This window comes from Pseudopodoces humilis, chromosome 12 (genome assembly GCF_049639895.1).
Source record: "Pseudopodoces humilis isolate 2021_Gansu_Grassland_sample_001 chromosome 12, ASM4963989v1, whole genome shotgun sequence".
NCBI classification, from domain to species: Eukaryota; Metazoa; Chordata; class Aves; order Passeriformes; family Paridae; genus Pseudopodoces; species Pseudopodoces humilis.
Window position 1 is genome coordinate 11,974,361 of NC_142211.1, and position 137,076 is coordinate 12,111,436.

At 42.5% G+C, this 137,076-nt stretch overlaps 5 protein-coding genes across 5 annotated transcripts in view; all 5 read left to right on the top strand.

The window, feature by feature from the left end:
• Positions 1 to 18,296, top strand: part of LOC148183378 (transportin-1-like) — a 78,997-nt gene extending 60,701 nt beyond the window's left edge. The window contains exons 21-23 of the mRNA XM_088061457.1: positions 708 to 782; positions 7,237 to 7,379; positions 14,773 to 18,296. Of these exons, the coding sequence (XP_087917583.1) occupies positions 708 to 782; positions 7,237 to 7,344 (183 nt within the window). The 3' untranslated portion in view covers positions 7,345 to 7,379; positions 14,773 to 18,296. The remainder of the gene's footprint in view (positions 1 to 707; positions 783 to 7,236; positions 7,380 to 14,772) is intronic.
• Positions 18,297 to 30,015: 11,719 nt separating this feature from the next.
• LOC148183379 (endogenous retrovirus group K member 10 Gag polyprotein-like) lies at positions 30,016 to 32,091 on the top strand. Its single transcript, XM_088061364.1, is given in 1 exon segment — positions 30,016 to 32,091. A coding segment is annotated over 1 exon segment (2,010 nt). The 5' UTR covers positions 30,016 to 30,081.
• A 3,744-nt stretch (positions 32,092 to 35,835) lies between these two features.
• LOC148183380 (uncharacterized) lies at positions 35,836 to 53,176 on the top strand. Its single transcript, XM_088061458.1, is given in 3 exon segments — positions 35,836 to 36,025; positions 36,116 to 36,963; positions 53,054 to 53,176. Coding segments are annotated over 3 exon segments (1,161 nt in total).
• A 29,717-nt stretch (positions 53,177 to 82,893) lies between these two features.
• LOC148183381 (F-BAR domain only protein 2-like) lies at positions 82,894 to 121,035 on the top strand. The gene is made up of 5 exons (XM_088061459.1): positions 82,894 to 83,161; positions 115,575 to 115,649; positions 119,603 to 119,744; positions 119,830 to 119,982; positions 120,988 to 121,035. Exons 1-5 carry the CDS (start codon positions 83,109 to 83,111, stop codon positions 121,033 to 121,035), a joined length of 471 nt encoding a protein of 156 aa, XP_087917585.1. The 5' UTR covers positions 82,894 to 83,108.
• LOC148183382 (uncharacterized) lies at positions 96,763 to 98,992 on the top strand. Its single transcript, XM_088061398.1, is given in 1 exon segment — positions 96,763 to 98,992. A coding segment is annotated over 1 exon segment (1,971 nt). The 3' UTR covers positions 98,734 to 98,992.
• Positions 121,036 to 137,076: the final 16,041 nt, after the last annotated feature.

Genomic DNA, 137,076 nt, shown 5'->3' on the forward strand with positions numbered 1-137,076 from the left:
CTTAGCATTCCCCTCTTCTACTGTTTGTTTGTTCTTTCACACAGCTTAAATGAAGGGAGCAATTAAGGACACTCTTCATTATCCCAGCTCTCCTCCTATGTAGTTGTTATCCTCAGTTCCAATCCAAAAACGTGGATTATCAACTTAATCATTAAGACTGATGTTTTAATGGTATAGTAGGAGGTAATGCAAAATTGTAATTTTGGAGTAGCTTTAGTTTTGAACATGTACACATTCTGTGTATCCCAGAAACAACTTCTGGCTCTGCTTAAAAAAAAAACAACAGCTTTTTTCCCAACTGAAAATACATGAGAATAAGTTGCAAGTGTGATCCTGAGTTTGTTGATTGTTATTAAGATGATTGGTTCTCAAACTTCTAATATGTACTGAAAAAATTAGTTAGACAAGTGTGGTGTTGGAGGGGAGGAGGTGTTTGTTTGTTGGTTTGGGGTGTTTTTAGCTGTGGTTCAATTTAATAAAAAAAATCCTATTAAACAAAGGTATTCCTACACTCAGCTATTTCTATTTCCATATACTTAAACATAGCTTACCATTGTCTGAAACAACTGGAAAATAAAGGCACAAAACTAAAAGCAGTTGTGAATTAGGATCAGATACCCTGCATCGTTCATAGAACAAACATTTGGTATTGTTTTCAGACCTATAAATGTGAGGTTCCTAACCTGTGTGATTGTTTAATCTTATAGGACTTTATTTTTTTTTGTGATGCTGTTGCATCGTGGATTAACCCAAAAGATGATCTCCGAGACATGTTCTGTAAGGTAATGTTTCTAGTATGACAGTATATCTGAACTGCGGTTATTTTTTGATCCTTTTTTTCCTTGTTTTCTATTTCCATTATTAGTACTTAGTGTATTTGTGGTCGTGAAGGCTTTCTTGCAGTCACAAACTTTAAAACAAAACATCATTAAAATCTGATATTTTTTTTAACCTATATTTTTATAATGTCCAGCCTACTATGTTTTGGTTGCATTTGGAAGAACAGGGGTTTTTATACCACATAGAAAACTTTTTTCCTGTTTTTTTTTTCTTTTCTAGAAAATGAGATCTGTGTGGTTTAAGACCCATCCCCCCCAAGAAGAATATTTTTTTTTAGAAATATCTAGAAAACTGAAAATGGAAAAATCTTCCAGTAGTATTCTGATCTGTTTATCTTGCTCCAGCTGAAAATAAGTTTTTGGGACTGCTTAACCCTCCTCAGAATTCCTCTTGGATAAGCAAGTCTTCAAGAAAATTATGTACAGAGATAGCCAAGAATGCATCCCTAGACAAAGTGTCAATAGAATTTAGGTAAAAGGACTGTTTGCCTTGTGTAAAATAAACAAAACACACACAGAGACAGAAAGTAATATATTGTGTTTATGCACTAGTGTCTTCAGTTAAAAACCAGAACAAAATAAACTTATTTCAATTTCATGCACAGATGCTGTTATTGTTCAGTAGTGTGGATTTCCTTGTATGTTGTAAAGTGACATCTCCAGTTTTAGGAAGGATGTATGTCAAAAGTTAATGGTCCTCTTAAAACGGAACATATTTCTAAGCACATACTTCGATTGTGGGCCAATATTGGCACTTCCTCTTCAAGTAATGCCAAGTGTGTGCATCAGAACAGACTAGAACATTGGAATCCCATCTTGAGTATCAAAGACAAAAATCTTACTTTCCTAGTTAGGAGACCAAATATCTGAGAAGCTTCAAAGGAATAGCAGGGCCAAGAAATGCATGGCTGTGAGTATTCTAGCATCAGCATAAGGAAACAAGAAATACAAGCTTAAAAGAAAGTCCAGGATGCTGTCTGTGATGGTTGTCCAAAGCAGTTTCAGTACATGTTTCTGTCCTGGTCCTTCAGCATTCAATACTTGCTTCAATAAGCTATGCTCCTCTTTTTCAGATTCTTTCCAGGATATCCACATGGGATCTAATGCATTCAGAGTAGACAGTGTTTCTTGGTCACTTGGCATAAGGACATTTTTGCTTTTTAAAGTGTATTTTTTGTGGTTTTTGCCAAGCAAGGACAGAGACAAAGCTTTCTTCAAGTGATGGCATACAAATTTTTTAGATTACTTCCTCATTGGAATGAGATTTTATGTTAGTTGAATACGTGATTATTGTAGTCCAGTTATATATTTTCCAACAATAATTATGCCTTTTAGAAATAATGAGAAAAAATTGTTTTAGTCCCCTGAGGTCTTTTGGGGAGGTGAGTTGGTTGGTTTGTTGGTTTTGGAGCACTAGAGCTAAGAGAGAAAATACTCCTTCCAAGAGTAAAGGTGCATGAGCTACCAGTGTTGAGATCTGATATATACCCTAATTGTATCACATTTTATAAAAGCAAGATAGCCAAATACTGTAACTGAAGCTCAATTGCTAAAATTGTCCTGTAAGATAATTTTTTAAAAGTGCTCCTTTTGTTGTACCTGAACATTATTAGATTTTTTTTTGGTAGTTTCTTGGCAGCTGTCAAATCAGACTCTGGGTTAGGAAAGAGAGGTGAATCTGTCTGTGGAAGGTCTCTTTCAGAGAGAAAAACAGTAAATTAACTTGTGACACTGTAATATTATTGCTACATGCTATTTAAGAACAGCTCTGCTTGAGAAAGTTGTGTTGAGGGTTTGACATTGCCTTTTTTGTGAGGATGTTTTCATGATAGACTGTTCCACAATTGAGTACCCTTGAGTTTAAAAAAGAAAAACAAATGAAAACTTTAGAGACTCTGCATTATTTTCTATTAAGAGGAGCTAAAATACTAAGACCTTTTTCAAAGTGTCATTCAATTTTTGTAGCTTTCAGTTAATTTATTACATTGGAGGGTCCAGACTGAAACCTGTCAATTTGATTATTTTTTTCCCCCTCTTATGCTGTGGATCCCTGTTCTTTCAAAACACAAAAAAATTTAATAGCTTCCTTTTTAGCAACAGTTTTCTACAGGTTCCATGGAAAAAACACAGCTCTCACAGGATACTTTTGTTTTTTGCAAGAAATTGACAGGCATTCATTCTGTCAAATGCTGGTGGTGGTTCTGGCTCAGCTTTCCTCCCAGAACATATTACAGGTTTAAAAAAAATAAATGTGAACTCGTTAATCTTAACATATAAACTGTGTCAATTGACAAAATGTTTAGGCTAACTCTAGGTTATGACCATTGTCATTAAAACTACATACACAGACATATGTATATTTATATAGAATATATATTTATATATTTTATGCTAATCTGTGTGCGTAGCTATATTGTATATGTCCCTTAACTGAAATGTTGGGGATTTTTCCTTTAAGAAAGACATTAGAATCATAGAATTGTACAAAGGTTTGGGTTGGAAGGGACCTTTAAGATCATCTCGTTCCAACCCACTGCCACGGGCAGAAATACCTTTCACTAGACCAGGTTGCTCAATGCTCCATCCAACCTGGCCTTGAACACCTCCAGGGATAGGGAGTCCTCAACCTCTCTGGGCAACCTGTTTCAGTGTCTCACCACCTTCACAGCATCTAATCTAAACCTGCCCTATTTCAATTTAAAGTCATTCCCCCATGTCCTATCACTCCATGCCCTTGTGAAAAGTCCCCCTCCAGCTCTCTTATAAACCTCCTTTAGGTACTGGAAGGTGCTCTAAGGTCTCCTTGGGGCCTTCAGTTCTCCAGGCTGAACAACCCCAACTCTCTCAGCCTGTCTTCATAGAAGAGGGGCTCCAGCCCTCTGATCAGCTTAGTGGCTTCCTCTGGACTCGCTCCAACAGGTAAACATCTTTCTTGTGTTGGGGACCCCAGAGCTGCATGCAATACTCAAGTGGGGTCTCAGGAGAGCAGAGTAGAAGGGGAGAATCCCCTTTCTACACCTGCTGGCCACACTGATTTGGATGCAGCCCAGGATACAGTTGGTATCTGGGCTGCAAGTGCATATTGCTGAGTCATGTCAAGCTTTTTGTCCACAAACACAACTTGTATAAAGTCCCTCTCCATCTTTCTTCAGGTACCGGAAGGCTGCAATTAGGTCACCCCAAAGCCTTCTCTTTTCCAGGCTGAACAACCCCAGCTCTCTCAGCATGTCTTTGTAGGAGAGGTGCTCCATCCCTCTTATCATCTTGATGGCCTCCTCTGGACTCGCTCCAACAGGTCCATGTCCTTCCTGTGCTGGGAAGTTGCTGGATGCAATATTCCAGGTGGGATCTCACCAGAGCAGAGGGGCAGAATCCCTTCCCTTGACCTGCTGGTCACACCTCTTGATGTAGCCCAGAATGCAATTTGCTTTCTGTGCTGCAAGCACACATTGCCAGCTCATGTCCAGCCTCTCATCCAACAGCACACCTAAGTCCTTCCTGGCAGGGCTGCTCTGAGTCTGTTCATCCCTCAGCCTGTGTTGATACCAGAGCTTGACCTGACCCAGGTGCAGCACCAGCACTTGTTCTTATTAAACCTCATGTGATTCCCATGGGCAATGGGACTTGGACTTGTTGAATTTCATGAGGTTCACACAGACCCACCTCTCAAGCCTCTCCAGGTCCCTTCCATCCACTGTGTCTACCCCACCACACAGCTCAGTGTCATTGGCAAACTTGATGAGGGTGCACTCAATCCCACTGTCCCTGTTACTGACACAGATGTTAAAACAATGCTGGTCCCAACACTGACCCCTGAGGACACCACTTGTCACTGGTCTCCACTTGGACATTGAGCTGTTGACCACACTTTGAGTGTGACCATCCAGCCAATTCCTTATCCACTGAGTGGTCCACCCATCAAATCTACGTCTCTTCAGTTTAGAGCCCAAGATGCCATGTGGGGCAGTGTCAAATACTTTGCACAAGTCCAGGTAGATTGTCAGTTGCTCTTCCCTCATCCACCACTACTGTAACCTCATCATATAAGGCGACCAAATTTTTCAGGCTTGTTTTGCCTTTGGTGAAGCCATGGTGGCTGTCAGCAATCACCACCTTATTTTTCATGTGCCTTAGCATAGTTTCTGGGAGGATCTGCTCCATGACCCTGCCTGGCACTGAGGTGAGACTGACGGTCCTGTAGTTCCCTGGGACTTCCTTATTTTCCTTTTTAAAAATGGGGTTTATGTGTCCCCTTTTCCAATCAGAGGAAACTTTGCTGGGCTCCCATGACTTTTTAAATATGATAAATAGTGGCTTAGCCACTTCCTTGGCCAGTTCCCTCAGGACCAGTGGATGTATCTCGTCAGGTTCCATGGACTTGTGCACCTTCAGGTACCCTAAATGGTTTTGAACCCGGTCTCAATCCCTGCTTTCATCTTCTGCAACTTGAACAGTGTATCTGGAATGCTTGTTGGTGAAGACTGAGGCAAAAGTCATTGAGTACCTCAGCCTTCTCCATGTCCTGGGTAACCAGGTCTCCCGTATCCTTCCTGAGGGAACCTACATTTTCCCTGTTTTTTTCTTTATCTCTGATGTACCTAAATAAGCTTTTTTTGATATTCTTGATGTCCTTGGCCAGGTTTAATTCTGTCAGGGCTTTACCTATCCTAACCTGATCCCTGACTGTACAATCTCTCTGTATTCCTCCCAGGCTACCTTTCCCTGCTTCCACCCTCTGTAAGCTACCTGTTTGTGTTTAAGTTTGTCTAGGAGCTCCTTGTTCATCTTCACAGGTGATCTTCCCTGATTTCCTCTTTGTTGGAATGCACTGCTCTTGAGTCTGGAGGAGACAATTCTTGAATATCATCCAGCTATCTTGGGCCCCTCTTCCCTCCAGGGCTCTATCCCACAGCACTCTACCAAGCAGACCCCTGAAGAGGCCAAAGTCAGCTCTCCTGAAATCCAGGGTAGTGAGCTGTTTGTGCACCCTCCTTGCTGCCTCAAGGGTCTTGAACTCCACCATTCCATGGTCACTGCAGCCAAGGTTGCCCTTGAGCTTCACATTCCCCACCAGCCCTTCCTTGTTGGTGAGAACAAGGTCCAGCATAGCACCTCTCCTCATGGACTCCTCTTTCACTTGGAGAAGGAAGTTGTCATCAGCACATTCCAGGAACCTTATGGATTGCCTGTGCCCTGCTGTGTTGTCCCTCCAACAGATGTCAGGGTGGTTGAAGTTCCTCATGAGGACAAGGGCTTGTGAATGTGAGGCCACTCCTATCTGCAGAAATCTCATCAGCTCAGTCTTCCTGTTTGAGTGGTCTGTAGCAGACCCCCACTATAATGTCACCTGTTCTTGCCCTCCCTTTAATCCTGACTCACAAGCTCTCAGTCAACTCCTCATCCATCCCCAGGCAGAGCTCCATGCACTCATTGGTCATGGTCATTGACATAGAGGTCAACACACCCTCATCTCCCCTGGCCTATCCTTCCTAAAGAGCCTGTATCCTTCCATTACAGCACTCCAGTCATAGGAATCATCCCACCACATCTCTGTGATGCTAATAAGAATATAGTCTTTCTCCTCCTGTTTGTTCCCCATGCTGCATGCACTGGCATAGAGGCCTTTATGTTGGGCCCTGGATGAAGCTGACTTTCTGTCTGGAGTGGCTGGAATTCCTTTGTGCTGCCCTTCAAGTTCTCTCCTGCTGACCTTTGATCCTTCTTCAGGCTCTGGGCATCTCTTGCTGGCTCCAGCATCTAATCTGCTATGAGTGAGATGGCATGCCGTCCCACACCTTATCACTATTAAACCTGATTATGTCCCCCTCCCCCATCATATCTAGTTTAAAGCCCTGTCAATAAGCCCCACTAGCTCTTGACCCAAGACCCTCTTCCTCCTTTGAGAAAGATGAATCTCATCTGAATCCAGCAAGCCCGGTGCCATGTAGGCCATCCCATTATCAAGGAAGCCAAAATTTTGCCAGTAACACCAGTCACAGAGCCATGCATTAGTAGACTGGGTCTATCTGTTTTTTTCAATGTCACTGCCTGCACCTAGAAGAACAGAGGAAAGAATAACCTGTGCTCCTGCTTCCCTCACCAACCATCCCAAGGGCTTAAAGTCTCTTTTGATCACCCTTGAATTACGCTTTGTGACTTCATTGCCACTCACATGGAGGACAAGCAATGAATACTAGTCCAAAGGCTGAACCAGGCTAGGAAGTTTCCTAGACTTCCTTTTTCTCTTAGTAACATTTAAATATTAAACTGAAAAATTCAAATGGACAGATGCAGAATCCAGCAGTTTATGGCTTACTGCATATGCTGCTAGTAAATAATGATTGTATATCTACTGTTTAATGATTATCTTGATTTCCCTCCCTCCTCTCATTTATAGATTCTTCATGGATTTAAAAATCAAGTTGGGGATGAGAACTGGAGGCGTTTCTCTGACCAGTTTCCTCTTCCCTTAAAAGAGCGCCTTGCAGCTTACTATGGAGTTTAACCTTATGCACTGTGGCTGCAGTCCCATAATTAGAGGTAAGCACACAAATCTTCCTTGCTAAATAGAGCTGTATAACAAGTCTTCCTCCCTGTTTACATTATATGAAACATAATTAATTCACTAGACTAAAATTTTTCAGATATGTTGGAACATCTACCTTTCCCTATACAAAGTAGTGTATCAATATATGGTTTGAAATGTAAGTGTAAAAGAGTGCCTGTTTAGGTTTAATAAACAAAATTATTATTATAATCCTCAAGCCATCATACTAAAGTAACAGGCTCCCATATGACTTATAAATTAATAGATGACTGATGTGGTCTAAGCCAGGGATATTTCCCTAGAATAGGAAAGCAAGTTTGTTAAGACATTTTAGCAATGAGAAGTTAAATACATTCATAACCACATACTATATTAGCTTGTCACTGAATAAAGAATGTTATGTTAATCACAGAACAATAGAATATCCTGAGTTGGAAGGGACTCATCAGGATCATCAAGTCCAACTCCTGGCCCTACACAGGACACACCAAGAATCATACCATGTGCCTGAGAGCATTGTCCAAACACATCTTGAACTCTGGCAGGCTTGGTGCTGTGACCACTTCCCTGGGGATCCCAACCACCCACCCTCTGAGTGAAGAACCTTTTCCAAATATCCAACCTAAACCTCCCCTGACACAAGCTTCATGCCATTCCCTTGGGTCCTGTCACTGGTCACTAGAGAGAAGAGATCAGTGTCTGCCCCTCCTCTTCCCCTCATGAGGAAGCTGTAGACTGCAATGAGGTCTACCCTCAGTCTCCTCCAGGCTGAACAAGCCAAGTGACCTCAGCCACTCCTTGTATGTCTTCCTCTCTAGACCCTTTACCATCTTTGTTGCCATCCTTTGGACTATCTCTAATAGCTTTATATCTTTCTTATATTGTAGTGCCCAAAACTGCACACAGTACTCAAGGTGAGGCTACACCAGTGCAGAGCAGAGTGGAACAATCCCCTCCCTTGCCTGGCTGACAGTGCTGTGCCTTATGCATCTCAGGACACGGCTGGCCTTCCTGGCTGCCAGGGCACTGCTGATTCACATCCAACTTTCCACCAAACAGGATCTCCAGGTCCCTTTCCACAGTGCTGCTTTCCAGCATCTCATTCCCCAGTCTGTACATGTAGGGTTGCTCCATCCCAGGTGCAGAATGTGGTGCTTCTCTTTGTTGAACTCCGTACAGTTGGTGATTGCCCAGCCCTCTCATTTGTCAGGTGTCGCAAAAAGACACAAAATGATTCACACAACCACTTTCAGTGTCAGAACAAAAACCCGTGACTTTATTCTCTGACTCCAGTATTTATAGATTCTCGACAATGACCAGGGATTGGATAATTAAGTTACCACCTTCCCAAGCACACTGGTCATGCGAAACGTCTATCAAAAGACGTTTCTTAGAAGGAATGTGATAAACAACTTATGTTTACATGACTTTCATGGGAAAGTAACTAAAACTATGAAAACATTTTCAGAAGGCTTAATTTTTAGGGCAACAGTCAAGGTCTCTCTGCAGAGCCTCTCTGCCCTTGAGGGAGTCTGTAGGTCCTCCCAGTTTAGTGTCATCAGCAATCTTACTTAGTGTCCCTTCAAATCCTGCATCCAAGTAATTTATCAACATGTTGAAGAGAAATGAGCCTATGATGAAGCCCTGAAGAACCCTACTAGTCACTGTTTGGCAGCCTCATGTAACTCCATTTACTATAACTTTGTGCCTGACCCATGAGCCAGTTGCTCACCCATTGCATGATGTGTTTATCCAGCTATGTGCTGGACATTTTGTCTAGAAAGATACTGTGAGAGAATATCAACAGCTTTACTGAAATCCTGAACAGACTTCTCTTGGTTAACTAGGTGGATTATCTTGTCGTAAGAGGAAATTAAGTTTGACAAGCAGGACTTTCCCTTCATGAAGCCATGGTGGCTGTGACCTGTGACTGTTGTCCTTGAGGTGTTTTTCATTAACTCCCAAAGTAATGCTACAGCATTGGTGAATGGGGCACAGCAACTGACATCATCTACTTGGACTTATGCAAAGCATTTGACACTGTCCTGTATGACATCCTTGTCTCCAAATTGGAGAGACATGGATTTGATAGACAGACCACTCAGTGGATAAAGAACTGTCTGGATGGCTACATGCAAGGAGTTGTGGTCAACATCTCATTGTCCACATGGAAACCAGTGACGAGTGGTGTCCCTCAGGAGTCAGTACTGGGGCTTATACTGTTCAACATCTTTGTTGGTGACATGGACAGTGGGATTGAGACTACCCTCAGCAAATTTGCTGATGACACCAAGGTGTGTGGTATGGTCGACACACTAGAGGGAAGGGATGGCATCCAGAGGGACTTGGACAGGCTTGAGAGGTGGGTCTGTGCAAACCTCATGAACTTCAGCAAGGCCAAGTTCAAGGTCTTACACCTGGATTGTGGCAGTTCCAGACACATCTACATGTTGGGCAAAGTGATTGAGAGCAGCCCTGCAGAGGATTTGGGAGTGATGGTTGATAAAAAACTCAGCATGAGCTGGCAATGTGTGCTCACAGCCCAGAAAACCAATGGTATCCTGGGCTGCATTCAAAGGAGCATGACCAGCAGGTTGAAGGAGGAGACTCTCCCCTTCTACTCTGCTCTTGTGAGACACCCCCCTTTCATACAGTTCTCTTGTCCCAAACATAAGGACATAGATCTTTTGGAACAAGTCCAGAGGAGGCCACTAAGTTGATAAGAGGATTCAAGCACCTCGCCTATGGAGACAGGCTGAAAAGGTTTGGGCTGTTAAACCTGGAGAAAGTTGTGTGGAGATCTCATAGCAACCTTCCAGTATCTGAAGGGGTTCTACAAGGAAGCCAAAGAGGGACTCTTTGTCAGGAACTGTAATGATTGGACAAGGAGCGATGGGTACATTTTGAAAGGGGAAATTTAGATTAGATATTAAAAAGAAATTTTTTACTGTGACAGTGGTGAGACACTGGAACAGGTTGCCCAGGGAGGCTGTGGATGTCCCAACCCTGGCAGTGTTCAAAGCCAGGCTGGATAAGGCCTTGAGCAACCTGGTCTAGTAGGTGTTCCTGCCCATGGCAGGGGGGGTTGAAACTAAATGATTTGTAATGTCCATTCCAACCCCTTAACATTCTATGATTGGTGTCATTGTCCTGGTTGTGTGGGCTATAGTAGACTCCCTTGATAATATCCACATTACTTGTTTGTCCCTTAATCCTTACCCAGAGGTTCCAACCATGCCATTGCCAACTGCAAGCTCCCTACATTCGCCTGTCCATTGCATACAGTGCCACCTCCCACCTTGCCTGCCCTGCCTATGCCCCCTGAAGAGCCTGTAACCATCCAACATGGCACTCCAGTCACAGGACTCATCCCACCAGGTTTCGCTTTATGCCACTGTGGTGTGGTTTAGGAATAGTACTCTCCAATTCAGTGCCTCCACCAAGACTCTTCCAAGGTAGATGCCACTCACTCACTCCCCCCACTTTCACCTTCCCCTTCCCACTCCAGGGATGGAGTTGAGAATTGGAGGCACAAAAAGGTGAAAATCACAGGTCGAGATAAGAATAATTTACTGGAAACAGCCATGAGATAAGGAAACAGTAATACCAACAATATTAATAACAAGGTATAAGACAAAGAAATTATTTACACAGAAAGTCAAACAATACTGGACCATTTTACCTGCCACTGGAAAAGAGAGGACAAGTCCCTACTCTCCTCACAAATGAGGCTTCCACAAGTGAGGTGAGATGGTATCAAATAACATTAGTCTGGCCATGCCCCCCTGCCAGCTACCGTAAAAAATTACCCCTGTCCTGGCCAAAACTAGGACACAATGATGCCATACCTCAGGAACTGGGCCAAGGCTTTGAGCTCCTCTTGCTTGTTCCTCATGCTGTGCGCATTGGTACAGAAACATTTCAAGTGTGGTTCATTGTAGCCGATACCTTTTGTGGCAGATTGAAGAATCTCACTGGCACTCAGTCCTCAGATTTGGGTGTGTGTAGCAGTTTAGATTCGCTAATTTGAGTTTTTCAGCTAATGCACTAAATAATGTAATGGGTTTGGCACTGGCTAAAATCATCAGTGCACTTACTATAATTATTTATTTATTTCTTGCTGTGAGATATGAACTAGGAGGAAGGTAAAGCAAGCTTAAACTTAAAAGGGATAAAGAAAACTTCATTAAGAATCAGAATAAAACTTTCAGAACACTTCTCCCCCTGCCTGACTTCTTTCTTAACTGACAATGTAGAGACAAAACTTATGATTTTTAATCAGTTACCACTTTTACAATAGTCTTTTCATCAGTTCTTGCAGGGAGAGGAGTTTTCTCTCACCATGCCATGGAGACTTTTCTACAAGAAACAGTTCTTTCATGGCTTTTTAATTTCTATGAATAGCAGTTGCCTGGAAAATTTGCAATTGTGAAGTTCTTCCCATTTTCACAGTCTTTCCACAGCTGAGTTAATGGGCCATGTCAACTTATGGGGTACTATTTTAAGGATGAGCTGTTTTGATTTACCAAAATATGGATATGATCTAGTATCAATATCCAACTGAGACAGACAAAGAGTCTTTAACCGTTTTGGGGTTACAGAGTGGTATGTTTATTAGTAGCTCTGGGCCAGTGCTGGGCCTCCCCTTAATACACACAGCCCCAAATACAGGTAAATACAGGCTTTTTATTTACAAAAATATTGAATACAAATGCATATTCATAACCCAGTTACCACCCACTCTCTGCTTCCTATGCTAATTAGGAAAAAAGTAATTAAGCATACTTAGTTTGTTCTTTGAAATGGGTTGGTGGTCCTATTATGAGTAGGGGTCACAAAAGGGAGGAAGGGATATGGCTCTTCCTCGTTCTAACCTTTGTACCTTTTCAATGCAAAGTGACAAATGGACCCTTGGCTGGGCTCCTAGTTTCATGTCTTCAATGGGTTTCTGATTTGCAATTGTCTTATGTTCTTGAAGTTCCTTACCAGATTCTTTGCTTGTCCTTATAAGCCCAGCTAAACAAGCATAAAGTTGACAGTTATTAGTCAATGATTAACCTCTAATTTTAGCAAAGCCTCTCTATCTACTTTTAATTTTAGCAAGGCCATCTATTTATTTTAATTAGATTTAGCAAGGCTTATTTTTAATTAAGGCCGCAGCTTCTCTAAAATCTTAAATTCTTCAAAGTTTATGTCTGTTTCTCTTCATCTATCTCTGCGATCATCTTCATCTCTGGGAATAGAGGTCTTCTTCTTTCCCTGGGGGCAAAGCATCTTCATCACTCTCTTTCTCTGTTTAAACTTCTCATGGGATCACAGCTACTTCAACATTTGCTTTGCTTCATTATGGATGCCTTTGCTCACATCTACAGTTTGAACACTCTATCCCCTCATACTTTCTCATGAATTAAAGGGGATATTCTACTTTATTATAGTATAGTCTATCTCCGTGGCCTTACCAAAAGAACTTTTAGCCTAATACTAAGGCATTTATCTCTTCATTCTCTTTCTCAGCTTGGGCAAGCAATGGGGCAAGGCTTAGTGTCGACAAGATGTTAGCAGCTGTAGCCCAGCCCAGCCTCGGCTGAGGCCCTGCAGCCTCCCATCCCCCATTTGGCTACTGTTGGGGTCTGGCCTGACTGACACCTAGTTACCTCTTTAAGGCCAGAAGCAAGAGAGAGATTTCTAGGGCTTGCCTGTCTTTAAAATGTGAATTTCACAGAGGCAGACCCAGCTTCTAAATGGTTTAATAGGTTGTCAATTCTCAGAGCTAGACAGCTATTGGTTTTTGCTAGGCACAAAGAAAGCTCTAAGCAGCCCCTCCTAGAAAAATCATCTCTGTGGGTGGTTTCTTCCCTCCTCACCAAATGTCAATTAATGCAAAACCAGCACAGTGTGTCATCCTACTGATCATCTCTGGCAAGCCTGGTTTTGTCCCTTTCCCCATTTCAGTCTAGTTAAAGCTCTATCAATGAGCTCCACTAACTCCAGTGCAAAAACCCTTTTTCCCTGTTACGTGTAGTCATGTGTTGGAGACAGATTCACAACTCAAGTCCAATGATCATGAGACAGCCTGTTTTATGGTTCAGAACTTTCTTATATAGCGGGTTTGAATTCCCCGGGCTTAGACAGTTGATTGGTCTGGGTTTTAACACTGCCCAGCTCCTTGACCAGTGAGATGTCTGCACTTAGGACCAAATGGGATTGGCTGTGGTCCCTTGTACGTGTTCAAATCCATCCTATCATTACTCACTCAGGGACTTGTTTATCAAACTAGGAGAGCCAAATTTGCTTTCTTATTATCGTTAGATTTATCTGTCCAGCTACAGACTAGCTGTACTGTGACATTTCCCTTCTGAGAAAACTGTACCCTGTCAGGTGTCAGCAGGCCTGGTGTTGCATGTAATCTGTAACTTTCCTGTCTGTACACTTTGATGTTTTTTGCATGCTGATATGTTTAATATTTCCATGTTCCACTTTATGCACCAATTCACAATTGTTATAGTTCTGTCTGGAGAATGATCCAACTTCAGAAAAGAACAGTGACTGTGCACTCTAGAATACTTTTATTCTTATACTACCTTGCTTTTGTATGCTGTTTGTTCACAATGTATAAATCAAGTTTTCCACATGTAGTGTGATACTGTGAAGAGATTATTATACTACCTAGAAAAAGAGGGAAAATTAATTTTATTCATTCAGTCTTCATGTAAATTTGATACTTGCTCTAGAATTTCTGTGCTGAAATTATGTGAGTGACTCATGTAATTCTGTTTTATTGTTAAATGGACAACTATTTAAACGTCAGCCTAAGATTTGTCAGTCAGTGACATAAGAAATTGAATTACATTTTTATCTGAACAATGGATTAAAAAATAAACCATTTACATATTTATAAATTAGGAAATTTTAGTTCTGAAATAAGTGGGTTTTTTTCATCCTAATGGAGAGGATTCCAAAGTGGTAAAATTGGCAATTAGTCTCAGCCATAGTGTCCCCTCAGTACAAAACATCTTGTTTAATCCACCTAAAAGTGAAATTGTTATGTTAGTAGAAGGTATGTTTAATATTCTTTCTCAAACTACCTCATGATCTTGTACTAAAATGGCACAAGCTTGTTAGAATATGTAGGACTGCTTTTATCTTAAATCTAAGCCATAATAGTGGAATTTTCAGTCTAGCTTTAAAGTATGTGGTGTTCCATGAATTTATTTGGTACAAATGGGCTCTTTTCTTAAAAGGGAAAATCTAGGCTTAAATTTGTTTTTACATGAAAGGTTGGCACCTACCACTTAAAAAAGGCAAAAAGCTCTTTGTTTATGCACTGATCTGTCAGTTAAGGTTCAAGATAAGATTTAACTGTACCTCTATCTTTTCCTTTTACAGGTCCTTCAGTCTGGGAGACTATGAGGGAGACTCTGCACCCAGGGAAAATGTTACCCTTTACTGGGGGGAAGGGTAAACCAGTAGGGAATACAGTACAGTCTCAACCCTACTGGGAGGGGTGGGAGGGAGGTGTTGCTGTCACTGTATTAAGTTGATGTTGGGAAATGTTTTAACATCTTGAGCCTTTGTTGGTGGAAATAGTCTCCTATTACAACTCTGCACTGGATGTGAAGAAGAAAAAAAAAGTCTATTAACAAAACAGCACATTCTGGATTATTGTGGGGAATTGTACCAAAATAAGAACCATATAATTGAACCATAGGGATACATAAAGAGGAAAACTATTTTACGCACAATAAAGGAAACCTACAAATGGAGGTCACAGACAGTAAAAGGCTTTCTTTTTTATTTTGTTTTTTTTTAAAGTAAGGATTTTCTACATTATTTTGTCCTGCTTAATGGGACTCCTAGATAATTTGCATGTTAACGAATAAGTCAAATTAAATTAGTACAGTTAAAATGCAGCTTGTGTCAGTATTAGGAGCAGGCACTTGCATTATACAATATAGAAACCCCATCAAAAATTAATAAAGGTTAAGCTGGACAAAATTAAATAACCTGCAAGCTGCAAATGAGTCACTCCTTTCATTTTTGGGGTAAGGGGAGGGACAAATCCAAGATTTACATCTTAATTTTTGCATTTAAAAAATTAAAGTTGCATCATTTGGGTTATTGTAATTAATTAGGTTTAATTTCTAGAGTAAGGCATTATTCTTAACATACAGTTTAAGGTTCAGGCATACATTCTGGCTCATAGTGATCAGAGGTAATTTAAATTAGTGGGAAAGTAGCATGCTTGCATCACATAGAGTGAAATTGGTATACATTTACCTATGTGGCACCAGTCTTATGTTGCAGTTTACCAATTCAATATAGCCCTGCAGTTAAAATTATTTTTCTGAGATTCTGTGGATCTTATTTTTATTAAGAATATAGTTATAAAGTACTGTAGTTAACAATTAGGCCTTGAAATACCTTTTTAGGATCTGTTAAGATTAAGATTCATATCATATTGTGTGCAACCTGCACAATGTGGAAAGCTGATATAACTGTGCAAAATATTTGCCTCTGTGCTGTCAGTGTGATGTGCTTTCTGCATGGTTATATGCTAGTGATTTTTAGCAGAATCTCTAAAAATGAGTTACATAGTAAGACCCGTTAAAGGCTACATAAATGTTAATTCACACATAAAGACAATTGTAGAAGTTGATGACAATTGCTATATTTGTGTTTATTCCCACTCAATGTATTACCATTTATGATTAATTTTTGTTCACAGCATGATCTTAGAGGTGTTTAAGTTAGTGGCTGTAATGCAGGGTATCTATAATGTATTGGCACATGTTGGTGGCCCTTTGTGATATAATTAAATGCACAAGGGTGCAAGTTTAAAGCTAAAGAGTGAAAGTTGGTTTGGATCCTCTTAATTTCATTTGTTTAGCTTTTCTGTTGATTTTTTTTTTCTTTTCTCTACTTACATGTATTCCTGTGAATAAATCTTTGTTAAGGTAATCCTTTGCTTTTCTTTCAATGTGTATTTTCTTATGTACTGTGAATGTGAAATCCTAACTGGTAAACTTGATCTTGTGTTTGTCTGAAAAGGGCAAGTCTCTATTTAGATTGCCTCAGGAGTATCCCATGATGTTAAAGGAAAATGGAGAGACTTAACTGTGCTGGTCAGAGGTGAAACCGCACCTTTCCATTTTTCAAGTGCTACATAATTAACCTGAAAAACAAAACTAAGCCATAACAGCCTTTTTATAGATTTCTTTTCTCACCTTTGCATTGCAGAATTGGATATTGGATAACAGTTTGGGATTTAGTTTATTTTGGTATTTTGTGGTTTGTTTGTGAGGGGGAGGTTGTTTTGTTTGTTTGCAGTTGTGTGGTATTTTTTAAGAACTTGCTGCTCTTTGCATGGTTCTGTTATTTGAGTGTTAAATGATTTAGCCATTGCACTGAAGTTTGAGCTGTATGACTGTGGACTTATAAATGCTGTTATGCTCATTTAAGAGTTGGGGTGGGGGGGTTGTGTTTACATGCACATTTTAAATGTGTCCCGCTCTTCACCCCATCCTTTTTTGGTTTTTGTGGCTTTGCAAATATGAATGGATTATGCCTGAGGAATAGTTTGAACATGTATTGTATGAAGTACATTTACTAATGCTATTACATAGTATTTATTCAATTTGTTCAAATTTGCATGTGATAACTTCCTTTCAAATTACATTGCTTTGGTAGCAAATACAAAATTCTTTTTTAACTAATAGCACTGAAGAAAATTTGTAAGAGTTTTAGTCACTAAAAACACTTTGAAATCAATTTTGGAAGAAGAAAAAAAAACAGTAGGCTATTATTTTAGACATAAATTTGCTATAGTTTTGAGTTCATTTGAACATTAGGGAAGAGTTTCATATAAATGATCTTAAAATAAATTGTAGAATAGAAAATCTACCTAAATAATACTGTAGCATTACAGCTATAATCTGGGTTTAACTAAACTGTTTAAATTTCAGAAAGCCCCTTTAACGAAATAAACCCATTTCACATTACCTTAGAATATTGGTTTTGTACATAATATTTTAATAGATATTCGTACAGATATGTACTGATCTGGTATAACGGCAAATAAAAATAATTAAGGCAGAAATAAACAGTACCGACAAAATAGTCTGTTGTATCAGTAAGTTCCTTTGTGGTATATTTTAAAGCAAAAAAACTATATTCCTAATGCATAATATAGTGCAGAGATTTGCAGAAGCCATTTAGGGTCTAATCTGAGGCAAGAAAAGTTCTGAATCAACATTAACAGTTATAATTCAATTATTGCATCATGGGATAAATAAAAATCATTTAGATTCTTGTAGTGTAGACTTGACAGTTCTTGAATGTTGACTGAATGTTTATATTGGTAGAATTATGAGTTTGTTACATTCCAGTGTTTCTGCCTCTTGGCATGCTACAAGTACAGCTTCATTTGTTCCTTACACACTGAGTAAAGTGCTGTTAGTCTGCTAAGTTACAAAAATAGCTGCTGCTAAGTAATGGTGTAGCTTTTCTACTTGAATAGTTTTGTTTTAGGAGCCTCAGGAGGTCAGTGTTTACTGTTTTTTATATATGTCTTTTTCCTGGTTTAAGTTTACCTTTTTGAAGAATTCAGAGTGAAGAAAAACTGCTGATCAACCTAAGTTGATAACAGAAAGGGTATTTAAAATCCTTATAAAATGCATCTTTTTGGCAGTTCTAAATTGCTGTGAAATTATATGTTCAGTACTAATTTTTTTTTCTTTATGCATTCAGGAAACAACTCTTTTCATTTAGGAAAAGCTGATTAGAATAGTTCATTATTCTAAGCAGGGCAAGAAAATATAATCAATTTTACAATTTTTTTCCAAAGCTTAATTATTTTCTAAATTGGTGAATATGTATATATTTAAATTGTAATGAGATAATTCTTATGCTTTTGTTTATTGCTCCTTAAAGCTTGTACTCAAAAGATCAGTTTTGGAAGAATGAGTTTAAAATTTATAATAATTATAATTTTTAAAAGTTATGAGGCAGCATAAGTTTTATAACTAATGATACACTGTGGATTTGGTGGGTTTTTTTTTTAGGACTTTTATGTAAGCATCAATTTTAATTGCTTATACTGCATATATTGTATAATAATAAAATGTATATTTTAAAGCTTCAAGTAGTTTTACTCAAATGAAACTCATTGCTACTTAGAAATATTCAAATACTAGCTTTATCTCAGGTGAATACTCTTGTACCCTTTTTGTTCAGAACACATGCTTATAAAAATGTGTCAATTATATCAGTTTATGTATTTCATATTACAGAGTTCCTCTGTCTTAAAATTACTCTAAATTAACCTTCTACTGTTGGACAATAATGACTTTTGCTTCACTTATTTTATTCATATTGAATGTATTAACAGATAAAAGTGCAAAAATATTCTTCCCTTGAGGAGAATGCATCCATATTGAAACAACTGAAATATTTCTTGAATAATGCTTTAAATGTAACATTGTGTTAGAAATCTTTTCTTTCAGATTTTGTCAAGGAAAGAAGTTACAAATTAACACAAATTGCTCTGATGTTCTTTTATGAATATAAATGCATAAAGCTTCCACATAGGGTCTAAAGAGTAACTTTTTATCTTAGATAAAGGTTAAGCCCTACAGTGAAATGACTACTGTAAATTGCAAAACATCCTGCAGTTACTTCAGGTAGATGCTGATGTGGTTTGCATACATATTTGTGATATATTACATATTTCCAGTAACCTGATCTTAAGTAAAGCTTGATCACTAGCTGTGTATTTCACTAACCTATTCATTCACTAGAATGACTTGCACCATCAGTCTACTTTTTTTTGTCTGACACTGATACTCGTTCTTTGCACGTAATGGTTGGAGCAAGACAGTTTTGGATAATTAGTTTAAATGGAAAACTCTGAGTACTCTTTTTGCTTGCCTTGTAGAATTATTCTAAAATAATAAGGATACTTACTTGAATGTATTCAAAGGCAGTTAAAATGATTCTATAAAAGGTGGATCCCTGTCTGGTGTTACACTATACTTTTTAAGTAAGTCAAGTCCGCACCTCAAAGAATTCAGTGCTTATAATATATCACTTTTCTATAAGCTGGTTCTATTGTGCTACTTTCACCTAAGGTGTCTAATTCTTTACTTTGGGTGAACAACAAAACTGAGAAGACCTAGGCAATCTTTGTGGGAAAGCAATTAGGAAAAATAATAAAAAAAAAAAAGATGTATATAAGCAGGTTTCTTGGGCTGTTGAAATCTTGAGTGTGATTCTTTTTTCATGGGAAGAAATAGGTAGCTATGTATGGCTGACTTACTAATACTGAGCACTTCTAAAATTTTGAATTGGATGCAGTATAGAAAATAATTTAAAATTAAAGATGACTGATCTTTCTGCTAACAACTTAGGTTCTATGAGTTTTGCTTGAAAGCTTTAAAACTGATGTTTGTGTCTGCCACAATGTTGAAATGTATCCTTCAAACATATCTTCCTGCAACCTTTCAAACTGTACTGAGTGATATTTCTTGAAGTCTGCCTATTTGCTAACAGAACTTCATTTTAAATACAATATTGTTTTAATTTTTTATAAACTGCTGAATTTTAGAGTTTTTGGGGCCACCAAATATTTTGAATCATGCAGAGAATATATATTGTACTGTAGTAATTTTGTATCTACATTTGTATGATGTGACAATAGATGTGGATGCTAATCACTGCTTGACTATGTTAATAAAGTAATTAAAATATATATGTTGCATTCCAATTTTTAATGAAAGATGAAAATGTCATATTCAGCTTGTGTTTTGTCTGACTCAGTAGGGTACTCTTCTGGTTCACACATGTAAGTTCTGGAGTCTCTTGAATAAGGAGGATTTAAAATTTTTTTGAATGAAAATGATCTTTGGATAAGTTAAGGTCAGTTCAGTTTAGATGTTTTATGCTGCTTGGGGACTGATAAATGTAGACATAGGAGGTTTACCTGAACTGAAATTAATGTTCATGGGGTGATACTGGTAACTGCTCTACTACTGAGAAATGTTACATTGCCTATATTTTTGTTTGAAACAGCTGAGGCTAGGTAGCTAAATCTCACCAAATGAGGATGTTGTCCTAAATATAGATTCTACCCAGTGTGCAAGAAGCCAATCCATACACAGTCAAGGTATTTGTTTCATTCATGTATGCTCAGAGATGGGTGCTGGGTGATGAATCAACAAAGCTGGCACACCTTCAGTATGCTAGTTACCCACTTCCGTAAACTTCAAACACTGAAAGATCATAACCGCCAGTATATGCAACAATCTAAAACTACATTCATTGGCTAAATACTTTTCACTTTCACTTAAAGACACAGTACCATTTATTTAATCACACATGCTCTATAGGAAAGTAGCTTATGTAAGTAAGGGGCTTCAATAGATGTGAATTTTGCTATGCTGGTTGTCTGACTAAAGTTAGCACAAAAGTTCAAGCTAAGGACTTATTTGGTCTTATCAATAGTTTGTTCCTGCTATCAATAGTTTGTTCCTGCATTATCTCCTTGTTCGGTAAATTTATGGTGCCATCCTCCTCTGCTGCTCACTTATTTAGTAGATGTATGGTGTTATATTGTTCTCACTTCTCAATGGGGCCTTATGGTGTCATTCTCATTAGTTGTGTTTGTCAATAATTAAGTAAAAATTGGAATAAGCTAAAACTAAATTAAAAGTATTCAAGACCTTGAACCAAATCTTGCAATGGTCTTAGTCTAATTTTATCTAGCTTTTATGGGGTGATAATGCAAACTGTTTAAAGGTCTTTTCTTAAACTTATTTAACTTCCTGATACAGGAGTCTCTAAAATGAAAGTATGAAACTAACAGTAGTAGTTCCCTGTACAAAATTTACCTGTGTAGATTTGATTGTTTTATGTTTGCTTCCAATGTTTACAATTGGTCAATAACATATAAACAATCTAGACAACTACATGTCTAGCACAGGGACCTTCTGTATTGTAACAAAGATCAGATCCTCTTGGCTATAAGACATGAGTAAATCAGTGACTGGGAAGGCAGGGTATAGTTTTGGTTTTGTCTTCATTTAAATAGCCCTCCCCACTCCCATTCTGTCATGGGGTACTTGTTTTAGAGCATGCTGCTATCAAGGGGGAACTTGAACAAAACATCTGACTATTGACTCAGGCCTGCCTGAGGTTAATGACTACTTCTATATACAAACAAGATGAGTAGAGTAAATACTAGCATCTTAAATGAAAATTTTATAGAATCAGAATGACTTGTGTTAGAAGGGACCTTAAAGATCATCTAGTTCCAACCCCCCCACCATGGCCAGGGATACCCTCCACTATGCCAGGTTGCTCCAAGCCCTGTCCAACCTGGCCTTGAACCCTTCCAGGGATGGGGGCTTCCACATCTTCTCTGGCCAACCTGTTCCATTGGCACACTACCCTCTGAGTAATTAATTTCTTCTTAATGTCTAATCTAAATCTTTCTTCTCTTAGTTTAAAACCATCCCCCCTTGTCTTTTCACTATCTGCCTATGTAAAAAGTTGCTCTCTTTTATATATATTTATATCATATCATTCTTTTTATATCCAGCAGCACTTAAAGTAAGGCAATCAGTAATCTACGACTTTCTTAACCAGCCCAGTCTCAAAAGGAATAGTGTGCATTATAGGATTGTCCTTAGTAAGGATTTTTCAGTATGTGCTACTTTAGAGACAGATGACAAGATCAGCATACAGAATATACAAAGGTAAAATTTAAGAGCAGCCCTTTGTTGCTGGTAGAACCCATTAAATGAGAGGCCTGGGCAATCACCAACTGTACGGAGTTCAACAAAGAGAAGCACCACATTCTGCACCTGGGATGGAGCAACCCTACATGTACAGACTGGGGAATGAGATGCTGGAAAGCAGCACTGTGGAAAGGGACCTGGAGATCCTGTTTGGTGGAAAGTTGGATGTGAATCAGCAGTGCCCTGGCAGCCAGGAAGGCCAGCCGTGTCCTGAGATGCATAAGGCACAGCACTGTCAGCCAGGCAAGGGAGGGGATTGTTCCACTCTGCTCTGCACTGGTGTAGCCTCACCTTGAGTACTGTGTGCAGTTTTGGGCACTACAATATAAGAAAGATATAAAGCTATTAGAGATAGTCCAAAGGATGGCAACAAAGATGGTAAAGGGTCTAGAGAGGAAGACATACAAGGAGTGGCTGAGGTCACTTGGCTTGTTCAGCCTGGAGGAGACTGAGGGTAGACCTCATTGCAGTCTACAGCTTCCTCGTGAGGGGAAGAGGAGGGGCAGACACTGATCTCTTCTCTCTAGTGACCAGTGACAGGACCCAAGGGAATGGCATGAAGCTGTGTCAGGGGAGGTTTAGGTTGGATATTTGGAAAAGGTTCTTCACTCAGAGGGTGGGTGGTTGGGATCCCCAGGGAAGTGGTCACAGCACCAAGCCTGCCAGAGTTCAAGATGTGTTTGGACAATGCTCTCAGGCACATGGTATGATTCTTGGTGTCTCTTCCCTTCCAACTCAGGATATTCTTTGATTATATGATATATATGGAGTTAAAGAGAAAGTTTGTTGTAATGCAGTTAGGAAAAATGGTATGACCCAAAAAATGTACCCCCAAAAATGTAGACTTGTAAGTTCTTTCCCTTATCTTGTTCTCCCCAGTTCCCCTTATTGGTTGTGTCAATTCCCCCACACCCCTTTCCCCTGTCCTCAAAAAGGAGTGCTTATCGATACCTCTTCCTCTTTCCCTCCTGCAACTTCACCCCGAAACATCCCAAGAAATAAAGCTGCAACTGCCATCTCAGCAAAGGGAAAGAGCCTCGTTTTTAGGGTCTCCTTTGGCAAGCTAATCTACCTCCCCTGCCTCCCTGGCCAGTGTGGGGTGGACAGTGGTAGCAGAGGGGCAGGGGACCTAGTAATATTAGCAAAAGTTTTCTCCTGATGAAATTAATTTTTTGAGGGTAATTCCAGTGTAATTTAAGAATACAACTATTGATCCTGATCATCCTTTATCAATGTAGTTTTCTTGGTAAGTGTATATATGCTGCAGGATGCCTTAAAGTTCAAGTCTAAGATTTTGCATTTCATTCTGCTTTTTGTGGAAAGCTGTTGAAAACCCAAGAATAGGTTTGATACCTCTGTGATGGTAGATTGTTGCAGCACTGGAGTCGTTGATGCACATCTTGATGTAGCAGTAGATAAGGGATTGATATATACCTTTGAAAATGTGGAAGATGTGGACTTGTCTCTGAGTGAATCTGACTCCCTTCATAGCATAATATCCATCTGTGAAAAACAACGTTCACTGTTCTGTTGATATATTTTATATATTAGTAAAGGCCTGTGTGCACAAACCAGCCTTTGAAATAAGTCGTAATATTAAGGGCTAAAATCCTTGAAACTTGCCTGCAGAAGAGAGAGTAAAGCAAAACAATATTCTTGTGTACAAGGGAAAATATGTAAACTTGTGTGTGCTAGCCAATAGTAGCTTGCTCTGCCTGTGGACCCTGTAAAACCCTATAAAAGGTGTGCTAAAGATAGAAATAAACGGCGTTCACGATTACTTCTGTGAAGACTGGTGAATAAGCTGGAGGTCTCTCAAGACTGTTCTGGTAAATTTTAAAAGGTTTAATAAAAAAAGACAATAGGAGACAAAGTCAATATAGCAAAGGGTTAAAACAGCTGGGTGTGGTGTTTGGCTCTCTGCCAAGAGCACACCTGGTGTTTTGGAAACACCCTTTATATACCATTTCTATTGTATCAATGTGATGCATATTCATAGACTTTATGCATATTCTAACTTTTCTATTAACTAGTTTACATTTTCCAGGAACTTTTTAGTATAGCCACTCCTTGGGTCCACCTTTTTAGAGCATGCGTGTTTCTTGGCTTGTGCCTTTAATTCTCTTCATATCACCTTTTAATTTGGGCGTTGGCTCTTTCTTTCCACAGATGGTAAGTATTGATAATTGTTGCTATATTTTATATATTAGTAAAGGCCTGTCTGCACAAACCAGTCTTTGAAATAAGTCGTGATATTAAAGGCTAAAGTCCTTGAAACCTTCCTGCAGAAGAGAGAGTAAAGCAAAACAATATCTTTGTGTACCGGAGAAAAAATGTAAACCTATGTGCATTAGCCAATGGTAACTTGCTTAGCCCGTGGACCCTGTAAAACCATATATGTGTGCTAAAGATAGAAATAAACGGCGTTCACTTTTACTTCTGTGAAGAGTGGTGAAAAAGCTGGAGGTCTCTCAATAGATAATCAGCAGGGTCCCCATCATCTGTTCATTGAATGTTATCCTAACTAAGCAGACAGTTCAAACATACATATATTGACTATTATAGCAAAGCCATTTTAACGTTATACATATAGCATTCATCTTAATGAAAGAAATTAGACAGGAGACAAGACTCCTGTTTGATGCCTTTATTAGGATTCAGCTCTTGGGGTGGGGGGCCCAAGGTGTTGCTTGCACCACAGCCCTTCCCACACTGGCAGCTCCAAGAAGGAGGCACAATTCAGCTTTGCAGCACACACTGCAGAGCTGGGGCTTCCATCCTCATGAGAGTAGCCAGGAGCCCTGTTATTCTGGCTGGTTGTCTAGGGTAGTCAGTCCTTTCCAGTCCTCTTTAGGTCATGGTGATGCAGGAAGATGGTTTCTAAGCAGGCTTAGGTGATGCAGGATGATCTTTCATCATAGCTTGCTAGGATATGTTTCCTTGTCCTTTTATTCCTCTGTTAGCTCTGTTGTTTTGGTGTCTTGCATGCCTTAGTTTGCATATTATTCGGTTGCACAGCTCCCTGGGAGTTGCTTTGTTCCAGTGTGGCACAGCTCTCATGGGAGTTGCTTTGTTAGGTGGCATAGCTTTTTAATGGGTTGCTTTTGTTAGTGTGACCCAGCCCCCATGGGAGCAGCTTTGTTACATAGTAGCAAGGAAGTAAGGGTAAGGGTACAGGAATGTCTCATAAGAACTTTTAAAACACTTCAGAAACTGCTAAGTAATTAACATTACTAATAACCATCGGAGTAAACAAGGGGTACAACAAACAAGGTTTACAAATGGGATAAGAACATTAACTGTACATAACTAAACACAGTATTTTAACCAGGGTGGATTTCTTGAGAGATTTTATTCATGACATTAATACTTGCAAAAATGCAATATTATAATATGTATTTATAACACGTCCATGTAAAAGGTATTTGGAAAAACAATCCCAAAGCTTCAGCTTCAATCATGCAGCTTTTGTCTTGTTTGCCCGGGTGTATATCTTTACAGATAGCAACACAGACTGCAAAAAGTACTACAGTCATGTCTTCCATAAGGCTAAGATAATTATAATGCAGGTGAAACAGAGAAATTAAGAATTAGGAAATAAACATAAAGAAATGCTTGACTAAAAGGGGGGTTTGACAAAAACCATACCCTGACACCCTGATCCACAAGAGCGAGAAAAGGGTCAGACTGCAAGATAAGATAAGGAGCTAGAATACACAAACAAGATGCAAAGACAAAGGCACCACAGGATAAAGGAGATTCCTTGGACCCTAAGCCGGAAGGAACGGATTTAAAGTCCCAAAAGGTGGCCAAAGGACTGAAAGGGGCATGGAGCTAATTGTAATATGAAGTGAAGACAGGCGGGGTTAGGAAATGAATATGTATTAGGCGTATTGTGTAAACCTAGTCTGTATAAAAAAAAAGAGAAAACCAAATCAAAAAGGTGTGCATGCTTTTCGGAGGAGATATCCCCCATGCACCTCAGCGCTGAATAAATTCATACCTACTCTTATAACTACTCTGCGAGTTATAGAGTTCCTTTTATTCCGCATATCATTTTGGCGAGCCAGGTAGGAGGGTCTCCGTCTGGCTGCGGGAGCTGTGGAGGAACAGATTCCCTGGCGCGCCCCCAGGACCTTTCTGGGAGGGACCCCGAGCCTCGGTTCGCTCACCATGGGGACAGACAACAACCTGCCGGCCTGCGGATAAAGGTATGAATTAAATATCAAGGGAAGGGCTGCTGGTAAAGTGAACAGAGATGTCTGTCGTACAGCACAGTCCCGGTGGGCTTGCAAGCACCCGGCCAGGAGGGGCCAGAGACAGAGGGAAAGGGATCGATCCTGGCCGATAGTGCGGCCGACGAAGGGGGGGGTTCTCGCTGAGCTGATAGAGCAGCCCGCTAGCAACTCTGGGGGTGAGTCGAGAGAACCCTTGTTTTGTGTGAATGCTAAGTCCGGACACGTTGAGTCACTGAGTGTGTTTGCTGTGTGAATGAGCGAGTGAGATGCACCAGAGGTGCGGAGCGAGTGTGGAGCTCTATCCGCGGTTCCTCAGACGACTGAGGCGGCCGGAGAAAAGCGAAGTGACAGGAGTCAGTGTGGAGCAAGCCCTAGTGTAAATGAGGAGTGTTGTGCTTGAGTGTGAAATGATTAATATTTGTTTTAACCATGGGTAGATGCTGGTATTGTTGCTTTAATAACCATCAGGTCATATGCTCCACGTGCAAAGTGAAAACTTTGAAGTTTGTGTGTGAAAAGTCACATTGGGTGCCCACAAATTGGAATTGTGTGTGAAAAGAATACTGGGAAGAGACAGTGGTGTGAGGAAAATTTTGTATGGAAATGGGACAGGACAAGAAGGAGGAAATAATGGGCACTGGACAAAGTAAAGAAATCCCTAAAGTGAGTCCGCTAGGTTGTATTCTTGCACATTGGAAAGGTATTGCTGGATATTTTGGGGGAACTGAGAGCAAGAGGGATTTAATCAGGTTCTGTAAGGACTGGTGGCCGCCATATAAATTGGATGAGGGAGCGAGGTGGCCACCTAGTGGAACTTTGGACTGTAACATGCTATTGCAACTCGTGCTCTTTCTCAGGAGGGAAGTGGACAGAGGTAACATATGCTAATATGTTTTCTCCCTTCGAAATCACCCCGAATGGCAGAGGGACTGTGGGATCAGGGCTCCCTCTGACCCTCTGGTATTGGCCCTGGAGAAGGAGAATAAGACTAAGAGGAGGAGGCTTAAGCAGTGTTGTTCAGTGTGTAGCATAGAGCAGAGATGCAAAAAATCAGATAAGGTTTACCAGACTGTGGCCCAAGAACAAGATCTGGCAGAATATTTGCTTAAGCCTCCCCACATAAGACCAGAAAGGGATGAGGATGAAGATGTGGACTCAGAAGTTACAGACACCCCTCCGGTTGCACACCGGACTAGACAACAGACACACACATTACAGGCCCCTCTGCATGAGGCAGTGGCACCAGAGGGAGGAGTGGTATTGGTTAAAGTTCCCTTCTCCACAATTGATTTGGAGACATGAGAAAAAAGTTGCTAAAAATTACCGCAATGATCCAGTTAACACAGCTAAATGTCTGTGATATATAATAAAACAACACCATCCAGATTGGAGTGATATGCAATTATTATTGGATGCACTGACTGAGACAGAAAAACAATTAATTATAAAAACGGCAGGGGATTTGGCAGAAGATTATTATAAAACCCAACAACTGGATGTGAAAGATTATTTCCCACTCCAAAACCCACAGTGGGATCCAAACAGATTAACAGAATCGAAAAAACTGGAAATGTATCAGGAGTGGATTGCAAAGGGGATGGAAAGAGCCATCCCCAAAACTATAAATTGGTCAGCCTTATTTGCAATCAAGCAGGGACCCTCTGAGTCACCATCCGAATTCCTTGAAAAATTAAGAGATGCCATGCATCGTCACACATCACTGGACCCTGGGTCTGAAGTAGGGATACAGCAGTTAGTTAATTTATTCCTGGGGCAGTCTACGGGTGACATAAGGCGTAAACTCCAAAAGCTTCAGGGGGCAGACGGGAGAAACTTAGAGACTTTGTTGGATGAAGTGTGGAGAGTTTTTAGTAACCGGGAAGAAGGATATAAACAAAGAATGAGGAAGTTTGTAGCTGTTGTGAGGGAGAGAGAGGAAAATGTGGACAAGGATCATATAGACAAGGCCCATCCCGACTGGGCAGAGACCAGTGTGCGATCTGTAAGAAATATGGTCACTGGAAAAATCAGTGCCCAGAGCAGAGACGGGGTGGCTTCCAGGAAAAAGGGAGACCGGGACAACAGGAAAATGATTGCATATGTGAAAGAAGATTGAAGAGGACCGGTAGATCTCACCCCAGAAGATCCACTGGTTATAAAATTGAAACTGGGAGAAAAAGGGAAAGAGGTGGAATTTCTGGTTGACACGCGGGCAACATATTCAGCCTTGAATAAGACTTTAGCACCTGTGGGGAAGGATTATGTTACAGTAATAGGAGCAAATGGTCAACCTGAAAAAGCATATTTTTGCAAACCATTAAAGTATAAGCTTGGAAAGCAATGGGGTATTCATAAATTCCTATATCTGCCCAGCTCCCCAAGACATCTGTTGGGTAGAGACTTGTTAGAACAATTACAAGTAACTATTAAATTTGAAAATGGAGAGGTTATTCTGGAGGTAAATGATGAACAGTACATAGAGGCACTGAGTTTAATGTTGACAGCCGTTCACACGGAGGGGGAAATTAGTGAAGAAATAATAAATCAAGTATTTCCTGGAGTGTAGGCCTCCAATGTACCAGGGAGAGCGAAGAATGCACTTCCAATATTAATCAAACTCAAAGAAGGAAGACAACCAGTTAGAATTAAACAGTACTCCCTGAAAAGAGAAGATAGGGAAGGAATTAGTCCCATAATTGAAAACTTTTTGCAGTTAGGCTTGTTAAAAGAGTGCCCATCTGAGTTCAATACTCCCATTTTGCCAGTCCGAAAACCTGATGGGTCATACCGGATAGTACAAGATCTAAGGGCTGTCAACAAAATAACTGAGGATCTCTATCCCGTGGTCGCAAATCCATACACTCTGCTAACGTGCCTGACACCCGAGCTAACTTGGTTTACTGTTTTAGACTTGAAAGATGCCTTCTTTTGCCTCCCTATCCATGAGGACAGCCAGAAAATTTTTGCATTTGAATGGGAAAACCCCAAAAGTGGGCACAAATCCCAGCTCACTTGGACTGTGTTGCCTCAAGGATTTAAGAACTCTCCTACTCTGTTTGGAGAGCAACTTGCCAAGGATCTGGAATCCTGGGAGGCTCCCCCAGAAGAAGGAAAGATACTGCAGTACGTGGATGACATCCTCATAGCCACCCAGACAAAAGAGGCATGCATAGCCTGGACTGTAAGCCTGCTAAACTTTCTGGGACTTCAGGGATACAAGGTATCAAAGAAAAAGGCCCAGGTAGTGAAGCCAAAGGTAATTTATCTGGGTTATGAAATCAGTGCTGGACAATGGACTCTAGGGTAAGATCTCAAAGAAGCGATATGCCAAACCCCAAAACCTCAAACAGTAAAGGAGTTGCGAACATTCTTAGGAATGACAGGATGGTGCAGACTATGGATACACAGCTACGGGTTGCTTGTGAAACCTCTGTATGCGCTCATTACAAGCGGGAACAGAAACCTCCAGTGGACAAAAAGAGGCCACAGAAGCCTTCCACCAGCTGAAGAATGCCCTAATGTCGGCTCCAGCGCTTGGACTCCCGAATGTAAGTAAACCATTCTTCCTGTTTTCCCATGAGAAGCAGGGAAATTTGTGGCTAGCTGTACAGTCTGGTTCAAAAGAAGCTAAAGCTCTAGCGCAAACATATCGTCAAGTTAGATTAATGATAGAGCAGATAGGTGCAGAAGCTGAGATCAAGGCAGCTGTGAAAGGGGTTTACGCTGCGGCAGAAGAAAAAGCAGCTGAAAGGGCGAGTAACAAGCAGCCAGGGAGTGAAAATGACTGTGATCGGAGTAACGAAAATATCCCTACCTCTCATATGGTTGCTGCTCCAGCGCGTAAGGGACCCTATGACGATTTGATTCCACCATGGGACGGTAATTCCCAATTCCCGCAGACATCGTCCCCTGTAAACCCCTCAATGCCGCCCTCTGCTCCACCGCTGCCTATGGAAGTAGATCCAGTCTTGGTTCCCCTCCCTCCTGATTCCGATACTGAATCGGAGGCATTCAAAACTCTATTATCACAGCAAGCAGGAGTTATGACGCAGCTTTTACAAGAAATGCAATGTTTAGATCGAGATGCAAAGTCTACTACTGTAAAACAGGCATATAAAAAGGCACACAATGCAATTGTTAGTGGACTTAAGAACATTGAAAATCAATTAGGAGACCTAAATGATAGTGTGCCAGGACCTTCCCCTTTAACACCTAAACAGCCATCTTCGGGGCCGTCACAATCTTTGTCATTAAGCAAACGCAAGGTCCTTTTGAATTATGTAAAGGATGGGGAATGGTCTGTAGAGGAGGCTGATAATTATCTTTGTTCTAAGTATGGAACTGTGACTCAAATAACACCGGAGGAAAAGAGAGAAATAAGAGAATGGCAGCAACTATATTCTCCCCATGTTCAAGCAAAACAAGACTCACCATCGATAGGAGAAAAATTATCGCAGTGGATAAGTGGGGCAAAAGATCAAGACAACCCCCCAGATCCACCAATAGATCCAAAATTTGATATGGCAAAAAGATGGAAAGGGGTTGTGACTAATGCAGAATTAACCGGTGATTTTCAATTCTTTTCTGCGCCAGTTATTACTACACCAGCAGGAGGAGACTGGGAACCGTTAAATTGGAATTTAGTGTCTCGCTTGCAGAAAGCAGTGATGGATTATGGAATTGATAATCGCCTGGTTAGGAGGCAGGTAGAAGCAATAATAAAATATCAACAACTGCTACCAACAGATATAAAAGGTCTTTTTGAAATGTTGCTTGGGCCAACTAGCTACATGTTATTTCAAGCAAAATGGCAAGAGCGCTTGGAAGCAAAACAAGTTAAGAATTTAGATTTACTAGTTGGAGATCCACTGCATGAAGCTTCCCTGGAACAGTTAATGGGCACGGGTGTTTATAGTGATCCACGGCGATAAGCTGCACTGAATACTTGTGTATTAGCACAATCTAAGGCTGCTGCCTTAGAAGCCTTTTCAGCAATGCCGCAAGTGGGGAAACCTCGTCAGCCGTACTTACAAATCATGCAAAGCCCTGTTGAGCCTTTTCTCAGTTTTGTCGACAGAATTAAAGAAGGAGTGGAAATCACACCAGATGTGCCACATGACATGAAAGATACCCTAGTAAAGGAGATTGCTGTACAAAATGCAAATCATAGTTGTAAGAGATTAATTGCTGCCTTGCCGGCTGGAGCGACATTAATGCAGATTATCGAGCAATGTTCACATGCACCTCTAGAAGAAGAGAAGGAAAAAGCCATGATCCATGCCTCTGCATTGGCTGCGGCTTTGCAGAAATTTCCCTCGCAAGGAAAAGGAGATAGAAGTCCCAATCCCAATTGTTTTAATTGCGGCCAACCTGGTCACATTCGAAAAAATTGTCCAAACAAAGGAAAACCTAATTCTGTTACCCTACCAAGCGCTGCTTTTATAGGTACTTGTCATCGATGTAATAAATTTGGGCACAAAGCAACTGAATGCCGATCAAAATTTAAGAAAGATGGAACACCACTGCAACCCATTTCGGGAAACGAGAAGAGCCACGTGGGGGGCGCGGTGATCCAAAACCTCCCGACAGCGATGGCTGCCTCTCCCACATCACATCAGCAACAAGAGGCAGTGCCAGAGTCGATTTGGCAGTGGCAGACACCATCACAATCTTAGATATGAAAGTTCATGTGATCCCTTCAACAGAAGAAGGACCTTTAAGCTATGGTCTCTCTGCTTTATTAATTGGAAGATCATCAGCATCTCGAGTTGGCCTTTTTGTGTTACCAAGACGTATAGATAGTGACTACACAGGAGTCATCATGATAATAGTGTCAACATTTAACCCCCCTGTAACAATACCAAAAGGCAGCAAAATTGCACAATTAATACCCTTTAAAGCACAAGTTCCAAGAACAAATCAAGACAAAATTAGAGAAAAGGGAGCTTTTGGAAGTACAGGAATGGCTGTCATGTTTGCAGAAGCTGTTGGACAAAATCGACCAACTCAGCTGGTTACCCTCACTCATCCTGAAGATAAACAACAAGTTTCAACAGAAATGATGATGGACACAAGTTCAAATGTAACCACTGTGCCTCAACAACATTGGCCTAATAGCTGGCTGTTGAAAGCTGCATCTGTAAAGATCTCGAGAATAGTAGTAACTGCCCCCACAATGGAAAGTACTAAATTTATTCAAATAGAAGATGCAAAGAAAAATATTGCTTTTGTGAAACCTTGTGTAATGCAAACACCTTTGTGGATACTAGGACGTGATGCTTTAGCACAATAGAAATTAACCCTTACAACTCAGGTTTTTTGAGTGCGGTCACTGAGCAAAACAAACCCCCCACCATAAAACTGACATGGAAAACAGATGACCCAGTATGGATTGCACAGTGGCTGCTTCCCATTGAAAAGGTGGGTCATTTAAAAGAATTAGTAGATGAGCAACTCCACCTCAATCATATTCGTCCTTCTACTAGTCCCTGGAATACTCCTATCTTTGTGATACAGAAAAAATCAGGAAAATGGAGATTGTTACATAACTTGCGAGCAGTAAATGCTCAGATGCATCCGCTAGGAGCTTTGCAACCTGGATTGCCTTCTCCTGCAGCTCTTCCTAGGGGATGGACACTTTTAGTAATAAATTTAAAAGATTGCTTTTTTAGCATTCCCCTGCATGAAGATGATTGTAAACGCTTTGCATTCAGTGTACCAGTAGAAAACAATAAAGAACCAATGCGTCGCTATGAATGGACAGTGCTACCACAAGGAATGAGAAACAGTCCTACGATATGTCAATGGTTTGTAGACCAGGCATTGGCCAGGTGGAGAACGGATCATCCTGAAAAACTAGTTTATCATTACATGGATGACATCACATAGCCTCTGAGCAACCTTTGTCCGTTCAAGAAGAAACTGAACTGGTTCGAGACTTGAATGAATGGGGTTTGTCCATAGCTGAAGAAAAGATTCAAAGAACAGAACCTTGGTCTTATTTAGGGATGCAAGTAAGCAAAATGAGAATTAGGCCCAACAAGCTTGCTTTGCACTATCAAGTTGATACAGTACATGATGTTCAGAAACTCGTGGGAGATATCCAATGGCTAAGGAACTAGGCAAGTGTCACAAATGAAGATTTAAAACCATTGTTTCGGCTTTTGCAAGGCTCCAAGCATCCAACCGATCCATGGACATTGCAAGAACCAGAATTGACAGCCTTACAAACCATTGAAGAGAAAATAGCAAACACACAATCATATAGATTTCAACCTCTGCTTCCATTGTGCATATATGTTAGAAACCAGGCCGTTGAAATAGCAGCTATTATTGGACAAATAAATGAACAAAAACAGTTTTTTCTTTTAAAGTGGGCTTTTACCACATTTAAACCACGGACTACAATCCTTCAAAGAATTTATGGCGTTAGACAATTGATACTAAAAAGCAGACGCCGAGTACGCCATGTGTTTGGCCAAGAACCAGATAAAATTGCTGTTCCTTATGATTCACTAGATTTGTTAGATGAATGGATGTTGTCATCTTTAACTTTTGCTACCGCCACTCATGGCATTGAAATTGATAATAATTTTCCTGCACATCCTTTGTTTTCGACACAATTAGTGTTGAAAGGAAAAACAATTTTAACCCAAAAACCTATTTGTAATGCTGTGAATGTGTTTACTGATGCTGGTGGAAAAACAGGAAAATATGGTTATGCTATACAAGAAAATGATAATTGGCGTGTTCATGTTGAAATAGATTACCAAAATTCTGTTCAGATCTTAGAATTAAAAGCTGTTTTATTAGCACTTACTCATTTTAATTTTGAACCTGTTAATTTGATTACTGATTCAGTTTATGTGGCATCAATTACCAATAGACTTGAAGATGCACTGTTAGGCAGCTTTTCAAACCCAGTTCTTGCTACATGTGTTACTGATCTTTATAATTTGGTTAATAACAGAAAACACAAATTATTTGTTATGGCAATTCATAGTCATACTACCTTGCCTGGTATTTTTGTGCAAGGAAATGCAACAATCGACACTACAGTAACAGCTGCTGCAACAGAAGTTGATTCTGACAAATATCAGAATGCAACAAGAGCCCATTCCTTTTTTCATCAGTCTGCTAAAGGCTTGCAAAAGGAATTTGCAATTTCAAAATCAGATGCCAGGGCAATTGTTGCAGCTTGCCCTGACTGTGCTAAGATTCCTCCCTTACAAAGTGCTGGCACTAATCCTAGGGGATTACAGCCACGCCTTCTTTTTCAAACTGATGTTACCATTTTTGCACCATTTGAGCGTTTGAAACATTTACATGTAACAGTTGACACATATAGTAAAGCAACATGGGCAACGGCGTTATCAAATGCAACTGCTAAAAGTGCCAGAAGACACTGGCTGGAAGCCTTCGCAGTACTAGGTGTCCCTCAAGAAATAAAAACAGATAATGGCCCTGCCTATACCAGTGCCTGTGTGCAGAAGTTTTTAACTCAGTGGAAAATTAAACACACCTTTGGTGTTCCCTATAATAGCACAGGCCAAGCCATCATTGAACGTCGGCATCAAGATCTTAAGCGTCTTTTGTCTGTTTTGAAAAAAGAGGGGGAGGTCATATCTCCTTTGGAAACACTACATAAAGCTCTCTATGTATTAAATTGGAAGAATCCTGTAAGTGACCATACAAAGCAACAATATTTGCTTCCAATAAGTTTTCATTTTTCTCCTCCTTCAGATGCCTTGGTTAGGCATGAAGTGTCTGTACAGATTTGGGATCAAAAAACAAACAGCTGGCAAGGGCCAGCCAGGTTGTTAACTTGGGGTCATGGATATGCTTGTGTTTCCACAGGTGATAATACCTTTTGGTTGCCTGCTAAGTGGGTGAAGCCCTGGATTTTGAAGCAGAAACCCGAAGTCGCTGGCGGTGGAGACGACGACTTGCCCCAATAATTGATCTCCTAGAACAACTCATAGGAAGAGATAATCTGGGCACACCATCTACAATCAACTGTCAAGAGCTAGTTGCTGCATTGCTAGAAAGGAGGCGCACAGAAATTATTCAGCCAAATTGTGGTTGTAGTGGTTGGCTGACATCTTATGTATATTGTGGGAATTGTTATCAAACATTTTATTCTGAAGACAGTGTAGAACTTTTTTTAGGGTATAATAGGTGTAGAAGACAGCTTTGATATAGCTATTTGAGTTTGTTAAGACAGTGGCTAAATAATTTTGAATTAACTTTTGATCAAGCAGAAGAATTATTTGAAAGTGAAGAAGAGCATAGATTAGCACAAGCCTATGTAAATTTAACACAATTAGTAAAAAGAGCAAAATTTATTGTATTTACTAAAATAGCTGATTCCAAATATCGTATTTTGTGTATGAAGCATTATGAAGAGTATTATGGCGATAATGATAATGAATCTTTGTGTTTTGATGCCGTTTGTAATGAATCAAGAACTAGAAACTCGAGCTAATTTTTGGGTTACATGGGCCAATCGAACTAACAATCCTGTCTTTTGTTTGCACCTGACAGCAGCTATTGATCCTTTTCGCACCTGTTTAGTTGGAGCTCCTGGGTATAACCTTGGCGATTTTAATGGTTGGGCCACCAACAATTGTTCTACTGCTAAAAACACTAGTCATTGTACTACCATGTTATTAGCAAGTTTAACTAAATCTTTGCCATGAGATCCTCAAGAAATAAATTTACTTAGTAGCAAGCGATTCCACCCCAATGAGACTGGATGTGTGAAATTTAGACATTGGAACCTTACTGGTCGTAAAATACTTTGGCTTACCCCAAAACAACCCGAATTAGCAGATGCAACGTTTTTGTGTCGACATCAATCCTATGGCTGGGATAATTCTCATGTTCATATTTTCATAGACGACTCTGCAAAAGCTTTACCCCCGAGAGTTTACCTTATTTGTGGAGATCGTGCATGGCAAGGTATTCCGAGATATGCTCAAGGGGGTCCATGCTATTTAGGTACTTTAGCAATGTTAACATCTAATGCCGATACTTTGAGGTCTCTAAAAGCAAATAAAGTTAAAAGAGATATATCTACTTTGTCTCCTGATTGCGATGATGATGTACCATTATAGAGTCATACCGCACGATTTTTTGGAGCCCTCGTTCCTATGTTTGGTACTGCACATGCTATGTCAGTAGTAGAAAAACTTGCTTGTTGGGCTGTAAAACAATCAAATGTGACCTCTGAAGTGTTGTATCAATTATCTCAAGACATGTCAAGTCTTAGACAAGCAGTGATTCAAAACCGAGCAGCCATAGATTATTTGTTGTTAGCACAAGGAAGAGGATGTGAGGAGATTGAGACAATGTGCTGTTTTAATTTGTCTGATCATAGCGAATCTATACATCAAAAATTACAATGGTTGAAGGATCATGCTGAAAAAATTACTGTTAATCATAGTCCTTTAGATGAATGGCTGGAATCTTGGGGAATTACCTCTTGGATAAAAGAGATCATTAAAACAATTGGTTGGATTTTATTAATTGTTATTATTGTGTTACTTGTAAGCCCATGTTTGATCTGTTGTTTGTCTGGTCGTATATCAGCCATAGCTGATTCTGTTTTTGAAAAAAGAGGGGGAAATGTTGGAGCTTTTGCAGGTGTGCTTGGCTTGCAGCCTCTTTATAAAAGGATGTTGTCTTAATGTAGTGCTAAATAAAGAATGTGGATCAAAAGAGTATATGCCTTGACCCACATCTGAACTACAGAGCATGCTGACCCTAACAGTAGACTGCCAAAGAAAACAAGGCCATAAAATTTTCCTGCTTGTTGAGCAAGAACAAGGATCAAACAAAGGTCTGCAAACATCTGGTGGCTACTTTAAGATAAGGATAGTAGCATGTATAGAAAAGAACGCAAACAATATTATAAATCAGAGCTATAAGTTTGTATGCTATTTTTAGATGCTTGGCTTAAACTATATAAGTAATGCAAGAGCAAGAAATAAAGGTCTCAGTTCCACATCACATTAGTGTGCTGTCTGATTCCTGCCTTAAGACTGGACTTCAACAAAGATCAAGGGGGAAAATATAACCAAGAGGGATGGGCTATTACTGCAGAAGGGACAATAGTCATCCCTTCTCATTTGTTATGGTCACTAGTAAGAGAAGAGCACCAGAAAACACACTGGGGAATAGATGCCCTGTATAGCTCTCTAATTGAAAAGATTACTGCCAGAAATTTATACTCTACTGTCATTCAAGTAACCCGGCAGTGTGACATTTGCCCCCAGACTAAACCTAAAAATACTCCCAAACCAAAACTCGGTCAAATTAGAAAAGGCCATGGGCCTGGACAACAGTGGCAAATTGACTTCACAAAACTCCCAAGGGGAGTATCGATATTTGTTGGTTTTAACAGATACCTTTTCAGGGTGGCCAGAGGCTTTTCCCACCAGAACTGCCAAAGCCCAGGAGGTAACCAAAGTATTGTTACAAGAGGTAATACCACGCTTTGGGGTTCCAGCCACAATATCTTCAGATAGGGGGCCACATTTTATCTCAAAAATAGTACAACATATCAGTCAACATCTGGGGATAGACTGGGAGCTCCATACCCCTTATCGCCCCCAGTCGAGTGTCCAAGTAGAAAAAATGAATCATTTAATTAAACAGCAAATTGTTAGGCTGGGACAAAAAGCTAATTTACCTTGGCCTCAATCTCTCCCACTGGCATTGATGCGGATCCGAACCAAGCCTAGAGCCAAAGAAAAACTAAGTCCCTTTGAAATGCTTTATGAGAGACCATATGGTGTGCAAAAGGGATTGTCTACCCAAGTGGGGGAGGAGAGGCTGACTGCCTATATGATAGCTTTAGGCAAGCAGCTCAAAGCAATTGAGAAACATGTGGCTGGAACCCAGAGCAGAGGGCTGGATGGGCCAGTGCATGACATACAGACTGGAGATTATGTGTATGTTAAGTCTCTTACAGAAAAAACTTTGGAGCCACAGTGGGAAGGACCGTTCCAGGTGCTCCTCACCACCTTCACTGCAGTTAAGACCAAAGAACAAAGTGCCTAGATTCACCATTCTCAAGTGAAGAAAGCTCCAGAAGCCCCTTAGAAAGTAACACTGGGTGACAATGAACTGAAACTAAAACTTACTCGAGCTAAATGAGTACATTGCAGTTGGGAGTATTCCATAATCTAGCTTGCAAAAACCCAGTCAATAGAATCATTCTGTTTGTTTTACTTGTAGCCACAAGTGTAATTCAAGAATTGGAAAGCACCTCTAGCCAGAAAAATGCTGAATGGCCTTGGTCCCAAGCTTTCATTCAATCCACTGGATCCATGGGAAAATACTCTGATATAAGAGATTTCAACCTATCAACTGTGGTTATGAATGAAAACCAGGTATATAAAAAGCGAGAATGGCAAAGACAAAGGTTATGGACCCTTCAAGGGACTATCAGAAAAGTAATCAGGGTAGGATGCCGGATGATTAATGGGACTAACTATGAAAAGGCAGTTCAAATTAGTGTTTCAGCTTCTCCTACGGGCAAGCACTGGGAAGTTTGTGACCGTTTAAGTAAATTGTATTGTTGGTATAATTTTACATTAGTACAAACAGTGGATGTGGTCTGCCTTTGGGGTCATGGTAATAAAGGGCTAACATTCAAATTTAGAATGAAAGCCGTGCCTATTGCAACGAACAAATCAACTGTAACCCAAGCTCAGACCACACCACCTAAAACTGAACCTAAGATTGAACCTAAAATTTATGAAATTGGCCCATATGTAATAAGGAATACAGGACAACAACAACTGTTATTTAACCCAGCGTGGTTTCTCAAGCATATTGAATTACTAATGCAAACTAACATCTCTGAGATTCAGCCAGCCTGCTCCTCTTTCCTAAAGACATCATCAGAGGGCTGGGCAACATAGTTACAAAAGCAGATACATGTTGTAGTTGATAGCCTGAAATGTATCTTTTCCCATCTTTTAGTTGTGATTCTCCCCCCACCCCCAGCTTCTCTTTCTCCTGTTTACCTGGCGTCAAGTTACCATGGTTACTGAAGTTTCTCTCCTCAGCCCCACGGCGAGAAGCCGGATAGAGTAAAGAGAGGACCCCGCTGGCATTTCCAGTTGCTTGAAGTTTCTTTAGCCCAGGAAAGCATGGGGTTGAGAGAAGAGAACCCTTCTTTCCAACACGGAAGTTTGTAACTTTTTCCTGTCCCAGAATGCCTCTAAACTATGGAAGCTGAGAAGGCATGCCTACCTTGCCTTCCCTTTCTTTCCCCCCTGTGTTGCCAGGAAACCAAGCCCCCCCTCTCTCCCCCTCTGCCCCTCTGTACAGAATACTCCTACATCTTTGTGGGCATTTGAAGAAGTTGGTGTCTGTTATTTCTTATCTTGGTGTGTGTAACCTTGATTTGTAGAAAGTTTGTAAGATGTACTAACTGAGAAAAATAATTGGTTCCCTCTCTGATGTTACCTCCCTCCAAAAAACCCTGTTAAAAGAGACCCCCCCCGACCCCAAATCCTTTGTCTCTCGTCCTTTGGATTTCCCTTCACAGAAATAAACTGTGGAATGCAAACCAGAGAGAGAGTCCCCCCCCGATTTCTTTACTCGCTCTATAGACTTGGATTCTTGAAGAAAATCAGTGAACCCCACAAACATATGCTGGCTCGAAACTCGAGTGAAGAGAAACCTCATCACTGAGCTAGCCGGGCCACACTCGAGAAGATCGAGTCAGATGACGCCCAGAACGTGAGGCTGGCCTGTCCCTCAACAAAGGGGACAGAAGAACCACAGAAGGTGAGATTCTGACCACCGCTGGGACGACATCTACCCCAGAAGCGTCTCTTCGCTGTTCTAAGTGGAAGACGTGTTGGGGAGAAAAGCAAGAACCCCTGTGCACCAAGGGGCTGCTTTTGAGAGCGAGACAACGGCACGAGCATTCAGAAGACTGAATTCCCCAAAGGGGGGAAGTGGTGAAGAGGGAGTGGGTGAGAGAAGAGTCCCATCCCAGGTGAAACTTCTGGATGCAGAGCAGTTTGGAGCCGTTGGTGAAATAGCTGCAACGGACAGGTGAGATCACAGAGATGGGTGCAAGACTGTCTGTAGCACAAAGGGGGATTTTTAATCAAGTGATTGGCATTTTGCAAATTGGAGAGAAACCGTTTTCTAAGAAAAAAGTGAAAAAATTAGTGAATTGGGTTTTTTTAAATTTTCCTCAAGTGTCTCCTGCAGATGTAACTTCTGTTTCCTTTTGGAACAGAGTGGGGACAAAATTGACTGAATCTGTGAATGCTGGAGATAGTTCAGCAGAGAAAGTAATCCATTTGTTTATTTTGATTAGACTAACCCTTATTGAAAAAGAAGAAAAAACGTTATCCAATCCTAACCCTGATAACCCTGTTTCTTTACCTCAACCCTGTTACCCTAAGCTGGGGGAGTCCTCTCAGCACCCCTGTTCCAGGAGCTCTGGCCAAGCTGTTGGAAACCTTTCCCTAAAACCCATCCCAGCTCCCTCTCCTACCCCTCTTTACCCTCAATATCCCTCTCCTCTTGTTCCTTGTGGTCTTTTGGGTACACAAAATGGAGGAGACCACATGGTGAGCCTCCCCCCAAGTGTTACACAAAGGGCCCAGGAACTTCAAAATGGTGGCGAGCGCATGGTCAACCCCCAGGTGGCTTCTTCTTCCCACAATCCCTTTGTTGCCCCTCCCCCCCTCAACCCTTTCCTCCCTCAAGACCTCCCCCCTCCTGGTCCTCCAGACCCTCCCTCCTCTGCCTCCGCCCCACCCCTCAGGGGTGTCTCCCTCCCAAGGCACCCCGCCCCTGACCCCTCCTACCCCCCCTGCAACCCCGCCTGCCCTCTCTCTGCTGCTGGCTCCCAGGTCACTCCCTCCAGCTCACACAGTGTGGAGGTGGAGAAGGGAGGGAGTGAAGGGACAAACCAGGAACAGAAGCCTGCCTTCTTTGCAGCACCTGTAACTTATGGGAGGGGAGGAACATTACCAGAATGGAATGCAATGTCATTTTGATTGAAAATGGAATTATGCAAAGCAGCAAAGGAGTTTGGAAAGGAAAGCCAATTTTTTAAAAGTCTTTTAAAGGCAACCCTCTCCTCCAACCAATTGGTCCCCCATGATTTGAAGGATTTGTTTTCCTGCCTTCTATCCCCAGGAGAATATTTGCTCTGGGAAGGGGCTTGGAAAAGATTGTTGAAAACCCTTTTGGGAGAATTACTGAGCAGTGATTTTGAAGCTTTAGATGAAACGGGTAAAATAATTACCATGAATCATTTATGTGGTGAAGGTGATTGGAGCGAACATATTGACCAAGCCCAAAATTTGCCAAAAGGAGTTAGAGAGAAAATAAAGAAGGCTGCAGAGAAAGCATTTTTCAATATTCCTCTTTCTGAATCTGTTGTTCCCTATGCTCAAGTTAAACAATGTTCTGATGAAAGATTTGTAGATTTTGTGAATAGATTAAAGGTACAGATTGAAAGACAAGTGCAGAATACCACCCTGCACTCTGACTTGCTGTTAGAAATGGCTCGAGTGAATGCGAATGAAGCCTGTAAAGCACTGATTTGGGTGCTGCCGAAGGATCCACCACCGACCTTGACAACTTTGATCGAGATGTGTACAGATGTAATCAGCACTTCAGTGCCAAGAACTGAGGATTCCCAGAGAACCCCAGGAAAGATTGCAGCCACAACTGTACCTACTCTGCCATCACCAACCAAGTCGAAGGGACTGTTCACCTGTCATCGGTGTGGACAGCCAGGACATTTTGCAAAGTTCTGCCAAGTGCCATATCCTAACAAGCAAGGGCAGGGAAACCTGGAAAAGGGAGGGGGTCCTCAGAACCAAAAAAACTAGATAAGCAGCGCGAGTCTATTCCGCGCAGAGACACAAGTAGAATAGAAGTCGCAGGGGGAGGGAAAATTGAATGTGATAACACTCTTAAATGTGACGTTTCTCACAGGTCTAACTTCTGCCACTGAAATAACACCAATGGTTGTGAGGTTTGGAAGCCAAAATTACCTCTCAAATTGTTTACTTTGAAAGATCAATTTTTTAGGTCTCGCCACTGGACGGTTGTTTCCGTTGACCCGCTGAGGGAAAAACTGACCCCCGACTTGAATTGTAAGTTTCTTGTTATTGGGGACACAAAAAACACACCCCCAGAGATTGAAATTTCTCCTGTCACTATTTCAGCTGACTTGGATGCACTCATCCTTTTGGCATGGTGCATCAACCCACCATTCTACCTGGCACAAGGGCAGGTAATTGCTCAAGCTATTCCCATTCCATCAGGGATCCCAGTAGACGATGTAGCACCTCAGATCTACTGGGCTCAAGCAGTGGGAGAAAACAAACCCATCATCTCATGCCATTTGAAAAAAGGTAGTGAAGGCATGGGAATGACAGGCATGATAGACACAGGAGCAGATGTGACTGTCATCCCTGAAAGGAGATGGCCACCACAATGGGAACTGCAACCGATGGTTAGCCACATCCAAGGTATAGGGGGAGCCCAATTGGCCAAGATATCAAAGGAACCCATTCAGATTAGAGGACCTGATGGGCAAATAGCATCTATTCGCCCCATTGTCACTGATTTCCAGGTTCCCCTGTGGGGAAGAGATGTCATGTCCCAATGGGGAGTCCGCATTGAAATTCCGAAAACACCTCGGGATTTTTGATTGCGGCCACTGAGAAGCGCCAGACCCAGAAACTAGAATGGACCACAGATTCCCCAATTTGGATACCCCAGTGGCTGCTGAGTAAAGAGAAATTAAAGGCGCTAAACGAGTTAGTAGATGAGCAATTAGCCCAAGGCAATATTGAACCTACTTTTAGCCCTTGGAACTCCCCTGTGTTTGTCATTAAAAAGCCAGGGAAAGACAAGTGGAGATTAGTTCATGATCTGAGAGAAATTAACAAAGTCATTGTAGACATGGGACCTCTTCAACCAGGGATGCCGTCTCCTGCCATGCTTCCTCAAGATTGGGAATTGGCTGTGATTGACATCAAAGATTGCTTTTTCAAAATTCCTCTAGACCCTATCGATGCCCCCAGGTTTGCTTTTTCTGTGCCTTCCCTCAACAGAGAAGCCCCAATGAGAAGGTTTCATTGGAAATCCCTCCCCCAAGGGATGAAAAATTCACCTGTGATTTGCCAATGGTATGTTGCTGCCTTGTTATCCCCTGTGCGAGCTGAGGTGGGGGAAGCCATTATCCTGCATTATATGGATGATGTGCTAGTGTGTGCCCCCCAAGAAAAATTGCTACAGTCCACGCTGGACCGGGTGACCGAAGTTTTAACAACTGCAGGACTCACCCTTCAGGAAGAAAAAGTACAAAAGATGCCTCCTTGGAAATACCTAGGTCTGGAAATCACTGCAAAAACAATTGTTCCTCAAAAATTAGCTTTTAACAGCAATCCCAAAACCTTAGCTGACTTGCACTCTCTGTGTGGAACATTGAATTGGGTTAGGCCTTGGCTAGGCATTGCCACTGATGACCTAGCCCCTCTTTTCAATTTATTGAAAGGGGGAGATGAGCTGAGTGCTCCAAGGACTCTGACTCCAGAAGCCAGGGATGCTTTAGAGAAGGTAAGCAGCATGATGGAGAAGAGACAGGCACATAGATGCCATCCAGAGCTGCCTTTCAAATTTATTGTAATGGGGAAATTGCCACACCTTCAGGGGTTGATTTTTCAGTGGGACAAGGACCAGAAAGACCATTTGATAATCATTGAGTGGGTCTTTCTCAGTCACCATCGGTCCAAAAATATTACAAGGCCACAGGAATTGATGGCCCAGCTGGTTGGAAAGGCCAGGCTGAGAATGAGAGAACTTGCTGGCTGTGATTTTTCATGTATACATTTGCCCCTAAGCCTCTCTGAGGAAGAAACCTCCTCAGTGAAGATGACCAGGGAAATGTTTGAGCACCTCTTGAGGAATCAAGAGACCCTGCAAATTGCTCTGGAGAATTTTACTGGGCAGATTTCAGTTCATGCCCCTGCACACAAATTGTTTAATTCAAAATTTAATTTGGTACCAAAAGATAAGAGGAGTCAGAAGCCCCTTGAAGCTTTGACTGTTTTTACTGATGCTTCTGGAGCATACCGAAGGTCAGTAATGACCTGGAAGGATCCTCAGACACGGCAGTGGGAAACAGATGTTGATTATGTAGAAGGATCCCCTCAAATTGCTGAGTTAGCAGCAGTGGTTAGAGCATTTGAGAGGTTTTCAGAACCATTCAATTTGGTCACTGATTCAGCTTATGTAGCAGGAGTAGTTTCCAGAGCAGAAAATGCAGTCCTCAAGGAGATCTCAAACAGAACTTTGTTTGAATTGCTCTCAAAATTAATTTATGCAGTTTCCCATCGAGAACATCCCTATTTTGTTATGCATACCCGGTCGCACATGGAATTACCTGGTTTCATAGCAGAAGGGAATGACAGAGCTGATTCCCTGGCTGCTGCCCCTGTTGGACTGGCCAGACTCCCTGACCTGTTTCAACAGGCAAAATTAAGCCATGAAATGTTTCATCAGAATGTACCAGGTTTGATTCGACAGTTTAATCTGAAACGAGATCAAGCCAAAGCCATTGTGGCCACATGTCCCCACTGTCAGCGCACAGCTCTGCCATCCCTGGGTGCTGGAGTCAATCCAAGGGGACTTGGAAGCTGTGAAGTATGGCAAACTGATGTAACACACATCCCTGAATTTGGACAGGTAAAATATGTACACGTATCCATTGATACCTTCTTGGGAGCAATTTTTGCCTCGGCCCATGCAGGAGAAAAAGGTGTGCATGCCACAAAGCACCTGTTGCAAGCTTTTTCTGTACTAGGAATCCCTAAAGAAATTAAAACAGATAATGGACCAGCATATATTTCCAAAGTGTTTAAGGAATTTTTGCAGGAATGGGGAGTGAGACACAAGACAGGAATCCCCCACTCTTCAACAGGTCAAGCAATAGTAGAGAGAGCACACCAGTCACTCAAAAGAGTTTTGAAAAATCAATGGAAAGACAAAGTAAAGTTAACACCACAGGAAAGATTATGCAAAGCCCTGTTCACTCTCAATTTTTTAAACTGTTCTATGGAAGATCAAAACCCCCCAGTGGTTAAGCATTTCTCCCCTCATGGCAAACACAAGCTCAAAGAACATCCACCAGTGCTGATGAGAGACCCTGAAAGTGGAAAAATTGAAGGTCCTTACAAATTAGTGACATGGGGAAGAGGATACGCTTGTGTATCAACACCCCTGGGTTTGCGGTGGGTCCCACAGAGGTGGGTAAAACCGTACATTGAAAAACATCCCACAAGACCCCCCGATATTTCAGTAGCAGAAGTTCAAAGAACAAACAGGTATTTGGGTGGAGAAGGAAATCCAGATTCTCCATTCTACCCTGACTTTCCACTGTTGAATCTGTTTATTGATGAATTTAGCTAATGGTTTTTGTTCCTTGTTTATCTGTATTTTAGGAAGAAACCATCCTCAGTATGACAGTTTTGTAGACATTTTCTCAGGATGGGGATTTTTGAGATGGCTGTCTTCTGTTTTCTGGACTGTTTTAGGGTTTTCTGTAATTGTTGTTGTTCTTTTGATTATGTTTTTTGTTTTGTAACGTTGGTGTGTTACCACCACCACCAAGTTAATTTCTCCTGCACCTCAGATAAATGCTGTGGAATTCCCAAATCCCAATACACCCCAAACCCCTTCCCCTTGGTTTGAAGAAGTAAAATCAAATTCCCTTCCTTCTTTTGGAAAAAATTAGGGGGAGATGTTGTAGTTGATAGCCTGAAATGTATCTTTTCCCATCTTTTAGTTGTGATTCTCCCCCCACCCCCAGCTTCTCTTTCTCCTGTTTACCTGGTGTCAAGTTACCATGGTTACTGAAGTTTCTCTCCTCAGCCCCACGGCGAGAAGCCGGATAGAGTAAAGAGAGGACCCCGCTGGCATTTCCAGTTGCTTGAAGTTTCTTTAGCCCAGGAAAGCACGGGGTTGAGAGAAGAGAACCCTTCTTTCCAACACGGAAGTTTGTAACTTTTTCCTGTCCCAGAATGCCTCTAAACTATGGAAGCTGAGAAGGCATGCCTACCTTGCCTTCCCTTTCTTTCCCCCCTGTGTTGCCAGGAAACCAAGCCCCCCCTCTCTCCCCCTCTGCCCCTCTGTACAGAATACTCCTACATCTTTGTGGGCATTTGAAGAAGTTGGTGTCTGTTATTTCTTATCTTGGTGTGTGTAACCTTGATTTGTAGAAAGTTTGTAAGATGTACTAACTGAGAAAAATAATTGGTTCCCTCTCTGATGTTCCCTCCCTCCGAAAAACCCTGTTAAAAGAGACCCCCCCAGACCCCAAATCCTTTGTCTCTCGTCCTTTGGATTTCCCTTCACAGAAATAAACTGTGGAATGCAAACCAGAGAGAGAGTCCCCCCCCCGATTTCTTTACTCGCTCTATAGACTTGGATTCTTGAAGAAAATCAGTGAACCCCACAAACATATGCTGGCTCGAAACTCGAGTGAAGAGAAACCTCATCACTGAGCTAGCCGGGCCACACTCGAGAAGATCGAGTCAGATACACTTCAGGGGCAGAATGAGAAGAGACTTAACTAAAATATTAAGAACAGGGTTGGGGGTATGTAAGAGACAGTCTGAAGATTCCCTCATCTGTCTCACAACCGTCTCGAGGACAGAGACTGAGACCCTGAATATCACAAGGGACTTGGTTTGGGGGTTTGGGCCTAGCTGAGATGGATGTTTGCTAAGTGATTGTTTGCAGGTGGTTGCACGGTACACTGCCCTCGTTCCTGCTGGTGAGCAGAGGCTTGTGTGTGGTACCCTGCGCAATGGGTTTCCATGACAAATTGCCCTTGTTCCTGCTGGTGAGCAAAGACTTGAAAGACATGGATCGCTCTGTACCCTACACCTGCTCCCCACGCAATGGAATTCATCACAATGATCATCAATCTCATCTGGTTTTGGCCCTGCGCCCCTTGCTTTGCAAAAGACTATAAAATAATACCCCAAACTTACCTTCCTTTGAGATCTCCCCAACAGACAGAAGACTCTGCATCGTTGGACGGCTGAGTGGACTTCAACGTTGGTAGCTATAATCCCCTTACTCTCTTTTCCTTATGCTTTGCTTTCTCCTCTTTTCTCTCTATCGCATATTAGTGCTGATGAGCACTCAATAAAGTGTGTTTTGCTGTTTAAGTCCTTGGTTTGCTGATAATCTTTTGTGCTTTAAGACCAACTAAAAGAACCACATCACAAATCCCCCCTTGCGGATCGTGACAGGGTATTAAATGGAATTGATTCAGAAATATTAATGAATAAATTAGCCACTGCCACAAGTGATTTGACGAAACTAAAACAGCCCCTACAATCCTCTTTATTAGCACTAGGAACTAACCAACGGGAAGTTTCTAAAATATTACCAAGGTGGAAGGAGGCTGGGGACCAGGACCACAAGCTAATAATAAAAGCACTAAATATTGCCCAAAACAATGTGTCATTAGCCCTCAGCTGCGTACAGGCACAATTAATACAATCAATAGTCGCTTCAGTAATAAGAGAAGGAAGTGAAGGTGCTTTTCCAATTGAAATTTGGAAAATTGTCTGGGACAATGCAAACAATTTAGAAAGAAAACTTCAGTCTTGGTGGACTCTGGTAAATTTTACTTATGACCCTACCACCGAAACAGATACTGCTTTCGTGCTGACTATTATTGCATTAGGATTGAATCATGAAGGGACAGTGCTCTACCCCTCGGAGCATAGAGCATGGGCCCAGATGATGAATGGGAGGTGGCCAACTGTGAATTTGGAATCTTGTGTTACCGGGTGTCATGGGGTGGCTTTACCTTTAAGGTGGCTTTGAGAGCTGGGGAAGTTGGAGGCTGCTGGTGGCTGATGGGAGTTTTTTCTCCTGACCAATTATCAGTCATTTCTAAAATTGACAGCAGTCTTGACCATTAGAAAGTGAATTCAACCTGTGAACACCCCCTTAAGAAGTACAGACAGAGTTCTCTTGTCCTCTTTTGTTTCCGGCTTTTGAGAAGGTAACAAGGCCTTGTCTATCCTACTCTTCCCCCCCCCCCCCTCGGCCGGATAAGGCCGCAGAGGACGAAAGGGGAGGGGGGGGAGGAAAAGAAAGCAGAGCTGCTCAGTTTTTGCTGCTAGACTGAAACCTGACACCATGAACTCTTGCAGCTTTTCTAAAGCTTTTAATTCTTTTACTACCTGGATAAAATGTACAGATTACTCCTTTTTCTCAGAAAGACAGAGAACGAGAGAGACAATCAACATAAAGAAGACATCATAAAACTACCAAAAACAGTGAGGAAAAGAGTTAAGTTTAAATGGGAAAGAGAGAATAAGGAGGTGCTTTACAGCTGAAATATCTTTCTGTTAAAGCTATGGAGATGGACAATAGTAGTTTAAAAAGACTCCTTTAATTCATGACAGAGTATTAAGAGGAATAGAGTGTTCAAAGTGTGGACTTTTGAGAAAAAGAGAGAGTAATTGTGATACTGTGAGTTGCTGGAAATGAGTAGAGTGAAGATTTTGAAGCCTTGGGGGGCAAAGAGAAAACTGTTTTCCAGGAAAGCTCACAGAGACAGATGAAGAAGACTTCTGCCTTTGAATAACTCATCCTTAAAATGGCATCCCTAGACTCATGGCCCATACACACCTCAGAGTGATGTGAAATGAGAGGAGTGAACTCTGATGACAGATTTCCGGGCAGCTGGCATTGGAGAAATAGAAAACTATAACAAAAAATAGTTTTCTTGTGAGAAACTCCATAGATTGGCAGAAAAAAACTTCTGTTTCTCTGCAAAGACTGATGAAAAGACTGTAGCAAGAATTGAGACCGTTTTTAACCACCAAAGTTCTAAAAGTTTTTTGTCTCTATGTTGTCATGTGTACAAAGAAATGGTCAAGTAGTGAGAGATAAAAGGGTTTTCTGGAAGTTTATTCTGGTGTTCTTATTCTTGTAGTTTGTTAATAAACTTTCTTTTTTCCTTTTTAAGTTTTAAGCCTGTTTTGCTCTTGCTCTAATCCATATCTCACAGCAAGAAATAAGTAATTTTTTAGTTACTGGTTTAAAACCACGACACCGGGGAACAACAAGGGTCTATCTGTGAGGCTAACACGATTGGTGCACAGGACATATGTTTAGACACTGAGCAAAGCATCTGCCACTTTGATATTCATCTTGATACTAGTCAGAAGAGTGTGCTTCTATATATTGGCCTAAGCTGTGTATGTCTAAGAACTGCGTGTGTTTCTGTAAAAATAGATGATAACAATGTAACTTTGCCTATTAAGAACCATTCTAATTTTTGTATTTGTAATTTTGTTAAAATTGTAGGGTGTGATTTTTTATATTCGGCACTGGTTACATCCCATCAGTTGATAAGATCTAACTATACAATATACCATAAATTATCACCTACACCCATTGGAATGAACCTGACATTAGTAAGACAGCTAATGAACCACCAAGACTTGGCAAGAATCCTGGAAGAGATCCAGGAAAACGGGCAAAAGACTCTGATTACTGTCTATCATGATATAAAAAAAATAAGCAAAGTATTACAAAGGGTAAACCAAGACACAAATCATCACTGGTGGGATGCACTCTTTGGATGGTCACCAACTGCAACTGGAATTTTGAACACACTTTGCCACCCTATCATTGTAATACTGGCATTAGTAGGTGTAAGTCTGGTGCTATTGATTGTAATGCTTGTTTGGAACTGGAGGATGTTAAAACGGATGGCAGTACTAACTTCCCTAGCAGCAGCATATGGTAATGCAATGAGGGATACATACAGAAGAGAGCAAGCTGTAAAGGTAGACTGAAAAAGAAAAGGCATTAGTATTGCTAAGTAAAAGAATTTACTGATTTTCTAGAAAAGGGGGGACTGAAACAGAGAAATTAAGAATTAGGAAATAAACATAAAGAAATGCTTGACTAAAAGGGGGGTTTGACAAAAACCATACCCTGACACCCTGATCCACAAGAACGAGAAAAGGGTCAGACGATAAGATAAGATAAGATAAGATAAGATAAGATAAGATAAGATAAGATAAGATAAGATAAGATAAGATAAGATAAGATAAGATGAGATGCTAGAATACACAAACAAGATGCAAAGACAAAGGCACCACAGGATAAAGAGGATTCCTCGGACCCTAAGCCGGAAGGAACGGATTTAAAATCCCAAAAGGCAGCCAAAGGACTGAAAGGGGCATGGAGCTAATTGTAATATGAAGTGAAGACAGGCGGGGTTAAGAAATGAATATGTATTAGGCGTATTGTGTAAACCTAGTCTGTAAAAGATAAAAAGAGAAAACCAAATCAAAAAAGTGTGCATGCTTTTCCGAAGAGATATCCCCCATGCACCTCAGCACTGAATAAATTCATACCCACTCTTATAATTACTCTGCGAGTTATAGAGTTCTTTTTCTATCCGCATATCACAGGCTGCTTACTTATGTCAAGCAAACAGATGCATAAGGTACTTTTTTAAAAAAATGTAGTCCTATAGCATGTTGTTATTGTTTAAAATACACATGCTTACTTCTATTATCAAAAGAGAGTGATACTGATCTAACAGTCTTGAGACTTTTAAAGAAGTTTTAACTATGAAAGGAGTCCAGAAGTTTTTCTTGTTTTGGCATTGGCAACTTAGGAAACTGCATATACCGCAACTTTGGGAGAATGTTCCTAGAAAGAATGGAACTCCTAAAGTTACCATGGAGCTACAGGAAGTGGTGTACTAAAGGTATAGCCAGTTACCAGTGATTGTTATACCAATTAGGAATGATATTGTTCATCTTTCATGAACATATCTTTGGTAAAGATAGTTGAAATTTTGATAATGTAGAGTGAGTCATGCTGACATATCAGTAATACTGATTTGGCTGTCTTAAGTTTACCCTAACTAATATTTTTTTGCCTGATGAACTTGTGTAGTTCTGTAAACTTTTGAACTCCCTTTTTCCTAACCATTTGACTTTCATGGAAGTTTTTAAGTAACATAAATTTGACATAAGTTGTGGATTCATCAGATTCTTTGGGATGACTTTAATGTTCTGCTATATGCCTTACCTAATATCTTGCAGCACAAAAGACAAAGGACATCAGTGTTAAGATGGGAGGTAGGGGAGATTCTCAAACCAGAACTGATAGAATTTCCCTTGAGGAGGAACCCAACATAGGATATGAGCTTCTTACTTTTTTTTTTAATCTTCGATAAAGCTTTGTGCTGACAAAATCATAAGTAAAATTTTGATAAAGCACTTAACCACTGGTGTGTCTAGGACTGTGAGCTGTAGCCTCTTACATCACTACTTAGATATGGACCTCTATTTTTAGTCTATAATGAAAAACTACTGTCTTGAACAATTATCTTCTTAAGGTAGAATAAGGAACTCTTTGGGATCCCAGAAAGAGACCAGTAATGCTGACTCTCTTATGAAGAATATCTAAAGATATTCTTACTGAAAAGCAGCAGTCCAGGTACAGACTGGCCGCAGACAGTGGATCTGTATTCCAGCAATCAATATGATCCAAATTGGCTAATAATCTACATGAAGTAAAAGAAGTCTGGAAAACTGAACTATCATTGAAGCAGATAAAGGTTTGAAGTAAACAGTTTATTCAGACTGACTTCATCTAAAGTGTATAGTTTTTAGGAGCCTGTCACTGAAACTAAAATACTGTAAGAGTAGGTACTGGAGAGGGTAAGCTACATTTTGTTAATAATGTGCCTAGTAGTCATCAAATGCCTTGAAAGATCTTATCATATTGTAACTGAAAGTCAGGAATAAAACTCTCTAACACTCTAATTTCAATATTAGAAAGAGGCATTACTTTATTTTGGCACCAGACATGCAGGGGATATCACCTCCTATCACACATACCACAGGTATCTAACAGACTATGTAACTAATGCATATTCATTACATTTTCTGAAACTCATACATATATGCTAAACATTCTTGCAAATTCATTTTCATATTTAAATCACTTCTCAGAGCTTATTTACATTAGAGTAGGGAGTCTTTTGAGGGTCTCTGTTGGTCATTTCGGGAACATCCCATTTCTCAAATTATCCTTTTCCAGTCACATGCCTACAAAAAAGTTTCTTTTCTTTGAATGCATCCCAGCAATGTGGTCTGGCCAAGATATACCTTCTTATCAACATTGCTCAGGCCCACAGTCTTTAGGGCTAAGATAACCACTTGCACATATTAAAACAGGACTAAGCACTGTCGGTTAAAGCTAAAGGAATTCACAAGACTTAGACACTCTTTGTTACAATTAAAGATTTTCCCAACAATATGTCGATGATAAGATGTTTGGTTAGTAAGCCGCTTCAAACAGCATGAATCTATTCTCCTGGGTGTCAAATAATTCATATGCATTCTAGCCTTCGGTATAGTCACTCCTTAGTGGTAACTGAATATTTTAGAGGGATTTTTACTCAAGATTTCTGTGTGCCTTATGCAAGTATATTCATACCTCTGTAGAGATCAGAGTTTCTTCACTTCTGAGATACCACTTTTAAACTGCACTGGGGCCAATGCTCTGGGTATGCGGTAGCCATTCTTCCACCCGGGGGAATGCGACACGCCTGCGCAGGAGCCACGGCGCCTGACAGCAGCTGAGCACATGCGCGGGACTGGGGATCGCGAAGCTGTGTGGAAGGAGGCGGTTCCGTCGTAACGGGAAGGGTGGTGCGCTGTGGCGGCGCCTGTTTCTCTGTTACGTCTCGGCGGCTGAGGCTGGGTCCGCTCAGGGCCGTGGCAGCGTCGTGATGATGGCGTACTTCGTGGAGAGCTTCTGGGTAGGGAAGTGCCGCGGGCCGGTTCCCCTGTGTCGTGAATCGGACAGGGAGGGCACGCTGCGGTGCAGCACAGTGCAGAGCAGCCGCCGTACTTTTCGCAGGAGCAACCTCGACTCCTACGTCACCTTGGGGACTGGGCTTGGGCCTTACCGCGGGGAGTGCGATGGAGGGATGGGGGTTGCTGTTCTCTCCGCGGCCTTCTGCCTTCTTCGCCTGCCGCGCCTAGCCTTTCCTCGGCCAGGCTGGGCCGTGGGGGAAGCGCCCTGCCCCGCGCAGTGCTCAAGGGCCCATTAAGGAGAAACTATGGGGGAGAGGGTTTGCTGGTCCAAGAGATGTGCAGATACGAGCAGGACAGCATTCGCTAGGGGGTCTTAACACTTGCAGCCACTGGTGCATAGATGGGGCTTCTACTGCAGACTGATCTCTCTTCGTTGTCTCCCACACAATGCAGTTGTTTGGGGGAACGACATTAACCGTAACAACTTACACAGTTATTTCATGTCAAAGCAAAACTGCGTCTCGGAAGTTTATACTTCTGTACCGACAACTCAGTTGTAGCTGCATGACAGAAGGTACAGTCTGAACAGCAGCCAACTAGAGAAACTACACTTTCCATTCTGTTTTAGAAACATAATTTGTCAGTAATTTCTGTGCAAATATTTATACTTTTAATTGGATAGTTATACATGGAGGAAAAACAACATCTGGATTTGGATTATTGATTCTTGCATGAAATGAAACTTGTTTTCGTTGTGACTATCTGGTTTGAAGCATTAAAGTAAGTGTTCTTGTAAGCAAATTCCATTATACATAGCTAGGTTTTGTCAATTTGAGTACACTCATACTGGTACAGTATTCATTGACTTACAGTTTTATTAGCACTACTTGGGAAGTGTTGCATAAGCTTTGACATAAATTTGATTTTAAATTTTTTTTAAACTGACTGGTGCAGGCACACATTAATTGTGAGTCTATTAAAATGCTTCAGGTCAACCAAAATAAACCACTTCTAAGCCAGTCAGTATAATTGTTTTAGTTTTTGTAAGTTCTATATATAGCTGAGATTGGTCTCTCTGTAATGCTGTACATGGTAAGTCTGAACATTCTAGGATATAAAAATATGTGTTTAAATTGTTTTTGATTAATTATTTTTATTTTATCTTTTTAATTGCTGGTGTTATCTGTAGATTTTTAGGAAATGGTTGTGAGGAAGATTCCTTTCTTTTCAAGTTCTTTTGAAACATGTGGCTGTGTCCAGGGTTAATTATTGTGAAGATGCTCACTCTAATAAGACACATTCTCATATGCGTTTATGTGATATGAATGATAATGAAACTTGCCATGTTTCCACCTGGAGTTCCATTCACATGTTTACACAGTTCTACTCTTCTGCTTGGCATACAGTTGGATGCTCTGTTTCAAGGGAGCTGTTGTGCAATATTTGCTCAGTCTCTTCCCTTTGTGTGTGTATTTAACATGAGTTGGCAATGTTTCATTTTTTTGTTCATAAGAAATATTTTTAATTATCTAGATATAGATAAAATATCTGTTCTTCATATGCACAGGATTTCTATGAAGATTATTTTTATTTAAATTATTGAAGCTGGAAGAAGAAAATTGAAATTGCCAAGTTGCTTTCGTGTTCAATCTCCTCAAAACATTCAGAACTGAAGATATGTTGCCAGTATAAACATCAGGTGACTATTTTTTTTAAAAAAAATTGATGCTCTCAATTTTATGTAGCTCTTTTAGACAATTGGTCATTGAAAATTACTGTTAGCTAGCTTTCAAAAATATAACACCATATATTAATCAGAGGAATATTTTCATGTATGCAGGGTCAATTAAATAATTGCCTAGGTGGAATGTATGAAACACATGTTACTTATTTGAAACTGCAGCAAGCAGCAACAGTTTTAAACAAAATGACAGTGATATTTATCAGAGCATCTAAAATGAGTTTAAATTTACCTGGAGTTAGGTGAATGTAAAGAAGCTGACAATACAAATGAACAAACTATAATGACTAGTATATGTCTTTATGTTTGTGAGTACAGAGAAGATTTGTTTTGGTTGATATTTGAAACTTTCATTTTAAAATCACAGGAATGTACACCCAGTTTCTATTGATCTGTTGCACTAAAATTTGTAAATAATTATTAAATAGAGTATCTTTTAAGCAGCATAAATCAAATCTTGTAGTTGTTGAAAAGTTGTACCTAGTTACAACAAATACTTTATTTCACCTATATGAGAGAGTTGTGCATATTGGTGCAACTCTGGAACAACTCTAGAATTTTCTTGATACAGACAAACTTTTTTTGCCAAAAGGACTTCTATACCATTATCACTTATCTGTATTAGTCTTCTTGCATGCATGATCTGTTGGCCAGGGGTGTGTGGGGTTGTTTTTTTTTTTCATTCTGCTATCTGACAGAATAGTATGGGTAGTACTTTTAAGTGTAAATCTAGCTGTAGGACAGCTTCTCTGGAGCTGACCAAAACACGAGTCAAAGGATACAATTTTTTCAATTCCTCACCCCAGAAATTGAAGCAAGAAACAATTTCCCACATTCATTCTTTTCTAGGCTTTTTCCATTTAGAGTTTATCTAACAAGAGGGGATGGATTTTTTTGGTCATATTTAATTGTTATATAATTTTTGCTGTAGGCAGTTGTAAGGTTTATCTAGGGTTTGGAAACTTAATTAGGAGATGATCCAGTTTTCATTTTATGACAATTTGAAGTAAATTAAGAACCTAAACTTTTTATGGTTGATTGCCACTTCCAAATGTTGCAGTTGGAATACTTGTCTGCCTGTTTCCTGGAGAATAAGTTGTGGGCTTGGTAGGCTATTTTAAAAAGAGGATTAAGCAGGTTATTACTTAAATTATTTATAATCAAAATTATAGGTTTTTCTTAGTCTGATTTATTCAGTGTAATGTGCTTATATGGTCATGTTTAAAAGGTTGAATAAAGATGATTGTGAATGTTTAACCACTGCTAATGCACATTATAAAAGCATAGGTTGAAATTATGGTAATTCAATTATTGTCAAATGCTTCTTTACTTGCTGAACTGTCTGAACTTCTTTCATCAAGCTTTTGCAGTTTGACCAAAGACCAAGGGCCACAAACCTGATCAGAGAGCTGGAACACTTCTGTTATGGACACAGGCTGAAAGTTGGAGCTGTTCAGCCTGGAGACAGCTCTGGGGAGACCTTAGAGCACCTTTCAGTGCCTAAAGAGGCTCCAAGAGAGCTGGAGAGGGACTTTTCACAAAGGCCTGTAGTTACAGAACAAGGGGGAATAGCTTCACACTACCAGAGGGGCAGGTTTAGATTAGCTATTAGGAAGAAATATTTTACTGTGAATATGGTGAGGCCCTGGTACAGGTTGCCTGGAGAAGTTGTGGATGCCCCATCCCTGGAAGTGTTCAAAGCCAGGTTGGATGGGGCTCTGAGCAACCTGGTCTAAGGGAAGGTGTCCCTGCCCATGGCAAGGAGTTAAAACTAGATGATCTTCAAGATCCCTTTCAACCTAAACCGTTCTGTGATTTCATGAAAATAAAAATGTGTTTGAGAACTTCATGTTCCTTTTATTGTTTCATCTACACTGGTTTTTTTTTCTGTGCAGTCAGTATTTGCAGCTGCCCTCTTCTTGCTTTTCACACTACCTCAATAAGTAGTATGTATCTAACCACTCATGGGACTTATAGAATCACCTTAATAGTTGAGAAGCACTTGTTTACATTGGGTAAAAAGAGGGTGGTATAATAGAGAGTATTAGCTTTTTACACTAAAAGATGTTAATGCTGAATGGTTTTGGTCTCAAGTATACTGAACTTATGCAATTAAATTAGAAACATGGGGAATAAATACTGCTACAGATTGCCCATAAATTTCTGGCTATTTTACCAAATATAAGTTTTAAATTCAGTATCATCTTTTCTATCCAACACTAACTTATTCTTAAAATTTTCCAAAATCTTTTAAGTAGTTTAGTAAAACAGAGTTTCTGTAATCTGTTTCCTGTTACAGAGGTCATGGAAATGCTGAACTCTGACTTCACAGTTGCTGACAGGGTTACTTTCATTTCCATGAGATTATTGCAGCTACTTCTCAATGAAGGAAAACGGAAGGACTGTCTGCCCCCTTTTTTCATGACAATTTATTTTGTATGCCAAGTTGGTCAGTAATGCCTTATTGTAGGTTTATGCAAGTGAAATGTTTACTTGTATTTTAAGTAATTTCCTCTTATTTGCTGTCAGATGTCTTTACTATATTTACAGAAGAGCTCTCTTATAGCAGTGTAAAAGGGTAAACCTCAGTAGGAGCACTAGTTTCTGAAGAGAGTTTTGTTAGCTCGAGGGAAAAAGGAGAAAATTGCTAATGAACTTCAAAGTAATTATATGGAACCTATATGGGGAAGGAACTGCTTACACTTTGCATTTTCACACAGTTTTACAGTTGTTTTCTGTTGAGTAATGATGAGATCATCCTCAACAGATGGCATTTTCCTCCTGAAATGATATCCAGAATGGTCTTTCAAACTGATGTGGATGTCTGTTGTATATAACCTGATATTATAAATTATAAAAGAGATTCCTTTTTCTCTAAGAGCCAACTTCTAGAAGGATCTTCATGTGACTTCTCTGTGTGTCTGTCATAGCAGTGGATGGTAACTGCTTCTGAATGGGAGTGGAAGGTCTCATCTCTGCTATCTGCTGCATATATTGTTAAGAAAATATCACAACTGGCTTGTGCAGACTGAGGAGAGAGGCTAGCATGGGAAGTATAGAATTCCAAGTGTAATTATTCATGCGCATGAGGTGTCCCATTCAGATTGGGGCACCCTGAATGCAGTTTTACATAGAGTTCTTATACCTTTCAAGTGTTTAGGTACATTATGATTACAATTTGACTAATCCCTACTTAACATGCTACTGTTTTGAAAAGCAACTCTAATTAAATGGCATCATCATCCACCTGCTTCTTTCTTGATCTTGAAGTCCCTGGAGTTAGTCTACTACAGTTACTTATCTCTCATGACAGATAAGGGGAGGGTATCATAGAGGTGTTGGAGGAGCTGGGATTGCTGTTATGATCTGGGTAGTCCAGGAGCTACCCTTTATTCTTGACAGCGGAGGCTGTCATGCTCCTCCTTGCAATGACCTGAGGCCTTTTAGTCGTGCTTACTTAACTGTGACTGTGGAGTATACAATGTAAACTATATATATATATATATATATCTTAAGAAAGTTCATACAATTTCATCCTATAAAGACTAATTGGTGCAGTAGTTGGGGAAATTTTTCCTAACGTTATTTATTTTTAAGTAGGATGATACTGGACTTTTTGTGGCCCCAGCTATTACTGTTGCTATCAGGAAGAAACAGATAAAAACAATGAAGAAAAGTTAGCTAGACATAAAACTTGCGTGTACAGAATTTCATACAATATGTATAGGGAGGGGTAGTGTCGAGGAAAAACAACCAAAATGGAAACAGTGGTGATGGCTGATGTGCATGTAAATGATAGATTGTTTTTTGCAACTTACTTTTTTCCTCTTAGCTGCAGCATGCATCTCTGTCTTTATCCTAGTCTTAAATCTGCTGCTTGGTGTACAAATTGTTTGAGCTACTCTTCATGAAATTAACTACTAAATGATGTAGTTGTGGATAGGCCATATGGCAGAAAAACGTATGCTCTCTACACTGAGATACCATACTTTGACATAGGTACATGTTTTCAAACATGAGCAGAAGATAATTTATAGAATTGTCATCAGATTAATCATCAGTACTCCTGATCGTATAACTTGTAAATAACTGAACAGTTTTGAAATCTAGATGTTTGTAATCATAGGTGGAGTCTGATATTGGTAAGTGTGAAAAACGAGGTTCACATAATTTTTATAGAATTTAAAAGTTTAATAAAAAAGGCAATTAGGAGAAAAAAATAAAGTACACAGATACGATCGGGTGTCTCTGCATTCAGCCAAGAGAGCACACCTTACTAACAAAAGATTGTCCCTTAAAAACAGAACCCTACTACATATCCATAAATTCTCATACATATTCATACATTCTTCTTAGGATCTTTGGTGTTCTGTTTAGTTTTCTCTTGCCCCCCTCCCAATAGATCAATCCTCTTGGTGCCATCGAGATTTACATTCCCTGATACCAGAAATGCAGTAAATTCCTCCCCCCAGAGTTCTGGTCACTGCTGTCTTCATCTGGATAAGATAGTTTACAAAAGGAAAAAAAAGGGTCTCCAGCTATCTTTTTCAGTCTTTGGGTTATACAAACAAAAGTAGTTTTTGTTTTAATGCTATGTCATAGCTTAACATACATGTATTATACCACTATTTCTAAGTTTCATTAATAACAGAAATAAAAAGACTATATTATTACAGCTAAATTTTCTAATCTTATGCATATAATATTCATTATAATACTTGTGAAAAGCCAATAATATGATATGCATTTATAACAGTAAGTGTCCTGGTTTTGGGCAAATTTGGGAGAGAACCTCCAAATGGGGTCCCCTCAGAAAGCAAATCCAAGCGGCCCCTCCCCCCAACTGGCTTGGGAAAGGAGATTTCCTTGGAGAGAAGTGGAAAAAAACTGTTTATTTAACAGGAATAATATTAAACAATAAAACCTCTTGCTGTTCAATGAAATAGAAAATCTAGAAAAAAAGTCCTTTTCATGTGGTGTAGCTCGGCTCGCTCAGGTTCTTATCAGTCCCTCCAGTGCCAGAAAGTACCGAGGACCAGGCCCTGGTGAGCCACAGGCGAGCTCCCGGGGTTTGGCTGGGTTTTTTTCAGTCCAGAGGAGGTTTGAAAAGATGCAAGAAAAAGGGAAAAAAAGATCCAGGAAACTCCTCTGCCTCAGCTAGCTAAAACTAAAGAGAAGCTCTGTTCCACTGTCTGTCCACGCTGCATGCACCACAGTCCAGGAGCAGGGTGTGGGGGAGTCATGTTTTGTTTTTTTTCAACACAAACTGCGTGCTTCTTCTTCCCCCCTTCGCTTTCAGAGCCAGTCTTAAAGGTGCAGAACTTAATATGTAACATAAACCAGGTGATTTGGGATACAACATCATAAAGTCACCCCAGGACAGTAAGGTAGGTTGCACTTGTGTTTTGGTTCGAGCCAGGATAGGATTCATTTTTGCAGTAGCCAGGAGGGGCATGGCCAGGACCCTGAGGTTATTCTATGCCATCTCATGTCATTGCCGAGGGTTGGGGGAAGGGAGTCTCTTCTGGTCCTGGCGGTGTGGCTGTGGTCAGGTCAGGCTCTGTGGTAAGCATTTTGCATGTGAATCACTGTCTCTTTTGTATACTTTTGTTAATATTGTTACAGTTACTGTTAATTTTTTTATCTCATTGCTGTTTCCAGTAAATTGTTCTCTCAACCTGTGCTCTTTACCTTTTGTGCCTCCAGTTCTCTTCAGCCACCCACAGGGGAGGGAGAGGGAGCAAGTGGTAGCTTGGTTTGGAGAGTCTCAGTGGGAGCACTAAATTGGGGAGTACCATGCCTAAACCACGACAACTTGACATATTTACAATGTAAAATGTCTTTTAGCTTTGCTAAGCTTAAGCCACATAAGACCTCAAATCTGGGAGTCTGTTTTGGACTTGCTGATTTGTTTAAAGTTTAATATGTTTTTCACATAGCCTTATAGCCTCTGATAACTGTTGATAATGTATAAAAGGTGTGGCTTTCAGGGGACTTGAATTGAGGAAAGTATTTGTTTTCTTTCTTTCTTGTACTTTCTGCTGTTCAATGTGAAGTCAAGAACAAGCATAGGACTGATTTGAAAACTTAAATTAAGTGGAAAAATTGTTTGTTTGCACTAATCTTCAGTTACTTGTGTTTGTATAGCATCACATTTGTTATCATTAACTACTCCAAACACTTTATTGACCTGTTGTGATTACACTGGTACTTGGAATAGTAAGACTACATTTAAAAAAATAAAAATTCCTACTAGGTGGTGTTCTTATCCTTCTTTTATTTTTCAAACATATAAAAGCCTTGCTCTGTAGATAGTTGTTACAAATGAGTGTTTGAGATTGCATAAAAAATCATCAGCAAGGGTATCAGAAAAAGCCAGATTTAATATTAAGAGACAGACAACACAATGAATTTCATTTGCAAGATTCACTCTACTACTTATAAGACAGTTAAGGCACACCAAGGAAAACCAAGCAACAAACAAACCAAATAAAATCCAGGCAATCAAAACAAAAATGAAACAAGAGCTATCTAGGGTATGTGTAACAAAAGGATAGTGAGAGCAAGGATAAGAATGAATGTAGCCTAAAAGCTTAACAGCACTTAACAGTACTTTAACTTACTTTATACCTTAAGCCTAACAATTCAACAAAGAAAGAACACTTAACTTAAACCTGTCTTGGTTTGAAAGACAGGTGTCTGCTAAGGAAGACAGGAGCCTCCCTTGAAACAGAAAATGTAAACCCCCTCCCTCTGAATTATTATAATTTTGAAATTAAGGGGCTCTCAGGCAAAGGTATGGGAATAGGAATAACAGTTCTTTACTAGGAAAATTAAAATAAAAATGCAGTAGTACAAAAAAAACACTGACAGAATCAGAATAATACCTGACACCCTGTTGGTCAGGGTGTTGGTAGCAGTCTGATTAAATGGTGGCTGCAGTCCTCCTGGAGTGACAGATGTGGTTCTGTTGAAGCAATGATCCTGTAGAAAGGTGTAGTTTTCCTCTGAAGGTCCAGTGGTGGTGTAGATGGGTCTGGTCTTCCTCTGGGAATGCAGTGGAGAAAGGCTGCTTGTAGTGTTTTAAGTCTCTGATTATATCCAGGTAGGAATGCTTGGCTCCTCCTCCTGGGTGGAGCACCTCACAATGGGATGATGTAATTTTTTCAATCATGCAGTGAGACTTAATGGCCCATTAACAGAAGATATCTCCCTGGAGGGAGGATGGCTCATGGAAAAGATAAAGAGCACTGCCCCACCTGGTTTTGAGAGATGGTAATAGAATACATACTCTTGGTTACATCCTGCATTGAAATCTAAGACATTAACTTAACTTATAACTTAATTTATAACTTCACCATAACAATTTAACAGAGGAATAACACTTAAAAACATTTAACCTAACTTATAACTTTGAAATTATACTTAGCAACTTATCAAAAGAACACTTAGCAACACACCTTATAACTTATGTTGAACTTAACAAAAGAACACTTAGCAGCATTTAAGTTAGGTTAAGTCATAAGTCACAAGCTTACTTAAAGGCCTAACTTATTTTGTTATCCAAGGTACTTAAACGTCTAAGGAAGCAGAATTTCTCACAGATTTGCTATAGTATATGTGCATGTGCATGCACACAGACACAAAGAGTCAGTGCAAGCAAGGTACCTGTGAAAAATTCCCTTCTGAGGTCAGTGAAATACTCACTTTGCATGACTTTGCATGTCCTGGTAGGGAAAGGGCCAGGCCTTGAGGAAAGTATCAGCCTAGGACTGTTTGATGATCCTCTAAGTATAGCCAACTTGAGAGTTTGCTGGCTCTGAGAGGTGTCCCACTGAGAGGGAGATTGCTGGTCACAGTCCGATGCTGTCCAGGAGAGCTCAAAGGGTCTCATTTTGGACCACTGTTTATAGGGTTGCAAGAAAGTGGGATTTAGTCATAACAATGCTTCATCCTGGCCATTTTGGGTTTGCACTTTCAGAGAAAGTGTGAAACCAGGGATGTTATGCCATTCAGACAAGAAAAATATTTTCCAAGGATGTTCATAAGGAAAACAGGAGCTCGTTAGACAGCAGCAGTTCCTGGGAACAGATAGTATTTCTGATAAGCTTGGGAAAAGCTGAGCCCAGGTACTGTTTCTTTCAGGCCAAGACCTAATGAGCATTTCCGATTGCACTGCAGCCTGGAAAGGTGGGAAGGGGAAATGCACCACCCCAATCTACCCTGTGACTAAAGTCAACCTCTCTTGCTCCACAGAGTGGCGGTGTTGTCACCTCTTGTCTCTGTGCCTATAAACAGAGATTTATTTATGCTTCAATTATAAAGTAAGGGAAATTTTCAATCAGGTTACCTTTTAATGACTTCTTTGAATGTGAGGGAACAATATTATATTTGTAACGAGGTTTGTATGAGAGTGTTACCTGTCTAGCTAATATCCACACTCTAACACAATGGACAATATTTAACAATGAGCATAATAAGACAAAAATCAGCAAGATTACAATAGGATGCAATATTAGGTCTAGAATCCCTCTTGTGGTTAGTGACCACTTTGTCAGGAAAATTAATCCACAAACACCAGAGATTTATGTCCAAAAAGGAGACAGAGGAGTCCTGTAACTTTATTCAAATAAAGGGAGAGGTCATGGGCATTTCCCATGGGGTCTCTCAAACTGCTAGAGGATGCAGCCTCCTTTTTATCCCAATTTCCCAGCCACATTTCCCTCTCTCTTTCCTCATTGCCTGAGGTACTTGAGAGGTACAGAATTCCCAAACTGCTTAATACTGACCCCCTTCTAATGTATACCCCCTGCCTTTTTTTTTTTTTCTTGTGTTAATCAATGGAATTCCTATGGAATTTATAGTTCTTCCCATTGTTTCTTTCATCTCTCAGTATCTAACTTTACTTATCAGCAGACCCACAGTTTGTTTGTAAAGACAAATCCCTCTCATTCAATCCCTCCTCTTTTATTTTCTCAATAATTGTCTTTACAAACCTTAGTTATCATTGACTGAACTTTCTGTTCCTGGGTCTTTTTTGGTTTTGCAATTATTTGCAGTGACACCATTTTCAGTGTAGCCATTTCTGGATCTGTAGGCATGGCTACTACCTGCATCCCCTTGATCACATGTTGAATAAGTTGCACTAAGCAAGGGATTGTGTATGGTAAAAAGATGAGAGTTGCTACTGCACATAAGAGGAAAAAAAGCATTTGTTTAACCCATAGTCCACCAGGTAACCACAAAAACATGTCCCATTCCTATCCTTTCCACATTTGGATTGGTACATGAGCTAACTTCCTTATTCCCTTTGTTATTTGTTTCACCACTTTTCCATTATCATCTATTTGCAAGCAGCAGTTTGAATAATTTAATTTTCCACACACTCCCCCTTCTTCTGCTAATAGATAATCTAATACCATCCATTGCTGAAATATTGCATTCCTTATCTGAGTAGATTGGTCAACAAGAAGGTCAAGAGTTGTACCTGTCTGGTTAATTAATATTTCAAAGATAGCTTGCCGCTTAATTATCCGATTTAAATTATAAATGGGTTCTCTGGTACCTGATATTAATGCAGTAGGATTCCAAGTGTCTGGTCCATAGTGTTGTATGATTTGCTCAGGTGGCCATTCATCTTTTCCCCACTTTTGGGTACTCCCTCCAGCCAGGGATGCATCAATTGACCACTTTTCTCTAATTAGATCATCATATACCTTGATTCCTAACTGATTTCCCTGAACTTGTAGTAGCAAAAAGAACAATGGTCTAATATATCACATATAACCTATCCCTGACCAGTTTGGAGGTAACCTGCAATAGGCATGTTGGCCACAAATTCAGTAATGCCCTTTCAAAGCCCAAGTTCCATTGGCAAAGGGGCCTTCCTAATTTTCATCATCGCTTGGTGGGTCAAAATACAGCTAGCTTCCAGGGTCTAGTGGTTCCTCCAGCAATAGTTGCCTTGCCATAAGAATCACAATATTTGCATTTCCAAGTTCCCACATGAAGTTTCCACCTGCAGTTGGAGGTTTTGTTAGATCTGGACCAGAACTTATTAAGGAGGGTTCGAGTTCTGTTCCGGTGTTGCCATTTCCACTGATAGTCACGGACATGTCCTACTTGTGGAATTATCTCAGGGGCAGCTTAAAAATAAGTGGTCAAAAAACCTCTCCTTCCCCACTGCTTTACAGCCTTCAGAATCCCTTCAGTAATTATGGTAGGAACACCTTACCCAGCTACCATTAGTGAGCTTAATATGCATTTGATTCCATCTGCCTCGATATTTGGAACAGTCGTAAGGAGGGCAGTTGGGAGTCCAACAATCTAAATGCAAAGATAAAGTCCAGTCACAAACACTTTTTCCCACGTATACGCCTCCTGTTCTATTTGAACAATAAATGCCTCTTTCAGAAGAATGAAGCTCCCATGGACTTCCTTCCTCATCCCAAAACCCCATTCCATTATGGACCTCACTCAGGGTGCTGACCCACCATTTAGTTTTGACTGGGCTGGCCACCCATGACTAGTCTTTGGATCTTCCTGGCCCTCTGCAGATCCAACAATTACTAAGGTTAAAGGTTTTTGCTACTTCTCCTAGGACTAAAAACTGATTCTCCCACCTCTGGCCCAAACCTAACTGACAATATAAAGGTAAGATTATTAAGAAAAACATTCTAATGGTGTAATCTAATCTAATTCTCACGTTGTTTTCCACACCACCTGTGGCGAGTGAAGGCACAGAAACCGCTTAACATAAAGAAAACAATGACAGCAAGGATTAGCCCCCAGTGACTGGAGATCTGAAAGAAGGAATGCCCATACAGACTATTTCAGCAGACAGTCTGTGGGTAGGCAGACAGGGCTTCCTCTGATGTTGATGCACTGGATACTGCTCTGGTGCACTCCTGCGGAGTGTCAGTCACAGCCTCCTGTCCTTCTCCAGCTGAGATATCCAAATCTCTGGGGCTTTAGAGACCTTGACCTGAGTATGATGGGTCTACCTGTTTTCAGCTGTCTTGATGGCTGTTTCTGTGTTCAGTAACACTTGGAAAGGTCCACGCCACTTAGCCACCAGTAGTGCTTCTTTCCACTCCTTAACTAAGACCCAATCTCCTGCTTCAATGTTATGAAGAGGAAAGTCCAAAGGCATGGTTTGTGCCAGCTGAGCTTCCTGTGAAAGAGATTTCATGAGACAGTATCCTGTCTATTGCTAATTTGAGTTTTCTGGCTAATGCACTAAATAATGTGGTGGGTGTAGCGCTGGCTAAAATCACCAGTGCACTTATTTATTTCTTGTTATGAGATATAGATTAGGAGGAGGGCAAAACAGGCTTAAAACTTAAAAGGTATGAAGAAAACTTTATTAACAGAACTAAAAGCATAATAAGAATCAGAATAAAACCTTGAGAACACTTTTTTTCCTCTGCCTGACTTCTTTTCTTTCTTAACTGACAATGTAGAGATAAAACCTGGGATTTTAAATCAGTTACTAGTTCTATAATAGTCGTTCATTAGTTTTTGTAGTGAGAGGAGTTTTCTCTCATCAGGCTATTGAGACTTTTTCACAAGAAGCAGTTCTCTTGTGGTTTTTAATTTCCACGAATAGCAGCTGTCTGGGAAAAAAATCTGTAATCATGAAGCTTTTCATATTTTCACAGCTATCTTATCGCTGAATTAATGGGCTGTGAAAAACAAGGTTCATTCTCCTGGTAAAATTTAAAAGTTTAATAAAGGACAATAGGAGACAAAGATAATAAAGCAAAATTTAACAGCCAGGTGCCTGGCATTCTGCCAAGAGCACACCTGCTATTTTGGAGACACCCTTTATATATTTTTTCTATTGCATCAGCCTGTTACATATTTATAAACAATTATACATATTTAAACTTTTCCTCAAACTAGTTTACATGTTCTTAGAACTGTTTAGCATGATTCTTCTTCAGGACCGCATTTTTAGAGCATGTGCATTCCTTGGCTGTGGTTTTAGTCCGTTCTTATTATCACCTCCGGTTTGGGTTTTGGTCCATACTTCCTTCAGATGGTAGGTGCTGATAATTGGCATATCAGTAGCAGGGGTCCTCATCATGCATTCATTAGATGTTATCTCAACCAAACAGGTAGTTCAATTACCACAAGCATTACTATATCAGCTATTTCACTACTGCACCTAAGTTTAGTTAATAGCAGAAAAAACCTATAGCAAAGTTACTTTAATATTATTCAGATAATATCCATTTCAGTATTTTGCAAAAAACCAATATTATAATAGGTATTTATAACATGGGCTATGTTAACTGATGGAGTATTATTTTAAGCATGAGCTGTTTAAAAGCAAAGGTTCTCTTCATCTATTTATGCTATCATTTTTATTTCTGGGAAGAGAGGTTTTTTCTTCTCTCCCTGGGGGCAAAAGGTCTTCATTATTTTCATCTCTATTCAAGCTTTTCATAGGATCACAGCTCTTTCAGTATCTACTTTGCATCATTATGGATGTTTTTGCTCACATCTACAGTTTGAACACTCCATCTCCCTATACTTTTTCATGAATTAAAAGAGATATTTTAGTGTATCATAATTTATGGTCTTAGCAAAAGAACTTTTAGCCTCAATACTAGAGCATCTCCTCATTGTTCTTCCATCTAGGATTTAACTCATTTTTTACTGATCTTAGTGTTTTTATGTTGTCTTCTACGTATTATCAATCTAGTTTTTCTTTCCTTTGAGAAAAGATCAAGGTCTATAAGCTTTATCTGTGCAGTAAAAGAGTTCATATTTTATCCAGGCCTGCAGATAGTTATAGACAGTAGCTGAAACAGTTACAGTAATGGATTTTAGGCTGCGCTGGACCTCTCTCTCTGCCTGGCAGCTGCTGGGGGGAGGGGGGGGAGCACAGCAGAAAAAGCCTAGCCTGGCCCAGAGACACTCCTGGGGCCCGGTAGACCCCGGCTCAGCACAGGCCGACAGCAAGGACAAGGTTTTGTGTCAGCAAAATGTTAGCAGCTGTGAACTGGCCTAGCTTCAGCCAGAGCCCCGTGTCCTCCCATCCCCCACCTGGTCACCATTAGGGTCCAGCCTGGCCCTGCCGGGGCGTGCAGGCTGTGGCAGAGTGAGGCTAGCCCTGCTGAAAAGCTCAATTACCTTTCAAGGCTGGAAGCAAAAGAAAAAATTTTCAGGCTTGCCTGTTTTCAAAATATAAAATTCACAGAGACAGACCCAATTTCTAAATGGTTTAATAGGTTGCCAATTCTCAGAAGTAGCCAATGTCCTGGAGTGACTTTATGATACTAGTATCCCCAATCGTCTGGTTTATATTATATATTAAGTTCTGCACCTTTAAGACTGGCTTTGAGAGCAAGAGAAGGAGAAGAAGAAGCGCGCAGTTTGTGTTAAGGAAAAACATCACTCCCACACATCCCGCTCCTGGACTGTGGTGTCTGCAGCACGGACAGACAGCGAGACAGAGCTTCTCTCTGGCTTTTAGTTAGTTCTAGCTAGCTGAGGCAGAGGAGTTCCCTAGACCTTTGTTTGTTTTTTTCCCAATTTTCTTGGATCTGTGCAAGCCTGCTCTGGACTGAACACCCAGCCAAACCCCGAGAGCTCACGCCTGTGGCCCACCGGGGCCTGGGCCTCGGCACTTTCCAGCGACAGAAGGACTGATAAGAACCTGAGCGAGCCGAGCTACACCACATGAAAAGGACTTTTTTTCCTCCTAGATTTGCCATCCCATCGAACAGCAAGAGGTTTTATTATTTAATATTACTCAATTTCTGTTAAATAAACAGCTTTTTCCACTTCTCTCTAAAGAATTTTTTCTTTTCCCAGACCAGTTAGTGGGGAGGGGCATTTCCCTGGGGAAATCCCCATTTGGAGTTTTCCTTCCTAATTTGCCCTAAACTAAGACAAATACAGTTTTTTGGTGCCTGAACAGGGGCAAGAGAAAGTGAAAAAACCTGTACTGAGTCTTAGTTGTATTTATTCTGTATTAAAATAAAGCAGTCAGTAACCATGTTGTTTAGATACACAATGTCTCTTGGGGTGGAGGCCTTCATGTGGACCTAGTCCCTAAAAGTTTTTGAAGTTTTAATACCTGTCTTTGCCCTCTTTCACAGTAGAGGAGCACAGATTAAAATAGTTATTGTGCTGAGCTCGGTGATAATGATTTATAAGAAGTTTATAGAACTACTGAAGTTTCTGTCAGGTATGTTTGGTTTATAGTTTCTTCGCCCGACCCTGCCTCCCAGTCCCAGTAGCACATTTTAAGAGTTTATTGGTAATTGCACCCAGTTTGTTAGAAGAAGACCAGGAGATGAGGCTTTTCAGCCTTTTCTTTCCTTCTTCTCCTTTGAATCTGTTATGTCCCTCTTTGAGAATATCCAGTTTCCCCTGAGTGTTAAAGATACCACATTCCTGGTCACTTTCCTGGTAGTTCAGCTGTTGAGCTTCCTCTATATGGTCTGCAACTTCTCTAAAATGAGGGCTGAGATATCCAGAAGAGCCAAAGAGACCCCTGCCCCAGAAATAAACTCAGGTGTGAGAAATCCTGATTAGTGTAGAGAATGAGAAAGAATTGGCCGAACTCTGAAAGAATTTTCTGATCCCCCAGCCTAGGAATTTTCACGTGAACAAATTCAAAACCCAGATGAAGTAGAGAAATATCTGGAAGAGAATTGCTGTGATGATTCTAAAAAGAAAAATATCATTGCAATAAGCTGAGCCCTAGCGTATGCTTATCGCACGGTGCTAGATACTGTAGGGCAGGCAGATAAATCAGCAGCTACCCCAGTCACTCAAGCTGCAGCCAAACCAGCAGCCAAACCAGACAGTGAGCCTAAGCCAGTGTCTGTTACTCCTGCCACGAGAGGCATGAAATTCAAAACCAAAACTGATCAGCCAGTAGATGATGATAATAGTAATGCGAGAAAAAGACCCTCAAGACCAGCAACTGATCAAAAATCAGAAGGCACTGGTGAACCTTTCTCCCTGAAAGACCTTCGTGACCTGAAAAAAGATTACACTCGACGACCTGATAAATCTATAATTAGTTGGTTAGTCCGTCTGTGAGATGCTGCAGGTGAGGCTACAGTTCTGGATGGCACTAAAGCGAGGCATCTGGGGTCCCTGTCACACGATCCGGTTATTGACCAGAAGATGATGAGGGGGGCTGACCCTTATAGTCTCTGAGAACGAGTCCTAAAAAGTGTGGCACAAAGATATCTGTGTGCAGATAATCTCTATATACAGCAAACTCGTTAGAAAACCATAGAACAAGGCATTCAACGTTTGAGAGAAATGGCAATAGTAGAGATTGTCTTTGTGAGTGACTTAAGTACTAGAAATCCAGACTTGGTGCCATGTACATCTGTGATGTGACGAAAACTTGTTCGACTTAGGCCACAAGAATACGCTTCTGCTTTAGCAACAATGAAGCGAGATGACCGGGAAGAGACTGTGCTGGATATAGCGAAGAAGCTTCGAGCATATGCAGATACCGTGCATGGCCCCATGCAGGCAACAATTGCAACTGTGAGAACAGATATGCAAAACTTCCAAAACAAAATAAAAGAGAATCTCAAGAAACTCAAGGAAGACCTTCTTCCAGTCTCAGCAGTACAGACCAGGAGCCCTAGTACTCAACGCAGAAGTTCCCCAAATAGAGAGAAAAAGCTACGAGCTGAGCTGTAGTTTTTCCTACGTGACTGTAAAGAAAACATGAAAAGATGAGATGGAAAATCTACTGCTGCTCTGGCAAAATGAGTGCATGAATTAGAAGACAGCAAGACTCAGGGAAGATACTCTACCAAAAAGAAAGCCGCTCCAGTAGCCTGTAGTCAAACTGACAAGTATGATGATGACATGTCTGACTCCCTTGAAAGAACCTCCAAGACATATACCCAAGAAAAGAAGAATAACCAGGCTTAGAGGAGCCCTGCCTCTAACCAAGTAGAGGCTAAAAAAAACCGTGTCTTTTGGACTGTGTGAATTCGTTAACCTGGCACATCAGAACCACGAAAATATGAGGCCTTGGTTGACACTAGTGCACAGTGCACCCTAATCCCATCAAGATATGTAAAGACAGAATCTGTTTCTATTGCTGGTGTGACAGGGGGATCACAAGACTACTTTAGTGAAAGCTGATGTGAGCCTGACTAGGAATGAGTAGAAAAAACACCCCATTGTGACTGGCCCAGAAGCCCCATGCATTTTGAGCATAGACTACCTCCGAAGTAGGTATTTTAAAGACCCAAAAGAGCTTAAGTGAGCATTTGAAATAGCAGCTGTAGAAACAGAGGGCATCAAGCAATTGAACACTTTGCCTGGACTGTCCGAGAACCCATCTGCAGTAAGACTCCTAAAAGTAGAAGAACAGCGAGTACCAATTGCCACCTCAACAGTGCACCGCCGACAATATAGAACAACTCAAGATGCTGTGATTCCCGTCCACAAGATGATCCGAGAGCTAGAGAGCCAAGAGGTAGTCAGCAAAACCCACTCACCCTTCAACAGCCCCATCTGGCCTGTACGTAAATCTGAAAGAGAATAGAGATTGACTGTGAACTATCGTGCATTCAATGAAGTGACTCCACCTCTGAGCGCTGCCGTGCCAGACATGCTGGAGCTCCAGTACGAGCTAGAGTCCAAGGCAGCGAAGTAGTATGCCACTATTGACATTGCCAATGCATTTTTCTCCATTCCTCTGGCAGCAGAATGCAAACCTCAGTTTGCCTTCACGTAGAAGAGAGTGCAGTACACCTGGAACCAACTGCCCCAGGGGTGGAAGCACAGCCCCACCATCTGCCATAGACTGATCCAGGCTGCCCTAAAAAAGAGTGAGGCTCCAAAACATCTACAGTACATTGATGACATCATTGTTTAAGGAAAGACGGCTGAAGAGGTCTTTGAGAAAAGAGAGAAAATCATCCAGGTTCTCCTAAAAGCCGGTTTTGCCATCAAGAAGAGCAAAGTTAAGAGACCAGCTCGTGAAATTCAGTTCCTGAGGGTAAAGTGGCAAGATGAACAGCGTCAGATTCCTACTGATGTCATCAACAAGATCACAGCAATGTCTCCACCAGCCAACAAGAAAGAAACGCAAGCTTTCCTAAGTGCCATAAGTTTTTAGAAGATGCACATTCCTGAGTACAACCAGATTGTGAGCCCTCTTTACCTAGTCACCCGCAAAAAAAACACTTTCCAGTGGGGCCCTGAACAACAACAAGCCTTTGCTCAGATCAAACAAGAGATCGCCCATGCAGTAGCCCTTGGCCCAGTCAGAACAGGACCAGACGTGAAAAACGTGCTCTACTCTGCAGCCGGGAGCCACAGTCTGTCCTGAAGCCTTTGGCAAAAAGTGCCTGGAGAGACTCGAGGCCAGCCACTGGGATTCTGGAGCCGAAGCTACAGAGGGTCCGAAGCCAACTACACTCCCACAGAGAAAAAAATCTTAGCTGCCTATGAAGGAGTTCAAGCTGCCTCAGAAGTGATTAGCACAGAAGCACAACTCCTCCTGGCACCCCGACTGCCAGTGCTGAGGTAGATGTTCAAAGCAAAGGTTCCCTCTACCCACCACGCCACCGATGCTACATAGAGCAAGTAGATCGCCCTCATCACACAGCGCGCCCGTATAAGAAACCCAAATCGCCCTGAGATTTTGAAGATAATTACAAACTGGCCGGAAAGTGAAAACTTTAGTCTCATTGATGAAGAAGAGCAAGAACAAGTGACATGAGCTAAAGAAACTCCACCGTACAACCAACTACCAGCAAAAGAAACACGCTATGCTCTGTTTACTGATAGTTCCTGTCGCGTCGTAAAGATGAACCGGAAGTAAAAAGCAGCCGTATGAAGCCCCACACGACAAGTCGCAGAAGCCACTGAAAGAGAAAGTAAATCAAGCCAACTTGCTGAACTCAAAGCTGTTCAACTGGCCCTAAACATTGCTGAAAGAGAGAAGTAGCCAAAACTCTACCTCTACACTGATTCATAGATGGTAGCCAATGCTCTGTGGGGATGGCTGGAAAAGTAGAAAAGAGCCAACTGACAACGCAGAGAAAAGCCAATCTGGGCTGCTGATGAGTGAAAAGACATCGCCACCAGGGTAGAAAAACTGTCTGTGAGGGTCCGTCATGTAGATGCCCATGTCCCCAAGAGTAGGGCTAATGAAGAGCACCGAAACAATGAGCAAGTGAATGAAGCTGCAAAGATAGAAGTGTCAAAGATAGACTTAGATTGACAACACAAGAGAGAGTTATTCCTAGCTCGATGAGCCCATAATGCCTCAAACCATCAAGGTAGAGATGCCACCTATAAGTGGGCACGAGACCGAAGAGTGAATCTAACCATGGACAGTATTTCCCAAGTTATCCATGATTGTGAGACGTGTGCCACGATCAAGCAGGCCAAGAAGTTGAAGCCGCTATGGTACAGTGGGTGGTAGTCCAAATATAAGTATAGAGAAGCCTGACAAATTAACTACATCACACTGCCCCAAACCCGCCAAAGCAAGCGGTACGTGCTCACAATAGTAGAAACCACCACTAGATAATTAGAAACCTACCCTGTGCCTCATGCCACTGCCCAGAACACCATCCTGAGACTTGAAAAGCAAGTCCTTTAGAGGCATGGCACCCCTGAAAAGATTGAGTCAGACAATGAGACTCATTTCAAGAATAACCTTATAAACAGCTGGGCTAAAGAACATGGCATTGAGTGAGTGTACCATATCCCCTACCATGCACCTGCTGCGAGAAAAGTAGAGAAGTACAATAGACTGTTAAAGACTACCTTGAAAGCGTTGAGTGAGAGATCTTTCAAAAATTGGGAGCAGCATCTAGCAAAGGCCACCTAGATAGTTAATACCCGAAGTTCCACCAATCGAGCAGGCCCAGCCCAATCCGAGCCCCTGCATAAAGTAGACAGAGACAAAGTCCCAGCAGTACACCTCAGAAGTTTGTTAAGAAAGACAGTTTAAATCAATTCTACTTCAAGTACAGACAAACCCATTCGTAGAGTTGTTTTTGCTCAAAGACCAAGTTGCACATGGTAGATAATGCAAAAAGATAAAACAACACAATGTGTACCTCAAAAAGATCTGATAGTTGAGTAAAGATCATGAATAAATGCCCTTGTCTGTATATAATGTATGTGTTGTAAAGTTAAAATATATATATATTAATTTTAATAATAAGTTAACGATATGAAGATAAGGGGTGGAATGTCCTGGAGTGACTTTATGATACTAGTATCCCCAATCGTCTGGTTTATATTATATATTAAGTTCTGCACCTTTAAGACTGGCTTTGAGAGCAAGAGAAGGAGAAGAAGAAGCGCGCAGTTTGTGTTAAGGAAAAACATCACTCCCACACATCCCGCTCCTGGACTGTGGTGTCTGCAGCACGGACAGACAGCAAGACAGAGCTTCTCTCTGGCTTTTAGTTAGTTCTAGCTAGCTGAGGCAGAGGAGTTCCCTAGACCTTTGTTTGTTTTTTTCCCAATTTTCTTGGATCTGTGCAAGCCTGCTCTGGACTGAACACCCAGCCAAACCCCGAGAGCTCACGCCTGTGGCCCACCGGGGCCTGGGCCTCAGCACTTTCCAGCGACAGAAGGACTGATAAGAACCTGAGCGAGCCGAGCTACACCACATGAAAAGGACTTTTTTTCCTCCTAGATTTGCCATCCCATCGAACAGCAAGAAGTTTTATTATTTAATATTACTCAATTTCTGTTAAATAAACAGCTTTTTCCACTTCTCTCTAAAAAATTTTTTCTTTTCCCGGACCAGTTAGTGGAGAAGGGCATTTCCCTGGGGAAATCCCCATTTGGAGTTCTCCTTCTTAATTTGCCCTAAACTAAGACAAATACAGCCAGCTATTATTTTTTCCAGACACAGAAGAAGCTCTTAACAGCTTCTCTCAGAAAAATAATTTCTGTAAGTAGTTTCTTCCCTCTTCGCTAAATATCAACCAATACAAAACCAGCGCACCTGGCCACATATTGTTTTAAATATACATCACTTATTTCCACCCCCCACTAGGTTGAGAATTACAAGGGTAAGGAATTCCAAACATCAGTTCAAAGGGAAATAATTGAATATCTTCTCTGGGTCTGACCCTTATTCTTGCTAAAGCCAGTGGCAAGAGCTGTACCCATGGCATCTTAGTTTCTGTCACCAGCTTCAAAAAGTGTTTCTTTATTTCTCCATTCATTCAACACAGCCCTAGCTCTGGGGGTGCTAGGGGGTATGGAGGCTCCACTGTGTTCTTAAAGCAGTCATAACCCCTTGAAGAATTTTTCCTGTAAAATTAGTTCCCCTATCTGAGTCTATTGCTTCCACAATCCCATATCTTGGAAATATTTGTTAAAAAAATACTTTAATAACTGATCCTGTAGTTGCTGAAGCAGTTGGAGATGCTTCTGGCCACCCTTTTAGCTGACATACTATTACCAGAAGTTATTTAAATCTTGCTACTCAGGGCATTTTGGTAAAATCCACCTGGCACCTTTGGAAGGGACGTACAGCCCAAGGTTTTCCTCCCCTGGCAGTTTTCTTTATAACCCTATTATTTGTTTTAGCACAAATCAAACAACCCTCAATAGCTTGCTTTGCCAGAGTAAAAAGACCCACAGTAACATAGATTCTGAGGAAGGCTTCTGCCAATCCTTGAGAGCCCAAATGGCTGCCTTCATGAAGTTGTTTTAATATCTGTAAGACCAGAGTGTCAGGAAAATTAATCCACAAACACCAGAGGTTTATGTCCAAAAAGGAGACAGAGGAGTCCTTTTACTTTATTTGAATAAAGGGAGAGGCCATGGGGCATTCCCCTGGGGTCTCTCAAAATTTTGGAGGGTGCAGCCTCCTTTTATCCTAATTCCCAGCCACTTGTCCCTTCTCTTTCCCCATAGGCTGAGGTACTTGAGAGGTACAGACTTCTGGAACGCCTGACACCTGGGATACCTCCTCCCCCCCCAATGCATAATCCTTTCTTAATTCTTAACTCTTGTGGAATTCATGGTGCTCTTTCAGTGCCTCTTTCATCTTTCAGTGGAATCTATCCTATTGTTTCTGTTGTCTCTCAGTGATAGTTGCATTTTATCAGCAGACCCACAGCTTGTTTGTAAAGACAAACCCGTCATTCCTCTCAAGAGCTTTTGGTATCCACTGTTTACCATCCCTTGTAAACCAATTATCCCCTCTTTCCTCTGCCCCACTCTTTAACTCTCAAGCTCCTCTGGTGGAAAAGAGTTTCTCTGGTAGTGGTGGGGTTACTGGGAGCAAGGGGAGGATCTTAGAGATTTCTGGCAACAATGCAGCTTTCCAAGCTTCTTCATCAGCCAGTTGGTTACCTATTGCCTCCTCTGAGCACCCTGCCTGGTGTCCCCTAACATGTATTATTGCCACCCATTTGGGTAAGTTCACTACCTCCAATAGGCAAGAAATTAAGCTCTCATGAGCTAACATTTTTCCCCTGCAGGTTAATAAATCTTGTTCTTCCCATAATTTCCCAAGTGCATGTATCACCCCATATGCATATTTAGAATCAGTAAAAGTATTTACTGTCTTGTCCCGATATAATTCATGGGCTCTCACAAGCCCGTACAGCTCCACTATCTGAGCTGACCAGGTGGGTGGTAACCTCACCCCTTCCTTTAATTCCCTTCCATTAACGATAGCTATCCTGTAAATTGCTTCCCTTCTACCACCCTTGAAGACCCATCAATAAACACATTTTCTCCCTCAGGCCAGGGAGTGTCTCATAAAATCTTCCCTATCCCAGGTCTGGAGATCTATCACTTGAATACAGTCATGGGTTTCTTCCCGGCCCCTCTCTTCAGGGCCATTCAGAAAGGAGGCTGGGTTAAACCCTTCCCCACTTCTCAATTCTAAATCCTCCTGTTCCGTTAAACAAGTTTCATACTGTAATAACTGAGCGCTGGTCATCCACTTAGAAGCTCTTTCAGTTAACAGAGCTTTAACTTGATGCAAAACTTTAACAATCAAATACCTTCTTATTGTCAGTTTTTGGGCCTCAGTTACCATCAAAGCTGTGGCTGTACAGTTCTGTAGACAATGGGGCCAGCCTCTGGCCACCAGGTCTAAGAGCTTAGAAAAATAAGCAACAGGCCACCATGTTCCCCTGTGTTCTTGAACCAAAATTCCTTTACCATGGCCCTGTTTAACATCCAAATATAGCTCAAAATCCTTTTCTGAGCCTGGAAGAGCTAAGACTGGGGCATTAACCAATTTGTCTTTTCATTTTCTAAGGCTTTGCACTCCTTCTGGTGTCCATACCACAACATTAAGACTGTCTTGGGTTAAAAAGTCATATAAAGGTCTGACTAAAACAGAAAAATCCTCAATCCATGCTCTGCAGTACCCTACCAACCCTAAAAACTGATTGTGATAAATGTGGCATTGGATAAGAATTCGTGAAGGAGAATAAAGAAATATATGTTATATTCATAATAATGTAAAGATATAAAATGTAGTATGATCTAAAGATTCCTTCCCGAGTCAGGCGGTAACGATCCACGTGACGCTTATCAGCCTGAGATAAAGAGCAGGACACAGGCAATCAAGCCAGACAATGAGAGTAGCCCGGCTGAGATATCCATCTGCTTCCCACCGACCTGGACACTCCACCCCAGGAGTCCAACCAAAAGATGCAATCAGAAGGCACCCAGAACCATTCGCATGTGAAAGGACTCTGCCCAGTTGACTATTGACTCAGCTCAACGGATCCAGGAAATCTATTCAACCGCACATCTAGACTCTTTGTTAGACTGTGCCCACTCCGGGTTTTGCCTCAGGATACGAAAATCCTTATAAAAACCCCGGACTGCAATCCCTCCTTCGTGGATTTGGGAAAATCTGTACCTCTGGGTGCAGACCCCTGTCCACCCGGCGCTGCGCTGATTTATTTTATTGTGTTTTTTTCTCTTGTTGCTTATGATTGAAAGTGTTTTATAATAAATTGCTTTTTATATTAACCTTATTTTGCTATTGCATTTATAACATGATGAACCTCCTTATTTTCCTTTGGTAGTGGTACTTGTAAAATTCCTTGTATTCTTTCTGGATCAATACACCTTAAACCTCCACTTAAAATTGTGTCCCAAATATTTAACCTTTTTCTCTACCAACTGTGCCTTTTCAGACACTCTAAGTCCTTTTTTAGCAAGAAAATTAAGCAGTTTCACAATAGCCTCTTCAACCACCTTTTCCTGTTCCTCTGATAAAATCATCCACATACTGCAACAACCTGACTCTTGAGGGTGGAGTAATCTCTCTTAATATTTTCTTCAAGGCTTGCCCAAACAAAACTAGTGACTCTGTGTATCCCTGCAGGAGGACTGTCCATGTAAATTGTTTTACCATCTTCCCTCCTTCCTCCTGTTACCACTCAAAGGCAAAATATTGTTTATTGTCCTCAGTAATTGGACACCCCCAGAAAGCATCCTTCAAATCCAGTACTGAATAATACTGATGTGAAGAAGGGATTTGATTCAGGATGGTGTAGGGATCCAGAACTATGGGATGTTGCCCTGAAAACTCAGCTTTTGGAGCTTGTTGACATAGTTTCTGAAGAACTTTCCCAGGACAGTAACTGTAAACATAGATATGTATACATTCCTTCTGTTACACATCTTTTGATGGACATCTCTCATGCCCAGTGCGGTTGGGAAGGTGTTGACCTGACTGTCCAATCCCTGGCCGTGGTCAGAAACCTATAAATTGTGAGAGAAGAAATAAAGTGCTCTCTTTCCTTCATCATATCTTGAGCTGCGTCCATGTGACTTATTTCGTGTCCAACAGCGACAATGGGATGCCTTGGTTTGACAATTTAATTTATTATTCTTAAATCCTGCACCATTCTCTAGGTTCCATCTGTTTTCTTAACCATCAGGATAGGAGTGTTATAGGGAGACATCCATGGCCCCAAAAGACCTGCCTTTAGCAGGGACTCGATGACAGGCTGTAACCTTCCTTCCCTCCCCTGAAATAGGGTATTGCTTTTTAGACACCACTTGTCCTGGTTGCTTCAAAGTAATTGGGAGAGGTTCTATGTCTAGTTTTCCATATTTCCCTGGGGCTACCCACACTTCTGGGTTTATTTCAGCATAAGCCTTCTCAGACATTTTACACAAAGTTACCACAGTGTTAGCCTCTGTATCATTTTTCACAATACTAATTTGCATTCCCACTTTAGCCATCAAATCCCTTCCCAGTAAATTACAATCACAATTAGGAACAAACAGGAATTCATGCATTTCAAACCTATCCCCCACATCTACTAACAGCGGTTGAATAAAATGCACCTGCTCATCCTTTCCACTCACCCCTTGAATAATCAAAGATCGTTTTGACAATTTTCTCCCCTTAGGGATAAAATTCAAAGTGGATTGAGAGGCCCCTGTGTCTACCAGGAAACACACCTCTTGATCTGGACCCACCCTAAATGTTAGCAAGGGCTCCAGTGTGGTAGGTCCCTGGTATAATGGGAGCCCCTGACACCCCTAACAATCCATCTCTATTATTCCCTGGATTTCCTCCTCCTGAGGATCCAGCTGTCTCTGCGGATAATCCCACTTCCAGTGTCCCTCTGCCCTGCAGATGGCACACCGAGTCTTTCCCAACTGCTGTTTGGGTTGGCTCTTCCCTGCTGAAGAGGGAATGCTTCTGCCAAATCTTTGAGGCTGATTCTGTCCCCTCTGTCCTGGGGGACCCCTTGGACCCTGCAGTTTATTCCTCCGAGGCTGTAAAAACTCTGCCATCATCTTTGCCTTTGCCTTTTCCTCATCCCTTGTTGCATATATATCCGCTGTGCTTTTCTAACCAATTCCTTCAGAGGCTTATTCTGCCACTCTTCATCTTTCTGTACTCCTTTCCTTATATTGGGCCAGGATTTAGTAACAAACTGTACCTTCAGCAATGTGTCAAAGGCTTTCCCCTCAGGATCCATCCCCCTGTGCTTCCGCAAGGCATCCCTAATCCTCTCCAACCAAGGAGAGGAGCTTTCATGCTTTTCCTGTTCTAATGACATAGCCTTAGCCATGTTGTTAGTTCTGGGAACTGCTGATTTGATTGCCTTAATCAAATAAGCATGGTAATCACAGAGGCGAGCCAGACTGGCCTGGTTATTTGGGTCCCACTGGGAGTCCACCTGGGGGATGGCATCATCCACCATAGGTGCATTGGGTCCAGCCCCCCCTGCTGCTTGTGAATGCTCATCCTCCCACAGCTGCTGGGCTTTCTGAAAAATCATTAGTTTGTCTGATGACCCAAACAAAATCCTCAAAAGAAAATCCCAGTCCTTCCATGTATAATCCGCATTTCCAAAATATTCCTCTATCTTTTCCCCCACCCCTATGGGATCATCCAAATATGGGGATAATTCTTTTTTCAACCCTCTTATATCCTGGGTAGTAAGTGGTACAGTTACAAACCCAAACCCTCCCCCTTGACCTCCCAAGGGAACTTGGCATAGTAGCATCTGGTGTACCCCTGTTTTTGGGTCCAGGCGGCTTCTGATATCCTAAAGTGAGTTTCCCTTCTAGTTTTAGGGTGTGATATGATATGTTGCCCTCCTCCCCTTTCACTGTCATTATCCTCAGGTGAGGCCATAGGAACAGCATTTCCCTGATCCCTTTGCTCTGGAAGTTGAGGATACAGGGGACCTGCAGCTGGGCCTGGGTCAGCTGGCAGAATTGGAGAAGATGGGGAAAGGTGATGAAAAACATCCTAATCCTCACCATTTTTCTTTTCCTCCCCTTTTTATTCTTTTTTCTTCTGTCTTAACACATAGACCTTTCCTGTTGCTTGTTTCAACCCTATCGATCCATATTCCCTTTCAATCAATCCTTTCCAATTCTCTTCTAAATACATCCACATAATTCAACACAAATGAGGTCTATCTGTTCCATAAGGTGGCCATTTAAGCCCCTTTGGCAAATCATACTTTGGCCACACAAAATGACAATATTCTACCATTCTCTCCATAGTTACCCCTGGGGAAATGCATAATCTGTTCCAAGACCTCAGCATTCTCCCCAAGGGACTCTCTGGGAGTATTAAGGGATCGTCATCCCTTTTGCGGGGCCCCTTTCCCAACTTAACCTTTGCAACCCTGCATAGGTGCGCTCCCAGGTTTACCTGTGCTACCTTCTATGGGTGCCCTCCCAGGTTTGCTCCCCGAAAATCCCATTTTACTCACTGGTGAGATTTTCAGTGGTCCTTCCCTGTGGACTTTTCATAAACCCCCCTGGTCCACCACTCATCTGTCTCCTGGACTCTTGGGAACTCCATCAATTGCCTGGTGCTGGCCGCCACCAAGGGGAGCTGATCACTGAAACTGGGTGAGATGCACCTTCAGCTCCGCTCACTGCCTGCCACCCTGTAACAGTGGAAATATCCTGGACAAGAGCCCCCAAATTTGTCAGGAAAATTAATCCGCAAACACCAGAGGTTTATGTCCAAAAAGGAGGCAGAGGAGTCCTGTAACTTTATTCAAATAAAGGGAGAGGTCATGGGCATTTCCCATGGGGTCTCTCAAACTGCTAGAGGATACAGCCTCCTTTTTATCTTAATTTCCCAGCCGCATTTTCCTCTCTCTTTCCCCATTGCCTGAGGTACTTGAGAGGTACAGGCTTCCCAAATTGCTTAATACCGAACCCCTTCTAATGTATACCCCCACCTTTTTTTTCTTTTTTTTTTCCTTGTGTCAATCAGTGGAATTCCTACGGAATTTATGGTTCTTTCCATTGTTTCTTTCATCTCTCAGTATCTGGCTTTACTTATAAGCAGACCCACAGTTTGTTTGTAAAGACAAATCCCTCTCATTCCTTTCAACTTGAACAAAATGTCCTGCCAGTGATGTTCTCCACCTCTTATCACTCTCTCCAAGACATGGTGTATTTGTTCTGTATCATGATGAACTGTCATTAGAGCTCTGTGTCCATCACTTCACATATTCTAGTAGTCGACAGAGGTCATGGTGCTGCAGTGATCTGGATCACTGGTCTTTATTTACTAGCTTTATTCAGCTGTATGGTTTCCCTGATCAGGTATGCCTTATGGCTGCACAAACAATTTTTTCCAGAACACAAAGGACAGAAATTGAGTTGTGCCTGACCAAATCTTTTACTGGAGATGTAGAGCTGCCATTGTAAAAAGTCCAAATTTCTGTTTCTCATCCTTTTTTCCCTTCCAACATGACCATGCATGCAATTTTCCTGAGGATGTGCTTCTGTGTCTAGTAACAGCCGTGTTACGGCTCTGAAGCTTTTGGAAGCCAGGAGGGGAATGGATAGTTTGACAGGAAAACTTATAGTAGTAGTGTTGTTATGCTGTGCCTTGCCTCACTTTGCTTTCATTTATTGTTGCTTTCTTCTTTTCAGGGGGAAGGTCACCATGGTGCCAGAGATGATAAGCTGGCTGAATTTATTAATCAGTATTTTGGGTAGTGTCTTAGTTTTAATTATAAGATATGTCTTACTGATGGGAAAGTGGTTTATGTTTTGAAACTAAAGTTAAGAATAGACAAAGGGAAGTTACCTATGAGAAGGAAAAAGTTAATGATTTTTACTAGTTTGTCAAAAAACAGAAATATCCATGAAGTATGCAGAATTGGGGAGGTGGGAATTTTAGTTCATGGGAAATAAGGAAAAATATGAGGAAATGAAGAAGGAATGCAGTATTAAGAATGTATTTAATAAGATGGGAAGTGAAAGAATACAAGACCTGTAGAAATCTGGAAAATAAATGGCTTTAAATATAGTCTAGAAATATGTAATCGAAGAGTTGTCATTCACAGGGTGGTAGTGACTGCTAAGGTGATTTTAGTTTGTTTTACATATAAGGGATTGAAGGCAACTACAGCAGTTGGTAAAATAATGAAGCATTAGAAATAAATGATTTCATGAAAGTTGATAAATTATTAAAATGTATATTTCTATTATTAAAATGCATATTTCTATACTTTCTGTAGTTGTTTTAGCTTGTAATTCACAGTTCTGTTTTCTTTTTGTTATTAATCATTAGGGGGAAAAGAACAGCGGCTTTGATGTCCTCTATCACAACATGAAACATGGACATTTGTCAACAAAAGACTTGGCAGACTTTATAAGAGAAAGGTAAGTATTCATCCTTGCAAATCCTGGCTCTTTAATATACAGTTTGTGGTTTTTATTTAAGTTTATCATTGCATATTACAGTAACACACAAAACATAGAAAGCAGCCAGCATTTTAAAATCTCTCATATCCTACAAGAACATTTAGTGTTATTCCATTTACTTAGAACTGAATAATGATTTCTAAGTCACTGAATAGTAACTTCTAATAACAAGCTTCTAATTTTTAGGTTTGAATTAAAAGATGAGTAAAAAGCAAGAAATATCACAGTAGGTGTCCGTTAGTTTACTTAAATTAATCAAAATTTTTCATCATATTCAGAAGAAAAGCAATAATTTAAGTAGAAAAAAATTGACGATAGATGCAGAATTAGGGTATTAGCAAGTTATAGTATGATCTTAAAAAGTTATACATTTTGATTAAGTTTAAAGATTAGGTTGGTTAAAGAAAAGGGAGTGATATCTATGGACAAGAAATGAATTTGCAGAAAATAAACCAGATTGTCCTTTATGGGATGAAAAGGACTGAACTGAAATCAGAAAATGTGACAACTTCCTAAAGAGATGATCTTTATAGAAGATGACTCCTGCTGCTACTTTGAACATAAGAATGTCTGTTCTGGGTGAAATAAATTATATGTCTGCTTCAGAATTCTGTCTTATAAATTACCGATACCAGATAATACATGGAAAAAGTCTGGAAGAGGCTAATTCAGGACCTGTGTAGTGGTTTAGATTTGCTAATTTTGTTTCCCGGCCAATGCACCAAATAAATGTTGTGGTTTTAAAGCAGTAACTAAAAAATTACTAGAAAACTTACTTAATTCTTGCTGTGAGATATGGATTAGAACAAGAGCAAAACAGGCTTAAAACTTAAAAAGAATAAAGAAAGTTTATTAACAAAAACTATAAGAATAAGAAAACCAGAATAAAACTTCCAGAAAACCCTTTTCTCCCCCACTACCCAACCATTCTCTTGTTCACATGACAACATAGAGACAAAAAAACTTTGGTGTTTAAAACAGTCCCAATTCTTGCTAGAGTCTTCTCATCAGTCTTTGTAGAGAAAAAGAAGTCTTTTTCTGCTAATCTATGGAGTTTCTCACAAGAAAACTAATTTTTTTCATAGCTTTCTATTTCTCTGATGCCAGCTGCCCGAAAATCTGTCATCAGTTGTCTCCTCCCATTTCACATCACTCTGAAGTGTGTTATGGGTCAAATGAGTCTAGGGATGTCATTTTTAAGAATGAGTTATTCAAAGGCAAAAGTTCTCTTCATCTGTCTCTGTGAGCCTCTCTGGAAACAGAAATTTTCTCTTTGCCTCTACAAAGCTACAAATCTTCAACTATTACTTCTCTCTCTCTGTTCCAGCACCTCACTGTATCACAACTACTTCACTTTTTGCTCAAAATCCACACTTTGAACTACTCTATTCCTCCCAATATACTCTGTCATGAATTAAAGGAGTTTTTTTCAGAACACTATTGTCCATCTCCATAGCTTTAACAGAAAAATATTTCAGCTTATTAAAGCATCTCCTTATTCTCTTCCCCCTCTGAAGCTTAATTCCTTTCTTTACTGTCTCTGATAGTTTATAAAGTCTCTTTACATGTTGATTACTCTCTCTTTCTCTCTCTGAAATAAAAGGATTAATCTGCAAGTCTCATCTGGGTAATGAAAGGGTTAAAATCTTCCCCAGGCTTTGTAGATGGTTCTGTGATCTCTGCCAGAGCAGCGGCTGGAGTTGTCTGCGATGGAAGATTCTTCATGGCTGTTCTGGAGAGTGTGGTCACTGTCTCAGCCTGCTGCTGGTCAAGAGCTTTTTTCTTTCCTTACTCAGCAGTCTCTGGTGAATTCAGTCACGGCAAAAACTGCAGCCAAGCCAGGGACCGGCCTGTCCCGGCCAGAGCCTGGGGAGAAGCCCCACAGGCCCCATCTCTCGGCCGGGAGCCGTGGCAGGCCCAGCCCAGCCCCTGCCTGGGCCGCATGGCCCGGGCAGGGGAATGGGAGGCCAGCTGGAGCTCTGTTACCTTTCACAGCCAGGAAACAAAAAGACAAAGAAATTCCCAGGCTTAGGTCTTAAGGTGGTGTTCACAGGTTGATCTCACTTTTCAATGGTTAAAACTGCTGTCAATTCTTAGAAATGGCGAGCTGTTGGCTAGGAGAAAAACTCCCATCAGCCTCCAGCAGTTTAACTTCTTTAAGTGTTTCTCTTTGTTTTCTTAAATGCCAATCTATCACACTTTGGAAGTGCACAGATGCCACAAGATTTTGCCTGGGGGGTCAGGAGGCTGGGCTCAGCTCCTCACTCTCTCGCTCTTCGGATTGGAGTAGAGAGGTGTGATTTTGGTTCCAGACTGTTGCTGCCACTGCAGTTTTCATCCTGCATGTGATTTACCAAAATATGGATATGATCTAGTATCAGTATCCAACTATAACAGACAAAGACTCTTTAACCAATTAGGGTTAAAAAGTGTCTGTTTATTGGCAGCACTGGGCTGATGTGCAGGGTCACCCCTTAATTCACAAGGCCCCAAATACAGGGGATTACAAACTTTTTATTTACCAAGATATTGAATACAAATACATATTCATAACCCAGTTACCACCCACTCCGTGCTTCCTATGCTAATTAAGAAAAAGCAATTAAGTGTGTGCAGTTTGTTCCTTGAAATGAGTCGTTGGTCTCGTTATGGGGAGTGGTCATATAAGGGAGGAAGGGATATGGCTCTTCCTCATTCTGACCTTTCTACCTTTTCAATACAAAGTGACAAATGAACACCTGGCTATGCTCCTAGCTTCATGTTTCCAATTGGTTTCTGGTTTGCAATTGTCTTATGTTCTTGAAGTTCCTTACAAGGTTCTACGTTTCTCATTACAAGCCCAGCTGAACAAACATGAGGTTGACAGTTATTGGCTAATGATTAGCTCCTAATTCTAGTAGTGCCTCTCTACAAGGATTAGTTTTTTATTCGATTTAGCAAAAATTAATTTTAATTAAGGCCTTAGCTTTTCTAATATCTTAAATTCTTCAAAGTTTATGCTTCACACGGCTCCTACTTACTGTGGGTGAGCTTCCACTTGCAAGAGCAGCTGTTGAACTGGGACCTTTCCAACACCCGACCTCACTGGGAAGGGGCATCCTGCAGCTGCTTGCAGAAGCCAAGCTGCCACTCCCTAGCCCCGCTGTTTTTCTGTATCTGCTTTGGGTTTTTCACTACACTTTAACTTGACACCTGGTCCCCCGTGGCTCTTGCTATGGTGGCGTAGTTTCTGCTACATTTTGTTTTTCACCCCAGGGTCTGCTTGCCTCTGCTGTTCCAACTTGCTCTGAGGTTCCTGCTGCAGTCTATTTCACCATCTGGAGGGGCACCGTGACTGGCTGCCCTCGTAAGTTTGTAAAGGCAGCCCCTTTTCTATCTCTCCCCCCAGCTGAGCCACCATTAACCACATGGAAAGAGGTGGCTGAGCTTGTGCCACAGCGCCCCCTGCAGCTGCAGGGGAATAATCTCACGTGCCCTGCCTGTCTGGGAGCCAACAGCACCCCTGCCAGCTGTGGTCATAACAACACCAAAGGGGAAAGTGCTTGACAGCTGAGAAACGGCTGTTAATGGGTTTCTGTTTTCTTTGATGTTGCTGCTGTTGTTTGTTTGCCTTGTCATATACATATATTGTGTTATAAATGCAATGGCAAATTAGGGTTAATATAAAAAGCGATTTATTATAAAACAATTTCAATCACAAGCAACGGGAGAAAAACCACAATAAATCAGCGCAGCGCCGGGTGGGCAGGGGTCTGTACCCAGAGGTACAGATTTCCCAAATCCACGAGGAAGGGACTGCGGTCCGGGGTTTTTATAAGGATTTTTGTATCCTGAGGCAAAACCCGGGATGGGCACAGTCCAACAAAGAGTCCAGATGTGTGGGTGAATAGACTTCCTGGATCCCTCGAGCTGAGTCACGGGGCAGAGTCCTTTCACATGCGAATGGCTCTGAGTGTCTTCTGATTGCATTTCCCGGGGTGGAGTGGGCAGTTTGGGTGCGGAGCAGATGGATATCTCGACCGGGCTACTCTTATTGTCCGTTTTGATTGCCTGTGTCCTGCTCTTTATTTCGTGCTGATAAGCGTCGCTGTCGATCGTTACTGTCCGACTTGGGAAGGAATCTCTGGATTATTTTTCATTTTGTATCTTTACAGTATTACAAATATAACATATAATTCTTTATTCTCCTTCACGAATTTTTATCCAATGCTATATTTATCACAGTCCCCCGCCTAATAATTTATCACATTAAAAATTCGTGTTATCTCATTTATTATCAATGGGGAGGACCGGGGACTTTTAACAATATTCGTCCTCCTCCCAATCTTTTAGAGAATCCCCACAGTACCCTTGAAAACAGACACAGGTTTTGTATTCTTAAAATTCCATCTCAGAGTAAAAGTGAGTGGAAAAGAAGCACCGAGTCTGTTATCAGAGACTGTACTTGCTCCCCCCGCATCGGGAGTTTTGACTACAGCACAGACAGACAACAAGACACAGATCGCCTTGGCTTTCCAACTAGCCGGAGCAGAGAGGTCTTCCTGGACTGTTTTCTTTCCCTTTCCTTGGAACGGATCAAACCTGCTCTGGACTGGGGACTCGGGGGAGCACCGGGAGCTTGCACCCGTGGACTACCGGGAGCCCAGCCTGGGCAGCGGCATTTTCCAGCGCCAGAGGGACTGATAACAGAGCGAACACCTACAGGAAAGAGACCCTCTGAAGTTTGTCATCTCTTCTGAAGGGCGAGAGGTTTTGTAATGTGATATCATTCATTTTTGTGCTGGGTAGTGCTGTGCCTGTGAAATAAACATGTTTTTTCCACTTCTCTCAGAGAAATCTCTTCCCGAACTGGTTGGGGGGTGGGAAAAAAAAGGGCCACGTGGGTTTGCTTCCCAGGGGGAGCCCCACTGGAGGTTTTCTCCCAAATTTTGCCCTAAACCAGGACAAATACATTCATTGGTGTTATAAATGCAAAGGCAGATTTGGGTTAAATAAAAACAATTTATTATAAAACAATTTCTATAAAAAATAAACAATGAGGAAAAACCACAATAAAACAAACAGCGCAGCGCTGGGTGGACAGGGGTCTATACTTAAAGGTATAGGTGTTCCCAAATCCACGAAGGAGGGTAAACTGTCCGGGGTTTTTATAGGGATTTTTAGCCTTGAGGCCAAATTCCAGGCAGGCACTATTCATCAACAGTCCTTGATTGTCGTATGAATTGATTTCCTGGCATTGGAGAATAGAGTCGAATGGACGTCCGGACCGAGTCTCCTCATATGTAAAGAAATTCTGAGTGGCTCTTGTGGTTCAGGCCATCCGGATGGGATGGCTGGATCCGGGTTGGAGCCGATGGATATTTCGGCTGGATTTTTCTTTTTGTTTACTTGATGGCTTCCTCCAACGGTAGCCCGCAAGGCGAGGTGTTCGGGTCCGGTGATGAATATCTCGTCGGTGCCCTCTCCGTTTTGGCTTGATGTTCCGTGTCCTGCCTATTCTTCCCCGTTGATGGTCACCGAGCCTGTCCTTGTCAGTTTGAGGAGTTTTTTTTTTCCTGTCAGCTTGATGGGCCGCGTCCTGTCTATTCTTTTGTTGATGGGCGCCGGCTAGGATCGTTATCCTTTGAGTGGGAATTCGTGGCTAGATCTGGGAAGGGCTTGTGTGTCATACTGTACTTTATATTTTATATCATTATTGTTATATACATTTATTTAGATTTTTACGAATTTTTACAAGTTCATTTCTCACAGTCCCCCGCCTAATAATTCATTATATTAAAAATTCGTGTTAATTCATCTAATTCTGCAGGGGAGGACTATAATTTTTTTACTCACATTCATCTTCTTCCCAGTCTGTTAACGAATTCTCACTATATGCTTGTGCCAGGTTATATTTATTTTTAAAAATTCTTTAAGGCTTTAATCACATTTTCGTTTTCTTTTTCCTCCTCTAATTTCATTAGTTTAGAGAGAGGAGTAAGTCTCCCTTGCGCTTTCTCAGGATCAATTGGAAGTGTGGCAATCTGCATTCCTTGCACAACAGAGTGAATTAGTCTGATGAAGCAAGGAATTAAGCAGGGAAGGAAAATGATTCCGGCAACTGAACAAGTGATGAAAAATACTAGCTTCTTCTACTAAGCCTCTTGCCCGAATATCTGGTCCCACCAGGAGGCTTGTAGGATTGAATTTCATTTTTGGACTGGCACATGAGCTACTTTTTTAATTTCAGCAGCCAATCCTTTTATTGTTTCTCCGTAATCGTCTATTTCTATACAACACTCGGATTCGTTGTATCTGCTACACACTCTTCCCTCCTCGGCTAGCAAATAATCGAGAGCTAGTCTGTTTTGGTACACAAAAGCTCTCATTTGTGAATGTTGTTTGGCTAGGAGTTCTAGGGCTTCTGAAGTGTGGTTGGAAACTATCTCTACCACCGCTTGCAACTTGATAAGTCTGTTGAGGAGATAAATGGGGGTTCTGTAACCCCAGTTGCCATCGTTTGCCCAAGTAGCGGGCCTGTAATATTGAATGATCCTTTTGGCAGGTCATTCTTCCTCGTTCCACTTCTGGTTGCTTCCCGCTATTGGTAGTTTCCGTTTTAATTCTCTCTTTTGTCTGTTTAATGTCTCAAAGAGAGGGGCTCCCAATGATTTACTCTCTGTTTTAGGTAGAGTAAAGAAAAAGGGCCCAATTATTCCAAGTGTGCAGGATCTTTTCCATTTTCTGGGTAGCTCGCTGTATGCCTTTTTCTACATATCTAATATATACTATTAGGAGCTTCTCAACCCTTGTTCAACTTTGCCGGATCATCCCAATATTCCTTCAATCCTATTAGCTCATGGAAGGGATTGGCCCTAGAGTTTTTGTACCAGCAAAGTTCAAAGTTCAATTATTTCCATCTATTCACAGTTATTCCCCCGGGAGCGACTCCAATAGCCCGCGGGTGGTTCAGGTTGCCAGGTTTTTGTTTTGCTTTCTGAATTCACCGTGAGTGTGCTTACACACGGGGTATAGCTTACTAAATTAGTGAATTCTTTTCCCTCTCTGCTAATGCAGACAGTACCGATTATTCTTTGGTCTATAACTCATCCCTCTGGTCTTTGTTTTGTTTTTGATATTTTAGAGCCTTCTCATTTTTAGAAGTTGCTCTGGGGTTAGTTCCTCTCCCTTCCAAGGCTATCTTTCAGCTGATTTTAAACCGCCACAGATCTAACAGTTAGATAGACTTAATTCTGTGGCTATTTCTTGCATTAGATCTATGAAAAGATTTTGGTTGGGGTTTGGCAACCCCCAATTGCTGTATTGTTTCTCTAATTGCTCATAATGTTCACTAAGAGAGTTAAGCCTCTCCTGTTCTAGTCTCTTTTTCCGAGCTTCTGCTTCTTGCCTCTTTAACTCTAGGGTTAGTTGTTTTATTTTGTTTTCAGGGTCCACCCCTTCCTCATCCCTGGAGAAGCAGAATACTTGGTTGAATTGTAAACATACCCGGTCATCACTACTTTTTAACAAATCAAGGATTATCGGTTCATTATTAAAAAAAAAACTTTTTTTTCATGTTTTAAATTTCTACTTTCCTAATATACTTTCTCTCCCATGGTACACATTTTCAAATTCGCTTTATTGTAACATAAAGGGTTAACCGCATAATATGCCAAAAAGGTGGATTGTCTTTTCCCCCCTATCTAGACCGTTTTGTTACATTGACTGCAGATTGGAATTGGGGGAATCATTCCCACTTCTCTCCTATACCTGAAATGGGAAGTTTCAGTCTTTCTTTTCATAGGAGTTTTAGACTGCCCGTTCTTAAGCCTTGCCCCTGAGTGGTAACACTAGACCTTCCCCTTTAATTCACAAAGATTATACTGAGTGCTGTTAGACAAACAACGTTCCGGAGGACAGTAGTTAACTATTCGTCTGGTATCTGTGGCAGTCTGACACTGCTCACACTTCCTCAGGAGACGCTCCCCCGGAGGTACTTCGGGAATCATTCTCTCGGCTAAGCACACGGCTAGACTCAGGACAGTCAGGATTCCCCACCGGTGTATCCCTCTGCCTTGCCCTTCGCCCGTATAGAAATATACGGCGGGGATTACCATCTTCTCGGCAGCAAGGATATTCTTCAGGGGCCCTTGTAGTCCTAATGGCGTACTTTCTCTTGAAAGCAGCCCACCGAGACGACTTAATTGTGTCTGTCCTGCTCGGTACTTTGACTGTCTTTTGGCACTCAATTTTTAAAGTTTTTGCTTTGGAGTCTAGTTTACCTCTAATCCCCTTTTGAAAAAGCAGGTACCACTCAGGAGAGTCAAGTTCTAAAAACCCCGCCCGGGTGACAAGTATTAAGAAACGGCTAGTCAGCTCCTGTTCTTTAGTCAGACAATTGGTACACAGTCTCTTAGGTTTGTACTCTCCCCAACAGTGGGTTACTCAAATTTGTTTACAACAAGCACATTTAAAATGTATAAATGGAAAACAATCACAGTTTGCGTTGATGTAACTTATCTGGTCTGCAGCTCTACGATTTTAGAACAATCATGTACTAATTTTTCTGAATAGAAACTGAGCAGGATTTTTTGTGCAGTGGTTTTCAATTCTAAACCGGGTGAGCTGATTAAGATGGCTTCATATTTTAGAAGCCTGGAATCAGTCAGCCACTTCTCTGCTTTTTGCTGCAATATGTTTTTCACATCGTGGGGAGTGTAAACTACCAGGGGAGGAAAAGTTATTTTCCTTGCTTCTCTTATTAACAGAGCCACTGTTACAATTGCTTGTAAACACGTAGGCCAACCCCGACTGATTGGATCTAAGATCTTTGAAGCCTATAGGCTTTCTTTTGTCTGCCCATTCCTGAGTCAGGACTCCCTGTGTTGTTTGTTTACTCACATTCACAAACAACTGGAATTCTTTATTCGTATCTGGTAGAGTTAGTACCGGGGCAGTCATAAGAACAGTTTTTAATTTCTGGAAATTAGACTCATCCTGTTCAGTCTACTTCAGCCTGTCAGTGTTTAATCTTTCATACAAAAACTTCACTTTTTCACTGAAACCCTCAATTCACTGCCTGCAATATCCCAAGAGCCTTAGAATTTGTCTAATTTGCCTTTTTGTTTTTGGTGCAGGCAATGCAAGGATGTCTGCTACCCTCTCCGGGTCTAATTTTTTCCTTGAGATATCCAATGTCTGAGGTATTTTATTTTTTTATTTCAGGCTCTGTGAATTGCAGCTTGGATTTTGATACTTTCAAACTTTTCTTTCTTAGAAAGTTTAACAAGGCAATTGTGCTTTTCTTCACACTCTCTTCAGTCGGTCCAGCTATTAGCAAGTCATCTACATACTGTGAAAGCTTTGTCCTGTCTTCAAGAGCAAATTGGGTTAACATTTGTTCTAAAGCTTGTCCGAAAAGGTTCGGAGACTCTACAAACTCCTGGGGGAGGACCGTCCACCTTAGCTGTTGCTTACGGTTTGTATCTGTGTCCTCCCACTGAAATGCAAAATAATCTCTACTCCTTTCATCTAGAGGGCAAGTCTAAAAAGCATCTTTCAAATTAATCACACTATACCACATATCTTCTGGTGTGAGTCTATTTAGTAAAGTATAGGGGTTGGCCACCACCGGGAATCTAGTCCGGGTCCTAGCGTTTACCGCTCGTAGGTCCTGGATTAATCGGACGCTACTATCCGTCTTTTTACAGCCAGGATGGGGGTGTTGTGTTGAGACATGCAAGGCTCTAAAGTACCCCCGTTTAGGAGGTCATCAATTATTTGTTTCAACTCTCTTCTCTCTTTGAATGCTATACTTCAGGGTTTATTTTCTCTTCATTTTTAGGAGTCAACTTAAATATTTTTACCACTAATTCAGAATTTTTAATCAAGATATTAATTCTTAAAGCAACAATCATGTCCCTTCCCAGTAAATTGTAATCTGCTTCTTCTACTAATAGCAAATTCCCTAAGCAAATTTTATTTTCAGATTCTATTTCTACATCTTTTATTATAGGTACTTCAAAGGGGGTCTCCCTTTGCACTGATTACAAAAACTTTTTCTCTGCTAGCCACACATCCGTATGGCAATTTCTGCAGGGTACTTTTCTCTGCTCCAGTATCTACAAGAAAACTTACTTCTTGTCGTTAGGGGCCCACTTTTAATTTTATCAAGGGCTTCTTGGATGTTCTGGTCTCTAAATTAAAGAGCCCCTGACACTCCTAATCCTCTTGAAAAATTTTTTCATCTTTTATTCTTTGTTTACAATTCTGCTGAACGTGTCTTACCTTTTTTACAGTAGTAGCATTCCGGGGGCTCTCTCCGTGGGGCCGGGGCTGCCCAGTGAGAACCTCGACTTTTTCCGGGTAGTGTTTTAAACTTACCCTGCATCTGTTCTTGTTTTTGGATTTCTTTTACTGCAGTTACTAAAACCTTAGCCTGCAATTTCTGCTTCTCATCTTCTCTCCTCATGTATACTTTTTTTGAGCTTCCCTTAGGAGCTCCTGGAGGCTTTTATCTTGCCACTCCTCGATCTTTTCTAATTTTCTCCTAATGTCCTCCCAAGATTTAGCAACGAATTGTGTTTTTTAACAGAACCTCCCCCACAGGAGAGTTCGGGTCAGTCTCAGAGTAAATCTGTAAACTTCGCCGTAATCTCTCGATCTATTCAGTGGGTGGTTTCCTTTTTTCCTTGACACTCTCTAAAAACTTTGCTAATATTCTGGCTCCTAGGGACCGCTTCTCTTATACCTTGTACAATCATGCTCCTTAAATCCATCATGTTCTATCTGCTTTCCTCTGTCTGTGCATTCCAGCTCGGGCTTGCGCTAGGCCATTTCTGGTTACCTGGCATCCCCTGTGGATTGCGTCTGTCCCAGTCTCTGATCCCGGCTTGTTTAATCATTTCCCTTTCTTCCGGATTAAACAGTGATCTCAGGATTGCCATAAGATCGTCAAAGGTATAAATGCTACTCCCTAAAAATTCATCTAACCTCTCAGCCACTCCGAGAGGGTCATCTAACAACTGCCCCATCTCTTTTTTAAATGTTCTTACATTTCCAGAGTTAAGGGGGACATTCACAAAACTGATCACTCCAGGGGCCGTCGGTACTTCCTTAAGAGGGAACAACCGGTGCCCCTCTTCACTCTCTCCCCATTCATTATCTATCATTCTCGCTCTTAAACGGGTTCTACTTGCGGGAGGGGAATTGGTGATTGTGTGTTGCCTCCCTGTTATTAATGGTGGGAATTCTGCCGTCACCCGGTTGAAGGGAGGAGTCCCCTCCGTTGTATGGGAGGGTCCCGGTTGTGGCGGCTGGACCGGCAGGGATGGATAGGGTGTTCCCCAGCCTTGCGCAGAAAAAACCTCCGAGGAGGTTGCTGTGGTTACGGTGTTTACAGGGGGGAAAAGGGGAAGGGCTGCCGGCATTGCTGCTGCCCCCGAGTCTCCCGCTTGAGACACACGTATCTCAGTGGGTTGGTCTCGGGGGCCCAAGGGTGCTGTGGGCATTACTTGATCTGCAGAGGAAAGGTCCCGCTGGTCCTCGATACGGGGGTGGTAAGTGATCGAGGGGTTCCCAGGACTCAGTTTTCGACTCACGTTTTTCTTTTTGCTTTATTGGGAATAGCCCTACTCTGACATTTACCCAGAGCTTAGCGTATTCCCTCTCCTCAGGATCTGAGGGGACTTTGTTCTCCACATAGGAGAACAACTTGTTACACGTCCATTTTTCAAATGTGCCTAACACTGGCCAAGTGAGGTGACTTCTCAGCTCCTGTCCTCCCCAAACCTCCATACAATAATGTATTAATTTCTCCTTTGATTTCCCCTTCCTCTGGGGACAATCTTCCCAGTGTTTTAGCATCCACCCCAAGGGACTTTCCAGTGGGATGTCTGGTGATTCCTCCCCCTGATCGGAGGAATCTTTTCCTGTGCTTCTTCCTTGAAGCTTACTCTTTTTCTGCCCCATACTTCGCAAATATATTCTTACCTTTCTTCGACTTCTCCGTGAGTCGATATCAGTTTCTGCGTTGTGTACTTAGGAATCAAAATTTGCCGATACTCACCTTTCAGCGAGCTGAGCTGAGGTCTCTTGTAATCGGAACTTTTGATTCTTCCCTGGACCTCTCCCTGGGTCCGTTACTAAGAGGGTTTACCAGCCTCGAGCTCGACAAGACGTCCCTTCCCCTCCAAGTACCTTGCGATCAGTTCCCGAGACACCCTTTGGTCTCAGGTTTTACGAGTGTGTGTCGAGGGAAAAAAAAACTTTCACTCTGTATCGCTTCCTTCGCGGCCGGCCAATTCCCTCGCGGGAGGATGGAAACGCGACCTTGAAGTCCGCACTCGCTTCGTGATCAGATCACGTCTCACACACTCGCCCGATCGCCCCGCTCAACCAGCAGTACTTACAGCTATTTTCCCTGCGTGGGTGTCCCTTGTGCGCACTAGACGTTTTACGAGCAAAGTAAGCCGCGGCTTCCGAAGGCTCCGTGCCTTCCGAGCTCTCCGATCCGGATTTATCCTTTTTATTGTGGTTTTTACCTCTGCCTAAATTTGGTTCGGATATCGGAATGAACTACGGGGGTTCTCAACTCACCAGGCCGCCAAAATCAGCGGGGGTACCCGTCCTGGGCAGCGAGATTCCCCGCAGTTTCTCCGATCCGAGTCACGGCACCCATCTGTTTTAAATGCAAAGGCAGATTTGGGTAAAATAAAAACAATTTATTATAAAACAATTTCTATAAAAAATAAACAATGAGGAAAAACCACAATAAAACAAACAGCGCAGCGCTGGGTGGACAGGGGTCTATACTTAAAGGTATAGGTGTTCCCAAATCCACGAAGGAGGGTAAACTGTCCGGGGTTTTTATAGGGATTTTTAGCCTTGAGGCCAAATTCCAGGCAGGCACTATTCATCAACAGTCCTTGATTGTCGTATGAATTGATTTCCTGGCATTGGAGAATAGAGTCGAATGGACGTCTGGACCGAGTCTCCTCATATGTAAAGAAATTCTGAGTGGCTCTTGTGGTTCAGGCCATCCGGATGGGATGGCTGGATCCGGGTTGGAGCCGATGGATATTTCGGCTGGATTTTTCTTTTTGTTTACTTGATGGCTTCCTCCAACGGTAGCCCGCAAGGCGAGGTGTTCGGGTCCGGTGATGAATATCTCGTCGGTGCCTCTCCGTTTTGGCTTGATGTTCCGTGTCCTGCCTATTCTTCCCCGTTGATGGTCACCGAGCCTGTCCTTGTCAGTTTGAGGAGTTTTTTTTTTCCTGTCAGCTTGATGGGCCGCGTCCTGTCTATTCTTTTGTTGATGGGCGCCGGCTAGGATCGTTATCCTTTGAGTGGGAATTCGTGGCTAGATCTGGGAAGGGCTTGTGTGTCATACTGCACTTTATATTTTATATCATTATTGTTATATACATTTATTTAGATTTTTACGAATTTTTACAAGTTCATTTCTCACAATTGGCACCCAGCGCGTGGCACGAGAGAGTGGAAAAACCCTGTACTGATTGTACTGAAGTGGCAATTACTTTGTATTGGGATAAGATAAAGCAGTCCCTAGCCATCCAGCCATGCTGCTTGAATTAATAATGCCTTTTGGGGTGCAGGCCTTCATGTGTTTCTGGTCGCTAGGCATTTTTGAGGTTTTAATACCTTTATGGTCCCTTGGTTTATTTTCTTATCCACAACTAGCCCCGGTATTGTCCCTAACACATAGCTTTTACAGTAGAGGGGCACGGATTAGAATAGCTATTGGGCTGGGCCTAGTGATTATGATTTCCAAGAAGTTTATTCAGGTGCTGCAGTCTGTTCCAAATATAAAGGATTCATGGGTATGGTTATGCACCCAGTTTGTTAGAGGAGGAGCAGGGAATGAGGATTTTCAACCTTTCCTTTCCTTCTTCTCCTCTGAATCGGTTACATCATTATTGGCGAGTGTTCAGTTTCCCCTGAATGTTAAAGAGACCATCTTTCTGGCATTTAATCTGGTAAGTTTCCTCTATACAGTCTTCAGCCTCTCTAGAATGAGGGCTAAGATTTCTAGAGGGACTGATGAGACCCCTGAACCAAGCATGGAAAGTCCTGAGTGGGGTGGAGAATGGGAGGATATGGGCCAAATCCTGAAGGAATTTTCTGACCCTGTAGTTTGGGACTTTCCACATGAACAAATTCTGAATCCAGCTGAGGTGGGGAAATATCTGAAAGAGAAGTGTCAGGATAATTCCAAAGAAAAAAAGATCATTGCAGTAAGCTGGGCCCTGGCATATGCGTACCGTACATTGCTAGATACTGTAGGGCAGCAAACAGGAGGAAGGGGACAGGGAGATAAATCAACAGCTACCCCAATTACTCAGGCTGCAGCCAACCTCCCAGTTACAAAGCTGGTAGCTAAACCGGACAGCAAGCCTCAACCAATGGCTGTTGCTACTAGCACAAGAAGTGGAAAGTGCACAGATAAAACTGATCGACCAGTGGATGATGATGATGATGATGCAGGAGAAGGACCCTCAACGCCTCCTGACACAAAACCAAGAGTCAAAGCAACTGGCACAAGATCAGAGGCTAATATTGAGTCTTTTTCTCTGAAAGATCTTCGTGGCCTGAGGAAGGACTACACTCGACGACCTGATGAATCTATAATTAGTTGGTTAGTCCGTCTGTGGGACGCCGCAGGTGAAGCTACAGTTCTAGATGGCACTGAAGCAAGGCATCTGGGATCCCTGTCACATGATCCAGTTATCAACCAGGGGATGATGAGGAGGGCTAACCCTCGCAGTCTCTGGGCACGGGTCCTTGAAAGTGTAGCCCAAAGATATCTGTGTGTAGATGATCTCTACATGCAGCAAACACAGTGGAAAACCATCGAACAAGGGATCCAACGCCTGAGAGAAATGGCAGTGGCAGAGAGTGTTTTTTCAGATGACATACCAGCTAAGAATCCAGACTTGGTGCCATGTACATCCGTGATGTGGCGAAAATTGGTACGACTTGGGCCACAAGAATATGCATCTGCTTTAGCAATGATGAAACGGGATGAAAGGGAGGAGACCGTGCTGGATATGGCAAAGGGGCTTTGAGCATATGCAGATGCCGTGCATGGCCCCACACATGCAAGAATTGCAGCTGTGGAAACACGTCTGCAGAAATTAGAGGATAAGATAGAGGAGAATCACAAGAAACTTAGAGATGAGATTAAAGAGGACCTTCTCCAAATCTCAGCAGTACAGATCAGAGGTCCTGGCACTCAACGCAGACGTTCCCCCGATCGGGAGAGAAGGTATACCCCACGAGCTGAGCTGTGGTTCTTCCTGCGTGATTGCGGAGAGAACATGAGGAGATGGGATGGGAAATCTACTGCAGCTCTGGCACAACGGGTGCATGAATTGAAGGAGGAGAAGAGTCACAAAGGAAGTTCCACCAAAAGGGAAGCAGCTCCAGTTGCACGTAGCCGAACTGCCAGGTATGATGATGATGACATGTCCGATCCCCTTGAAGGAACATCCAAGACATATACCAAAGGAAAGAAGGATAACCAGGCTTAGAGGGGCCCTGCCTCTAGCCAGGTAGAGGCTAGGGAAAATCGTGTTTTTTGGACTGTGTGGATTCGTTGGCCTGGCACATCAGAACCACAAAGATATGAGGCCTTGGTTGACACTGGTGCACAGTGCACGCTAATCCCATCAAGACATGTAGGGGCAGAATCTGTTTCTATTGCTGGCGTGACAGGGGGATCACAGGATTTTACCTTGGTGGAAGCAGACGTGAGCCTGACGGGAAATGAGTGGAAGAAACACCCCATTGTGACAGGCCCAGAGGCCCCATGCATTTTGGGCATAGATTACCTCCGAAGTGGGTATTTCAAAGACCCAAAAGGATTCAGGTGGGCATTTGGGATAGCAGCTGTGGAGACAGAGGGTGTCCATCAACTGAACACCTTGCCTGGACTGTCCGAGAATCCATCTACAGTAGGACTTCTGAAGGTGAAAGAACAACAAGTACCAATTGCCACCTCAACGGTGCACTGCCAACAATATAGAACAACTCGAGATGCTGTGATCCCCATCCACAAGATGATCAGAGAGCTGGAGAGCCAAGGGGTGGTCAGCAAAACCCACTCACCCTTCAACAGCCCCATCTGGCCTGTGCGCAAGTCTGACAGAGAATGGAGATTGACTGTGGACTATCGTGCATTGAATGAAGTGACTCCACCGCTGAGCGCTGCCGTGCCGGACATGCTGGAGCTCCAGTATGAGCTAGAGTCCAAGGCAGCAAAGTGGTACGCCACTATTGACATTGCTAATGCATTTTTCTCCATTCCTCTGGCAGCAGAATGCAGGCCTCAGTTTGCCTTCACCTGGAGGGGAGTGCAGTACACCTGGAACCGACTGCCCCAGGGGTGGAAGCACAGCCCCACCATTTGCCATAGACTGATCCAGGCTGCCCTGGAAAAGGGTGAGGCTCCAGAACATCTACAGTACATAGATGACATCATTGTGTGGGGGAACACAGCAGCAGAAGTGTTTGAGAAAGGAAAGGAAATCATCCAGATCCTCCTGGAAGCTGGTTTTGCCATCAAGAAGAGCAAAGTTAAGGGACCAGCTCGTGAGATCCAGTTCCTGGGGGTAAAGTGGCAAGATGGATGGCGTCAGATTCCTACTGATGTCATCAACAAAATCTCTGCAATGTCTCCACCAACTAATAAGAAGGAAACGCAAGCTTTCTTAGGTGCCATAGGGTTTTGGAGAATGCATATTCCTGAATACAGTCAGATTGTGAGCCCTCTTTACCTGGTCACTCGGAAGAAGAATAATTTCCACTGGGGCCCTGAGCAGCAGCAAGCCTTTGCTCAGATCAAACAGGAGATCGCCCATGCAGTAGCCCTTGGCCCAGTCAGAACAGGACCAGATGTGAAGAACGTGCTCTACTCTGCAGCCGGGAACAATGGCTTGTCCTGGAGCCTCTGGCAGAAAGTGCCTGGGGAGACTCGAGGCCGACCATTAGGATTTTGGAGTAGAAGCTACAGAGGGTCCGAAGCCCACTACACCCCAACAGAAAAAGAAATTTTAGCAGCCTATGAAGGAATCCAAGCTGCCTCTGAAGTGATTGGCACTGAAGCACAACTCCTCCTAGCACCCCGACTGCCAGTGCTAGGATGGATGTTCAAGGGAAAGGTTCCTTCCACCCATCATGCAACCAGTGCCACATGGAGCAAGTGGATTGCCCTCATCACGCAGCGCGCCCGTATTGGTAAACTGAATCGCCCTGGGATTTTGGAGATAATTACAAACTGGCCTGAAGGTGAAAATTTTGGTCTCACAGATGAAGAACAAGAGGAAGTGACAAGGGCTGAAGAAGCTCCACCATATAACCAGCTGCCAGCAGAAGAAACACGGTACGCTCTTTTCACTGGTGGTTCCTGTCGCATCGTAGGGATGAACCGGAAGTGGAAAGCAGCCGTATGGAGCCCCACACAACAGGTCGCAGAGGCCACTGAAGGAGAAGGTGGATCAAGTCAACTTGCTGAACTCAAAGCTGTTCAGCTGGCCCTGGACATTGCTGGAAGAGAGAGGTGGCCAAAGCTCTACCTCTACACGGATTCATGGATGGTGGCCAATGCCCTGTGGGGATGGTTGGAGAGGTGGAAAGAGGCTAATTGGCAATGTAGAGGAAAACCAATTTGGGCTGCTAAAGAGTGGAAAGATATTGCTACCAGGGTAGGGAGACTACCAGTGAAAGCCCGCCACGTAGATGCCCATGTCCCCAAGAGTAGAGCTAATGAGGAACACCAAAATAATAAGCAGGTAGATCAGGCTGCAAAGATACAAGTGTCAAAAATAGATTTGGATTGGGAACATAAGGGAGAGTTGTTCCTAGCCCGATGGGCTCATGATGCCTCAGGTCATCAGGGTAGAGATGCCACCTATAAGTGGGCACGAGACCGAGGGGTGGATTTAACCATGGACAGCATTTCTCAGGTTATCCATGACTGTGAGACATGTGCTGTGATCAAACAGGCCAAGCGGTTGAAGCCCCTCTGGTACGGTGGGCGGTGGTCCAGATACAAGTATGGGGAGGCCTGGCAGATTGACTATATCACACTGCCCCAAACCCGCCAAGGCAAGCGCTATGTGCTCACAATGGTAGAAGCCACCACAGGATGGTTGGAAACCTACCCTGTGCCTCATGCTACAGCCCGTAACACCATCCTGGGACTTGAAAAGCAGGTCCTTTGGAGGCATAGCACCCCTGAGAGGATTGAGTCAGACAATGGGACTCATTTCAAGAACAGTCTTATAAACAGCTGGGCTAGGGAACATGGCATTGAGTGGGTGTACCATATCCCTTACCATGCACCAGCAGCCGGGAAAGTGGAGAGGTACAATGGACTGTTAAAAACTACCTTAAAGGCACTGGGTGGAGGATCTTTTAAAAACTGGGAGCAACATCTAGCAAAGGCCACCTGGTTAGTCAACACCAGAGGTTCCACCAACCGAGAAGGTCCTGCCCAGTCTGAGTCTTTACATGTAGTAGACGGAGACAAAGTCCCAGTGGTACATGTCAGAGGTCTGCTAGGGAAGACAGTTTGGGTCAATTCTACCTCGAGCACAGACAAACCCATTTGTGGGGTTGTCTTTGCTCAAGGACCAGGTTGTACATGGTGGATAATGCAGAGAGATGGAACAACACAATGTGTACCTCAGGGAGACCTGATCATTGGGTAAAAGGTTACTGCCATTGTCTGTACATTAAACCACGCAGACATGAAATAGAAGTAAATGTGTAAGTGTTGAAGGTATGAGCAAGTGAAAGATGGTGTTTTGAGTGAGTAAAATGAGAGAGTGGGGAATCCTGCAGCTCTCCAGTGTGGGGGTCTGGATTCAGTAGCTTAGTGTGGGGCGTGACAGGGGCATGATGGATATATTGCTTGTATTTTTTGGGTGGAACGGAGGGGAAGTTTCTATGTATGTAAATGTGTGCAGAGTTGGAATGTTAGTTTTGGCAGTAAGTCGACGATATGGGGACAAGGGGTGGAATGTCCTGGGTTGATTATGATGTTAAATTGTATCCCCATTCGTCCACCTAACCCAGACACAGGTTTTGTATTCTTAAAATTCCATCTCAGAGTAAAAGTGAGTGGAAAAGAAGCACTGAGTCTGTTATCAGAGACTGTACTTGCTCCCCCCGCATCGGGAGTTTTGACTACAGCACAGACAGACAACAAGACACAGATCGCCTTGGCTTTCCAACTAGCCGGAGCAGAGAGGTCTTCCTGGACTGTTTTCTTTCCCTTTCCTTGGAACGGATCAAACCTGCTCTGGACTGGGGACGCGGGGGAGCACCGGGAGCTTGCACCCGTGGACTACCGGGAGCCCAGCCTGGGCAGCGGCATTTTCCAGCGCCAGAGGGACTGATAACAGAGCGAACACCTACAGGAAAGAGACCCTCTGAAGTTTGTCATCTCTTCTGAAGGGCGAGAGGTTTTGTAATGTGATATCATTCATTTTTGTGCTGGGTAGTGCTGTGCCTGTGAAATAAACATGTTTTTTCCACTTCTCTCAGAGAAATCTCTTCCCGAACTGGTTGGGGGGTGGGAAAAAAAAGGGCCACGTGGGTTTGCTTCCCAGGGGGAGCCCCACTGGAGGTTTTCTCCCAAATTTTGCCCTAAACCAGGACAGACAGTCAATTATTAGTCCGGTATCTGTGGCAGTCAGGCACTGCTCACACTTCCCCAGGGGACGCTCCCCCGGAGGTATCTCGGGAATTATTCCCTTGGTCAAGCACACGGCTAGATTCAGGGCAATCAGGATTCCCCACCGGCATATCCCTCTGCCTTGCCCTTCACTGATACAGAAATATACGGCGGGGACTACCATCTTCTTGGCAACAAGGATATTCTTCAGGGGCCCTTGTAGTCTTAATGGCATACCTTCTTTTGAAAGTAGCCCACCGAGACAATTTAATTGTATCTGTCCCACACGGTACCTTGACTGTCTTTCGGCACTCGATCACTAGTGCTTCTGCTTTGGCGTCTAATTTTCCCTTTATCCCCTTTTGGTAAATCAGGTACCACTCAGGAGAGTCAAGTTCTAAAAACCCTGCCCGGGTGGCAAGTATTAAGAGACGGCTAGTCTCCTCCTGTTCCTAAGTCAGACAACCGGTACACAATCCCTTAGGCCTGTACCCTCCCCAACAGTGGGTTACCCAAATTTGTTTACAATAAGCACACTTAAAATGTATAAAAGGAAAACAATCACAATTTGCGTTGATGCAACTTATCTGGTCGTCACTGGTCATTTGTGGTGACGCTGAAGCTTAATTTTCAGCTCTCCCGGAGGGGTGGTGACTTTCCACTCGGAGGTGTTGGAATCCTCGACCTTTTTCACTCAAGATGAATGTGTCCAGCCTCTTTCTGCAGTTCGAACAGCAGTGTCAGTGGTGAGGAGAACAAGGAATGGTCCTTCCCAGTGTGGGGTGAGGGGAAGCTCCTTCCAAGCTTTGATGAGGACTTTATCCCCAGGCTGTATCTGGTGTATCGCGAATCCCAGAGTGGCGCTTTGGGGAATACGCCCTTGCTTTCGAAGGTCCTGTAAATTTTTGTTTATAGCAATGAGATATGGTTGTATTTGCACATCCTCCACTTGGGGGTGTCCCACCGGCATTCCATGTTTGTATGGCATCCCATACAACATTTCAAAAGGGGACAGACCCGTCTCAGAGTGGGGCATTGTTCTTATATTTAGCAGAGCAAGGGGGAGACACTTAATCCACGACATTTTTGTTTCTAGCATGAGTTTAGACAATTGGGATTTAAGTGTTTGGTTCATCCTTTCCACCTGTCCTGAACTCTGAGGATGCCAAGGGGTGTGGTATTGCCACCTAATACCCAGAGCTTCTGAAATTTGTTTAATAATTTTTGAAGTGAAATTAGTTCCTTGATCCGAATCAATACAATCTATTATCCCATACCTAGGGATGATCTCTTCTAATAAAATTTTAGACACCGTTTGGGCTGTGGCCCTTGCCCTGGGAAAGGCTTCCACCCAGTGTGTTAGTTTATCAACTACTACCAATAAAAATTTATATCTACCAATTTTTGGTAATTCGGTGAAATCCACTTGGATCCTTTCAAATGGTCTGTATGAGAGAGGACGACCTCACCAAACAGTTTGTTTAGACCTGGATCGATTCACCTTTTGGCAAACCACACACCCCTGTACCTCTTGTTTAGCAATTTCAAAGATCTCCTTGCACCCGAAAAATTTCAGGAACTGTTCGGCCAGTGCCCGAGTTCCCCAATGGGTCTGTTTGTGTAACATTTGCAATATCTTCCTTGCCGCTCCCCTCAGAATTAATTCCCTCCCATCAGGTAACCACCATTTTCCCTGTTTCAGGACTCCTCCTATCTTCCTGAATTCCCCAATCTCCCTCTCAGAAGGGAACACGGGGATTTCAGGCGATTCCTCCGGGGTTACCTCGGGAATGCTTACGGTGAGCAGAGCTGCTCGTTTTGCCTCTTTATCAGCTAAGTTGTTACCTCGGGTTTGAAACTGTAACCCCGTTTGGTGTCCTTTTACATGGACAACTGATATTTCTTCCGGTTCTCGGACAGCCTCTAGAATCTGTCGGATTATTTCCCCATGGATTAGGCCTTTTCCCTTAGTATTTATCAGTCCTCTTTCTTCCTAAATCTTCCCAAAAGTGTGTACCACCCCAAAGGCATACCGTGAGTCTGTGTAGATGGTCCCCCTCCTTCCTTTCAGCCTCCGGAGGGCTCTCAGGAGAGCATTGAGCTCGCAAGCTTGTGCGGACCAGCTTGCTTTCAAGGGACCCGATTCTACAACTTCCCCGGATGCACCATTTATTATCGCATATCCTGACTTTCTCTTTCCCTCAATAACTTTCGAAGATCCATCTACAAACCACTTCTCTCCCCCTTCTAACTCCTGATCCTCTAAGTCCGGTCTTATTCTGGTCTGCAGCCCCATGATCTCAGTACAATCGTGTAATAATTTTTCTGGAGGTTCACCGAACAGGAACTGAGCAGGATTTTGTGTAGAAGTGGTTTTTAATTCTAAACCAGGTGAGCTGATTAAAATGGCTTCATATTTCAGAAGCCTGGAATCAGTCAGCCACTTCTCTGCTTTTTGCTGCAATATGTTTCTCACATCGTGGGGAGTGTAAACTACCAGGGGAGCCCCAAAAGTTATTTTCTTAGCTTCTCCCACCAACAGAGCCACTGCTACAATTGCCTGTAAACACGTAGGCCAACCCTGACTAACAGGATCTAAAATCTTTGAGAGAAACCCTATAGGCTTCCTCGTGCCTGCCCACTCCTGGGTCAGGACTCCCTGTGCTGTTTGTCCACTCATATCTACAAACAACTGAAATTCTTTATTTGTATCTGGTAGAGTTAGTACGGGGGCAGTCATAAGAACATTTTTCAATTTCTGGAAATTAGACTCATCCTGTTCAGTCCACTTCAGCCTGTCAGTGTTCAATCTTTCATACAAAAACTTCACTTTTTCACTGAAACCCTCAATCCACTGCCTGCAATATCCCAAGAGCCCTAAAACTTGTCTAATTTGTCTTTTTGTTCTCCGTGCAGGCAATGCAAGGATGCCTGCTACCCTCTCCGGGTCCAATTTCTTTTTCCCTTGAGATATCCAATGTCCTAGGTATTTTATTTCAGGCTCTGTGAATTGCAGCTTGGATTTTGATACTTTCAAACCCTTCTTTCCTAGAAAGTTCAACAAGGCAATCGTGCTTTTCCTCACGCTTTCCTCAGTTGGTCCAGCTATCAACAAGTCATCTACATACTGCAAAAGCTTTGTCCTGTCCTCAAGAATAAATTGGGTTAGCAACTGTTCTAAAGCTTGCCCGAAAAGGTTTGGAGACTCCACAAACCCTTGGGGGAGGACCGTCTACCTTAGCTGTTGCTTTCGGTTTGTATCTGGGTCCTCCCACTGAAATGCAAAATAATTTCTACTCCTTTCATCCAGAGGGCAAGTCCAAAAAGCATCTTTCAAATCAATCACACTGTACCACACATCTTCAGGTGAGAGTCTATTTAGCAAGGTATAGGGGTTGGCCACTACCGGGAACCTAGTCCGGGTCCTAGCGTTTACCGCTCGTAGGTCCTGGACCAATCGGAAACTGCCATCTGCCTTTCTTACAGCCAGGATGGGGGTGTTATGTTGAGACATGCAAGACTCTAAAGTACCTCCTTTTAGGAGGTCATCAATTACTTGTTTCAACCCCCTTTTCCCCTCCATTGAGATGGGATATTGTTTAACCCTTATAGGCTCCTCAGGGTTCTCGATTTCTATTTTGATAGGTTTGATATCTAGCTTTCCTACCTCTCCTTTTGAATGCCATACTTCAGGGTATATTTCCTCCTCATCCTTAGGAGTCAGCTTGAATATTTTTACTACCAATTCAGAATTTTTAATCATGATATTAATTCCTAAAGCGACAATCATGTCCCTTCCCAACAAATTGTAATCAGCTTCTTCCACTAATAGCAAATTCCCTAAGCAAATTTTATTTTCAGATTCTATTTTCACATCCCTTATTACAGGCACTTCAAAGGGGTCTCCCTTTGCACCGATTATAAAAACTTTTTCTCTGCTGGCCACACATCCGTATGGCAATTTCTGCAGGGTACTTCTCTCCGCCCCAGTATCCACAAGAAAATTTACCTCCTGTTGTTGGGGGCCCACTTTGTAATTTTATCAAGGGCTCTTTGGATGTTCTGGTCCCCAAACTGAAGAGCCGCCGACACCCCTAGTCCTCCTGAAAAATTTTCTCGTCTTTTATTCTTTTTCTACAATTCCGCTGAACGTGTCCTACCTGTTTACAGTAGTAGCATTCAGGGGGTTCTCTCCGTGGGGCCGGGGCTGCCCGGTGAGAACCTCGGGGTTTTCTGGGCAGTGTTTTAAACTTACCTTGCGCCTGCTCCTGTTTCTGGACCTCCTTTACTGCAGCTACTAAAACTTTAGCCTGCAATTTCTGCTTCTCATCTTCTCTCCTCATGTATACCTTTTGAGCTTCCCTTAGGAGCTCCTGGAGGCTTTTATCTTGCCACCCCTCGATCTTTTCTAATTTTCTCCTAATGTCTTCCCAAGATTTAGCAACGAATTGTGTTTTTAACAGGACCTCCCCCACAGGAGAGTTCGGGTCAGTTCTAGAGTAAATTTGTAAACTTCGCCGTAATCTTTCGATCCATTCAGTGGGTGATTCCTCTTTCCCTTGACACTCTCCGAAAACTTTGCTAATATTCTGGCCCCTAGAGACCGCTTCTCTTATACCTTGGATAATTATGCTCCTCAAATCTATCATGTTCCGTCTGCCTTCCTCCGTCTGTGCATTCCAGCTCGGGCTTACGCTAGGCCATTTCTGGTTGCCTGGCGTCCCCTGTGGATTGCGTCTGTCCCAGTCCCTGATACCAGCTTGTTTAATCATCTCTCTTTCCTCCTGATTAAACAATGATCTTAGGATTGCCATAAGATCATCAAAGGTATAAATACTACTCCCTAAAAATTCGTCTAACCTCTCAGCCACACCAAAAGGATCATCCAACAACCGCCCCATCTCTTTCTTAAATGCCCTTACATCTCAGGTGTTAAGGGGTACATTCACAAATCCAATCACTCCCGGGGCCGTCGGTACTTCCCTGAGAGGGAACAACCGGTGCCCTTCTTCACTCTCTCCCCACTCATCACCCATCATTCTCGCTCTCAAACGGGTTCTACTTGCGGGAGGGGAGCTGGTGATTGTGAGTTGTTTCCCCGTTATCAATTGTGGGAACTCCGCCGCCACCCGGTTGACGGGAGGGATCCCCTCCGTTATATGGGGGGGTCCCGGTTGTGGTGGCCAGACCGGCAAGGATGGATAGGGTGATCCCCAGCCTTGTGCAGGAGAAACCTCCGAAGAGGCTACTGTGGCTATGGTGTTTGCAGGCGGGGACAGGGGAAGGGCTGCCGGCATAGCTACCTGCGCCGAGTCTCCCGCTCGGGATGTATGCATCTCAGCGGGTTGGTCTCGGGAGCCCAAAGGTGCTGAAGGCACCACTTGATCTATAGAGGAAGGCCCAGCCGGTCCATGATATGGGGGTGGTAAGTGGTCGAGGGGTTCCCAGGATTCAGCTCTCGACTCACGTTTTTCTTTTTGTTTTATTTGGAATAGCCCTACTCTGGCGTTTAACCAGAGTTTAGCATATTCCTTCTCCTCGGGATCCGAGGGGACTTTGTTCTCCACATAGGAGAATAATTTATTACACGTCTATTTTTCGAATGTGCCTAACACTGGCCAAGTGAGGTGACTTCTCAACTCTTGTCCTCCCCAAACCTCCATACAGTAAATGTATCAATTTTGCCTTGGATTTTCCCTTTCTCTGGGGACAATCTTCCCAGTGTTTTAACATCCAACCCAAGGGGCTTTCCAGCGGGATGTCTAGTGATCCCTCCCCCTGATCGGAGGGGCTTTTCTCTGTGGTCTTTTTGTGAAGCTTACTCTTTTTCTGCCCCATATTTCGCAAATATATATTTTCTTACCTGTCTTCGACTCCTCGGTGAGTCTGTTTCTGTCTCTGCGTTGTGCGCTTACCCAAGGAATCAAACTTTGCCGACACTCACCCTTCAGCGAGCTGCGCTGAGGTCTCTTGTAATCGGTACTTTTTGATCCTCTTCCGGACCTATACCTTGATCCGTTAACTAAAAGGGTTTACCAGTTCCCGAGCTCGACAGGACGTATCCTTCCCTTTTTAGTCCCTTGTGATCAGTCCCCCAAGACGCCCTTTCGTCTCAGGTTTTTACAAGTGTGTCGAGAAAAAGCTTTCACTCTGGATCGCTTCCTTCGCAGCCGGCCAATTCCCTCGCAGGAGGATGGAAACGCGGCCTTGAAGTCCACACTCACTTCATGATCAGATCACGTCTCACACACTCGCCCGATCACCCACTCAACCAGCAGTACTTACAGCTATTTTCCTGCGTGGATGTCTTCGTGCACAACAGACGTTTTACGAGCGAAACAAGCCGCAGCTTCCCAAAGGCTCCGTGCCTTCCCGAGCTCTCTGCTCCGGATCCGTTTCCCTTTTATTGTGGTTTATCTCAGCCTAAATTTAGTTTGGATGTCGGAACGAGCTACGGGGGTTCTCAACTCACCAGGCCGCCAAAATCAGTGGGGGTACACTTCCTGGGCAGTGAGATTCCCCGCAGTTTTCTCCGATCCGAGTCACCGCACCAAATCTGTTATAAATGCAATGGCAAATTAGGGTTAATATAAAAAGCGATTTATTATAAAACAATTTCAATCACAAGCAACGGGAGAAAAACCACAATAAATAAATCAGCGCAGCGCCGGGTGGACAGGGGTCTGTACCCAGAGGTACAGATTTCCCAAATCCACGAGGAAGGGACTGCGGTCCGGGGTTTTTATAAGGGTTTTTGTATCCTGAGGCAAAACCCGGGATGGGCACAGTCCAACAAAGAGTCTAGATGTGTGGGTGAATAGACTTCCTGGATCCCTCTGGATCCCTCGAGCTGAGTCAGTGGTCGACGGGGCAGAGTCCTTTCACATGCGAATGGCTCTGAGTGTCTTCTGATTGCATCTCCCGGGGTGGAGTGGCCAGTTTGGGTGCGGAGCAGATGGATATCTCGACCGGGCTACTCTTATTGTCCGGTTTGATTGCCTGTGTCCTGCTCTTTATTTCTTGCTGATAAGCGTCGCCGTCGATCGTTACTGTCCGACTCGGGAAGGAATCTCTGGATTATTTTACATTTTGTATCTTTACAGTATTACAAATATAACATATAATTCTTTATTCTCCTTCACGAATTTTTATCCAATGCTATATTTATCACATATTGTAATAAAGAACTGTTGGGGTTTAGGATTCTTCCTTTTGTTTTTTCAGGGAATTTTCTCCCATTGTGTTGCTAGGAGACAATAACAAGCAGGTACTTAAGAGAGACAAAAGTTGCCACAGTTCAGCTGGCTATTCTCGCTACCTGGGAGTTTCTCTGGGAAGGGCAGAGATACCGCAAGAATTGGGCTGGGAAAAGGGGTTTGGGTGCAGCTCCTATCTCTCTTCTTGTGCTCTTGGCATTCGGAAGGTACAGAGGCTGTGGTCGCTGTGGAGAGAATTCATCAACACTGCAGGGATTCCGTGTCCTGCTGCCTTTCTTCCTACTGTGAATGGAGCTCTGATCATAAAAGCGGCCATTGCACTGGCACCTTAATAACACCCTACCTCACCAGAAAGGGGACCCTTCACCATCTGCTCAGGTGCCCCAGGGGAAACCCCGGGGTCCCTGAGCCCCTCCCGCCCCAAGGGAGCTTGTCTCTGCTGTGTTCAGGAGCCGGGCTGCCGCTGCCCAGGCCCCGCCATTTCTTTGCCACTGCTTCGGTCTTTCTGCTACACTGTAGCCCCCACATCCCCTGCCTGCTGGGATGTCTCATGGTTCCAGCTACAGCTGCAGAGTTTCTGATACATCTCATCTGCCACCCTGGGATTTTGCTCATTCCTGCTGTTCCAACTTGCTTTTTCCGAGGGTCCTGCTGGGGTACCAGGATCGACTGCCCCTGGGGGTTTGTAAAGCAAGCTTTTTTCCCATCCCCTCCCGTCTCCATCAAGCCGCTATAAACCGTGTCCTCTCCAAGCTCACACTGGAGCACCCCCTGCAGCCGTAAGGGAATCATCGCACCTGCCCTGCTCACCGGGAGCCTGCCAGCGCTCCTGCTGTCTCTGATCGTAACTACACCAAAAGGGAAATTGCTTAAAGAGCAGGGAAGAAACTGTTTATTGGGTTTTCTGTTTTTTTTCCTTTTGTTTGTTGTTGCTGCCATTGTTGCTTGAATTGTTATACATATACATACTAGTAAAGAACTGTTATTCCTTTTACCATATCTTTGCCTGAAAGCCCCTTAATGTCAAAGTTATAATAATTTGGAGGGAGAGGGGTCATATTTTCCATTCAAAGGGAGGTTGTTGCCTTCCTTGTCAGACACCTGTCCTTCAAACCAGGACAATGTGTCATGAAAGAAGAATGATTTCAAGTTGGACCCTGAACAACAAGAAGTGTTTGAACAAATTAAACAGGAGATTGTTCATGCAGTAACCCTTGGGCCAGTCAGGACAGGACAAGATGTGAAAAATGTGCTCTACACCACCACGAGGGAGAATGATCCTTCCTGGAGCTTCTGGCAAAGAGTACCTGGGAAGACTCAAGGATGACCCCTGGGGTTCTGGAGTCCAGGATAGAAAGGATCTGAGGCCTGCTACACCCCAACTGAAAAGGAGATCCCAAAAGCCTATGAAGGGGTTTGAACTGCCTCAGAAGTGATTTGCACTAAAACACAGCTCCTCCTGGCACCTTTACTGCCAGTGCTGGGCTGGATGTTCAAAGGAAAGGTCCCTTCCACACATCGTTCCACTGATGCCGCATGGAGCAAGTGCATAGTTCTGATCACACAGTGAGCTCAGATGGGAAATCCCAAGCATCCAAGGATCTTGGGGATCATAATGAACTGACATGAAGGCAAAAATTTTTGACTCAGAAGAGGAAGAGGAGCAGGTGACACATGCATAGAAGACCCCACCATATAACCAGCTACCAGAAAATGAAAAGCAATATGCTCTCTTCACTGATGGCTCCTGCTATATATTGTAAGGATACATCAAAAAAGGAAAGCTGCCATATGTCCTACATGATGACTCAGAAGCTATTGAGGGACAAGTTGAATCAAGTCAAATTGCAGAGCTGAAAGACATCCAGCTGTCTTTCGATATTGCTGAAAGAGAGAAATGGCCAACACTACCTCTACATTGATTCCCTGATGGTAGCAAATGCTCTTTGGGGGTGGCTGGAAGAATGGAAAAAGACCAATTGGCAGCATAGAGGGAAACCTATCTGGGCTGCTGAATTCTGGCAAGACCTCACTGCCTGGTTAGAGAAGTTAACTGTGAAAGTATGTCATGTAGTTGCACACGTACCTAACAGTCAGACTACTGAAGAACATCTCAGCAATAGACAGGTAGATAAAGCTGCCAAGATTCAAGTATTACAGGTAGATCTTGATTGGCAACACAAGGGAGATTATTTTTGTCTCATTGGGCCCATGACAACCTCAGGTCATCAGGGAAGAGATGCAACATAGAGATGGGCTCATTATTGAGGGGTGGACTTAACCATGGACACAATCTCTCAGGTTATCCATAACTGTGAAACATGTGCTGCAATCAAGGAGGCTGAGCGAGTAAAGCCCCTGTTGTATGGTAGATGGTGATCAAAATATGGGAAGGCCCTGCATATTGATTACATCACAGTCCTGCCAACCTGCCAAGGCAAGTGATCTGTGCTGACAGTGGTGGAAACAACCACTGGATGTCTGGAGACGTAACCTGTGCTATAGCAGCGTGGCAAATGGATATTGTTACTGCAACCAGTCCAAAGCATCTCTTGAGAAAGCTGCTCGGGTTGGCATAGACAGTCACTGTATCCCAAACTCACACATACAGCACAGATAGGTCAACGAAGAAAGATGGTAAGGGTCTCCTGTATAGTATTCCAGAGAGGTTTATTGCAACCCCACCAAAGGGATCCAGTGACAGAAAGACCATGACTTCCTGCAGTGTCTCAAGTTAAGTATAGGGTCAGGAGCCAATAGTCTAGGGGCACAGGGGTGGCACAGAAGCAAGGCAAAGGTCACTGACCTATAGGGGATGAGGTAAATTTATCTAGTGTTGCATAGCACCATGGGAGAAGCATTTTGTCTCATCCTAAACAGTCAGGCTTTCTTGAAGCCTGTGGCAGACTCTTCCAGGGCATATGCCCAGAAATTCCCCTAGTAGGCTCAAGGGCTTCTTCACTGTGCCTCACACCACTTCCCAGAACACCATCCCGGGCCCTGAAAAGCAAGTCTTGTGGTGACATGGCAGCCCTGCAAGAATTGAGTATGACAGTGGGACTCATTTAAAAAACAGCCTCATAGATACCTGGGCCAAAGAACATGGCATTGAGTAGGTTAATCATATTCGGTATCATGCACCAGCCTCTGGAAAAATTGAACAATGTAATGGACTGTTAAAAATCACATTGAAAGCAATGGGTGGTTGTCGCTCTATTGGGAACGGCAAAAAGAACGACACAGACTCTCTCGTGGAGTCAGAACTGGAGAAGTTTCTCGGTTTATTACCTCAGGTCTTTTTTATAGACGGATACGTGAAAAGTACAGAAAAGAAAACTCATTGGTTAGTGAACTAACACATCACCATCATTGGTCAGTGGGGTTCACCACCCCTCGACTTTCTCTTGCAAGAAAACAAGGAACAGACAAACAGCACCTGCAAGGCTGCTTTCTCTGAGGATTGTTTTAATTCCTCCCCATGATTTCCCAGGCCACTTTCTCAGGCAAGACTGAGAAAGCTATGTGGCCTGCAATTTCCACCGGCACCGTGCTCTCTGTTTCAGAGTTAGCATCCACAAGTGGTGGGACCTTCAGACACTGGGATTTACATTTAGCAAAGGCCACATGGATAGTTAACAATGGAGGGTCTACCTATCAAGCTGGACCTGCTCAATCAGAACCCTTACATACCATAGAAGTAGATAACATCCCCATGGTACATATGAGGAATGTGTTAGGAAAGACAGTTTGGATTAGTCCTGCCTCAAACAAAGGCAAACCCATCTATGGGATTGTTTTCACTCAAGGACCTGGGTGCACTTAGTGGGTAATGCAGAGGGACAGTGAAACATATTGTGTACCTCAGGGTGATTTAACTTTGTGTGAGAACAGCCTGTAATGTTAAATTGCATATGTAATTCTGGTTTTTATATGACTCTGCCACTGTATGTTGTAAATACCATGGACAATGAGTATGGACTGCTCCAGTTATACCATCCATGGACTAAATGAACTCTACAAATATTGTGGGGGGATGACCAGTGACTACTGAAATCATACCTGTGCCTGTGCATAGTTATGTGTGTCTATATATACATGTATATAGTTGAAAAGTGTAAATCTGGGCATGATGTAGATGGTATAGAATAAGAGGTGGATAATGTTATGGTTTCAAAGCCAGGGAGTGGAGCTTTGGTGTTTAATATTTGATACCACCTACGTCACTGCTGGGAGGTATGGTTTCATCAGGAAAGGCTGAAGGCCAGAAGCTGGAAAGAGGCCATGTTGCCTGGCTCTCTCCAGGGAGAAGGTATTGGGGACAGCCCAGAAGATCTAGCCTCTCTACCACTGGCAGTCCCTTTCTCATTCCTCTGAGCTATGTTTTTTGTGGTTTGGTGCTGGATGACAGTGATGGTAAGCCTGATGCCACTCTGAGAAAGGAGTGGTAGTGGCGCATAGTGGACCCCAGCCAAGCTGCATGAAGCCTAAGCCACAACAAAGTCCAGTTGAGCTGAGTGGAGCCAAGCTGTACCTGCAGCCACAAACCAGTGCTGCAGCTGCCACTGCCACATAATTGGTTGCCATTTTTCCTTTGTTTGGAGATCATGTCAGGTGCTGTCTGGGTAATAAGGACAGTAGAACAGAACAGCATAGCCTTGGAGAAATAGATGAAGGATGTAACTTAGGCAAACAGAAGTTATGCAAAACAATAATATTGTGCTTACTCAAAAGTGGGGGTTGAGAAACAGTCACCTAAAAAGGACACCAGACATTGATGACAGACCCCAAAGAACCATATAAGGACTAAGAGGTGTGACAACGTAAAATAAAGTAATACATATACAGCAAGTAAGTGGGGATAGCTAATGAATATGTAATCAGTGTGTATAATAAAAATTCTTTTTACCTGACACTTGGGGCACTCAATTATGGAAAGGATCCTCCAAGTAACCAGCACTGCAATAAAGAATGCCTGCCTTCTAATACTCAAAACTGTGTTAGAAAGTTTCTCTCTGGCCTATTTCAGTATCATGGGGAGTGTTTTTCTTTGTTCCCGGCAGCAAATTCCTTTTTGTGGGTACGGCACCTTCTTTTTATGTATTTTTTTGTATTGATGCCATTTTATTTGTGATTTTAGTAAATTGTTATTTTAACTTATAATCTCTCCCTATTGTCTCTTCATTGTCTGAGGGGGCAGGGGAAAGGGAGTAGTTTATTTGGAGTTTAGTTTCCTTGTTGGTTGTGAAAGGCAGCAGAAGCCCTTAGGTTTTATTTGTTTCTGTTCCCTGCAACCTTCTATCAGTGTTGTTAGATTATTTTTTTAAATATACTTCTGTGGTTTTGCATATAGTTGTTGAGTGGAGTAATTTTCAGATAAAATAAAAATTCCTATGCTTTGCATCTTTAGACGGCCTATTCATTTTTCTTTAAATATCTTCAAAATTTCAATTATGCTTTTGATTGCTTTCTTTGACAGGGCTGCGATAGAGGAGGCATATTCAAGATCAATGACAAAACTAGCCAAATCAGTAAGCAATTACACACAACTTGGGTAAGTGTGTAGAAGAGACAAATAGTTTAAAATGTTAAGCATCAAGTTCTATTCTATTTTTATTAATAATGTTCAAGGTAGCATAACTTTTCTACTTTTAATGATTCTTAGTTTTTCAGTTACTGTGCAGCTATGCAAAATATCATGCAGCTATGAAAACCAAGACTGTATAGTTTTTTATTCACAGTTAAAAAAAAACAACCCAAACCAAAAAGCCCAACATCATGGAGGAGTTGCCTGTTTCTCTGTGTTTAAGGTTGAAGTTTTTCCAGACATAATAAAGAATGTAATTTTCTATTCTGTGTTCCTAAGCCTATGGTAATTAATTTGAAGAACATATGCTCTGCAAATGTGGCAGTGATTTTTTTTATTATTATTTCTATTTTTCAAATGTTTTCTCTGTCCTTGGACATGTTAAGAATGAGAGTTTTCAATAGATTTATTCCATAGCTTAATTAAAATTTTATACACAGGATATGTTTTTTAAAAAATTAAATGTTAATGGATTTTTTAAAATTAGAAATATGCCAACAGCTCATACTTCTTACATGAGGCTAAAGATGATTTTTATTTGTAGTAATCACAGCTAGAAATGTGAGAGCTTTCCTCAGTGGATAATCTGATACTAGTTGTTGCTGCTATACATGGTATTGATTTTTCAGCACCACTGACCTGGAAATTGAAGTAGGATTACATCTTTAGAATAGATGGAGAAGTCCATGCAGTATAGAAATCCGAATCTGAAGAATGACCTGTCCCTCACCTTTCTTTACCATATGGTCAACCTTGTGGCTGTAATGATGTAAGATAACTGAAAACTTAATTAGCCAAGTGACATTTGTGTCCTTTTCACTATTCAAGTATGAACTTAAAAATGCCTGTACATGTTAAATTTTTTGAGCTGCTCTTGCATCATCTTTAGGAATATAATTTGTCATTATTATGTTGCTGATGGAGAAGAATAAGTTAATTTTGCTTCATTTTACTCAATAGAGTCAACATGGGTAAAACATATAACACTGAAAAATTAAGTATGATGCCAAGTACATTTAAAACATTAAATAACATTTATAGAAGTTGCTGGGGTTTTTTGTTTGCTTCAGGTTTTAGGAACAGAGCTGAAATTCTGTAGACATATCAGTTACACTTCAGAACAATTTTTAAAAAAAAAATAACCAACAAACTAAAAAACCCACAGAATAATTAGGGTTGGAAGGGACCTCAGGAGATCATCCCATCTACCCTCCCTGCTAAGGCAGGGTCACCTCGAGCAGGTTACACAGGAAGGCATCCAGGTGGATTTTGAATGTCTTGAGAGAGGGAGACTCCACAACCTCCCCAGGCAGCTTGTTCCAGTGCTCTGCTACTCTCAATGGAAAGTTCTTCCTCATGTTGAGGTAGAACTTGTGTTTTAGTTTATGGCCATTGCTCCTTGCCCTGTCACTGGGAACCACTGAAATGAATCTGGCACTATCCTCTTGGCACCTGCCTTTGAGATATTTATATGTATTGATGAGACACCCTTTCAGTCTTCTCTAGACTCAACTGGCCCAGCTCCTTCAGTCTCTCCTAAGACTGATGCTTAAGACCTCTCATCATCTTTGTGGCCTCCACTGGACCCTCTCCAGTAGTTCCTTGTCTTTCTTGTACTGAGGAGCCCAGAACTGGACACACTACTCCAGGTGTGGCCTCACTAGGGCTGAGTAGAGGGGCAGGATCACCTCCCTCACCCTGCTGGCCACACTCTTCCCAATGCACCCCATGATACCATTTTTCCTTCTGGCCGCAAGGGCACACTGCCAGCTCATGGTCAATTTGTCATCCAACAAGACTCCCACATCCTTCTCCACAGAGCTGCTCTCTAGTAGGTCAGCCCTTGACCTATACTGGTACTTGAGGTTATCCCTCTTCAGGTGCAGGACCCTACACTTGTTTAATCTCATTAGGTTTCTCTCCATCCAACTCTCCAGCCTATCAAGGTCTTGCTGAATGGCAGCACAGCCTTCAGGTGTATCAGCCATTCTTCTCAGTTTGGTATCATCAGCAAACTTGCTGAGGGTACATTCTATCCCTTTGTCCAGGTCCTTGATAAACAAATTGAATAAAACTGGACCCAGTATTTATCCTTGGGGAATGCCACTGACTACAGGCCTTCAACTGGGTTCTACTCTGCTGATCGCAACACTCTGAGCTCTTCCATTCAGCCAGTTCTTGATCCACTTCACTGTCCATTCATCTAACTTACAAGGATGTTATGGGAGACAGTGTTAAAAGCCTTGATTAAGTCAAGGTAGACAATATCTACTGCTCTCCCCTCATCAGCCCATTCTGCCATGTCATTATAGAAGGCTGTCAGATTGGTCAAGCATGATTTCCCCTCGGTGAATCCACACTGACTATTTCTGATGGCGCTTTTTTTTTCTACATGCTTGGAGATGACCTCCAGAATTATCTGTTCTATACCTTTCTAGGGATGGAGGTGAGGCTGACTGGCCAGTAGTTTCCCAGGTCCTCCTTCTTGCCCCTTTTGAAAATGGGAGTAACATTGGGCTTCCTCCAGTCATCGGGCACTTCTTCCATTCTCCATGATTTTTCAAAGATGATGGAGAGTGGCAGAGCGCAAACACCTGCCACCTCCCTCATCAGCCATGGGTTCACCCCATCAAGGCCCATAGATTTATGGCTGTTAAGCCTGTTTAGCCGATCTCTAACCCAACCCTCTATAACCAGGGGGAAGTCTTCCTTTCTCCAGCCTTCTTTTACCTCCAAGGTCTGGGATTCCTGAGGACCATTCTAGGCAGTAAAGACTGAGGCAAAGAGGCATTCAGTAATTCTGCCTTCTCTGTGTCTTCCATTGCCAGGACACCCATCTAATTCAGCAGCAGACCCACATTTTCCATAATCTTCCTTTTGCTGCTGATGTTCCTGTAGAAGCCTTTGTTGTCGTTGATATCCCTTACCAGACTCAATTCCAAGTGGGCATTGGCCTTCTTCATTGCATCCCTGCATACCCTGATGAATGTTCCTATAGTCCTTTCCATGTGGTCCATCCCTTTTTCCACATCCCATGAAGTTTTTTCTCCCACTTGAAATTTGCTAGAAGTTCCTTGCTCATCCATGCAGGTCTCCTGCCCCTTTTGCCTGACTTCCTGCTCATGGGATACACTGCTCTCAAGCTTGGAGGAAGTGATACTTAAATATTGACCAGTTCTCTTGTTAGCGTTCAGGAACACACATAATCACAGAATGATTATATGAAGGTGCTTTATTGAAGAGCTCTGGGTGTCAGGGGTACACATACCCAAATCTGACCCAATTTGGTTTTGAGTTGAACATGTTTTATACTCTATCATTATACAACTTACATATTAATTATTAAACTTACATTGTTCTATTGTAAGCACTGTTCTTACCCAAGCATGGATTTCTCGTGATCCCCCCTAGCCCCCTAACATTGTTCCTCATGTTCTTTAAACTATAATTATATCTAATCACATCTAACAATTGTATCATTTATCATATACTGACTACACAGGTGCAGTTTGACCTGATCTTTAGCAAGCACAAGGCCTAACACTTCTCAGGGCCTACTTTTCCCAGGGCTTTCCAAACCTAACTTTTTCTAAGTCTCCGAATTTTCTAAGATTTTAGAACCTTTTACTATCACTCTTGGACTCCCTCCTTCTCTAGAGCCCTATCCCATGCAAATCCTTGAAGCAGGTCCCTGAAGAGGTGGAGGCTAGCTCTCCTGAAGGTCAGGGTTTTAGTCCTGCTTACTGCTTTGCTTCCTCCACACAGGGTCCTGAGTTCCACCATCTCATGATTGCTACAGCCAAGTCTGCCACCAACTTTCACGTCTTCAACCAGTCCCTCCTAGTTAGTACAAGTCCAGATGTTAGCATAAATCCAAATGAGCATTAAATTTTTTATTATTTTTTGTCCCCTCAATCTAGGACATTTGCACCAGTTTGGGATGTTTTCAAAACCTCAACAGAAAAACTGGCAAGCTGTCACTTGGACCTCATGCGGAGATTACAAGAGCTAATAAAAGAAGTTCATAAGTATGGAGATGAACAAATCAAAACTTATAAAAAGGTTCTTAATTATTTTTCTTATGCATGACCAATGACTTGTTAATGTTAACATGGTTTGTTTTTGACAAGTATGTGATATTTGGCAGACTAAAGAAGATGTTTCAGGAACATTAGAAGCAGTGCAAGATATTCAAAGTATCACTCAGGCCTTACAGAAATCAAAGGAAAACTACAATGCAAAGTTTGTTGAACAAGAGCGTTTGAAAAAGGAAGGAGCAACACAGAGAGAAGTTGATAAGGTAGTTTTGTGACATCTTAGATAAATTTATTGTGTTGTCAATCTGAAACATTCATCTTGTACTAATGAAATGCTCAAAAAGGACTAAAAGTGGTTATGGCTACGTCATAATATGCATGATGCTTTGAATACCTGGTTATGTTTTGTTTACACTTCCTTATCTGTTCTAACTGCACTGCAGTTTTAATTCTTTATTTTGTAATTACCTGCATTATATGACAATTTTGTTCAGTGGCCTTTACAGAAATTGTATGTTTCAGCTTCTATTATGTTTTTGGATGCATTTTATTAAGTAAATATGCAAACATTCAATGCCTTTGTTAATGAATTAACGATTAGGAAGTTTTGTGTTGTCTCTTCAAGTGAGATAAAGCAGCTCATTATAGAGTATTTGAAGTCTGTTTTCATTGGGAAGAAAAACAAGTTAACATTACTTTCAATGGTAATTTAAGAGGTTCCAGTAACATGGACCAAAACACCAAGGGATTGCATTTAGTACTCTCCTTGGGTCATGGGGGAGCTTGATCCATTTATAGAATCACAACATGTTTATGGTTGGAAGGGACCTTAGAGAAGATTTGGGTGTCCCACCCCTGGAAGTGTTCAAGGCCAGGTTGGATGGAGCACTGAGCAATCTGGCCTAGTGGAAGGTGTTCCTGACCATGGCAGGAGTGTTGAAACTGGATGATATTTAAGGTCCCTTCCAACCCAAACCATTCTATGACCTCTGGAGGTCATCTTGTCCAATCCCCCTGTCCAGGCAGGATCACCTAGAGCCTGTTGCCCTGGACCGCGACTAGATGGCTTTTGAAAATCTCCAAAGATAGAGATTCCATAATCTCCCTGGACAAACCATTCCAGTGCTTGGTCACCCTTACAGTAAAAAAAATGTTTCCTGATGTTCAGGTGGAAGCTCCTGTGTGTCAGTCTGTGCCCATTGCCACATGTCCTGTCACTGAGCACCACTGAAAAGAGCCTGTCTCTCCTCTTTGCATTCTCCCTCCAGGTATTTACATGCATTGGCAAGATCTCCCCAGAGCCTTCTCCAGGCTGAATGGCCCCAGCTCTCTCAGCTTTTCCTCATGAGAGAGATGCTCCAGTCCCTTGATTATCTTTTTGGTCTGTTGCTGAACTCTCTCGTCATAGTAGAGATGGACAATGACACCTGTTTCTTCTTCCATCATAGCCCCATCTTTATTGCACACAGCTTATATTTATATGGTTATCAGAAGGCACCGTGCTTAATTCCAATTGGTTAGGAACTCAGTTCATTGGTTGGTAATGGTGAGTGTATGTCAATCAAAACTTTTCTCTCTAACAATGTTTACATACTTTTTCTACTGATTCTCGTGGAACATATCCCTTGTTACAGGTGCACTTGTTTTTCTCTCAAAGAATAGTCTGTTATGTTAACGAACTTTTCATTCTCAAGATGTTTTTGCATGGGAACTTATCAGGCTAGCTTCTAGATATACTTAGCTGAAGTAACAAAGCCTGAACCATGATTTTACAAGGCCTTTCTTTTGTAAGGTTTTATCTATATGTGACACTCTCTAGTATGTCCATGTCTCTCTTTAAGTACATTATAATAGCAAGAGGAGGTCTAAAGAAAGCATTGAACTGATACTTGTTGAAGATGGTCGTCTGACTAATAGGGATGGAGAAAAAGTGGAGGTATTCAGTGCTTCCTCCAGCCCCCAATCTTTAATAATACTGATGGGTGACTGGGCAGCCCAAGATCTGAGTCAGAGGACCATGACTGTGGGAACAGTGCCTTTCCATTTGTGGACACTGAAATTGTGAGGGATCAGCTGTATCAGCTGAATGTTCATAAATCCACAGTGCCTGATGGGATTAATTTCAGAAGGAGCTAGTGGATGTTACAGCAGAACCCCTCTCCATCATCTACCAAAGGTCTGTGGAGTCTGAGGAGGTGTCCGCTCACCAGAAGCTAGTCAACATTATTCCAATTTACAAAAAAAAATAAGAGGGAAAACCCAGGGATCAACAGACCTCTTAGTCTAACCTCAGTATCTGGAAAAATTACAGGAAGATTGTACTGGGTACTATTGAAATGTGTTTAAAGGACAATGCAATCAGGCACAGCCAACATGGGTTCACAAAGTGAAAGTTCTGTTTAACTAATTTGATCTCCTACAATAAGGTCATCCACCTAGTAGATAAAGGAAGGCGGTTGATGCAGGTTTCCTATGGGTAGCATGGGGACCTAATCTCCTCCAACAGTATGCAGGGAATTTATTTGGGCAGGACCAGGGCAGTGAGCAGATCCTCTGGTGTTAACCATCCAAGTGGCTTCTGTTAAATTTACATCCCAATGCTTCCATGCCCCATTGCCCAGTAGTCTCAACATAGTCTTTAAACAGTCTCAATCTTTCCAGAGTGTGTGATAAGGGATGTTATATATCTACTCAGTACCATGTTTTCTTTGCCCAGGAGTTTATGAGGTTATTTCAGAAATGAAGCCCATAGTCTGATTCAATTCTTTCTGAGGTACCATGCCACCACAAAATGTTCCTTACAAGACCTGAGATGGCGTTTTGGGAAGTGGCATGGTTTACATGGTGTGATTCCAGCCAACCAATAGCTGTCTCCGTCATGGTAAGTAGCTCTTGCTTTGGCATATTCATGGCAGTGGTCCAATATAGTCAATTTGCTAGGTGTAGTGGCTTGACCACTGGCCAAACACCAGTGCACTCACGAAAATCATCTACTCATCTTCCTCTGCTATAATTGGAGCAGAGGAGAAAAAAACCAGTTAAAATAAAGCTCATGGGGTTGAGATAAGGATTAGAAGAAAATGCTTCAAAGGCAAGACAGGCTCAAAACTTTAAAAGGTATAAAGAAAACTTTATTAACAGAATTGAAAGAAGAATGATAAGAAGTAAAATAAACCTTTAGAACACCTTTCTTCCCCCCAGCCCCTTTCCTTCTCATTGACAATGCAGAGACAAAACCTGGGATATTCAGTCAGTTTATCACTTCTAAAAAGAATCTTTCTTCAGCTCACTTAGGGGGAGGAGTCTCTTGCTAGGCCATAAAATTCTTCCCACGACTTAAAGTTCTCCCGTGGTTTTAATTTCACGGCTAAACAGTCCACCTGGTACCTGCTCGCAGCGTGAAAGTCCCTCTTATCAACTTGGCAGTCTTCCCACAACTGCTTTTGAGGGCCACTGGCTTATGGGGTACAATTTTTAAGGACGAGCTGTTCTAGTCTAGAAGCAAAAAAACATCTTGTATCTCTGAAAGCAGAAGTTCTGAAGTTTTTTCTCTCTCTCTCTGTTCAAGTCAGATCACAGCTTTTTCATCTATATTCTCCAGTTCTCACGGGCTGCGGGTGAATGCTGCATCCCCCCATATGCTTTATGAATTACAGGGAAATAGTCTGGCATACTATAGTCTTCATCACAGTTTGCAGAAGAATTTCAGCTCTGAGGCCCAGAGCATCTCCTCTTCCTCCTCCCTTCCCACTGGCCTTGGTGTTTCCTTGTTGTTCTCCTTGCATGTCTTCACCTTTTTCTTTTCCCTGATTTTGGAGAGAATTGGTGTCTGTAGGTTTGTCTGTTCTCAAGCTCTATTAATTAGGAAAGACTTTATAAAGTTCTGCAGTGCTGAAAAGGTTAATCTTGTCCAAGCTTTGCATCGGGGAATTGCCTCTCGCTGTTAATGATGTGATCTCTGCTGGGCAGCGGCCACGGGAGCGGCTCACAGTGTTGACTTCGGCTGCATAATTACTCACGGCGCCAGGATGACTTCCCAGCGGGAGAAATCTCGGCGGCCATGCTGGGGGGCTGTGCCAGGGCCCAGCGGGCCCCCACCCCACCCCCCACCCCCACAGCGGCAGGAGCACCCAGGCAGAATCTCAGCAGTTCTGCTGTTTTCTGCCAGGATGGCCTGGCCCAGGACCCAGCGGTGGGGCAGGACCCGACCCGTCCCGGGGCCCGCTGGGACTGCCAGCCACCCCTTCAAGGGCAGAAAGGAAAAAAGGAACTTCCCGCAGGTTCTTCTTTCTTAAATATGATCTCATAGAGGCATTTCTAGCTTCTCTAATTGGCTTAGCAGTGTGCCATATCTGAGAGCTAGTGTAGTAGTTTAGATTCGCCAATTTCATTTCCTGGCCAATGCACCAAATAAATGTTGTGGTTTTAAAGCATTAGCTAAAAAATCACTAGAAAACTTACTTATTTCTTGCTGTGAGATATGGATTGGAACAAGAGAAAAACAGGCTCTTCTGGGGTGACTTTATGATACTGGTATTCCCAATCTCCTGCTTTATATATATCAAGTTCTGCACCTTTAAGGTTAGCTTTGGGAGCTAGGGAAGTTGAAACTGCTGGAGGCTGATGGGAGTTTTTTCTCCTGCCCAATTACTAGGCATTTCTGAGAACTGGCAGTGATTTTAACCATTGAAAAGTGAGATCAACCTGAGAATACCTACTTTAAGATGTAAGTCCGGGAATTTCTCGCTCTCTTTGGTTTTTGGCTTCTGAAAAGGTAACAGGCTCCGGCTCAGCCTCTTCCCTGCCCCCACCAGGCCAGACAAGGCCGCGGAGGTGGGGGGTGGGGGGGGGGGGAGGTGAGCGGGTCCAGGCCTGGTCAGGCTGGTCCCCCCGGCTTGGCGGCAGTTTCTGCTGCTGCTGAGTTTTATCAGGAACGGCCGATTAAAAAGAGAGGAAGCCATTGACCTGCAGTGTGCTGAGATAGTGGCCACACTCTCCCAGAACAGCCATGAGAAGTTATCTTCCATCACAGACAGCTCCAGCCGCTGCTCCAGCAGAGAGACCATCTACAAAGCCTGGGCAAGATTTTAACTCTTTCATTACCCAGATGAGACTTGCAGATTAATCCTTTTTCCAGAGAGAGAGAGAGAGAGAGTGTTCAACATGTAAAGAGACCCCATAAACTATCAAAGACAGTGAAGAAAAGAATTAAGCCTCAGTGGGGGTAAAGAAAGAAGGAGATTCTTTAATAAGCTGAAAATTTTTCTGTTAAAGACTATGGAGATGGACAGTAGGGTTCTGAAAAAACTCCTTTAATTCATGACAGAGTATATTGGGAGGAATGGAGTATTTCAAAGTGTGGATTTTGAGCAAATGGTGAAGTGGTTGTGATACTGTGAAATACTGGAACAGAGGGGGAGAAGTAATAGTTGAAGATTGGTGGCCCTTAAGAGGCAAAGAGAAAACTTCTGTTTCCAGAGAGGCTCACAAAAACAGATGAAGAGAACTTTTGCCTTTGAATAACTCATCCTTAAAAATGACATCCCTAGACTCATTTGAGTTTTAAGCCTGTTTTGCTCTTGTTCTAATCCATATCTCACAGCAAGAAATAAGTAAGTTTTCTAGTGATTTTTTTTTTTTAGTTATTGCTTTAAAACCACGACACAGGCTTAAAACTTTAAAGGAATAAACAAAATTTATTAACAAAACTACAAGAATAAGAAACCAGAATAAAACTTCCAGAGCTCCTTTTTCCCCACTACTCAACCATTCTCTCGTTCACATGACAACACAGAGACAAAAAACTTTGATGGTTAAAACAGTCCCAACTTTGCTATAGTCTCTTCATCAGTCTTTGTAGAGAAAAAGAACTTCTCTTCTGCTAATCTATGGAGTTCTTCACAAGAAAACCATTTTCCTGTGGTTTTATATTGCTCTGATGCCAGCCACCTGGAAAACTCTGTCATCAGTTCTCTCCTCACATTTTTGACATCACTCTGAGGTGTGTTATGGGTCATGGCTCAAGGGGAGTCATTTTAAGGATGAGTTATTCAAAGGCAAAAGTTCTCTTCATCTGTCTCTGAGCATCTCTGAAAACAGAAGTTTTCTCTTTGCTTCTTAAAGGCCACAAATTTTCAACAACTCTCACTTCTCCGTTTTTGTTCCAGCATCACATAAGATCACAACTACTTCACCATTTGCTTAAATTCACACTTTGAAATACTCTATTCTCCCCAAAATACTCTTTCATGAATTAAAGGAGTTTTTCAGAACACTATTGTCCATCTCTATAGTTTTAGCAAAAGAATATTTCAGCTTATTAAAGCATCTCCTTATTTCTCTCTCCATCTGAAGCTTAATTCCTTTCTTCACTGTCTTTGATAGTTTATGTTGTCTCTTTACCTGTTGATCACTCTCTTTTCCTCTCTCTCTCTGGAAAAAAAAGGATTAATCTGCAAGTCTTAGCTGGGTAGTGAAAGAGTTAAAATCTTGCCCAGGTTTTGTAGATGGTTCTGTGATCTCTGACGGAGCAGTAGCTGGACCTGTCTGCAATGGAAGATTTTTTTCATGGTTGCTCTGGAAAGTGTAGTCACTGTGTGAGCCCGCCGCAGGTCAATGGCTTCTCTCTCTCCTTACTCGGCAGTCTCTGGTGAAATTCAGCAGCGTCCAAAAACTGCAGCTGAGCCAGGGACCCGCCTGTCCCAGCCAGAGCCTCGGAGAGAAGCCCCGCAGGCCCCATCTCTCGGCTGAGAGCCATGGCAGGCTCAGCCCAGCCCCCGCCCAGGCCACATGGCCCGGGCAGGGGACAGGAGTCCCAGCTGGAGCTCTGGTTACCTTTCACACCCAGGAAACAAAAGAGACAAAGAAGTTCCCGGGCTTAGGTCTTAAGGTGGTGATCACAGGTTGATCTCACTTTTCAATGATCAAAACTACTGTCAATTCTCAGAAATGGACAGTTATTGGCCAGGAGAAAAATTCCCATCAGCCTCCAGCAGTTTTAACTTCCTTAGGTGTTTCTCTTTGTTTTCTTAAATTGCCAATGTATCACAGCTAGCCAACAATTGGCTTTTGCCAGGCACAGGGGAAGCTGTTAAGCAGCTTCTCTCAGAGAATTACTTCCCTAGCTGATTTATTCCTCTTCACCAAAAATTAAATTTAATGCAAAAAACAGGACACTAGGTCTTAACCATATCGGAAACCCAGCCACTTGCCTTGTATTCCAGGAGATTTCACTCGTGTCCAGTGGCTTTGCTAAATGGCCAGCATGTTTCACATTTGTGAATAACCTGTGTGGATGGCCTCCATGGTCAGGTCCACCCCTCAATTACAAGCCCATCTATATGTTGCATCCCTTCCTAGATGTCCTGATGTTTCATGGGCTCATTGGTCTATAAATAGCTGCACCCTTTCACTCCCAGTCTAAGTTCTACCTGACCTATTCCAATCTTGGAAGCCTTATCTACCTGTTTGTTGTTCTGATGTTCTTCAGTGGCATGACTTTTGGGCACTTGAGCATCTACATGACGTACCTTCAGAGCCATGTCTACCTGTGCAGCAATGCCCTGCCACAATGCAGCAGCCCAGATGGGTTTACTTTTGCACTGCCAATTGGTCTTTTTCCACTGCTGCAGCCACCCCCATGGGGAATTAGCCACCATCCAGGAGTCAGTATAGAGTACAAGCCACTTTTGTCATTCAGTAATCTCTAGGGCTAGCTGGATGGCTTTCACTTGCTGCAAACTGACCCCACACAGCAGTTGTTCCACCTCAAATGGTTTTCCTACTATGCCAGGATTCATCAGTAAATATGAGCATAGCCTCTTTTGTCTTCCAATAATTTGTTATATGGTAGTTCTTCTTGGACACTTAGCTACCTCCTCAGGCAATGCTCCAAAATTTCTGCCTTCTGGCCAGTACAATTATCCCTTCCAGGATTCCTGGGCTGTTGGGTTTTCCCAGTCAAGCTTGCTGCATGATCAATGCTACTCACTTACTCCATGTAGTGCTGGTTGCATGATGTGCCAGGGGGAATGTTTTCTTTTTGTGTAGCATGGGCAAAGTGCCAAGAAGAGACATGCTTCTGTCCCAGCAATTTCTGAGGTGGCTTGAACTCCCTCATAGGCTGCTAATATCTCTTTTTCAGTTGAAGTGCACTGGGATTCTGATCCTTAAAACCTCTGCTCCAAAACCTTAATGATTGACCTCAGGTTTTTTCCTGATGTTCTTTGCCAGAGGCTCCAGGTGAGGGCCTTCTCCCCAGCTGCAGTGTAGAGTATATTTTGCATGGCCTTGGTCCTGTCCAAACAGGCCCAAGAGCTACCACACGAAGCTATTTCCTGTTCGATCTGCTCAAAAGTCTGTTGTTTGCTCAAAGGCCCCACCTCAAAATGGTTCTTCTTCCATGTCACTCGATAGAGGGTGCTCACAAGCTGGCTATAAACCTGGAATTGCATTCTCCAGTACTCCACAAAGCCTAGGAAAGCTTGTTTCCTCCATGTTAGCTGGTGGAGACCTAGTTGCTATCTTGTTAACCACATCCCATAGGGATGTGACAATGTCCATCCTGGACATTTTATTCCTTAAAACTGGATCTCCTATGCAGGCCCCTTGACCTTGCTCTTCTTGTTATGGTGAAACCAGCTTTCAGAAGAATTTGAATTATTCTTTTTCCATTCTCAAACATTTCTGATTTGTTGCCCCACACAATGATGTCACTGACGTATTGCAGATGTTTAGGGGCATCACCATGTTTCAGTGCAGTCTGCATCAGGTCATGGCAAATGGTTGGGCTGTGTTTCCATCCTTGGGGCAGTCACTTCCAGGTGTATTGGACACCCCTCCTAGTGAAAAAAAATTGGCCTGCATTCTGCTGACAGAGGGGTTGAGAAAAATTCATTAGCAATATCAATTGTGGTACCATTTGGCTGCCTTTGACTCCAGTTCATACTGAAGTTCCAACATGTCCAGTATGACAGCACTCAGGTAGAGTTACTTTTGTTTCGGGCCATGATATAGTCTATTGTTAGTTTCCATTCTCCATTAGACTTTTCCCACTGGACATATGGGGCTAATTAAAAGGCAAGTGAGTCTTCCTGATCCCTCCTTGACTCTCCAGTTGATGGATCAGCTCATGGATGGGGAGCCAGGGAGTCTCAGTTGGTGCAATATTTCTGGTGCACTGGCCTGGGTAGCAATTGGCAGCTGCTATTCTTCTGCTTGCAACAATCCCACAATGAAGAGATCTTCTGAGAGGCCTGGCAGGGTAGATAACTGTTTGATCTTGTCTGTATTTATAGTAGCTACACCAAAAGCCCGTTGATACCCCTTTGGAATCCTTGAATTACCCTCTCCTGAGGTAGTTGATGTCAGATACAAGGGGCCTCTGGGCCAGTCACAGTGGGGTGCTTTTTCCATTTGTCCATTGTTAAACTCCCCTCAGCCTCCAATACAGACAACTTCTGCATCCCCCTGTCACTCCAGAGATCCAAATGATGGGTGTCTACACTCCAGTGCCTTGATGGCATCAGTATGCACTGTGCACCAGTATGTTGCCTTTTGGAGCCCTAAAATCAAGAACCAAATAAGGTTAGGTGATGATAAAATGCAATTAGCATTTTAATGAAGGTCCCCCCAGGTGCACAACATGCCAAAAATGCGCAGAAGATGCACATGTGACATAGGGCACGTACAGTTTTTATAAGTTTAGCAAATTAGCATAATTTACAAGAATCTTGAATTAGAACACAGGTGATAAATAATTCCCCCTCTTGGTTCGACCCCTTCTAAAACCCTCTTTTCCTTGCTAGTTGTTTATGGGAAAGTGTCTTGGGAAGGTGTCTTATCCTTGATTGCCATAAGAAGTGAGATTAGAACTGGCCTTCAGGAATTTGTTTGTCTAATAGGAAAAGTACTGAGGTTAGGAAACTATTATAACTATATAACAGGTGTACAGAGCTATGAATATATATGAAGAATATATAAAAAGCAAAAAATCATTTTGGCATCAGTATCTTCTAAAACATTATACTTCTGTGGATCTGATGTGCCAGGCCATTGAATCCACACAGTCCAGTATGCCCGGTGATCCCTTTCCTCCTCCTTGGCTGAAGACAGGGTCCCTCTATTCCTGTTCCTGTCAGAGTATTCACTGTTTGACCCTTGCAGTGTCAGACTGGAAGTCTCCTCACCAGGTTTGAAGGAGGTCATTTCAGTTCTTTTATGTCTGGGAGATGTTGATTGCCTTTTTGTCTCTCTGGGGCAATTGCACTGAAAGCCTTCTTGGGTGATCACTTCTCAACAGCTCTCTTTATTCTCAGTTCATAGACATGTGCTTCCAGCTTTAAAGTAGGTCCACCATCCTATTTCCTCATGTCCTCCCCCTGGTCACACAGAAAGAGCCAGAGTTCACCATATGGCCTGCGCTTGAGGCTTCCTTTCCCTCTGGCCAGGGCAGGAGACGACTGAATGTTCTTGGGATGCCCCGACAGCTGAGTGATTGCCCAGGGGGATGAGGAAGGACAGAGATTTTTTCTTCAAAGTTTTGGAGCCATGAAGACTCTCTGCAGCTGGTGTATTTGTTTCTGGGTAACATTGGCTGCCAAGCTGCTGGAATATGATGCTGGGGTACTTTGAATCACCTTCTTCCCACATGGCCATTGTGCAAGGGACATCCTTTGGAATCTTTAGAGACATTAAATTTTTTAGATCACTACAGATGACTTCCAGCACTGCTAATTCTCTCAAGTACTAAATACCTTCATCTGCAGTGGTCCACTTTCCTAGGGAGTTCACAAGATCTTCCTTAAATTAATATTTTTCCCTCATGCTTAAGAGGAGCCATCTCCAGAGACTTCAAATTACTGCCTCCTTTACAATTCTGCTCTCAATTCCCCAGTTTCTAGCAAGGGACCCCAACTGTTTGGCTTCATGATGTTCCAATTGCTGACTGTTTAGCCCCATTATCCCAGCACTGAAGCAGCTAGGCAGAAATCCACTCACCTGACTGGCAGCTGTTATTCTTGCTGTATGTCTCAAAAGTTCTGATGAGGTCAGGGACTGAGTAACCATTGTTTCCTGTTTGAATTGTCTCATGCCTTTCTTCAGTTTCTTGTTTAAAGGACCAGCTTTGTGATCAGACCCTTCCTTTCCTCATTATTTTCCTTTCTTCTTCTTCCTCCCTGTCTTCCTCCTCCCCCTTCCTAATCAGATATGGACCTTTCCCTTTCCACCTTTTCTTTTTCATTATTGCAGCAATTACTGTAGTTTGCTGTGGTTTGAGTCCCTGTCTCAGCTATAGTGTCCTCAAAATGCAGTTTTGGTTCCTGCCTCAACTACAATTCTCTCAGAGTACTGAGCTGTGGCTCCCATAGGCACAGGCCAGGCCCCAGTACAGGGTGAGTAGCTGCTGGTTTTCGTTGGGGTAGGCAAGGCATCCCTTCCATCAGTTTGCCAGGGTTCATTGCCTGTTCAGGTGTAAAGTCTCAGGTAATGGGAGGTGATAACTGCCCTACAGAAACTTCTCAAATCCTTCCACACACACTGCCACCCAGGAACTGGATGCTTCAGGACACATTTCAGTATCGCCTCACTGAAGAGTCATCTCTTACACCAGGGAGACACTAGATTCCACAAACACTGTAATATGCCAACAATGTTTATTAGTAGTATCAAATAGATAATGTAAGGGTGAACAAGGACCTCTGGAGTCTGCATAATAAAACCATCCACATCAGTCCCAGGCAGGGAGAGGGAGATGTATTCCCACATCTTTTTCACAAGACAGTTCCCACAGCACAACAAGGCCATCAATGCCAGGGCAAAGCACAGAGCCAATTGTCTGTATTAACATGTTCCCAAACTCAGCAAAATCAAGAGAATAAGTGGTGCAGACTGACAAACTCCATGTCCCACACAGGAGCTTGTTATTCAATAACTACTATTTACTATAGCATGCAATATATATATATATAACTGCCTTTGCCTCACCCTACGTTGGATGCCACAATGACTGTGGTGGGCTGACCTTGGCTGATGCCAGGTGCTCACCAAGCTGCTCTATTGCCCCCTCTTCAGCTGAGGGAAGGGGGAGAAAATAAAGCGAAAGGGTGTAGGTCAAAATAAGGATGGGGGAGAATCACCTCATCAATTCTACAAGTTAACAGACAAAAGCAGACTATTGCGCACCTTTGGGGGAAATTAACTGGAATTTATTATACCAGTCCAGAATCAGATGTGTGTAGGAAATAATAGCGAGAAATAAAACAATTACTTCCTAAAAACACCTTTTATTCCCCCACCTTGGCTTAACTTAATTCCCTGATGTCTCTTCCCTCCTGCCATCCCCACCAGTAGGCATGGTGCGGATAAGGAATCAGGGGGGTTATAGTACCATTATGTTGTGTGTTTCTGCTGGCTAGCTTGTCTTCCTCAGAATGGATGAAGATTCGTCCCCCTGAATTGCCAGTGTGGGGGTCCCTCCCTTCACAGGAAGACAGTCCTCACAAATGGACTAACCTTCCCACAGGCTGCAAGGTTTCCATGAGACTATGCTTCCAACATAGCATCACTTTCCATGGTGATGCAGTCCATCAGGACAACAGCTCGCTCCTAGCCATGAGTCCCAACGATGATAACCATGGGGCCCACTACAGGTCTTGTCTGAGGGAAGCCTGCTTTCAGTGTGGGCTTCCACAAGGGGTGACAGTACCCGGTCAAGCATATCCACCTGCTCTGGCATGAGTCTTCCTCAATTGACAGGATGAGACTCTCAATAGCTCCATACTTTCGGTGTAACCATCCATGTGGCTGCAGGGACAACCAGCTGCTTTCACCATCGGTCTGCAACCACAGGCTGCAGGGTAATCTGTTCGCTCTGAGTGGCCTGGAAACACCTCCTCCCCACACGATCCGTCCCCATCTGACCTCGTTGTCTGCAGAGCTGTTCCTACTCAGCATATTATCACTCAGGCTCTTCTCTTGGCTGCAATTACTTCTGCGGCATAGAACTTTTTTTTTCCTTCTTAATTCATGTTACCCCAGAGGACATTGCTACCATTTTTTATTGGCTTGGCCTTGTCCCAGTGGGGGGTCCTGTCTCGGAAGCCGGCCTGTGGCGGCATTTGGCTTCTGTCAGAACATGGGGGAAGCTCCTAGCAGCTTCTCACAGGAAGCCACTCCCTGTAAAAAAATGCCCCCCACTACCAAAATCCTTGCCATGCAAACCTAATACTCCCTCGCAGCATCCTTCTGGTACAAGTTGTCCAATCTGCGGGATGAGCAGGTTCATCATGATGCAACTGAGAGACTGTCGAGAAGGGCAGTGGTTTCATAAAGGGTTGCAGTGAATTATGCTCACATCTGGCTGGTGACCCGTTTCACTAGCAAGTTTCCTCAGTGGCTCAATTCTCATGGGGCCCTAGTTTTCTGTTCAATTATATTTATCAATTGATCTGCAGGCAGGTAGTGAATGCACCATTTAGTAGGTTTGCTGATGATACCCAAACTGAGAAGTGCTGTTGACTCCTCGACGGGGAACAATAGGCCTTGCATAGGGATCTGGATAGATTGGAGCATTGTGCTATGATTAAATGGAATGAAATTTAACAAGATCCAAAATGCCAGATTCTGCACCTGTAGGACAAAACACCAGGCAAAAGTAAAAGATAAATTGGGGAGAGGAGTGGCATGGATAGGCAGCCCTTGGCAGAAAGGGGATATCTAGGGTGTGCTTGAACAGGCAGCAGGCTCCGTATGAGTCAGCAGTGAGGCCCCCCATGCAATCCAAGAGGGCAAACTGTTTCTTTGGTGTGCATCAAACACAATAGAACCACCAGTCAAGAGGGATGATTATCCCAACTGTAGTTCATTGCTGGTGTTGGCCCCACCATTTAAGAAGAATTTGAAGGTCCCTTGAATGCATTCATAGGAGAGCAACCAAGCTGGACGAAAGGGGCTGGAAGGAGCATTCCCTGTGAGGAGTGGACTGAGGACTCTGGGGTTTGTCTAAGTTTGAAGAGAAAAAGTAGGCTAACGGGATGACCTCACAGCTCTCTGCAGCTCCCTGAAGATGGGGGAAGGTGGAGAGGGATAGGAGGTACTGAGCTCTTCTCCCTTGGATCCAGTAGTTTACAGTATTCATGGTAATGGTTCACAGCTTGTTTGCCAAGGGAAGTTTCAGACCTGGACCTAAGGAAAAAAAGCATTTTTTTTTTTTTTACCAAGAGGGTGGTTTCAAAACAAGTGGAACAGGTGCTTCCGAGAGAGTGGTCCATGCCCCCAAGCCTGTCTGATTGAAGATGCATTTGGACAATGCCGTTAATATCATGCTTGTAATTTTTTTCATCAGGCCTGAAGTGGTCAAGTGCATTTTAATTAGATGAATTTTTTATGTTCCTATCCAATTTGAATTGTTCTATTCTATTGTATTGGTGAGCCGCAGAACTGGACACAGTACTCAGGTGTGGCCTCAACCTCCCTCGATTTGGTGGCCACGTAACTTTTCTCCAGTTTATCCATGAAATGAAGTAGTAAAGAGGAAAACAGGTTTGTCTTTCCCTGTCTCTAATGATATCTTCTCATTTTCATAGAATCATTAAAGTTGGAAAAGACCTTTAATATCATCAAGTCCAACCGGTCAACCCTAGCACCACCACCATGTTCACACCGAGTTCTAAAATACCTTAACCACAATATTTTTGAACACATTCCAGGGATGATAAAGCTACAATTTCCACTGGGCAGCCTTTTCCAATGCTTTAAAACCCTTATCAGTGAAAAAAAATTCGTTAATATCCAAATCTAAATCCTCCCAGGTGGAACTTGAGTGTTTCCTCTCATCCTGCCACTTGTTACCTGGGAAGAAGAGACTGACCCGTACCTTCCCCGCTACAATACATTCTGTTCAGGTAGTCGTAAGAGAGTGATAAAGGTTTTCCCTGAATCTCCTTTTCTCTAGGGCTGGAGCCTACCAAGCACCCCGTCAGCTTCTGCTCATCCAAACTTGTTACTCCAGACATATTCCCCAGCTCTGTTTTGTCCTTCTCTGGACATGCTCCAGCACTTCATTGTCTTGTCTTGCACTGAAGGGCCCAAAACTGCAACACAGTAACTTGAAGGTATGGGCCTCACCAATGCCACGTACAGGAGATGACAATCACTTCCCATCGGCCTGCTGGCCACACTATTGCTGATAGAAGCCATGGATGCCATTGGGCCTTCTTGGACACCTGGTCACACAATGGCTCATATTCAGTCACTGTCAACCAGAAAACTGCCAAGTCCTTTTCCACTGGGCCCACTTTTCCAGCTACTCTTCCCCTAGCCTATAGTGCTTCAGGGGGTTGTTGTGACCCAAGGGCAAGACCTGGCACTTGCCTTGTTTGACCTCATACCCTTGGCCTCAGCCCCATCAATTCAGCCTGTCCAGATCCCTCTGTAAAGCCTTCCTACCCTCCAGAAGATCAACACTCCTGCCTGACTTGGTGTTACCATGTGAACTTACTGAGAGTTGAGCACTCGATCCCTTCCTCCAGGTCATCGAGGAAGATATTAAACGAGCTGGCTCCAATGACTGAGCCCTGGTACACTACCACTAGTGACTGACATGCCAACTGGATGTAGCACTATTCACCACCACTCTCCAGGCCTGGCCAACCATACAGTATTTATACTGAGCTGAGATTACACCTATCCACCACCATCATGCACCCAATTGCTCCAGGAGAATGCTGTGGGAAACAGTGTCAAAGGCTTTACTGAAGTCCAAGCAGACAACAAATCACAGCCTTTCTCTCATCCACTAAGTGGGTCACCTGGTCATAGAAGGAGATCAGGTGGGCAAACGCAGGACCTGCCTTTTCCATAAACCCATGCTGGCTGGGCCTCATTCCATGGTTGTTCTGACATCAACGCCGTATGAAATGGTAGTCAAGATGGTCTGCTCCATGACCTTCCCTGACATCAAGGTCAGGCAGACAGGCCAGTACTTCCCTGGATCCTCCATTCCAAAACTCCTTATAGATTTGACATCCACATTTGCTAACTCAACAGTCACCTGGAACCTCCCTGGTTGACCCAGGACTGAATGATAGACTAAAAATGATTGAAAGAGACATGGTGAGCGCTCTTCTGCCAACTCCCTCAGTACCCATTGATTGGATCCCATCTGGCTCCATAGACTTGTGGGTGTCTAAAGTGGTACAGCAGGTCAATGACCATTCTCTCACTGGATCATGGGGGCCTTTCATTCTGCTTCCCTGTCTCCTGACTTGCAGCTCAGGCAGTGAGTAACTGTCCTGGTTTAGGGCAAAGTTTGGGAGGAAACCTCCAAAGAGAGTTTCCTCTAAAAGTGCAATTTTGCCGCGGTCCTTCCCCCAACCGGTTCGGGAAAAAAATCTCCTTGGAGAAAAGTGGAAAAAACTTTATTAACAAGCAAAGTATTCAGAAACATGAAAATATGAATAATATTAAACCATAAAACCTCTCATTGCTCTGAAGACATGTAGATTCAGAAAGAGTCCTGTAGTTCAGAGAGATCCTTTTCGGGTGTATCTTGGCTCAGCTCTCTCAGTCCCTCCAGGCTTGGGTGTCTCTCTCCGGGCTTGGATGTGTGTCCCGGCCACAGTGCAGCTTGGGGGCCCCCAGGCGATAGTCCTGGTGTTCCTGGACCAAATAGCTGAACAGTTAAAAAAAAACAACTTCTGGCCTCAGCTAACTAAAAAAACTAACTAAAAGCACGGGCAAGCTCTCTCTCTCGCTGTCTGTGCTGCAGACAAAAAAGTCCGTGAGAAAAAAAAAATCCGGGGAGTAAAGTGAAGCTTCTACAGACAAACTGCGTGTGTAATCTTCTCTCCCCCACTTTTCCCTCTCTGTCTCTCTGGGCCTAGCTTAAAGCTACAGACCCATTTCTGGGCAAGAGAACAGAGGATGGAGATACCAGCATCATAAAATTACCCCAGGACAAGTACCCTGAGGACAATTGGTCTTGGTATTAAAGAGTGGGGCAGAGAAGACATTAAGTAGTACCTCCAGCCTTTTCTTCATCCTTTATCACTATGTTTCTCCCCACATCCAACAAAGGATGGAGATTCTTCTTGGCCCTCCTTTTGTTGCTGATGTATTTGTAGAAACACGTTTTATGTCTAAGGTGGCAGTTCTGCTGGCCCCCCTCCTTACTTCTCTGAGAATTTTAAGTCTTGATTCCTCTTGATTTCCTGGTTGATGTTTCCCCATGTGAACAAGTGATAACACTATTCTATGAGTCATGATTTTCCTTTTTTTTCTCTTGAAAATTACAGAATATAACCATATCTTTTCTGAGTACATTTTATTTTAATTCATTTAAAGTTTTCGATATTTTT

What these genes read in the sequence shown, in the direction of transcription:
- LOC148183381 (XM_088061459.1), top strand. Translation starts at nt 83,109, where the DNA reads ATGAAACATGGACATTTGTCAACAAAAGACTTGGCAGACTTTATAAGA. An exon ending in AGCAATTACACACAACTTGG is followed by an intron (nt 115,650 to 119,602) that starts GTAAGTGTGTAG and finishes CCCTCAATCTAG; the next exon opens with GACATTTGCACCAGTTTGGG. An exon ending in AAATCAAAACTTATAAAAAG is followed by an intron (nt 119,745 to 119,829) that starts GTTCTTAATTAT and finishes GATATTTGGCAG; the next exon opens with ACTAAAGAAGATGTTTCAGG.